Raw genomic sequence first — 144,179 nt, 5'->3', positions numbered from 1 at the left:
CACCTTACCTTCACTTCTTCCCTCAATCAGCACATTCTCTCAAGAAGCTCTAAAAAAGAAAAAAGACATACTATTACTTCACCTTGTCACATACGCGTCGTCACAGTCTTTAGCATCTGTGGTGCCCAGTCCAACAATCATTATTGGTGCTCGAACTCCCATGACCTCCTCTTCGGATTCCCTCACTACCACCCAGCTAAAGTGCCTTTTATCTCTCCATAGCCCCCCTCGCAAATACATTTCATTTTTATTATAGCGTAAGTAATGGCTGGCTTTACTAATCTACTCAGCTATTCACATGAAATGTAAATTTGATCTTTGCAGCAGGCATATGAAACTTCTGCGCAATTTCATGGCATCAAAACTGGCACTAGACAAACATCTGATCCTTCTCTAGCAGAAACATAATCACATAATCACAAGAGTTAGCTTGACTTTTTTATTGCTGCCTAAAAGCTACGATTGAAATGCGTTGGTTGGAGTATGTGCATTGCTTTGAAGGCGCGCACTGCGAGACAACTGGTGGTGTTTATGTATATATATATATATATATATATATATATATATATATATATATATATTTGCTCAACCCAAGCATGTGGCCTGTGACCAAGAAAGAGATGTCTGAGACACGTAAGGCCTGGAAAATGTGCAAAGAATTCTTTGAATGTTACTGGCTTTGCTGCTTTCCAAACTAAGCTGCAACCTGTTGAGAGTGCGATTTTGTCCGGAGGACAACTTTGTTTTGCATATATATAGATATAAATATATATACATATACCATACTATATGGATATAGTTTCCCTAGGGAGCCGAGCACAGTCCCCAGGGAAATCACACACGCATTGACAAAAGTGATCTCCATATATATATCTATATATATATATAGAGAGAGAGAGAGAGAGAGAGGGGGAGAGAGAGAGAGAGAGAGAGAGAGATATCTATATACAGATATATCTATATAGATCTATATATATATAGATATATCTACAGATATATAGATAAATATCTATTATTTTTTAAAAGCTGTATGGTTTCCCTGGGGGGCCATCATGGTGACCCCCTGTCAGTTTCATTTTTTTTTTCTTTTTAAATGTATTTATTTTTAACCCCGGGGGGACGCAATTGTGCCCCCGTGGGGTAAACTAATGTTTATTTTTTTTTAAATATGCCCCTGAGGGGGGCGGCCCATTTTCAGAGGAGGCTGACCCCCCAAATGTAATCCCTGGTGTTAAGTGGCTAGGAAACCATTTCAGGAAGGCCTTGTTTTAAAGGGGAGAATTTCCCCTTTCAAAAGATGCCTTCCTGAAAGGTGGGGAGACCCTGTCGGGTCCGTTTTCCCCACCAGAGCAGAAAGCGGCCTTACCTCTGCTTCCTGCTCCAGTGGGGAAAGCAAATGTGACATCAGCGCGCACTGCGGCACACTGATGTCACAGAGGGGCAGTGGGGAGGCAGAGAGAGACACAGAAGTTCTACAGTGTTGCCCAAGGGTCTTTTAAATAAAACAAATTTGCACAGGAGGATTTTTAAAACCCCTCCCTGGTGTCCCCAACTGGTCGTGACCCACACCAAAGAGGGTCTGCATGCGTCAGCCAGTCTCCGGAACCGAACAGGTTAAGGCATTGGAGAGTTGTATACAGGGTAACAAAGCAAATACTTATGAGGGGCCTTACAATTTGATAATGAAGGAGCACATCTTGACTATCTCAGAGAAGTTACAACAGTATCTAGTGGACTGTAAGCTGTCTAATCCCAGAGGCCTGGGAGACGGAGCTGATGAGTGGTTGAGGACCAGAGTAATTACCAAGTCCCGGGGGAAGACTCTAAGACGGGGAGGGGTCAGGTCCATAAAAGGTCTAAAGTCGGGGGTGATAAGCCCATCACAGAAACTCCCTCAGCACCCAGGAACCCTAAAAAGGAGGAGAGTATATCCCACTCCCACCCTGACAAGCGGAGGCAGGGAGACCCAGGGTTAAATAAGGTCTTGGCTAAGGGGGCCTGCTTTGACTGTCAGCAGACAGCTCACTTCAACAGACAGGCTCCAAGAAGGCTAGCACTGGGCTGTCACGCATAATTATAGAGGAGGAGGGCTCCGATGATGAGTTCATCATAGCATTGTGCTGGGAGACAGGTCCAGATGGTAAGGTTGAGATCCCCCAGGGTGGCAATAGGCACTTTCACTCCATTCAGATGAATTCTATCCCTACCACTGGCCTGAGCAACACATGTGCCAGTCACTCAATAGTGAGTGACAGGCTAGTGACCCCGACATGTATGTGCCAGTAGAAACCCTGAAGGTAAGGGTACCCCAGTGGGAGCTCACAACCAAAACGGTAACCATAATGCCCCTAGAGATGGAGGGTATAAGGTAGTGGTCAGTTCTGACCTCCCCTTAGATTGTATTGGGGCAATGACCTCCAAGAGTTTAGGCTGATACCAGATGGGGTGGTCCCCCAGGGGGCCCCCCACAGCCAACATTCCTGTGGAGCCAGCACCTACAGATAGGAGATAGAGTACTCAAGAAAAGGGAAGAAGAAGAGGAAGGGAAGGCCACTCTTAAGGAGAGGTCCAGTAAGCCAAGGGCCTTCTGATCCAGTAATAGGGAAACCCAGAGTTGGCACTGGTAAGGCTTCACCTGACCTCAAGGAAGTCCTGAGTATCACCCCTGCACTGACAAAAGGAAGGGTGTTTATCGCCTTTCACATTTCAGGACCACCAATGATGACGAAGACAGCAACCGTAAGTATACCTAGCTCAGAGGGGAGGGAAATGGCAATCATATAGTCCCACACAGAACACACATCCACACACACACAGTGAAGGCCACACACAGACCTCACATTCCTTTGCACACAGATGTCATACCACCATGTTGAAGGAAACCAGGATAAGCATCTTCTCTTGCCAACCACAGCAATGTGGGCAGTTGTATTCAGACAAGAAATAAATTATATACAAAATGTGCCAATGGCAAGTCCAATGTCCACTTCAGAAGGACACATTGTCCATTAATATGGGCCCAACTTGACTCCTGATTGCAAATAGGCCTCCACTTCATAGGGGCAGTAATGAGACAGCAGGCACCTCAGGGGTGTGTGGGTGGTGGGGGAGTCTTGGATGTGGAAGTGGCACATTTCGTCTTGGGCTCGGGAGGGGTGACATTGGCACTGGGAGAGGTGGATTTTTGCTGAGTAGAGGAGCAGGGGAAACACCAGAGGGGGTACCCAAGGAATGGGAGGTGGAAGGGCCTGACAGGGGCATGGTGACACGCTGTTTACGGGGAAGACGGGGTGGGAGAGGAGTAGGGAAGAGGTCGAGGGCGGCAAGGAAAACTCTCTTAGGTACACAGGGGCGGTCACATGATTGAGGGTTGGGAGTGGAGGTAGAGGGACAGGAAACAGCCTTAACAACGCAGCTCGAGTCACGTTGTGCCTTTACAACACGGCCTGAACCACAAATGCGTCTTTACAACGCATTCCGTTACCACTCAAGTCATTACAACGACTTGCCTTAGGGAAAGTGTTGTAGGACTGATGTTGGACTTTAAGTCCAACACTTTCCCTACTGTGGCACTGACTGGAGTTGGAATAGTAAACTATACTATTCCAAAGTCCAGCGCTTTCCCCAAGGCAAGTCGTTGTAATGACTTGCGTGGTAAAAGAATGCGTTGCAGAGACGCATTCATGGTTTTGGCTGCATTCTTAAGGCAGGCGTGCTAAAGACCTGCGTTGTTCTGACACACACCCAGAGGGAGTGCTCGTCTGACGTGTCTGTGTGCTGTACATGGATGCTGGTGTATGCAGTGTCTGGATGTGTGTGGTGACTGAATGTTGGGTTGGTGAGTGGGCACATATGCATTTTTTGGCAGGGGCAGAGATGCAGGGAGAGGGAATAGGTGATGTGTGAGTGAATGTTGTGGTGGTGTGTGCAAGTGAGGTGGATGTACAGCAGGTGGCAGATACGGTAGTCGTGGTGAGTGTGGATGTGATGTGTGGGGTGTGAGACTGTGTGTCTGCTGTTGTGGTGATTGAGGGGATGACAGGAATGCCCTGGAGACAGCCTCCTGGCCATTTGTGTCCTGTACCTGCCTCGTCCCTTGTCCCACTATTGGCCTCCCACTGGCCCTTGTCCCCTGTGCCTGTGCCCCTGGTGCAGTGTGCCCCCTCCGACTGACACCAGGACCGTCATGGTCTTGGGTTTGCACCGTTGACTCCTGCCCCTGTCCTGTGGGCACACTGATGACTGATGTGACCTTGGCACACAGGTATGGGAATATGGGCTCTGTTGTGCATTAGCTGCCACAGGGTATGTGGTTTGAATTGTGGGTAGGGTGCGGCTGGTGGTGGTGGACTGACCACATATGCCTGATGGGCCAGGGTCGTTGTCCAAATCCAGACTTGCAAGTGAATCCTCCCATATTGATGCTACATCCAGGCCTGGACTTCCTGTCACTGGGATCCTCTGCTGTGTGTCAGTACTTGGGAGACCTGTGGGATGAGAGGTATTGTGTCAGATGATGGTATTGTAGCAGTAACACAAATGGTTGTATTTCCTCATTCAATGTATTTGCAGGGCAGTAATGGCATTGACAGTTTGCAGTCCACTGCTTGTGTTCTCATCAGTGGAAGGTTGCAATGGCCCTAATTTGGAGTACAGTTTACATTTGTCTTGCTACTGTCATTGCCATGTACTGATGTGCATTCCTACCACATATTGGTGATGGGGAGTGACATGGTTTAACGTGCAATTTCAGGGATGTGATATGGACGTAGCAGTTAGGCAAGGGTAGGGAGTGTTGCATTGTGGTAGTTGTGGTACTTTCTGCTGTTTGAGGCATACATGCACTATGTGGGGCTGTGAGGGAATGGCATCAGTGGAGAGTTGCAGCATGCAAGGGTGGGTATAGGGCCAATAGTTGGTTTGTGCATGTTCCAGTGGTTTGAGGGGTTAAGAAGGTGATGGGAGTACATGCTTCTCACAAGGACATGGTGGCCAGTGAGTACAGTGGACTTACCAGTGTCCAGTCCAATTCCCGTCAGCCCTTCTGGATGTAGTATGGCTAGGACCATCTCCTCCCACTGTGCCATTTCTGGGTGAGTTGGTGGGGGTCCTCTCCCAGTCCTCATGACTGCTACTTGGTGCCATGGCCCGTACATTCCCCCAAGGTAATTCCACCTCTTCCTAATGTCCTCCCTTGTGCTTGGATGGTTCCCCACTGCATTCACCCTATTGACTATCCTCTGCCATAAGTCGTTCTTCCAAGCTATGGATGTCTACTGGACCAGTGCTCCAAACCGTCACGGCTAAACTTTGACTATTTCTTCGACCATTACCCTGAGCTCCTGTTCTGTGAATCTGTTTTTCTTTTTGTGGTGCCATGGTGGTTGTGTTGAAGGTCGGGGTGTATGGTGTGCAGGGACAATGTTTTTTAGCGCACAGAAACTAAAAGTGTCAATCTAGATTTATGGTTGCACTCGGCCTGGGCAAAATAAAAATTTGAGGCCGACCATGATGGAGCCCTGCTCTGCTACAGTGAGCAGGAGGCCTTGGTGAAAGTTTCGTTTTTGGACTTAGTCTTTTTCCTGAAGATTTCTCTCCACCGGAACGAAGTCACAATTCAGATCTGAACTCTCTGGAGTCCTCTCCATATGCAAGTAGCAGGAGACCTCGGTGAAGAATTCTGAGTTCAGACTTAGATGATTTTTCGTGACAGAAATCTGCCTCCTTGACAAACTTGAAATTGAAGCCGTCCTCCCTGGAGCCGTCTTCCGATACGCTGCATGGGAAGCCTCGGTCAACTTTTTACATTCAGACTTTTTTGAAGCTCTGAGTTGCTCTTTGAGGGTTAAGGACTCCAACTCTCAGAATGCACCTAGCTGAAATCCAAAAAATGACCAGCGGTCACTGGTCGGCTGATCAGCTTTTTTCAGGGCTTGTTGCAGTGGACTCTGGTCAGCTATTTTCTATCTATAGCAAACAGGGATCCCTTCTTGAATCAGTTGAAGACAGACATAGTCCTTTTAGTGGTGAAGCCCAAGTGTTCAGCCAGTGCAGTCCTTCAGAGTATAGTGTCCAGGTGCAGGTCAGGGGTCGAGCAGAGCAGTCCTTCTTTTTTGACTTATTCCTTTTACGGATCTGAGGTAGGGGTGCAGGTCTGCCAATTTTATCCTTGCTCCCGGAGTGGAAAGATGGGAACCTCTTGACCAATCACATGCATGTGACCACCTTCTTGAGTGACCACTTCCTGGGAAGTGTGGCAGAAATCAATTCCAGGGATCAACATTCTCTCAAAATCTAAGATGGCAAAAATTCAGTTTCAGAGTTTAGGTCTGGCTGAGCCCACCCACCTGTGTGGCTAAGTTTCCACCCATCTCCTAATCTAATTAGGGGGCACCTGGCTATTTGGTTTTGCAGGAAATGGGGGAGGTCTACTTCCTGACCCACATGTCCTTCGCTCCTTTGAAGTGCAGTTTGGCTGCTGTCCCCCATCCTGTTTCACCATCTGCTGAGGCAGTCCCCCCCCCGGCACTTCCTTTGTGTTCAGGCCAGGCCACTTCACACCTCATCAAGGCCGCCTGACTAGGATTGAGGTCCCTATGCCAACTAGAGACCCAATTTTTACCTCTATCTATCTATCTATCTATCTATCTATCTATCTATCTATCTATCTATCTATCTATCTATCTATCTATCTATCTATCTATCTATCTATCTATCTATCTATCTATCTATCTATCTATCGTAGGAGTCACTGATGACATTCACACTCTATTGGACCACAACAAAACAGCAGCCCTCATTGTCCTCGACCTCTCTGCTGCCTCATATCTCCCACACCACCTTGTGCACCAGGCTACATGAAGTAGGCATCTGCGGCACAGCCCTGGAGTTGATCCATTCCTTGCTCACAGGCTGAACCCAGAGAGTCACCTCGAAGCTGAAGGAAACCATATGCGGAGTTCCCCAGGGCTCCTCCCTGAGCTCTACCCTCTTCAACATCTACATGACCTCGCTCGCCAGACACCACAGGCTCAACATGGTCTCATCCGCCAAAGACACAGAGCTCTTTCTCTCCCTCACCGATGAACCATCAACAGCCAAAAAGAACTTTCACAACGGAATGAAGGCAGTCGCTGACTGAATGAGAGACAGCTGCCTCAAGCTCAACTTGGACAAGAAGGAGATCCTCATCCTGGGCCCCACTACTATTGCCTGGGACAACTCCTGGTGGCCAAGAGCCCTCAGAAATGACCCATCTCCTACCGACCATGCACACAACCTCAGAATCATTCTCGACTCGTCACTGTCCATAGCCTGCCAATTCAACGCCCTGTCTTCCTCATGGTTCCATACTCTCCGTCTGCTCCAGAAGATGTTCAAGTGGATATCTATTGATGCAAGAAGGACAGTCACCCAGGCACTCGTCAACATTAACCTCGACTATGGGAACTCACTCTATGCCAGAATCAAAAAGAAACTCCAAACTAAACTCCAGAGAATAAGGAATACTGTAACCAGATTGATCCTGGACATCCCCGCCACAGCCATTTCTCCACCCACCTGAGAGACCTACACTGGCTCCCTAATAATAAACACATCACTTTCAATCTCCTGACACATGCTTACAAGGCCCTTCACAACGTCAGACCTTCCTATTTCAACCACTGCCTCTCTTTCTACGACCTTCCAGGCAATTCCGCTCTGCTTAACTGGCTCTGGCCACCATCCGTAGGATCCAGAAGAGCACAGGTGAAGAAAGATCCTTCTCCTACCTCACTGCACGAGCCTGGAACACGATGCAGCTCCACCTCAGGTAGTCCCCCTCACTGGCTCAGTTCAGGAAGGACCTCAACACCTGGCTTTTCAACTCACCTGCGTCCCCCAGGTGGCACCTGGGGACCCCCCGGGCGATAAGTGGTGCTTTATAAATGTTGATTGACTGATTGATTGAGACCCAAATCAGGAAGGAGACTCCAGATGCTTGAAGGACCTGGAGGAAGGATGCCAAAAAGCCTTGGCAGCTGCAAAACATGAGGTGCACAGGGGTACTGTCTTGAGTGGGAAGGCAAGCTCTTACATTCACCAAAGTAGGACAGTTGGACGTGAGGACTGTTGGGAAGAAGAGCAAGGGTATCTCCCTTGGGGGTGAAGGGGTCACTCTCCTGCTTCAGCAGGCACCGACTGCAATGATGACCGGCTGCGTGGATCCCCACTCCTGCTGAGCTGCATGGATCCTGCATGACGGGTGGTGGACTGGAGAGTTTGTCCATGTTCGTGCCAGAGCAGGGACTGGGGGTCCCTGAACTGGTGTAGACTGGATTATGCAAAGAGGGCACCAAATATGCCCTCCAAAGCATTTCCAGTGGCTTGGGGAGGCTACCCTCCCAAGCTTGTAACACCCCTCTCCCAAAGCAAATCCTTTGTTCTGACTTCCTGTGCTTAAGTGACCTTGTGCAGAGTAAATGGCAGTGAAAGGGTGCTTGCACCTTTTCACACAGGCTGCTATAGCAGTCCAGAAGAAGCCCTTGCATGGGCTCCCTATCTGTGGAAAAATATATGCTGTAGCCCTTAGGGATCCCCTGGAGCCCTAATGCCCTGGATGCCTAGGTACCATATATTAGGGACTTATAAGGGGGCACCAGTATGTGAAGACTGGATGACATACTGTGTTAACAGTATCCAATAGCCAAATGGAAGGGAGAGACCATAACTACTAGGGTCCTTATTAGCAGGATCCTAGTAGACACAGTCAAGCACAATGACATCAGGCAGAAAATGGGGGTAACCATGCCGAATAAGAGGGTACTTTCCTACAGATGAGGCACCATAACGTACCATGAAGGGCAGGAGGGAGGGTGCAGGAGCATGACAATGTGCCTGACTAGATAGGAGGGAGAAGAAAGGGGCCTGCACATGCCAAATGGAGGGCACTGGGCAAGGGGGCAGGAGCCGGTGGGATGTGCATTGAAAGCACAACGGAACATGGAGGGCAACAGTGAGACTATAATGGCATACACACAGACAATAGAGGGAAAGTGGGAGGGGGAAGGGGCAACAAGCTGACCACACAGGGCAGGTGGGAACGGCTCTGGCAGTACAGAAGACCATGCTTGGAAAGTGGGAAGGTAATTGGCAGCACAACAGCCATGGTGGGTAAGAGAGAGGGGGCAGGGGCATGCACAAAAGACCATGGAGTGCAGAAGGGAGGGAAAGGGGCTGGACATGGACAAGCGAAGGCAGGGGAAGGGGCTTCACAACAGGGCAGGCAGGAGGAGCAGTTGCGGTACAACAGAGAATTAACGGCAGAAGGGAGTGACAGCAAAATGGACCATGTAAGATAGGTGGCAAAGGACAGGGGCATTGAACTTGAATGGGCAGGTTGGAATTGAGGGACAGGTAGCAGCCATCCGACAATGCTGGTTTAGTGTGAGGAGTTCGAGGACTCATAAAGGGATTGGTGTGGGTTGGAAAAGGCCCTTTCTTAAGGGTTATCCCCAAACCTTTAGCCTTCCTCCTTCTCTTTTTCTGTCACAGTTTTTGTTGGCTCTAGGACTCTGGGCACTTTACCACTACTACTCAATGCTGAAGTACATGTTCTCCCTGCTTAAAACATAATTGGCCTATTTATTTTTGGCTACATGTGCCCAGGGCCTGTAAATGAAATGTTACTAGTAGGCCTGATGCACTGATTGTGCCACCCACAATTGTAGCACTATAAAAATGCCTCAAGACCGCCATTGCGGGGCCAGTGTGTACAGTTTAACACTGACATTTTGACCTGGCAAATGCAGCCACTCGCCAGGTTCAAACCTTCCTTTTTAAGGGCAGAATGCAGTGTATTTAAAAATTTGGACATGCACCTTTAAGTTTAACATGTCCAGGTAGTGAAAAACTGCTAAATTTATTTTTCAGTAATGCAAGGCCTAGCTCTCCCATACAATAACATTGGGATTACCTTAAAACATCTTTTAAGTGTAGCTCCCAAATAGAAAAAGATAGAAATGTGGAGTTTGGTGCCTCTGGACTCACAATTTATGGTAAAGTTGGATTTTAAATTATAAGTCTGAAAATGCCACTTTTAGAAAGTTAGCATTTTCTTAATTAACCATTCAGTGCCTCTGCCTGCCTCTGACTACACCACTGGGTTGGCTGACAGCTGGGCTCAGTGCATTCCCTCTAAACAGTCACACACAATGGGAGATTAGGTGTGACTTGATGGGTATTAATGGGCCTTAAGAGCTTAGCTCTGCCTCACATACACCTGGATAGGCTTGTCCTGTCCACCCACAATAGGGTTTAATGACCCTGTATTGTCACTCCAGCCTGCTTGAAGCCAGGGCAGGGAAGACGGGCATCTTTACATTGCACAGGCCTGTCTCTGGAAGCCTCCCCCACGTTCCAGAACCAAGGCACCAAAGTATAAATACTGGACAACACTCCTAACCAAATCAGCCTCTGCCTGCTTCATCTTGCCTGCAGTGAAAAGGATGGCACCTCTCCTCTACATTCTCAAACCCAAGATTCTCCAAGGACTTGTTGGCTTACCCCCTGTTCTTCTGCAGTCTCTGTAATTTCTGATTCTGGTAGCATATAGCCTCTTCGATTCGGCAAACCTCTTGTTGCAACACAAATGGCTTTTTTTTCCAAACACTGACTTGAAAAGACGTCCAAAGGCAAAATAAAGGAATGTCTTTGATGCTATATAATCATTAAAAGAGGTTTGCCGAATCAAAGAGGCTATATGCTGCCAGAATCAGAAATTACAGAAGTGAGGAGACGTATTCTATGTACTATAGGAATCACTCGTAAAAAGACTAATGACAAAAATCTTCGAATAATAGGTGTATCCGGCTAGAAGAATTTTTCAGTCCTGAGGATGACCCACTAATGATTTATGTCTTGATATAGGGTCAAAACATTGACTACATTAAATGTGGATTATACATGAGTGACTTCAAGACACCTGGAATGAAGGGGTCTTATTGAAGTACGCTTTCTTCCTATATGTTTTTTAACCACATTTGTATACATTGTATGTAACACTTTGGCACAAATATAACTTTATGACTTTCACTGCATCTTAAGAACTGGGAACACCTATTTGTTAATGAAGCTTTTTATGATTAAAGATTTTTTTTTTCATTAGATTGAATAATAAAAGGTGATACAAATTAACTTGAGATTATCACATATTATTAAAAGCACATTTTTTTTTTTTTTTTTAATGCCATGGGAGTTTAGGCATCTACTTCCCAGAGTTGACCTAATTTGTGTTTATTATTTAAATTACCCAGGTCTGAAGGTTATATGGGTTTGACTCATTTGGTATAATAATTGCAAATGAAAGGATGGCAGACATTGTTTTTTATGTGTGTACCTGGAATTCTAAAAGGCATGCATATACTATTTTGATACAGACTTGCAGTTTCCTCAGAGGGTAGTTCAAACATAAGATAGCTGTTAGAAATGGGGTCTTTGGTTGGCAGTCAGGTTACCCCCTGTCCAAGCAAGGACCCTCACTCTAGTCAGGGTAAGTCACACACAATCCAAATTATCCTGTGCTCACCCTCTGGTAGCTTGGCATTAAGCAGTCAGGCTTAACTTAGAAGGCAATATGTAAAGTATTTGTGCAATAAATCATGCAACAACACAGTATAACACCACAAAAATACACCACACAGTGTTTAGAAAAATATATAATAATTATCTGGATAAATGCAGGTCAAAACGATCAAGATCTGATAAGTTCACATTGAAATATCACTTTAGAAAATGATAAAGTCTTTAGGCCTGTATTTATACTTTTTTAGCGCCGCATTTACGTCACTTTTTGACGCAAAAGCGGCGCAAACTTGCAAAATACAATTGTATTTTGTAAGTTTGCGCCGTTTTTGCGTCAAAAAGCGGCGCAAATGCGGCGCTAAAAAAGTATAAATATGGGCTTTAGTCTTTAAAAAGCAATGAGTGTCTCTTGCAAGCACAAACTACCTGTTTGCGTTCCAATTCTCCACAAGTTACCGCAGAGGAGGAGATGCATGGAAAACGGGGAGGTGTGCGTCGGTTTCTCCGGGCACACACAGATGATGCATCGATAATTTTCCACGCAGGGAAAGCTTTGCGTCAATTTCCAGTGCGCTTTCTTGGATCCCTCTTCGGGTTGTGGAGTAGTCGAACACCCCAGGGACCATGCAGAGAAATCATGGGCGTGCAGGATGAAGTCAACAGGAGCTGCGTCGATCTGGTCGGCGATGCTGGGAAATTTCTGTCACACAGCAGGCGCTGCATCGTTTCCTCTCTCAGGAAGTAAGGCTGCGTCGTTCCGCTTTGTGTCGATCCAGTGAGCTGTATGTTGAAGTTCCGGTCTCAACGCTGGTGCTGCGTCGATCTCCTTGCAGGGAGCCGGGCTGCAATGTTCCGGTTCTGCATGTGGTGATTTTCTCACCATGATGCAGGCTATGCGTCAAATTATTGCTGCACAAGGAGTTCTTTGCAGGAGGAAGTCTTTTTGGCCCTGAGACTTCAAGGAACAGGAGGCAAGCTCTATCCAAGCCCTTGGAGGGCACTTCTCAGCAGGGCCAGAGGGCAGCAAGGCAGCAGGGCAACAGCAGGGCAGCAGTCCTTTGCAGAAAAACAGTCAGGTGAGTCCTTTGGGCAGACAGGCAGGTCGTCTTGGCAGGTTTCATGTTGTGGTTCAGAGTTTTTTCACCAGTGGTATCTTGTCCAGAAGAGTCTAAGTTGGTAGGGTCAGAGGCCCTGTTTAAATACCCAAATGTGCCTTTGAAGTGAGGAGACTTCAAAGAGTGGCTTAGAAGTGCACAAGGTCCCCTTCCAGTTCCATCATGATTGCCAGTAGGGGGTTTGACAGTCCATTGAGTGAGCGCAGGCCACTGTCCTTTCAAAAGTAAGTGTCAGGCCCTCCACCCTCCCAGCCCAGAAAGACCCATTCAGTATGCAGATGGGTGCTGGTGTGACTGAGCATCCTGTGTTTGGGATTGTGTGAGTGAAATGCACAAGGGAGCTGTCAACTATCCTAGCCAGACATGGATCGTAAGGCACAGAAGGATTTAAGTGCAGAGAAATGTTCACTTCCTAAAAGTGGCATTTCTAAAATTGTAATATTAAATCCAACTTCACCAGTCAGCAGGAGTTTGTGTTACAATTCTGGCCATACTAAATATTACCTTGTCATTCCTTTCAGATCACAATCTACCACTCAAACAGTATATGGGAGTAGCCCTAATGTTAGCCTATGAAAGGAGCAGGTCTAACAGCAGTGTAAAATGAATTTAGGAGTACTACACTACCAGGACATATAAACTATACAGGTATATGCCCTGCCTTTTACCTACATAGCTCCCTGCCCTATGGGTTACCTAGGGCCTACCTTAGGGGTGACTTGTATGTAGAAAAAGGGGAGTTTAAGGCCTGGCATGTACTTTTAAATTCCAAGACGAAGTTGCAGTGAAACTGCATACACAGGCCTTGCAATGGCAGGCCTGAGGCATGGTTAAGGAACTACTTATGTGGTTGGCACAATCAGTGCTGCAGACCCACTAGTAGCATTTAATGTACAGGCCCTGGGCACATGTAGATACAGGACATACCCATTCTACAGTTCATTCTGGGTAAGTTAGAAACCTACTTCTCTCAGGATGAAAAAGTAAAATTGTAGTTATCAGTTATAAACAGATTATTAGCCTGGTCACAGAAGATGCCTCTGCTAATATAGGATCAATGAAGAATATCAGTTCATATATTATGATTGAGCACTGTCAATTAGTTAAGCAGCAAATTGTGTTGCAAGATGAATTGTGTGATTTAATGTACACTGGATGGTATTTTAAGTAAAACCTAAGATGAAGCTGTTCCCAGTTTTATCGAGATGATTTGTCTCTGGATTTCAGATTTATTGTCAAAGAAGAGGTATTGGATTTCTATTTAAAGAAAACGTTTTTTTTTAAAGCTCAGAGCCTGACCGGGGTTATTTAAAGGTGAAAAACCTGTCAGTATAATTGTGAAACTATAAGCAGTTTTCCCTTAGTTAAACAGTACAAACCTTAAAAAGAGGCAGATAAAGGACTGAAGTCTGTCACTGAAAAACCGATTGAATTGGGAGTTCTTTGAGAAGTGCTTGGTGGTCCTTACCGTTATATCATGATGAACTTTAATAAGCCAAGAGGTAAATAGGAAATTGTGCAGTGATCCCATGTTGTCCAGTGGTAATGAATCAAGCAGTAATTTTGTCCCAAATCCTAAAAGATTCAGAATGGTATACAGACATTGAGTTATGGCAAGTCCATTCCTCTGCATGAAGAAAGCCAGTATGTTTTTGTGCTCCAATTCCAAAATAAAGTTCTTGTTTGCTGTTAAATTCCACAAAGGTATACAGAAAGTCCTTCAAGTTTTAATCACATTTAAAGTAAGGTTCAGAAAATTTGCAGTTGCCTTGTAACTCAGTCCTGGTGCAATATTTAGAGGACTTAGTAGAGTCATCTAAGACAGAAGAGGATTGTACATTTGACACAATTGTACTGTTGAATGATTTAGCTTACAATGGTCACACGGTTTCCCTGACAAAGAAGCAGTATTGCAAAAAGGAAGCAACTTATCTTCAATCAATCAATCAGTCAATCAGGAATTTGTAAAGCACACTACTCACCCATGAGGGTCCATTATGTTGAAAAAGGAGCAAGTGAAGTTTGAAAAGAATGTGTTTCTGAAATTTTGAAAATGAGTCCTTCTCCCACCCAGCAGCGGGCAGTGAGGATGTCTCTGGGAATTGTTAGATACTGTCATCAGTAGATTCAAAATATTTCCTTGCTTGCAACGCTTTTAGTAAGGCTAACCCACAGTGATATCAAAGATCTGATGTCGTTTGATGGCAAATATATAGAGGTCTTCTAGGAACACGCAGGAACATGTGTGTAATGTACATGATACCTGACTATAATCTAGAATTTTTTCTTCACTGCCATGAGAGAGGAAGGAATGTTCTTTCTGTACTTACAAAGAAACATGGAGGACTTATGAGGTGAGTGGCCTATTTGTCAGTTGTACTGGATCCAAGAACTACAGGTCTTTCTTCTTGTCTGAAGGTGGTTGCCGCTATTTGGTTTGAAAATTGAATGAAGTAAAGGAATTACAATAGGACATACATCAGTTGTGTTTGTTCACACATTGTGTTCAGATTTGCCGACCCATACTTGGGTTTTGCACATGACAAACAGCCAGTTGTCTCACCAGGCATTATCAAGTCACACAGGGAGCTGAAAATATCTGAATCAAAGATGTGATTTCCTACATTCTGCAACATTGCTTCATCATCCAAACAATAATGAAGACAAAAAAGGGGTAAGTGATGATGAGGAGGAGCGAGCTGAAACACAATTGCATCAGTGTCACAGAGTTATGTACCAAGTCAGGGTCAAACATTAAAGATATTCTCATTGAAATGGTTGATCTGATTTTGTTTGTTGATGGTTCATATTTAAGTGACCACCATAAATCACTGAAAGCTGCCTTTGTAGTATCTTCCATTTCTGAAATCTTGAAGCATCATATCTGCCAAGTGTAACTTCAGCACAATTGGAAGATCTGGTTGCATTCAAAAGAGCTTATTGTCTTGTGGAAGACTTGACTGTGACAACCTAAACAGACAGGTAGTATGGTTTTCAAGGGGCCCTTGACATTGGACAGTTTTGGTCGCAAAGTAGTTTTATGACATCTGCATTAGACCTTTCATCCTTAGGGTTGTCGTCCCTCAAACCTTTTGCCTCTCCCTTCCTGTTTTTCTAAATGTGTTTTTGTTGGACTTAGGGCTCTGTGCACTTTACCACCACTAACCAGTGCTTGTGCCCACGCACCAAAACACAGTAAAATTGGTGTACACTTAATTGACATATGTGATTTACTTATAAGGTCCCAGTAAAGTAGTTAACCATATACCCAGTGGCGGCAAATCAAATGCTACTAGTGGACATGCAGAATTTATTGTGCCACCCACTTCAGTATTCCCTCAACACATGTATTAGGTTTGACATTGCAGCTTGTGTTCAGTTTTCAACTGCTGTTGTAACCTGGAAAAATAAAATATTTGGCAGTCCTAAACCTTCCTTTTTAATACCTATAAAGTGTATAAAGGCCATAAACAGCCACAGCCCACAGTTTGACATGTACTTTTAGATTTTCCATATCCCGGTAGTGAAAAATTATTTATTCACTATTTCAAGGACTACGGCTCTTATAGGATAAAATTGGGTTACCTTATTACATTTATACATACCTTTTGAGTGGGAGCAGGTAGGAATATCACGTTTGGCGACTGATGACGTGTAATTTACAGACCTCAATGATGGTAAAGTCTGATTTTATTGCACAATTCTAAAAATGGCACTTTTACAAAGTTGGCAATCTCTTGTCCTAACCATTTGGTGCCTGCCAACTGCGTCCTGAGTCACATGATTAGGTGTAGATGAGAGTTGGTCTTTTACCATTCCTCCCAGACAGTGTCACAAATAAGGGTTTCAGTGTTGGCAGGATGGGCCATCCCTGACTTCATAAGGGAACAAGGTGTCACCAGCCACGCTTGCACTTCATAAGCACTCACTCAGCTCACAAACAAAGGACTTCAACTAGCCTATTGTGTGCCCAGACACACTGGGTATCAGGACAGGGAGGCAGGTAATTCCAGACACTTCTGGAGTAGGAAACTCCAAAAGAATCTCCACTTCATAGTGGGAATCAAGTAAACTCACATTCAGTGCACTCCTAGACCTATGGATATTACAGAAGAAGTATGCCCTGGTTCCCTGCTGTTAGAGGCCTGTCCTCCTTGCTGGGATGGAAGACGTAAGCCTTCATCCCAGGCTAAAGTGACTCTAAATCTCAGCTGACTGGCCTCCTGTGACAGCTACAGAAACATAACAAGCTCCATAAGACTCTTGCATCTGCCCAGCTGACCTACTGCCTGGATCTGAACTTGTCACTGGACCTGCCAAAGCTCTGCTGACCTTTGCTGTAGTGAGTTCCTGATCCCCAAGAGGTGCATCTCCGGTCCTGAAACCTCAGTGTGGCATCAGTTGGACTCCTGTAGTCACATAGAGTATGCAGTTCTTCTAAGTCACAAGGAAAAGAACGGGAAAGCAGTGAGTCAGAAGAGGACTCCTCAAGCACATTGGGGGATCTGACTGCTCAGAAGTAAGAGTCCTCACACACCAAGATGGGTGTCATGTTCATCACTGGGTATCTGCTCATTGGTCTTCTGCTGCAATGCCAACCAGATCTTTTCCAGAGGTCTTTATTAAAATAAGACACCAATATGAAGTGTAACTGGAGGTGCATGTGTGTAGACTGGTTTAAGTGTGGTATAAAAATAACTAAGGAAGACCCTTCAGATTTTAATGTGTGAGTTCTCTTGTTGCAAGTAAAAACAAAGGGTGACAGTTTTGGAAACAGTGATCCACTATGGCTTACAGAATAGTGACAAACTGGGTCAATGTGTTTCTTCTATAGCCAGTTGCTGTGGTTCTAGGCAACTTATGAGGACCATGTAAACCTAATCTACTAATGATTGAAGTTGTGAAGATTAACAAATTACCCAATCAGTAAAAGTCAAAAATGAGAGGTCCCCCGAGCCCACAATCCTCTCATTTTGATATGTTTTATGGTTTGATTTTTGAAAAATCGGTGATAGCGAAAGGATTGCCATTTGTCTACTTTCTTGCATCCAGTCTAGTCCTTTTCAATAAATTCATGTTTCAAGCTATTTTTTTAACCAGAGGCCTAAATTGAATCGCAGTGTATTGCTGTTATCCTCTGCTTTATTTAAAACTGAAAATATTCAGATATCTGGAGGAAACTGTATACAGAAACTGAATTTCCTCCCCTATTAGTACTTTGACTGCTCGCAACCAGGGACCCCCTAACCTTCTCCTATTAAGAAGATCTCAGCGACGTCCTGTGTGCCTCGGAAAACCTATCACAAAATGTAAGCATCTTATTAAAAAACGTATTAGTCTCACATTCATCATTTTCGGGGAGGCTGAATCTCGCAGACCACCACAGTTTACTACAAAACTGTAATTACTGTGTGCTTTTCAACATGTCTGGCTGTCCCCAAGATGCGTCATCATTCCCTTGGAAGCCCAGTGCTGACATCTGGTTACCCTACTGCAGCGTTCTTGAAATAGAATAAGTGTTGCATTTTGTCACAAATGTGCCTGGCAACAAAGACAGGCATTCCTGCCAAACTCAGTTATTAGCCCAAGATTAACATCGTACGTGACCACTGCCGAAACAATTCTTCCTGCGTGAAATTCTCCAGCTAGGAGGCAACAAAATGCTTACATGAACAGCTGCTACAAGAGTGCGAATGAGTTGTCTCCCTGTTAAATCATTTACCTCTCCCAGCTCTTTTCATTTTGTGGTTGATTACAGATAATCTTTCAGCTCTTACCATTTCTTCTCTATCAATTACGTGGAAGGTTGCTCTCCGGCATGTGGCCCTGTTTAACTCCATAACTCTTCTCTAATACAGCACCATTCAACTACTGTTGTCAAAGCACAAAGTCCGTGATTTTATAGTATGTTCAGCATTGTGAGCTGTAAATACATGAAATGTAATATTACGAACTAAGGGGCATATTTAAGAGCCCCTTTCGGTGCTTTATGCTTATTTTTTTATGCTAAGTGGCCTTTTCCCTGGGCCATATTTACAAAGTGACGCAATGCATGCATTGCACCACTTTGTAACCCCTTTTGCCACATAATGCTGGCATCAAGCATATTGTATGCAAGGGCGGGTGTTCCAGCACTAGGTGGCCTACAAAAATCGTGCAGTGAAATTTAGCAGAATTCACTGCACCATACTTGGCTTCATTTTTAACACCTGCTCAGAGCAGGTGTGAAAATGACGCACCCATATAAACCTAGGGGCCTCCTTGCACTTTGCGACACTAGCGTCAACATTTTTTATGCTAGTGTAGCAAAGCACCACAATAGTATAAAAAATGTTGACGCTATTGTGCTCACGACTGCCATGATGCGCCGTATTATAACTATTGTGCAACCACGGTGTCATTGGATGCCAGTAGGGGATCACAGTAAAAATGTCGCATCAGCTGATATGGGCCTAAAGGTCATGAACTGAACCACAAAATCAGAGATATTTTTGCATATTTATATTTGAAGCATCAGCACATGGTCTATCATCACAATTCTTACCTCCATCAAGAAAAAGAGCTGTGAAATACTGTGTTGTCTTCTGGAGACAGTTATGTGTCTAATTTTATTTAAAATAATATATTTTGTAGCTACCTGTGAAACCAGTATTACTGAAGATGTAGCACTATTTGGCTATGCCTTCTAAAAACATCAACCCATCTTACATTTGTACAAGAATCACCTGTTGGAGAAACATGCCTGGGTTCAGTTAAACATTGACAATACCTAAGAAACAGTACAATGAAATCCCTCCTGCATGCCTACTGCCTGTTACATCAAAATATTTGTATCACTTACAATCAAATCTCTTATCTTTCCATTTGCGAATACAGCAGGAGGTTGACAGCAATAGATGGATGGCCTAATGAAACAGTAGCAATTTCACGCAAAGATGACATTACATGTTGGCTCTGGTGCATCATATATGTATACTTTAGTTTGCAACTTCCCTTACAGTAAAAATTAGAAATGTTTAGCATAAAGTACTATTAGAAATGGGGTCTCTAGTTGGCAGTCAGTTTGCACTTTGTCCAAGCAGGGACCCTCACTCTAGTCAGGGGAGTGGAATACACACCTAGGACAACCCCTGCTCACCCCCTTGGTAGGTTGGCACAAGCAGTCAGGCTTATCTCAAAGGCAATGTGTAAACTATTTGTACAATCACACAAAATAACACAGTGAAAACACCACAAAAGGATTCAACACCCATTTAGAAAACTAACCAATATTTATATGAGTAAAACAAGACCAAAAACAACAAAAATCCAAAATACACTAGCAAAGTTATGAGTTTTTAAAGAATAAATAGGAATGTAGCACTTAGATTCACAAATGCAGCAATTTGGTGTTATCATGGCGTGGTGACGGAGTCGTTCACAAGAATGTAGTGCCAATAGCACCTGTCACGGAGTCAGAAGGACCCCCAGGTACAGTACCACGTGGAAGTGAGGAAACAAGCTGTTCACGGAGTTGGGGACACTGCGGATTTAGTTCCAGTGCTGCAGATCAGAGGAGCAGAGGCGTCGGGTCCTTGCTGCGAAGCAGTGGAGATGAGGCGGCATTCGTTCCTTACGTTTCTGGCAGGATCGATGTCTGGTGGGTCAAGACCTGGTGGGGCGACCTCACGGGGTTGCAGTCATGTCACAGGGCTGCATGCACCGCAACGGAGTGAGGTCTCACGGACGTCGGTGACACGGCACTCTGGACTCATGAAGTCATGGGACGTCAGTGGCTGCTGCAGCTTCAGGCCTGCAATGTCGGTTGGAGGTAGCATCGGGGGGTCAGGCAGGAGCATCGGTCCGGCTGTCGTCTTAAGTCAGTGCATTTGGCTTTTCTTGGGTTTGCACCAGCTTTCACTCCCAAGGGCCAAGGAACAGGAATAGGCACTACCTGGTGAGTTAGAGTACACAGCAAAAGAACCCAGAGGCTGGTAGGTGAAGGCTTTGCTGTCTCTGAGACTTCTTAACAGGAGGCAAGCTCAGTCCAAGCCCTTTGAGAAACTTAACAAGCAGGATACACAGCAAAGTCTAGTCTTTGCTCTCTTAAGGCAGAAGCAGCAACTGCAGGACAATCCAGCAACGCACACAGAGAAAAGGGACAGTAATCCTCCTCCAGCTCTTCAGTTCTTCTCCTTGGCAGAGGTTCCACTTGATCCAGAAGTGTTATAAAAGTCTGGGGTTTTGGGTCCAGTACTTATACCTATTACTACCTTTGAAGTTGGCAAACTTCAAAGGAAAGTCTCTGTTGTTTACAAGATCCTGCTTTACCCAGGCCTGGCCCAGACACATACCGGGGGTCGGAGACTGCATTGGGTGAGGACAGGCACAGCCCTTTTAGGTACAGGTGTCAGCTCCTCCCTACCCACTCCCTACCCACTCTAGCTCAGGAGACTCATCAGGATATGCAGGACACTCCCCAGCTCTCTTGGTGCCATTGTCGAGAGGGAATTCATAAACAGCTAAACTGTCAGTCTGACCCAGACGTGGATTCCACAAGTAGGCAGAGGCACAGAATGGTTAAGCAAAAAAATGCCCACTTTCTAAAAGTGGCATTTTCAAACTGACATTCTAAAAACCAACTTTACCTAAGGATGTATTTATAAATTGTGAGTTCAGGGAACCCAGACTCTAAATTGCTATCTGCTCCCAGTTGGAAACTGCACTTAAAATATATTTAAAGACAGTTTCCATGTTAACCTATTAGAGAGATAGCCCTTGTAATAATGAAAAATTAATTTGGCAGTATTTCACTATCAGGACGTGTAAAACACAACAGTACATGTACATGTCCTACCTTTTAAATACACTGCACCCTCCCCATGGGGCTACCTAGGGCCTACCTTAGGGGTGACTTAAATGTAGTAAAAGGGGAGGTTTGGACGTGGCAAGTGGGTGCACTTGCCAGGTCAAACTGGCAGTGTTGAATTGCACACACAGACACTGCAGTGGCAGATCTGAGGCATGTTTACAGGGTTAGTCTTGTGGGTGGCACAATCAGTGCTGCAGGCCCACTAGTAGCATTTGATTTCAAGGCCCTGGGCAACTCTACTGCACTTTACTAAGGACGTATTAGTAAATGAAATATACCAATCATGGAAAAAAACAACTACCAATTCAATTTGCACAGAGAGCACTTGCACTTTAGCACTGGTCAGCAGTGGTAAAGTGCCCTGAGTACCAAAACCAGCAAAAATGAAGTCCAGCACACAATCAACAATGCAGGAAGCAAAGACAAGAATTACAGAGGAAACCACACCAAGGATGCCAGGTCTAACACAAACTTAGTAACCTGTGCCTGAGTGTCCTTAGTTTCTATTCTTTGTTATGCTATCATACAATGTAGCTGGAACACACCCCTAAAAGTAGCGTTCACTGTGACACACTACCTTAGAGCAAGGTTTCAGACAAAAGTAATCATGGAAATTATATTTGATGAAATGTATAACTGAACATAGTATTCTATACAGTGCAGTGTGTAAGCTATATTGGAACTCAAAAGTATTTAATGTTGGTACGTATTTATTTTATTTGGTTTTATGTGGCAATTTAATGGAAATTTAACCTTGAATAATCATCTTTGAAACATATCTAGACGAGAGTCTCAATTACAAACAGTGAAGGCACTGACAATGAGCTGACTTTTAATTAAGGTGGGCGGGGCCATCCACTATAACTCAGATTGCATGGGGCAATTATGCTTGAATCTTCCATGATGCTTTAAAAAATGCAGACTATGGCTGGATCACAAAACGTTTTTGGAGCAGAAAATCATTTAAGTGAGATGTCAAGGTGGATTTAGAAATAATTGCCATCACACAGTTGGAGAGTTAAGCCCCCTAGGTATGATCACTCCTGACCAGAAAGGTGTGAAGGCAGCAGAATACTGTTTGAAACAGTAACGAGTGTTGGGAGGAAACAGGGACTCATTGTAGAATGCTGAACCTCACTTGTATTAAACACCCAGGCCCTGATTTTGAGCTGGTCGGTAATGGGGCAACAGTAAATTTGTATGCACTTCTACCCTTAGCTTGCAGTAATTCTTCCCAAGTACATCAATTTCATTTATACCTCACGGATGGGGAATTACGAAGTAGGACTGAATTCCCAATCCCTTGCGAACACACACATTGTGTTAACACATACATTTATCACACGCTTGGAGATGATAAATGTATACAAGGACCTCTGGGTGGAATGGGGGATGGGGTAAGAAATGGGAGTAGGAGAAAGATCGGGAAGGTGATTTTCGCCAGAAAAAAGGGGGTAGGGGATTGACTGGTACTGCAGAAAAAGCATTATGACGTTTATTGTAATTACTGGCTGGAACAAACCAGATCTGGCTTACTCATAACCAGAAGAAAGAAGTGTGTCGAAATCTAGCAACTTAAAATCAGGCTGAGTGCAATTTCAAGCAGACTTTTCCCTCTGCCTGGTTCAGCATTTGGGCCCTTGTAGGTAAAGCCTTTCCTTTCAAATTTTAGGGGCATATTTACAAGGCTCTTGCACCACCTTGCGCCACCCTAGCATCAGTTGTTTTATGCTAAGGATGCGTTAAGGAGGCTCCCACCGTGCGCCATATTTACAAAGTGGCGCCACATTATACCTACACCATTTATAATGTATGAAAGGGGTGGGCGTTACCACGCAAGGAGGCCCAATAGTGCAGTGAAATTTACAAGATTTCATTGTGTCAATTGTTCTGTCATTTTTAAAGCCTACTTAGGGCAGGCATTAAAGTGAAGCTTCCATAATGACCTATGGGCCTCCTTGTGCTTTGCTGGACTGGTGCAATAATTTATGGCACTAATCCAGCAAAGTGACACAATAGTATCATAAATTAGGAATTTATTGTGCAAACATGCTCCATGGTGCATTGTATAGTAAATACAGCGCTACCATGTTGAAATTAGGAGGCGCAGGGCGACACAAGAAAAGTGGTAAATCAGATGCCCAATTTTCTTGTAAATATGCCTCTTAGAGTCAGATTTAAAAAAAGTGGCACTGCACAAAGTGCAGCACCACCTTTCTTGCACCCCTTAGCACACTCTTTCCGCACCATGTGTGTGCCGTATTTAAAATATGGAACACTGTGGCAGAGGGTGGAGGGCAATAGCGTCAACATTTTTGATGCTAGTGATGTACTGTTCAGGTTTAGAACCAAAATGTTTACACTAACCGTGAACAGTACATATGGGGCTATTTTAAATAACAGTGTGGCCCCTTTTAACGCCTGCTCTCAGCAGGCGGTAAAAATGCCACAACAAATGGTGCAAAAACATCTTTTGGATTTCTTTGTGCCATTTTTTTGTCCCCCCCCTAATGTGGGAACACCCCCTTTGAATACATTATGCCTGGCACAGGCATAATGTGGGGCAAGGGGTTGCAAAGTGTTGCAATGCATGCATTGTGCGACTTTGTAAATCTGGCGGGGTGATTTTGGCCTCATTAGGCCACATTAGCATAAAAATAAATTATGCTAATGTGGCACAAGAAGGTGCTAGGCCCTCTTAAATCTGGGCCTTAGTGTTTTGAGAGAATATTCTGAAGAAAAGTGAGATTGTGCCAGTGGCAACCAGTGACTTTTGAAAGTGGTGGGGTGTAAAAGTTGCTGATGAGTGTGATAGAGCAAACACAATGTTTGAGTCCACCTGCTAATTGAGCTATTTCCTTAGAAAAATATTTGAAAAATAACATAACATAATCCATTTTATGCATATTTTGGTAAGGGATGTGTTTACTGTCTTCCGTGCCCAGCGTCTCAGGTCCTCCCACCATTTGCAACAGTGGTTGCTCCACCTGCCATAGAACCCCCCCTGGGTCCACATGTCCTTGGCGATGGCACACCATATACCCTTCTTTTGATGGGCGCTGACCTGCAGAGGCAATACACACAGAAAAACACCATTAGACAAACAGTCCAGCCAGTTACACTAATGGCCCACCATACCCGTTTATAGCACTATTGAAACTCAGAGCCTTGAGACCCTCAGAGGTGAGTATGCGCTTTACAAATTCCTGATTGACGTAGTCCAGCACTCAATATGTAGCCAGCCAGGAAGACATCCCTCCCCCCTTACACGAAGCTGTCACACACACCTCCATACATGCATGCCACATGCATTGTGCCCACAGCGTACTCACCTGTTGGTCTGGGGGCCCGTACAGCAGTCCGTACTGGGGTAGGACCCCATCTACTAGTCTCTCCAACTCCTCCGAAGTGAAGGCTGGGGGCACTTTCCCCAGTCACACGGGCCATGGTATGTTCCAGACACAGGTCACAGCAGCACATGCAGTGTAGGTCAGGTAACAAGTGAGGAATATGATAAAAAATGGCAGTCACGTCCGCAGTGGTGCATATCGTCACCACCGGCATAGATCACAATTGGCCACTGTACCCCATAGGGCCCAATTGTAACCAATGAGGAATTGCACACCGGTTCCCGACCGCCTCCCGCCACAGTGCACAATGACAGCGGAATTACCTCATTTTCCCCTGTCCCCCCACACAGGGCAGACGGACGCCATTTCAGGGGGGCAGCCCTATGGAACAATGCTGCGTCACACGAGAAATAGGCACATAATGGACAAATCACACTGACCCACTACATGTTTACAGAATGCAAACTACTTTTGTGGCTCCATTGTTCAGTTTTTGACAGCCTCCTCACTCTGTCCCATAGATTCCTACTGCTGAGGATGAATAGGAGATGGAGACATACCTCCATGTACAGACCCCTTGTGGACTTGGCTACACTGGAGGACAGGCACATAATACTCACCTATAGACTGGACAGGGCTACAGTCACAGAGCTGTGTGCTCAATTGGAACCTGACCTGATATCTGCTATCAGTCATCCCACTGGGATCCCCCCTCTTGTGCAAGTGCTATCTTTATTCCATTTCCTGGCAACTGATTCTTTCCAAGTGACAGTGGGCTTGGCATCAGGTATGTCACAACCAATGTTCACAACCAATGTTCTCAATAGTGCTGACAAGAGTGTTGTCTTCCCTGATAAAACACATGTGCAGCTACATTGCTTTCCCCCCAGGTTGAGGATTTGGCCACAGTGAAGGCCGGGTTTTATGCAATGGGACATATCCCCAATATAATTGGGGTGATTGATGGTACACATATTGCATTTGTCCCCCTCTGCCAGAATGAACAGGTGTTTAGGAATCATAAGAGTTTCCACTCCATGCATGTGCAGATGGTGTGCTTGGTGGACCAGTACATCTCCCACGTCAATGCTAAGTGGGTGGGTGAATGATGCCTTTGTCCTGAGGAACAGCAGCATCCCAAATGTGATGGCCCCAGAGGGACAGGGTGTGGCTAATAGGTGAGCCCTGGGTCCCACCCAGTACATGTTGGGGTATGCCTATGCTGTTAGCCATTTATGATAGTGAGTGGCTAAATATTGTCCCTCTATATTTGCAGGTGACTCTGGTGGCCCAAACCTATCATGGGTGCTGCCCCCTGTGAGGAATGCCAGGGCAGGGCAGGAGAACGTTATAATGAGGCACATGGTTGAATCAGAAGGATCATTGAAAGGACCTTTGGCCTTCTGAAGGGCAGGTTCCGGTGCCTCCATCAAACAGGTGGATCCCTGTGCTACTCACCCAAGAAGGTCTGCCAGATAGTAGCGGCATGCTGCATGTTGCACAACCTGGCCCTCAGACGCCATGTCCATTTTTTGCAGGAGGAGGAAACTGGAGATTCCCCTGTTGCAGCAGTGGACACTGTGGACAGTGAGGATGAGGAGGCAGAGGATGAGGACAACAGAACATCTGTGAGCCATCAATACTTCCAATGACACACAGGTAAGACAGTGTAACTTTACATTTCAATGACTTTGGTTGTATTCTGTGTGGCATTGGCATGCTGGTAATTCCCACTTCTATGCGCACTTACTGTTCCCTCTGGCAATTCATTTAGCAGATGTTGGTAATTTGACAAATACTCCTGGTGTGATCACTAAAGCCAGCTACGTTAATCTATGCCCATTCTATGTACAGTTAATTTGCAATGTTTGTACCTGTTTCCAAATAAATACATATTTGAAATACATGACATACTCGAAATAGATTTTTTTCAAAGGGTGTTTATTGAAGTGCTAACATGTAGGGGGAAACTGCAATAGGATGTGGTGATGATGGAGGAAAAATCCAGGGTATTGTTCCAGTCTGTTTGTAGCACAGGTGCATTGTCCAAGGGGACATAGGAAGGGGAGCAATGGCAGTTCAAGGTGGACAGGGTGAAAGAGTGGGGCACAAGGGGGGCAATCAGGAGAGTCTTATTTCCTGGAGGGGGTCTTGACAAGTGTCTCTGGCTTCTGTCTGGATTGCAGGGAACATTTGAGTGGTGGGTCACCTTCTGTAGGGGGAGAGGTGCTGGTGGCCTGTTGGCCCTGTGGCGGGGCCTCCTGGCCACTAGTGGAAGCGTAAGTGGATGGCTGTTCAGATATCAAGTTAGTGGCAGAGGCCCGCTGGTGTGTGACTGCCTCCCTCATAATGTTGTCCATGTCTGCCAGCACCCCTGCTATGGAGATCAGGGTTTTGTTGATGGCCTGCAAGTCCTCCCTGATCCCCTGATACTGTCCCTCCTGCAGCCGCCTGTTATCCAGCACGTTGTCTAGGATCTGGTCCATCATGTCCTGGGAATGTTGGTAGGCTCCCAGGATCTTGGATAATGACTCCTGGAGAGTCGGTTCCCTGGGCCTGTCCTCCCCCTGGCACAAAGCAATCCTCCCAGTTTCCCTGTTGGCCTGTGCCTCTGTCCCCTGAACTGTGTGCCCACTGCCATTGACCCCAGGTCCCTGATTGTCTTGTTTGCAAGCTGTGGCCTGGGGACCCTGTGGAGGTGGACACACTGCTGATTGACGTGTCCTGGAGACAGAGGTATGGGAATGCTGGGTGGGTGCTGTGGTGTTGTTTCCTGATGAGGGAGGCTCTGTGGTGGTGTGTGACTGGGCTTGGGTAAACGGCTGTCCAGTGGTCCCTGATGGGACAAGTAGATCATCCAGATCCTGAAGACCAGAGTTACTGCCATCACTGTGGGCCTCTTCTGTTGGGGGACTGGATAGTGCTGGCACCTACTCTCCGGTGACATTGGCAGGGGTACCTGTGGGGATGTAAATGATATGTTATGGTTGATGTGTATGACATTTTGTACATCCCTGGCTTCCCCTCTATGGTTGGTTTTGCCCTGCCAACTTTCACTTTTGTATGTTAGTGTATGGTGGAATTGTTAGTTCTCTATGATGTGCATGCATTAGTGATGGGTGCCCATGAAGGGCTGTGAGAGGTGTCCATGCATGGTATAGCATGCAGGGCTTGGCATTGGGATTGAAGAGAAGTGATGGTGGAGTGTGTAGGATGTAGTGGAGTGGTGGGCGTGAGGGTGAGGGTAGGTGATGGCATGCAGGTATGGGGTGATAATAGTAGAGATTTGACTTACCAGTGTCCAGTCCTCCTCCGATTCCAGCCAGGACCTCAGGATGTAGTATTGCCAAAACTTGTTCTTCCCATACTGTGTGTGGTAGGGGAGGAGGTGGGGGTCCACCACCAGTCCTCTGGATAGCGAGCTTGTGTCTTGCTGCTATGGAACATACCTATCCCCTGTAGGTCGTTCCACCTCTTCCTGATGTCATCCCTTGTTCTGGGGTGCTGTCCCACGGCGTTGACCCTGTCCACATTTCTCCACCATAGCTCCATCTTCCTTGCAATGGTTTTCTGTTGCACTTGTGCTCCAAATAGTTGTGGATCTACCCTGACAATTTCCTCCACCACGACCCTTAGCTCCTCCTCTGTGAAACGGGGGTGTCTTTGTGGTGCCATGGGTGTTATGTGAGTTGTGTTGGTGAGGATGTGTTGGGTAATGTGTTGGGGTGTGTGATGTGGAGTGCGTAAGTGTTATATGGGTGTGAGTAGTGTGTGGCTCTAGTTGCCTCAGTGGTCTTGGTGTCTCTCTGGTTGCAATGAGTTTTAATCATAAAGGGTTGTGGGTAATGTGGGTGTGTGTTTTATAGTGGTGTGGGTGTGTGGACGTGGTGTGTGTATGGTTGTCAGGTGTGTGTTGTTTGAATTGTCCAATATGGTGTTGTTTTGTCTGTGGGTATCCATTGTGAGCGCGGCGGCATGTACCGCCATTGAATGTTCGCCATAGTGATCCGTGGGTCATAATGTGGTGGGTGTTGTTTTGTTGGCGTAACGGTGTGGGTTTTGATACCACCAGTTTATCACTGACCTTTGGTCTGGTGGATTTGTGTATGTGGCTGAATTCTGTCGGATTGGTGTGTGTGTGTCATAATATGGTGAGCGGATATCCGCTGCAGTAAGTTGGTGGCCGTCAGCGTGCCGGTAAGCGGGATTTACCACCAGGGTCATAATGAGAGCCTATATTTTTTATGAGAAAAAAAAAATCCAATGTATGGCAGTCAAGTGATGAAGTTTAAAAGAATAAATCAAAACGTAGTGCTTATAAGTCAAAAGCACTTGGGGTTACTTGAGGTTGAACAGGACTCGGTTAAATCCAAAATTCTGGCCCACTGCGATGGAGGGCAAGCTGGCTACAGAATCCACACAGGATCTGCTGAAAAACTACCTGGGACGGAGGATGCATGTGTGGCGCAGAGGAGGAAATGCATTGCTGTCAATTGTCGAGACATAGGCAATGAATTGGTTCCAAGCTGCGCAGCATTTAGCAAGCATCGACTATCAAGCAGCAATGTGCATTCAGGTGATGGGTTATTGTCAAGCTGCTGGGCTGGAGACAGGTTCAGAATGAAGCAATGCATCAGTGCGAGCCGCAAAGAGTCGGAGATACATTGAAGTCTGGGGATGATGCGTCATGAAGTCAGCGATGTGTCTTCCACGGCTTGAGTAGCAGCAGTTATGCATCAGTGTCGAGTGGAAATGCACTGGTTGCAATGGGCACAATGTCATTGATGCATTGCTTTTCTTGGGTTGCAGCACAAAAGCTCACTTCCAGGGGTCCAGGACTGGATTGGCACCACTTGGCAGAGTAGGACTCTTAGAAGACAGAGTCCTGGTGCTGGTTGCAGGTTGCAGGCAGTCGTTGATGTCCCTGAGATTGCAGAAAAATGGGGGGGGGGCAAGCCAGCAAGCCTTTGGAATCACTCAGGGTTTAGATGAGTTGGGTCCAGTCCTTGTCTAGGGCAGCAAGGCAGCTCACCCAAGCAGAAAGTAGTCCTTCCAAGGCAGCAGTCCAGCATAGTGGTAATCCTTGTAGCACACCAGTCCTTACTCTTGGTCATGTTCTTCATAGGTCCAGTAGTGTGCTGTCTTAGTAGGGTCAGAGGCCCAGTAACTATACCCAAAAGTGCCTTTAAAGAGGGAGTGGCTTCAAAGAAGGGTCTATGAAGTGCACAAAGATACATTTTTTCCTCAGCCCATCCCCCAGACTATCAGTAGGGGGTAATCAGCCCTCTGTGTGGGACACTGCCTATTCAGGTGTAAGTGTCACGTCCCCCCTCTTCGAGGCCTGCAAGAGCTGCCAGAATGCAGATGAGTTCCCTGTCACACCCAACCTTCCTATGTTTGTGGCTGTCTGGAGAGAATGGACAAAGTGTAACTGTCACCAACCCCAAACGTGTATTGGAGACAGGCTGCAAGGCAAAGAGAGCAGTAAAAGCAGAAAAAAGCCTACTTTCTAAAAGTGGCATTTCTAAAAAATTATGTTAAATCCAAAATTACCATTAAGAATTATTCATCATTACAATTCCAGAGATATGAAACATGATGCAGCTACTCCTTTCTAATCAAGAATTACAACTTAAAAGTGTAGAAAGGAATTTGCAATGCTAGTCTACGAGAGGAGCAGAAGTTGAAAACAACTTTGTGAGTTTTTCACTACCAGGACATTTGCAGTTCGAAGTACATGTCCTACCTTTTATATACATGGCACCCTCCCCTTAGGACTACCTGGGGCCTACCTTAGGGGTGACTAGTGTGTTTATGCATCGAATTTTGGCTTTGCCTCTCAGCACCTTGTGTGATAATATGACATAAATCCCTCCTCTACTATCAGCGCTTAGCAAACTGACAAACTGATTAACAATGCGTATTAAGTGCTATTTAAACATGTGAATATTAACTCATGTCCATCCACGACACAAAGGCAGCGTACTACAGGCTATCCCTCCACTGAGGGAAAACCTTAATAGCATTTCCACATTATTTGGTTTCAATAGCATAAATTATAGGAATTCAATAATTATTTCATTCATCTTTCCACATGCATACAATTCTTTAATTCAAATGTGTTAACGCTTCCTAGCAGATCACATGTCTGGGGAAGAGGTGTTTAGTCAGAAACAGAATGAAACCTCACTATACAGAATGCCTTTTCAGAAAAATTAACTGAAGTCCTAATTTGGACGGTTGTATAAGGGAATACCTGTTGATAATCAGGCATAGCTGGAACGTGTGCGAGTCATGATTTTCCGTGACAATATATGCTCTCTCTCATCTGGACAGTCTGTATCTCTCCATTATATCCCTCCTGCAAGCTTAATACTTTCTCCCTGCCCTCCCGTCGGTACTGAAAAGGCCTCTGTGCCTCACCTTGTCTTCACATTAGTGCTGAGTCCCTAACTGAGCCTGCCCTGTTCATATCACGGCCAGAGACAAAAAGGCAGCCTCTCACTTTCACTCCTTTCACTTCCATCCCTCACACTCAGTGTTGTCTGCTGTGTAACACAAAGGGGAAAGAATCTTCAACTAGAGAGACTGTCCCAGAAAATGGGCAATCATTGTGTGGCTTCGGAATAAAGCCACACAGTGATTGGCCATGTTCTGCAATTCTCCTGTCCTTGCGTTGCCTCACAACATGGGACCACAGGCCAGCCTTCAGGATCAACCCAAACACTGCTTTAATGCTGTTTATAACAGCAAACAACATGACAGGAGTCCTTGGATTGGTAGGAGCAGGTAAATGCTCTGCTCCCTAGGAACCTGGGGTCTACGTCTTTGCTCTCTCAAGGTCCTACTACAGCAGGGATTAGGGAGGTCTCCAGTGTGCATGTCACGGTGGACACAGGAAGGTAACTGTCCAACCTGACATACACACTAAATATACCCCCATAAAGTCCATTACTCTAGCTTTTGCTAGGATTGCCCTGCCCTCAAAGACACCGACCTGGATCAATAGACAGAGAGCTAATGTCAGGCAAGGCATGGAGGAAAAAAATCCACTCAGCTGGACTCTCACTTGTACACATACTATGTATATGCAAAAGTAGAGAAGGAGGTTGTGCCTTTTCAAACATTGCTACTAAAGCATGAAACAACCTCCCAAACCACAATAGAGCATCCTCGCCACTTCTTGAATTCCCCAAGAAACTAAAGACCTAGGTCTTCTAATAAGGCCACTTGAGGGGAGCATGACACACCATCTAAGTGCCAGGATATCCTCACAGATGATTAGGCAACAAAACAAGCTTAATAAGATAAGATAACAAATATTAGGAAAGCATGTTTTCTACAGATGTATTCAGACATGCTGAATATTGAATCATATGTCAGTAATCAAGAGACCTTTGTGAATTGAGTATTGTGGAAAATGGATATGTGTGATCTCCTTTGACAGTTTGGCATGATAGACCCCATGGATTTAACCTGCCCCTATTCCCTGATTCCAGTGTGTTAGACCTGACAGCCCTAAGGTCGTCTTTCTGCAACTTTTTTTATGCCTCCCTCCATTTTCAGATCTTATTTTTGCTGGTTTTAGGACATTGCACACGTTGTCACTGCTGACCATTGTTAAAGTGCTTGTGCTCTCCCCCAAACATGGTAACATGGGCTACCCAATTGGCAAGTTTAAATTACCCCGTAAAGTGTACTATATGTGCTCAGAACCTGTACATTAAATGCCAGTAGAAGGCCTTCAGCAATGATTGTGCCATGCACATAAGTAGGCCCTTACCCATGTCTCAAGCCTGCCATTTCAAAGTTCGTGTGTGCAGTTTTTGCCACCAACACTTGGCATTTAAAACATTATGCCAAGCCTTAAACTCACCTTGCATAACATATATGACAACCCTAAGGTAGGCCCTATGTGACTCACAAGGCAGGGTGCAGTATATTTAAAAGGCAGAACATGTATTTTTAAGTTTGTCAAGTCCTGGTACTGAAAAACGTCCAAAGTGGTTTTTCAATATTAGGAAGACAATTCTTCTTTACGGGTAAAATCTGATTTAACATTACTATTTTAGAAATACCACTTTTAGACAGTAGGCATTTCTCTGCTCTTACTGCTTTATGTGCCTTACAGCTCTCTCTAATCCACGTCTGGTCTGTGTTGGGTGACAGCTCCCCTGTTCATTGCATCCAGACAGCCATAAACACAGGACACTTGACTATATCTGAATTCATCTGCATACTAATGCAGGAAGGGTGGAAAGGCTTTCTTTACACTTCAAAGGGTAGTGGCCTGACCCCACACAAAGGACTGATTACCCCTCGCCGATCTCCTGGCAGACAGGACTGGGCTGAAAGGGGAACTGGTGTACTTCAGAACCACTCTTTGAAGTCTCTTCCACTGACCCCATCAAATCAGGTAAGTCTGGACCTGGAACTGAATCTCTGTCAGATGAACTGCTGTGCTGCTTATCATCATCGCGTTACTTTATTTCGGCAAAAAACATCCCATAAAAGTGCAGTACATAACAATCCAGAAAAAGATTATAATAGAAGTACCAATAAAATAGATAACAAATTCTAAAAAGAGAAATGCTAAAAACAAGATAAAACAATAGTATAAAAAAATCATCTTTCTCCATAAATATAATACTTGAGAAACATCCAGTCCCAACTAAAGCATCAAGCTAATAGACTTACACTTAAATACAACAAATGTGCACTATAATACCTGCTTCTAAAAACTACTACCAAGACTTAGGGTGTCGCGCCGCGTGGTGCGGCGCGAGCCGAATGTTCGGCACAAGCCGGGCGTTCGGCTGGGGCCGCACAGCGCGTTTCTAAAACGCGGCGCGCCCCCAGCCTTTCATGCACTTTTCGAGGCCCCAGGCATTGCATGGGGCCTCGCTCTGTCGTTTTCCACCGCCTTGCTGGGGTCTCCTGACCCCCTTACCTGTTCTTCTTTCTTCCTTCTTGTCCTCTTTCTTTTCTTCTTTCTGGGGTCTTTTTGTTGTACTTTTTTTATGTCTTCTTCCCTTCCCAGGTTACCTTTCTCTTCCCAGCATTCATTGTTCCCTATTCTCTATGGTTTCTATTCTGTTTTGTTCTATGTACCTCTCCCTATCTAATATGGTGTCCTTTTACTTCCTGTGGGTCACTTCCTGTCTTTTGGTATATAAGGGCTGTGTTTTCTTCATTTCCTTGCGCTGCAACACTTTCTGCTCAGATAGTGTCTTCGCTCCTGATTTCCTCGCCTTTTTGGTTCTGGATTTCATCGCTCTGTGTTTCCTGAATTTTGCTCTTTTTGATTCCTGCTTTTTGTTCTTGTTTTTCAGGAGTCCTCCTGTTTAGAGGTTTTTTCCCCTTTTGTTCTAAGGGTTTTTTTCCCTCTGGCGCTATTTTCTGAAGGCCACGGTCTGTTCTTGGCGTCTCCATCACCTACAGCACCATGGCTACCAGAAAGAGTCGCCCCTTTTTGGGCCAAAGCTGAACATCGAAGATCCACGCCACTAGATCTGCAAATTCCAGACGCAAGCAGCACGTGAGTCGTGACAGATTGCAGCGCCCAACCATTCCGACGTCCTCAAACACCATGGATAATACAGTGGCGGCTGCTGCAGATTCTGATCAATCTCTTTTGACCACGATTCAGCAACAAGCTCAGGAATTGCAACAACTACGCAATGAAAATGCTGCGTTACGACAGGCTTTGGCTCTCCGCACTAGTGATGTTCCGACTATCTCCGCTTCTACCCCTCGTTTCTCCGGCGAACCAACCAAGCTTCGTGAGTTCCTGGATGCATTAACGGTGTACTTCGCCTTCCGACCAACCCAATTCTCCCACGACAGGACCAAGGTGGGTTATCTCATCAGTGCCTTATCCGGTCCAGCCTTGGCCTAGGCAACCCCGATGGTGTCATCCAATGACCCAGTTTTGTCGGACTATTCCACCTTTGTGAGTCGCTTCAAACAAATGTTCAGTCAACCTGGATTGGAAGCCTCTTCAGAAGAAGCCTTATGCGACATTCACCAAGGCTCACAAGATGTTCTGCAATATATAACCCGTTTTCGTCAGCTAGCAGCAGAGACCACTTGGGTGGAACGTACTCTGGTAACGTTATTTCGCAGAGGACTCAAAGAAGAAATAAAGGATGAACTAGTACATTCTACCAGAGTGGAAGATCTTCGTGGCCTGATGGATCAAGCACTGTCCATCGAATATCGTCTTCAGGAACGGAGAGCGGAGAAGAGAAGGAGTAGAGGGTTCTCCCAGCCAAGTACCTCACGAGCTGGTCTGCAGCGTTCTGAGGAACCTCGCCCTCCTGCTAGAGACGTCGAAGGGGAACCCATGCAGGTAGATACTACCCGAGGTCCGCTCTCCGCCAGCGAGCGAGAAGACAGACGCAAGAAAGGGTTGTGCCTGTACTGTGGTTCTGCTGGTCACATAATTCGAAACTGTCCTGTACGTCCGCCCAGGCCATCGGGAAACGCCACTTCCCGTCCTCTGTAAGAAGGGAGGGGACGGGATCTACAGCTATACCTTCCATCAGCTCCTTTAATGACAATACAACCTCCTTGTTCATTTTTCCTGTCTTGTTGCAACTTCCTGACGGTCGTCAAGAAGAGACTATGGCATTACTAGATTGTGGTGCTAGTGGAATATACATGGACCAGACGTGGGCTGCTACTCACCAAGTTCCTACACAATCTAAAGAAGTTCCCGAACAGGTGCACACCGTGGATGGATCCTTATTATCCTCTGGTCCAGTGGACACCACTTCCCTGATGTTAAGTTTACAGATCGGAAACCATCAAGAACACATCTCTTTTGATCTCATCACGTCCCCCAACCATACCATTATTCTTGGAATTCCGTGGTTCATCAGACATAATCCATATGTGAACTGGGTAACCCGGACAGTTTCCTTGTCTTCGCAATTTTGTCATGAAAACTGTTTTGCTTCCGACAAGTATTGGTCACCGAAAAGATCTATAGTCACTGAAAGTATTACTGGTTCTTCCATTAATACAGTCCAAGGAGTCCCTGAACACTATTTGGAGTTTCAAGATGTGTTCCAAAAACCATTCAAGCCTGTGTTACCTCCACATCGAGACTACGATTGTGCTATTCCCTTAGAACCTGGCACAATCGTTCCTTTTGGGAGGATGTATTCCCTCACGTAACCTGAAAAAGAAGTTCTAAAAGAATATCTGGATGACAATGTCCAGAGTGGTCTTATAGTTCCCTCATCTTCTCCGGCCGGGGCTCCTCTCTTTTTTGTACCCAAGAAGACAAAGGATCTTCGTCCTTGCCTGGACTTTAGAGGTCTGAATAAGATAACCATTAAAGACCGTTATCCTTTGCCTCTCATCAGGGACATTCTAGAAGCAGTTAGAGGGGCTCAACGTTTTACTAAACTTGATCTGCGAGGAGCCTATCACCTTTTACGCATAAAAGAAGGAGATGAGTGGAAGACAGCTTTCAGGACCCCATTTGGTCACTTTGAATACAGAGTTATGCCGTTTGGTCTCACTAATGCCCCCGCAATCTTCCAGAGATTTATGGATTCGGTGTTTTCTGACCTTCTGAACCAGACAGTGGTCATTTACCTAGATGATATTCTGATTTATTCCAGAGATCCTGAACTCCATTCGTCCCATGTGAAACAAGTCCTTCAAAGACTCCGGGCACATCAACTATTTTGCAAACCAGAAAAATGTGAGTTCGACAAGACGGAGGTAAAATACCTGGGTTATCATTTAAGTTCCACCGGCATAGCTATGGACCAAGAAAAAGTACAAGCGATTCTAGACTGGCCTTCTCCTTCTTCTATTAAAGAAGCACAATGTTTTTTAGGATTAGCAAACTTTTATCTGCAGTTTATATTGGACTTTGCAAATAAACTAGCCACATAAAACATACCTTAAAGAAGGAGAATTTAACGAAAGGGTTTATCTGGTCTGAGGCGGCTGAAACAGCCTTTCAAGGTTTAAAGAAAGCTTTCACACAAGCTCCCATCTTACGGCATCCAGATACCAACAAACAATTTATTGTTGTCACCGACGCTTCTGAAAGAGCCATCGGAGCTGTCTTACTCCAACAACAAGAGGATGATGGTCTTGAACATCCTGTTTTCTATTTGTCTCATATCCTCTCTACAGCAGAACAACATTACTCTGTACTTGAACGGGAATTATTGGCTTTGAAAACAGCCTGCCTAGAGTGGAGACAGTTTCTGATGGGTTCCAAAGAGCCTTTTGAGGTTAGAACAGACCACCGTAACCTACAATGTTTATGAAATTTTGTGTGCCAGAATAGTCGCCAGGCTCGTTGGGCCTTTTTCTTCAGTCAGTATGATTTTTACGTCACCTATATTCCCGGATCTCAAAACATTCTGGCTGATGCTCTGTCTCGTCGTTATCCAGATTGTACTCCTTCCCCATCTCAGTATCTACTGGAACCTAGTAAGATCATTGGAGTGGCTCAATCTTTTCTGGAGGAAGTACAACTGGAATACACCAAACTATCGGACCACGAAGTAGAGAACCTAAGACCTTTGTTGAATAAGAGACAAGGATTCCATTATTATCAGAACTTGATATTCCTCCCTACTGACAGAGTGAAAGAAAAAGCATTACAAATGTGCCATGATTCACCGGTGGCTGGTCATAGAGGCATCAAGGCCACACAAGAACTTCTCTCACGGTTTTTCTGATGGCCTACCTGGAAGCAGGATGTTGAAAGATATGTTCAGGCTTGTCCTATTTGTGCTCAAGTCAAGATTCCCCGTACCAGACCTGCAGGATTGCTACAGCCCTTGCCTGTTCCGCCAGCTCCATGGCACACCATATCTTCCGATTTCATGTGTTCGCTCCCAACTTCAGCAGGAAACCGGGTTATCATGGTCACTGTGGATTCCTTTACTAAGATGGCTCATTTCACTGCCCTAAAAAGGCTGCCTACATCTCAAGAACTAAGCCAGATATTTATTGATCATATCTTCCGCCTTCATGGACTTCCACATACCATTATATCTGATAGAGGACCCCAATACATTTCCCGGTTTTGGAGGTATTTCTGTAAGACACTCATTATCAACAGAGCCCTGTCATCGGGGTTCCATCCACAGACCAATGGACAGACCGAGCGTCTGAACCAAGGACTAGAGCAATACCTTCGCTGTTTTTGCAATTCAACCCAAAGCAACTGGAACACTTATCTCCCTATTGCTGAATTTTCCTACAATAATACTGTCCACAGTGCTTCCAAGGTCACTCCTTTTTTCTGCTCTTATGGTTTTCATCCTACCTCCTTTCCTACTTCTCCTCCATCCACCTCTCCTTTGCCCGCTATTACTCACCTCTCCAAACGACTTTTACAGATCCATAGACTAATTCGATCCAATCTGTTACAAACCAAAAGATATATGAAGAAGGCTGCAGACAAGAAACGTGGAACCACTCCAGACTATCACCCGCAAGATAAAGTCTGGCTCTCATCCAAATTCCTACCCTCACGTCTTTCTCTGAACAAGTTCACACCTCGTTACTACGGACCTTTCCGTATTCTTCAGCTGATCAATCCTGTCACTGTCCGTCTTCGCTTACCTCATACTTGGAAGATTCATCCCGTCTTTCATGTTTCCCAGCTCAAACCTTACGTACCTGACCCTTTCTCTCTTCAGTTTCCTTGTCCTCCTCCTGTGTTGGTGAACGATGTTCCTGAATATGAGGTACAAGAAATCTGTGACTCTCGTCTATTTCACAGACGGCTTCAATATCTGATTCATTGGAAGGGTTATCCTCTCAGTGAATGCTCTTGGGAAGATGCATCTTCTGTTCACGCTCCTCTCCTGATTCAACGCTTTCACCGTTTATTTCCTCTCAAACCTGGACCTTCGGGAGGGGGACCTACTGTCGCGCCGCGTGGTGCGGCGCGAGCCGAATGTTCGGCACAAGCCTGGCGTTCGGCTGGGGCCGCACAGCGCGTTTCTAAAACGCGGCGCGCCCCCAGCCTTTCATGCACTTTTCGAGGCCCCAGGCATTGCATGGGGCCTCGCTCTGTCGTTTTCCACCGCCTTGCTGGGGTCTCCTGACCCCCTTACCTGTTCTTCTTTCTTCCTTCTTGTCCTCTTTCTTTTCTTCTTTCTGGGGTCTTTTTGTTGTACTTTTTTTAAGTCTTCTTCCCTTCCCAGGTTACCTTTCTCTTCCCAGCATTCATTGTTCCCTATTCTCTATAGTTTCTATTCTGTTTTGTTCTATGTACCTCTCCCTGTCTAATATGGTGTCCTTTTACTTCCTGTGGGTCACTTCCTGTCTTTTGGTATATAAGGGCTGTGTTTTCTTCATTTCCTTGCGCTGCAACACTTTCTGCTCAGATAGTGTCTTCGCTCCTGATTTCCTCGCCTTTTTGGTTCTGGATTTCATCGCTCTGTGTTTCCTGAATTTTGCTCTTTTTGATTCCTGCTTTTTGTTCTTGTTTTTCAGGAGTCCTCCTGTTTAGAGGTTTTTTCCCCTTTTGTTCTAAGGGTTTTTTTCCCTCTGGCGCTATTTTCTGAAGGCCACGGTCTGTTCTTGGCGTCTCCATCACCTACAGCACCGTGGCTACCAGAAAGAGTCGCCCCTTTTTGGGCCAAAGCCGAACATCGAAGATCCACGCCACTAGATCTGTAAATTCCAGACGCAAGCAGCACGTGAGTCGTGACATAGGGGGTCATTCCGCCGCCCGCCAAAGTAACCCCGTCGGAAGACCGCTCCACGGTCAAAAGACCGCAGGGGTCATTACGACTTTCCCGCTGGGCCGGCGGGTGACCGCCAAAAGGGCGCCCGCCGGCCCAGCGGGAAAGACCCTGCAACAAGGAAGCCGGCTCCGAATGGAGCCGGCGGAGTTGCAGGGGTGCGACGGGTGCAGTTGCACCCGTCGCGATTTTCACTGTCTGCAAAGCAGACAGTGAAAATCTTTATGGGGCCCTGTTAGGGGGCCCTTGCACTGCCCATGCCAGTGGCATGGGCAGTGCAGGGGCCCCCAGGGGCCCCACAACACCCGTTCCCGCCATCCTGTTTCTGGCGGTGTAAACCGCCAGAAACAGGCTGGCGGGTAGGGGGTCGGAATCCCCATGGCGGCGCTGCAAGCAGCGCCGCCATGGAGGATTCCCTGGGCCAGGAGAAATCATCCCCTTTTCTGACCGCGGCTTTACCGCCGCGGTCAGAATGGCCCTGGAAGCACCGCCAGCCTGTTGGCGGTGCTTCCGTGTCCCTCCACCCTGGCGGTCCATGACCGCCAGGGTTGGAATGAGGGCCTTATTCTTTAAAATCGCTAATCTAAAACGCGATATTGATTCAAGAAATCTTGCCACAGGGTAAACTATTTGTACGGATGGATCAGATTTAAGTACTCTCTCAGCAAATAAACAATTCCTGAAACCCATTTGTTTGCATAGGGGAATAATCCAAAAAGCCCTCTGTTTGTCATATGCACAACATTGAAAAAGGACATGGAGATCAGACTCTTCATTCTTACAGCCCATCGGGCATAACTTAGACTTGTTGATAGAACTGGGCCATTTATAAGTTAAAGAACACTGAGGAAGGGACCCTATTCTAAATCTAATGAAAAGAGTGCTGTATCCATAAAGGGCTCAAACTCATAATGACATTTGAATTGCAGAAAGCTATCAGTCATGGAGGAGGGCGCAACTTCAACCAGTTGTGTAGTTTGGACTTTGAGCCAAAAAGCATCCTTCAGTGTCTGAGCAGCATTTTTTGGAATAGAAAAGGGATCCTTCCAATAGGACCCCAAGCCAAGATTAAATAAGGACCGTTCAATATAGGAACACCACTTAATTTTGGTGTTGGGGTTAGAGCCTACCAAATTGAACATCCCACATCTAAATGGAATGAGAGCGTCTGATGACCATAGCCGGATCCAAAACAATAATGGCCTTAAGGCAGCGATCTCATTAATAGGAAAAAGATTTAAATCTATTCGGATGGGCAAAGATGGGGTACTTGATGGAACTTTTAACAACATCTTTAAGAACTGATTTTCCGCCCTAGTCAGGTTCTCCAGATTGCAGTGGCCCCATAACTCAGCACCATACAGAGCCCGCCCCCGGCTTGTGATTTGTATAGTTCTAGAGCAGGAGTCACGACAAAACTGGGGGATCTGGTTGCAAATCTCACAATGCAACCCACCCTTTACTTCAGGCACATTAATGATTTCTGGAGATGGGCCTGCCAGTGGTGTGACTTTCCAGCAGGGCATCTTCTAAATAAACAGATCTCTTCATTTTCTGCTTTTTGTCTCCAAACAACATATATTTAGTTTTTGATGAATTAATTTCCAGGCCATGATCTTTACAGAACTCCACGAACCTTGCAAGCAAACATGAAAGGCCCATGGCTGTTCGGGACAGTAACAAGGTATCGTCAGCGGATAAAAGACATGGGAACTTCTGCCCTCCCATACTAGGGGCATCACTAGGACAATCCAAAAGGTAGGGAATACATGCGTTGATAAATAGGAGAAACAGGTTGGGCGCAAGTACACAACCCTGTCTCACGCCACGAACTGTGGGAAATGCTGTGCTGCTCAAAGTACTCAACTGGACTGTCCTTCTGGAAAGACTGCTCTTCTGATTGTTGCCCTGCTGCCTTCTGCTCTCTGTCCTTGCTGGACGGACGTTGCCTTCCCAGCACAGTGATCTCCAAAGGATTGCTGGCTTTCCCCCTGTTTTTATGCAGACTCAGGGACATCACAGACTGCCGCAACTCTTCTGGTGCTGCTGGACGCTGTCTCTGTGAGTCACACCCTTGCCAGAGGGGACCCTTCCAAGTTCTGGGTTTTAGAAGTAGATCTTGCTGCAACTTTCTGCAAAAAGTGATGCATCGCTTCCACTGCGGGAGAAAGAATTAATACATTGCTTTCCGACAATGACACAGCGGCTGCCTGACTACATCAGATCCACAGCCTGTGTGGGTCACTGATGGTGCTCTGCACGGCCTGACAATGATGCATTGCATGCACTTTCACAGACCTGCCACTGACGCAGTGACCCAACTACGTGAAAAATACGGATGCATTGTGCCCTGCATTGATCAATTCAAGGTACTGTTTCAGTGGACCCTGCGTGGGTTTTGTAACTGGCCTCCCCTCCATCACTGTCAGCCTGAAATTTGGATTTGCACCCGTTCGTCACGACCTCAAGTAACCTTTTGACCGCTAGTGACTTTTAAGCACTGTTTTCACCTTTAATCTATTAAAATTCATATCTCGCCTGTTTGTTGTTTTGGTCTTGCTTTAATCAAATAAATATTCTCTATGTTCCTAACCTGGTGTGGAGTCTTTTTGTGCTGTTTTCACTGTGTTACTGTATGAGTTATTGCTCAAACACTTCTCACATTGCGTTATATGCTAAGACTACCTGCTCTGTGCCACATTATTCGAGAGGCACAGGATAATTTAGGCTGTGTTGTTGTTTACCCTGACTAGGGTTGTGATCCCTACTTGGACAGGGTGCATACCTTTGCCAACTGCAGACCGAGGGCCTCATTTACAAGGATTGACGCAACCAAAATCATTGTGCTGCATCAATGCAGGTTACAACGCCATGGATGCCTCATATTTACTATACTAGGCACCATGGCGTAAGGACCCAAGGATGTGTCAGAAATTCTGATGCATCAGTGGGAACTCTGCCGCAAACCATCAGCCTCAAAAGTGGTGCATTGCTGAAGCTGGCCTTACAACTGATGCAAGTTCAGCAATGCATCAACAATCAGAGGTGATGCGTCATTTCCGACTAATGCAAGAGCCTATTGTGTGGGGACCAATGGGAAAGACTGTACACTGGTGGAATAGCACCCTATATGCTTTTACATTGGTCCTGAATGTAATGTATGCATTATGATCTACTTATGTGTGGAGAGACCTCAGCATATTTGACAGAGTGAGTGACAGTGTACTGTGAGTGAATATAAGTATATGTTTTAATGTGAAGTGGCAATTTATGTATTACCTACTTTAAGTGTGTACTTACCTGTTGTCCTTTGGAGTACGCTGGGCTGGACTTTGGGACCCATTCCTCCATGGAGAAGTGACAATCCTGTCCTGTCCTTTACAAGGAGTACACAATGTCACATAGTCTTACTGCAGAGGATGATGATATCATAGGTGGCATGGTCCCAGGTTAGTCAAGTGATTTCAACTGGTCATATTCCTGTTACAAAGCCACTGCATCAGTTCCTATGCCTGTATTATGGAGGCATAGGACTTCTGAAACATTTCAGGCTTTGCAAGATGCATCTGAAAGAAGTGTCACAAAGGGGAAAACCTGTAACAATCACTCCCTTTTGATTCCGTCATATCCAGCTCATGTTTTTCTGTGACGCAGGTCACAAAAAAACTAATGAATTGGTCTAAATGTATCCCCTTTTAAATATGAAGCTAACAGAGCACTGCTGAAGTGTAAAACAAAAGATGCAATGACAGCACAAACTCCTTATAAATATGACCCTTAATTTATAATACTGTGAATTATGCTAGTAATATTTTCTGAATCAGTCTTTAAGCCAGTGTCAGTGTAAAATGATGGGACCAACTGCAGAATATGAAGAGGGGCCTTGAGTCTTCTAGATCTCACAGATATTATTTGGTCTTGGACGGAATGGGGATCCTTTGAAGGGTTTTGGGAGCCCTGAAAGGATAGGAGGCACCTCTTCCTGCACAAAAACAAATCTGTCTGTCACACAGGCACACTCCCACTGTGGTGCTTATGTTGTTGCTGGGCAGCACAAAGTGTGCCAGCAGAAGGAGAGAGCAGAATATGCCTTATACATTTGTAAATATGGAGCATTTCTGCTCTCTCCTTTTCATCCAATACAGCGCTGCAACTGTGCTTGCTGCACTGCATTGCAGGGAAGATTAGTAAATGTGCCCCCAAGTGTCTTCAAATTTTTATTTCTCATATACTGACTAATGTAATAGCGTTTAAGAAAGAAAATGACGTTTTCTGCTCTAGCTTTCCTGCTCCAGCACTTTTCAATTGCTACTCATATTACGTCCCACAATATCTGTAGTCAGTCCTTGGTACAGCAACGCATATTTTTGTTAGGTCAGCTAGCATCAAGATTACATTGCCTTATGAGTCACCCTTTAAAATTATAAGAATAAGAAAACATAAGATAAGCAATCTGAAAGTACATTTCTTCTTTATGCTGATCTTTGAGTCTCCAATTCTGACATGCACATGAAATGGAAATGTGCCTCTTGCCCTCCAGGTAGGTTCAATTGATATCATTACCACTACAACACTACACACCTGCTCCACCCTAAAGACACAATAAATCTCTGTCATCAGCCAATGCAATGGAAAGAACATATTGACACATCTTACCCAAAAGATGACTCGCCAGCCATCGCTACAGATAATTTCTTTTTTACAGATAAAGTTTCATAACATAATTCTAGAGTAATGGCACTAGCTTACTTCAGCAATGTGGTGCTGCGAAATCATGTAATATAAGCTGTGCTTGATGGTGTTACCCCTTACTTTGGTAAGTCTTCTGATGCAGTGACCCTTCAAAGAGACACAACTGTTACTGATGCTGTAGGAGCCCAAGAACACAAATGAATTTTTTAGAAGTGCATAGATTGAAATAGTCAAAGATTTGCTATTATTCTGGCATTCTATGTAATGGAATGCCAAATGTAAATCCAATAGGTATCTTGAGTGTATTGTTTGATATATTGCTGGACTTGGACCTTTCTGCAGGGTCATCCCCAAACTTTTTGCCTTCAGACCTTATATGTTTTTGCTGATTTCATTTTTCCTGGCCTTAGCACTCTACCACTTCTATCCTGTGCTAAAGCACATGTGCTCTCTCCTTAAAACATGTCAGATTGGCATATACCCAGTTAGTACTTTGCTTGTAAGATCCTAGCAAAGTAGCAATACCTGTGCCCAGGGCCTGTGAATTAAATGCTACTACTGGGTCTGCAGCACTGATTGTGCCACCCATTTAAGAAGAACATTAAACATGTCTTGTGCCTGACATTGCAGCCTGTGTGTGGAATTTTAAATTGCCATTTTGACCTAGCAAACTAAACCTTTTGCCAGGCCCAACCCTTCCTTTTTAATGCACATATGTCACCTCTAAGGTAGGCCCTGGACAGCCCAGAGGACATGGTGGTATGTATTTAAAAGGCATGGCATGTAACTCTTAAACTGTTTTTTCACCCTGCACAGCCTACCTCTAGCTTAGGATAACATTGTAGTTACCTTATTACATTTTATACATGTAATTTTCAAATGGGAATAGAGAAACAGTTCATTTGTGATGTCTCTGGAATTCTAATTTATGGTGAAGTCAAATTTTAAGTTGCAGTTCTGAAAATGGCACTTTTAGAAAGTTGGCAGATTTACAGCATAGTCATTTGGTGCTGCAGTCTGTCTCTGGGTCACATGACTGGCTGTAGATGACAGCTGGGCTTTGTGTATTCCTCCTAGGCTACCACACACAATGAGGAGCTTAGGGTTGATCGCATGGGCCTTCACTGGCAGGATGAGAGGAATGAACTGGGCACAGCTCCTCTTATACCTGAATAGTCTTTATCCTGCCGCCACATAAAGGGTTGTATACCTACTGTTTTTGGTCTAAAGCCAGGGCCGGGAGAGCAGGGCACCTGTTCACATCAAAGGCATGCTTCTAGAAGTTTCTCCCCACTTCAAAGGCACCTCTCAATATAAATTCTGGGGTTGAGTACAGGTTAGTTTAGGTAGGCTAGTGCCTCACCATTACACGGATTATGGTTGCTGCTTGACCAGGGCTAACACTCCAGTCAACCAACAACCCAATTTCTCACATATATTAATTAGACTTTTGCGCATCTTCTTGTGTTGTAAATATTCTTTAACATTGTGTTGTACCTTACCTCTTTACTTACCACTTTTTGAGTGTAAACTGATGTTCTACAGAGAAGTGATTGCACACCAGGGGGGATTTGTTGGGATCTGTGTTCCTTTTCATGGGTTCCTAGAACGCCTTTGTATCATTAGGAATGTTGACTGTCTGGTGAGTTGCTGCTTACTCCAAGCCCACCTAGAGATTTACTATGCTTCTCTACGTGCCCAATTTAATTTGACTGTTGCTCCTTTGCTTTGTTGTGTATTGAGCTGGTGAAAACGGAGATCATAAGATTTACCTGTGTACAACTGGTTGTTCATGTATCGTACTCTTTTAAAGCCGAGACACTTGCAGCTCCTAGGAGAACTTGGGAAACTCTTTCAGAATTCCAAAAGGCGTGCCAATGTACTCCAAGCACAAGTGTACACCTACAGAGGTACATTTACAATTTTTCATGAATCAGCCTCGAAAAGTTGAAATACTAACTGTGCATACTGTAATTTACAAAGAAACAACATTGAGTCATTCTGTTTTCTATTTATTACTTTCTAGTCACCACTTTGTTTCAAATGCTTTGGATGCGTTAGTATGTTATATAATTTGTCTCTCATTCAAGGCTACACATTCACATAGAGTAATTGCAACACAGCACAAACTTGAAAGATAATCCATTGAGATGCAAAAATACAGGTAGATGTCTGATTTTAATGGATGCTACAGCAATAACCATCTGAGGGGGAGACTCCCGCAGTAAATGTACATATTTACACTAAAGGGTCAAAGAAAAAAATATTTCAGAAATGCACAGAACATGCAAGCTAAATAAAATATGTTGCATAGTTTGTTATTTTCTAGCAGGATAATGAGTTTATTTCGTAAGAATACAAATATCATACTTACCCGTGCCAAGTGTGTGACCTTAAAACTTGCCTTGTGTACTAAATAATTGCGAATGGTGGGAAAGTGTTAGCTACTGTTATCTGTAAGAAAAATAAACGTGCTTCCCTCTTCATGTAGGGCGATAATTCAAGGAAATTAAAAAACCTTTGTCTCGAACAGTGCAGTTGACTAAGGATATAACCTGAAGATATATTGCAACGTGTACAGGTAAAAATATAAAAGAGGAAAACATATAGCTTGAGGTTGTATCTTTCCACTGACACCCACCGACTTTCGTCCATGAACCTTCCTTTGTCTGCAACCTGCTCTCGTATTACTATGTGCATTAGCCCTTTTACAGTGTCAGACTATATTTAAATGTCTTTTCCCTACAAAGTCTTCTTGCTCTTTCTACTCCAGTAATATGCTCCTATTCACAACTAACCTATTACAAACCAGTCGTCTCTAGTTCTTGTTCACATGCATTTAATATCCTGTAGAGACCACCTATTATCTGTTACTCCATTGAACCATCCTGTTAAACTCTGTTATCAACTTCCCCTGCTGTCTCTGCTCGTTCCATGGAGATGGCATTCAGGTGTCCCACACTTTTGTCATAAATACAGAGGGTCATATTTAAGGCTCAGTATATGTCATGTTTGTATCACAACACGGGGTACATGTGCAATACAAACCATAAGTGAGATTTATGAAGCCACGCAAGGCCACTTTTTGTGCCCCTGAGTGGCTTCATTAATCTTGAGTACTGCAAAGAAGGGCTAATAGACCTGCCAGCTTTAGGGTGGTCTTCCCCCAAATGTTTTGCCTGCTTGCCTTATATTTGTTGACCAGCTAAAGTGAGAACTCCTCTCATAGCCCATAGTTGGCCAAAATTATGGCCCACTCCGCTTGAATTCTGGCTATCTCTATATATATTTACAGTGTTTCCTTGGACCAGTTTGCAAGCTGTTGACAATGCAACCAATTCTGCTGGTTCGGCACTATTAATGGCCAACCTCCCCTCCTCCAGCAGTCTTTTATCCGTGCCCACCATGTAGGCAGCTTGCAGGGCCCCTGTGTCATCTCGGAGGGATGAGCCATCTACAAATAGATCCCCCTCTGCATTGGGAAATGGAGTGTCTCTCAGGTCTGGGCGCACCTTGGTGTAGCTGTCAGTTCCTAATACACAGTCATGAAAAGCATCATCTGTGACAGGGTCCCTCAAGTCACCTCCTGCAGGTAACAAGCAAGTGGGGTTAAAGGTAGTGCATCTCTTAATAGTAATGAGTGGGGCCAACATTGTCAATTCATATTGTGTAAGACGGGCGTTTGTCAAATGTTGTGTCTTTGTTGTTGCCAGCAGTGCGTCTACTGTCAATGGGACCATGCAAAACCATTGCGGAGATCCTGTGAGATTATTGCCTGGCCCCTCAAGGGGCTTTTTATGGGCAATATAGGGGTGTTACAAGGACTGTCCCTTATCTGCCTTACCACTCCCTGTTGTAAAAGGTCCCTTATCACAGGAGCAATACCCTCCTCAACTTCTCTCGAAATCTTGTATTGTGGAACTCGTGGTAGTGGCGCACCTGGCATCAATTTCACCTGCACTGGGAACAATTCAGCTCTCACCCCACATCATTGGCCCCTTCAGCCCAAACACTTTCTGGGACAGAGTCCTGCAGCTCCTGTGGAATTCCTAATGTTCCAGGTGGTGCACATTTCATGAAGACTTGCCACATCAGCCCACTCACCCTGCTTTCCAGAACAAACCCCCATTAGTGAACAATGGATGATACATTGTAGTTTGCAGAGCAGGTCCCTTCCCAGCAAATTCAACGAGAAGTACCTGTTGTAGTTTAGCAGCGATTAGATTAAGCATTAGCAGAAGACATCTTGTATTTGTAACTATTGTGAACATTTCGCGGAATCCATTTTGTATTCATGGCAGCCATGTGCTCTGTCCTACCTTTCTGTTAATTACTCTTGAAATCTGCCTAGTGACAAGTTATATTTAGCATCTCCCACTTTCGCACATGCTCAGTAAGGTCTTCAGCTGTTAGTCCTTGAAAACTGTTAGCTCCTCCTACCTGTCGACTGTGCATTTTCCACATGACCTTACATGTATACAAGTCTTGCTTCTATAATTGTACCACCTCCTTTTAGCCCCTGCGTGGGTATAAAAAGACCATGCTCTCTCAGTTCAGTGTGCTACTTCAGACATTACCTAAGGGTGCTGTTTGAACTGTAGTACCACCTCATGAGGTTAATAAACTTTGTCTTTTATTTCAGTTCCTGTGCCAACTTCTTCCTACATGGTCTGAGGACTTTGTGCAGAGAAAGGTGAACCCCTTGCACTAGTAGGCCTTGCTGAGGCATACTTCAACATACCTACTGAGGATGAATTGGTGTTGGACAGTGATAGGAGCAACCTCCAATGTCAGAATTGTGTTAATTGTTCAGTTATTGGTTGTACTGTCATACCGATTGCCATTATTTGGGTACCCTAGAGTGGTGCCTCTGGCATCTGCAATGCCTTCAACATTGATCGTGTAGCACCAGTGCCAACCATGAAGGATACTGTTTTGTTCATCACATTCCCATCCACATATTGGCCCTCCTGATCCACTGGTATAATTGGTATGATCAGGCAGTCTGCCAACCTTGGGCACCGCTAGTATGGTCCTGGTGGTAATGATGGGTGACCTTGCATCATGTCAATGTCTGGGTTCCATTGATCACTGTTACCCCCCAAGGCTGGAGGTAGTGGAGAAGCATGTTTGGGCCATAAAAAAGATGTGAAGCCTGTGAGCCCGGGAGTTTGGGGCTACGTCAAAAATATTCTGTGTGTAGGGTGGTGCAGTTGGTGGGTGGAAATTCTGCCTCTGTTGACTTCTGTTTCTGGGTCCTTTATTTAACAAAGGACAATCAGCCTTCAAATGCCCCAGCTGATTGTAGTGAAAACATGTTGTTCCAGGTAGGGGCCAGGAAATCCCCCTTACATTCAATCATTGACCCTACCCCCTCTCTGAGCTTTTTCCTCTGCCTCTGTTCTGTTTCCCATTATAAAACCTTTCCTACGTCACCATCAACCTCTTTGCATTTTCTTCCTCTATCACCAGCAGATGCTACATGGGTTTTTGCTGCGAACAGACAAATTATGTCTGCAGGGGAATCTGAATTGATTGTTGCAACCCATAGACAAAAGTAGGAAACAAACTCAGGCATGGCCTCGCATAACAGGTTCTTCATGCCACTACTTTGTTGATATACTTGTAAAAGGCAGTCAAAGTAAGAATTCATGCTTTCACCTTTTTCCTGCTTAGTGTGTATGATCGTAGTCCAATCAACCTTATCCTCGGGCACCTTTTATTTTATGTGCTTAATCACCTTCCTCCTTAATACTTCAACCCAATCTCCTGTGATCACCTCCCCTTTCCTCTCTGTGGCTCCTGCAATGGCTACCTTACCACTTTCTTGCAGCCCTCCCATAAATCTTTTAGTATAATAATGCTAAACAGTATATCCAGCTTTTTCTAGAGCAATCCTCTCATTGCTATTATCCTGTTGAATTTTGCTTACCACTTGTGTGCCTCCTCCGGCAACTTTGGAAAGTCTTGTGTGAACGACATAAGGTCTGTTCTCATCCAAGGAATGTGGACATATGCGAGATGAGTAATGCAAACTACTTTTGTGGCTCCATTGTTCAGTTTTTGACAGCCTCCTCACTCTGTCCCATAGATTCCTACTGCTGAGGATGAATAGGAGATGGAGACATACCCCCATGTACAGACCCCTTGTGGACTTGGCTACACTGGAGGACAGGCACATAATACTCACCTATAGACTGTACAGGGCTACAGTCACAGAGCTGTGTGCTCAATTGGAACCTGACCTGATATCTGCTATCAGTCATCCCACTGGGATCCCCCCTCTTGTGCAAGTGCTATCTTTATTCCATTTCCTGGCAACTGGTTCTTTCCAAGTGACAGTGGGCTGTCTTAGTAGGGTCAGAGGCCCAGTAACTATACCCAAAAGTGCCTTTAAAGTGGGAGTGGCTTCAAAGAAGGGTCTATGAAGTGCACAAAGATAAATTTTTTCCTCAGCCCATCCCCCAGACTATCAGAAGGGGGTAATCAGCCCTCTGTGTGGGACACTGCCTATTCAGGTGTAAGTGTCACGTCCCCCCTCTTCGAGGCCAGCAAGAGCTGCCAGAATGCAGATGAGTTCCCTGTCATACCCAACCTTCCTATGTTTGTGGCTGTCTGGAGAGAATGGACAAAGTGTAACTGTCACCAACCCCAAACGTGTATTGGAGACAGGCTGCAAGGCAAAGAGAGCAGTAAAAGCAGAAAAAAGGCTACTTTCTAAAAGTGGCATTTCTAAAAAATTATGTTAAATCCAACTTTACCATTAAGAATTATTCATCATTACAATTCCAAAGATATGAAACATGATGCAGCTACTCCTTTCTAATCAAGAATTACAACTTAAAAGTGTAGAAAGGAATTTGCAATGCTAGTCTACGAGAGAAGCAGCAGTTGAAAACAACTTTGTGAGTTTTTCACTACCAGGACATTTGCAGTTCGAAGTACATGTCCTACCTTTTATATACATGGCACCCTCCCCTTAGGACTACCTGGGGCCTACCTTAGGGGTGACTCGTGTGTTTATGCATCGAATTTTGGCTTTGCCTCTCAGCACCTTGTGTGATGATATGACATAAATCCCTCCTCTACTATCAGCGCTTAGCAAACTGACAAACTGATTAACAATGCGTATTAAGTGCTATTTAAACATGTGAATATTAACTCATGTCCATCCACGACACAAAGGCAGCGTACTACAGGCTATCCCTCCACTGAGGGAAAACCTTAATAGCATTTCCACATTATTTGGTTTCAGTAGCATAAATTATAGGAATTCAATAATTATTTCATTCATCTTTCCACATGCATACAATTCTTTAATTCAAATGTGTTAACGCTTCCTAGCAGATCACATGTCTGGGGAAGAGGTGTTTAGTCAGAAACAGAATGAAACCTCACTATACAGAATGCCTTTTCAGAAAAATTAACTGAAGTCCTAATTTGGACAGTTGTATAAGGGAATGTCTGTTGATAATCAGGCATAGCTGGAACGTGTGTGAGTCATGATTTTCCGTGACAATATATGCTCTCTCTCATCTGGACAGTCTGTATCTCTCCATTATATCCCTCCTGCAAGCTTAATACTTTCTCCCTGCCCTCCCGTCGGTACTGAAAAGGCCTCTGTGCCTCACCTTGTCTTCACATTAGTGCTGAGTCCCTAACTGAGCCTGCCCTGTTCATATAATGGCCAGAGACAAAAAGGCAGCCTCTCACTTTCACTCCTTTCACTTCCATCCCTCACACTCAGTGTTGTCTGCTGTGTAACACAAAGGGGAAAGAACCTTCAACTAGAGAGACTGTCCCAGAAAATGGGCAATCATTGTGTGGCTTCGGAATAAAGCCACACAGTGATTGGCCATGTTCTGCAATTCTCCTGTCCTTGCGTTGCCTCACAACATGGGACCACAGGCCAGCCTTCAGGATCAACCCAAACACTGCTTTAATGCTGTTTATAACAGCAAACAACATGACAGGAGTCCTTGGATTGGTAGGAGCAGGTAAATGCTCTGCTCCCTAGGAACCTGGGGTCTACGTCTTTGCTCTCTCAAGGTCCTACTACAGCAGGGATTAGGGAGGTCTCCAGTGTGCATGTCACGGTGGACACAGGAAGGTAACTGTCCACCCTGACATACACACTAAATATACACCCATAAAGTCCATTACTTAATAAGATAAGATAACAAATATTAGGAAAGCATGTTTTCTACAGATGTATTGAGACATGCTGAATATTGAATCATATGTCAGTAATCAAGAGACCTTTGTGATTTGAGTATTGAGGAAAATGGATATGTGTGATCTCCTTTGACAGTTTGGCATGCTAGACCCCATGGATTTAACCTGCCCCTATTCCCTGATTCCAGTGTGTTAGACCTGACAGCCCTAAGGTCGTCTTTCTGCAACTTTTTTTCTGCCTCCCTCCATTTTCAGATCTTATTTTTGCTGGTTTTAGGACATTGCACACTTTGTCACTGCTGACCATTGTTAAAGTGCTTGTGCTCAGAACCTGTACATTAAATACCAGTAGAAGGCCTTCAGCAATGATTGTGCCATGCACATAAGTAGGCCCTTACCCATGTCTCAAGCCTGCCATTTCAAAGTTTGTGTGTGCAGTTTTTGCCACCAACACTTGGCATTTAAAACATTATGCCAAGCCTTAAACTCACCTTGCATAACATATATGACATCCCTAAGGTAGGCCCTATTTGACTCACAAGGCAGGGTGCAGTATATTTAAAAGGCAGAACATGTATTTTTAAGTTTGTCAAGTCCTGGTACTGAAAAACGTCCAAAGTGGTTTTTCAATATTAGGAAGACAATTCTTCTTTACTGGTAAAATCTGATTTAACATTACTATTTTAGAAATACCACTTTTAGACAGTAGGCATTTTTCTGGTCTTACTGCTTTATGTGCCTTACAGCTCTCTCTAATCTACGTCTGGTCTGTGTTGGGTGACAGCTCCCCTGTTCATTGCATCCAGACAGCCATAAACACAGGACACTTGACTATATCTGAATTCATCTGCATACTAATGCAGGAAGGGTGGAAAGGCTTTCTTTACACTTCAAAGGGTAGTGGCCTGACCCCACACAAAGGACTGATTACCCCTTGCCGATCTCCTGGCAGACAGGACTGGGCTGAAAGGGGAACTGGTGCACTTCAGAACCACTCTTTGAAGTCTCTTCCACTGACCCCATCAAATCAGGTAAGTCTGGACCTGGAACTGAATCTCTGTCAGATGAACTGCTGTGCTGCTTATCATCATCGCGTTACTTTATTTCGGCAAAAAACATCCCATAAAAGTGCAGTACATAACAATCCAGAAAAAGATTATAATAGAAGTACCAATAAAATAGATAACAAATTCTAAAAAGAGAAATGTTAAAAACAAGATAAAACAATAGTATAAAAAAATCATCTTTCTCCATAAATATAATACTTGAGAAACATCCAGTCCCAACTAAAGCATCAAGCTAATAGACTTACACTAAAATACAACAAATGTGGACTATAATACCTGCTTCTAAAAACTACTACCAAGACTTAGGGGGTCATTCTGACTTTGGCGGGCAAGTAACCCCATCGGAAGACCGCTCCGCAGTCAAAAGACCGCGGGGGTCATTATGACTTTCCCGCTGGGCCGGCGGGCGACCGCCAAAAGGGCGCCCGCCGGCCCAACGGGAAAGACCCTGCAACAAGGAAGCCGGCTCCGAATGGAGCCGGCGGAGTTGCAGGGGTGCGACGGGTGCAGTATCACCCGTCGCGATTTTCACTGTCTGCAAAGCAGACAGTGAAAACCTTTATGGGGCCCTGTTAGGGGGCCCTTGCACTGCCCATGACAGTGGCATGGGCAGTGCAGGGGCCCCCAGGGGCCCCACGACACCCATTCCCGCCATCCTGTTTCTTGCGGTGTAAACCGCCAGAAACAGGCTGGCGGGAAGGGGGTCGGAATCCCCATGGCGGCGCTGCAAGCAGTGCCGCCATGGAGGATTCCCTGGGCCAGGGGAAATCATCCCCTTTTCTGACCGCGGCTTTACCACCGCGGTCAGAATGGCCCTGGAAGCACCGCCAGCCTGTTGGCGGTGCTTCCGTGTCCCTCCACCCTGGCGGTCCCTGACCGCCAGGGTTGGAATGAGGGCCTTATTCTTTAAAATCGCTAATCTAAAACGCCATATTGATTCAAGAAATTTTGCCACAGGGTAAACTATTTGTACGGATGGATCAGATTTCAGTACTCTCTCAGCAAATAAACAATTCCTGAAACCCATTTGTTTGCATAGGGGAATAATCCAAAAAGCCCTCTGTTTGTCATATGCACAACATTGAAAAAGGACATGGAGATCAGACTCTTCATTCTTACAGCCCATCGGGCATAACTTAGACTTGTTGATAGAACTGGGCCATTTATAAGTTAAAGAACACTGAGGAAGGGACCCTATTCTAAGTCTAATGAAAAGGGTGCTGCATCCATAAAGGGCTCAAACTCATAATGACATTTGAATTGCAGAAAGCTATCAGTCATGGAGGAGGGCGCAACTTCAACCAGTTGTGTAGTTTGGACTTTGAGCCAAAAAGCATCCTTCAGTGTCTGAGCAGCATTTTTTGGAATAGAAGAGGGATCCTTCCAATAGGACCCCAAGCCAAGATTAAATAAGGACCGTTCAATATAGGAACACCACTTAATTTTGGTGTTGGGGTTAGAGCCTACCAAATTGAACATCCCACATCTAAATGGAATGAGAGCGTCTGATGACCATAGCCGGATCCAAAACAATAATGGCCTTAAGGCAGCGATCTGGTTAATAGGAAAAAGATTTAAATCTATTCGGATGGGCAAAGATGGGGTACTCGATGGAACTTTTAACAACATCTTTAAGAACTGATTTTCCGCCCTAGTCAGGTTCTCCAGATTGCAGTGGCCCCATAACTCAGCACCATACAGAGCCCGCCCCGGCTTGTGATTTGTATAGTTCTAGAACAGGAGTCACTGCAAAACTGGGGGATCTGGTTGCAAATCTCACAATGCAACCCACCCTTTACTTCAGGCACATTAATGATTTCTGGAGATGGGCCTGCCAGTGGTGTGACTCTTCTAATTTTACACCTAGATAATCAAAAGTGCCCACTCTTTCCAGCAGGACATCTTCTAAATAAACGGGTCTCTTCATTTTCTGCTTTTTGTCTCCAAACAACATATATTTAGTTTTTGATGAATTAATTTCCAGGCCATGATCTTTACAGAACTCCACGAACCTTGCAAGCAAACATGAAAGGCCCATGGCTGTTCGGGACAGTAACAAGGTATCGTCAGCGGATAAAAGACATGGGAACTTCTGCCCTCCCATACTAGGGGCATCACTAGGACAATCCAAAAGGTAGGGAATACATGCGTTGATAAATAGGAGAAACAGGTTGGGCGCAAGTACACAACCCTGTCTCATACCACGAACTGTGGGAAAGGCTGTGCTGCTCAAAGTACTCAACTGGACTGTCCTTCTGGAAAGACTGCTCTTCTGATTGTTGCCTTGCTGCCTTCTGCTCTCTGTCCTTGCTGGACGGACGTTGCCTTCCCAGCACAGTGATCTCCAAAGGATTGCTGGCTTTCCCCCTGTTTTTATGCAGACTCAGGGACATCAAAGACTGCTGCAACTCTTCTGGTGCTGCTGGACGCTGTCTCTGTGAGTCTCACCCTTGCCAGAGGGGACCCTTACACGTTCTGGGTTTTAGAAGTAGATCTTGCTGCAACTTTCTGCAAAAAGTGATGCATCGCTTCCACTGCGGGAGAAAGAATTAATACATTGCTTTCCGACAATGACACAGCGGCTGCCTGACTACATCAGATCCACAGCCTGTGTGGGTCACTGATGGTGCTCTGCACGGCCTGACAATGATGCATTGCATGCACTTTCACGGACCTGCCACCGACGCAGTGACCCAACTACGTGAAAAATACGGATGCATTGTGCCCTGCATTGATCAATTCAAGGTACTGTTTCAGTGGACCCTGCGTGGGTTTTGTAACTAGCCTCCCCTCCATCACTGTCAGCCTGAAATTTGGATTTGCACCCGTTCGTCACGACCTCAAGTAACCTTTTGACCGCTAGTGACTTTTAAGCACTGTTTTCACCTTTAATCTATTAAAATTCATATCTCGCCTGTTTGTTGTTTTGGTCTTGCTTTAATCAAATAAATATTCTCTATGTTCCTAACTTGGTGTGGAGTCTTTTTGTGCTGTTTTCACTGTGTTACTGTATGAGTTATTGCTCAAACACTTCTCACATTGCGTTATATGCTAAGACTACCTGCTCTGTGCCACATTATTCGAGAGGCACAGGATAATTTAGGCTGTGTTGTTGTTTACCCTGACTAGGGTTGTGATCCCTACTTGGACAGGGAGCATACCTTTGCCAACTGCAGACCGAGGGCCTCATTTACAAGGATTGACGCAACCAAAATCATTGTGCTGCATCAATGCAGGTTACAACGCCATGGATGCCTCATATTTACTTTACTAGGCACCATGGCGTAAGGACCCAAGGATGTGTCAGAAATTCTGATGCATCAGTGGGAACTCTGCCGCAAACCATCAGCCTCAAAAGTGGTGCATTGCTGAAGCTGGCCTTACAACTGATGCAAGTTCAGCAATGCATCAACAATCAGAGGTGATGAGTCATTTCCGACTAATGCAAGAGCCTATTGTGTGGGACCAATGGCAAAGACTGTACACTGGTGGAATAGCACCCTATATGCTTTTACATTGGTCCTGAATGTAATGTATGCAGTATGGTCTACTTATGTGTGGAGAGACCTCAGCATGTTTGACAGAGTGAGTGACAATGTACTGTGAGTGAATATAAGTATATGTTGTAATGTGAAGTGGCAATTTATGTATTACCTACTTTAAGTGTGTACTTACCTGTTGTCCTTTGGAGTACGCTGGGCTGGACTTTGGGACCCATTCCTCCATGGAGAAGTGACAATCCTGCCTGTCCTTTACAAGGAGTACACAATGTCGCATAGTCTTACTGCAGAGGATGATGATATCATAGGTGGCATGGTCCCAGGTTGGTCAAGTGATTTCAACTGGTCATATTTCTGTTACAAAGCCACTGCATCAGTTCCTATGCCTGTATTATGGAGGCATAGGACTTCTGAAACATTTCAGGCTTTGCAAGATGCATCTGAAAGAAGTGTCACAAAGGGGAAAACCTGTAACAATCACTCCCTTTTGATTCCGTCATATCCAGCTCATGTTTTTCTGTGACGCAGGTCACAAAAAAACTAATGAATTGGTCTAAATGTATCCCCTTTTAAATATGAAGCTAACAGAGCACTGCTGAAGTGTAAAAAAAAAGATGCAATGGCAGCACAAACTCCTTATAAATATGACCCTTAATTTATAATACTGTGAATTATGCTAGTAATATTTTCTGAATCAGTCTTTAAGCCAGTGTCAGTGTAAAATGATGGGACCAACTGCAGAATATGAAGAGGGGCCTTGAGTCTTCTAGATCTCACAGATATTATTTGGTCTTGGACAGAATGGGGATCCTTTGAAGGGTTTTGGGAGCCCTGAAAGGATAGGAGGCCCTCTGCACTGTAGGGGCGACAGGAGCCTGTGTCATGCACCTGCTTGAAGCCTGGTTTGTGGTGAGTAGATTTTGTAGAACATCCGTGAAAGTCCCTGGCTTACAACACCTGAGGTTTCCACTTTAATTCACAAAACATCTTGAACAATTGATAGGATTGTTGAAAACATGTGACCCAAAAGTCACATAGTATTAGATCTTGGATTGGAGTATTACCAATTTATGTATGCAGAATTAGGGCCATATTTATGAAGCCTTTGTGGTGTCCTTGCATCGCACAAGGTGACAGAAGGACAACACAAAGGTTAAAGTAATAGTTACAGTACCACGCAAGAAGTGATTTGCAGCACCTTCCGTGACCTTGTAAGGAAATGTAATGCAACTTACTTTACATACAATGTGGGAGGCATACCATGCATGCATTCATGGATTTTGGAACATTGTCAGATTTACTAAATCTAGTAAAAATGGGAATGGGTCAAAATGCTACATCTTCAACTATGAGGCATTACATGGAGAAATAACTTAATTTTTCCCCATTATTTCCTCTTTCCATGCGTGCTGCATTCTGCATTTTGAGGCACACATAGAAAGAGGAACATGCATTTAGGGATACTTTTTGTGCAGGAAGGCACCTCTTCCTGCACAAAAACAAATCTGTCTGTCACACAGGCACACTCCCACTGTGGTGCTTATGTTGTTGCTAGGCAGCACAAAGTGTGCCAGCAGAAGGAGAGAGGAGAATATGCCTTATACATTTGTAAATATGGAGCATTTCTGCTCTCTCCTTTTCATCCAATACAGCGCTGCAACTGTGCTTGCTGCACTGCATTGCAGGGAAGATTAGTAAATGTGCCCCCAAGTGTCTTCAAATTTTTATTTCTCATATACTGACTAATGTAATAGCGTTTAAGAAAGAAAATGACGTTTTCTGCTCTAGCTTTCCTGCTCCAGCACTTTTCAATTGCTACTCATATTACGTCCCACAATATCTGTAGTCAGTCCTTGGTACAGCAACGTATATTTTTGTTAGGTCAGCTAGCATCAAGATTACATTGCCTTATGAGTCACCTTTTAAAATTATAAGAAGAAGAAAACATAAGATAAGCAACCTGAAAGTACATTTCTTCTTTATGCTGATCTTTGAGTCTCCAATTCTGACATGCACATGAAATGTAAATGTGCCTCTTGCCCTCCAGGTAGGTTCAATTTATATCATTACCACTACAACACTACCCACCTGCTCCACCCTAAAGACACAATAAATCTCTGTCATCAGCCAATGCAATGGAAAGAACATATTGACACATCTTACCCAAAAGATGACTCACCAGCCATCGCTACAGATAATTTCTTTTTTTACAGATAAAGTTTCATAACATAATTCTAGAGTAATGGCACTAGCTTACTTCAGCAATGTGGTGCTGCGAAATCATGTAATATAAGCTGTGCTTGATGGTGTTAACCCTTACTTTGGTAAGTCTTCTGATGCAGTGACCCTTCAAAGAGACACAACTGTTACTGATGCTGTAGGAGCCCAAGAACACAAATGAATTTTTTAGAAGTGCACAGATTGAAATAGTCAAAGATTTGCTATTATTCTGGCATTATATGTAATGGAATGCCAAATGTAAATCCAATAGGTATCTTGAGTGTATTGTTTGATATATTGCTGGACTTGGACCTTTCTGCAGGGTCATCCCCAAACTTTTTGCCTTCAGACCTTATATGTTTTTGCTGATTTCATTTTTCCTGGCCTTAGCACTCTACCACTTCTATCCTGTGCTAAAGCACATGTGCTCTCTCCTTAAAACATGTCAGATTGGCATATACCCAGTTAGTACTTTGCTTGTAAGATCCTAGCAAAGTAGCAATACCTGTGCCCAGGGCCTGTGAATTAAATGCTACTACTGGGTCTGCAGCACTGATTGTGCCACCCATTTAAGTAGAACATTAAACATGTCTTGTGCCTGACATTGCAGCCTGTGTGTGGAATTTTAAATTGCCATTTTGACCTAGCAAACTAAACCTTTTGCCAGGCCCAAACCTTCATTTTTAATGCACATATGTCACCTCTAAGGTAGGCCCTGGACAGCCCAGAGGACATGGTGGTATGTATTTAAAAGGCATGGCATGTAACTCTTAAACAGTTTTTTCACCCTGCACAGCCTACCTCTAGCTTAGGATAACATTGGAGTTACCTTATTACATTTTATACGTGTAATTTTCAAATGGAAATAGAGAAACAGTTCATTTGTGATGTCTCTGGAATTCTAATTTATGGTGAAGTCAAATTTTAAGTTGCAGTTCTGAAAATGGCACTTTTAGAAAGTTGGCAGATTTACAGCATAGTCATTTGGTGCTGCAGCCTGTCTCTGGGTCACATGACTGGCTGTAGATGACAGCTGGGCTTTGTGTATTCCTCCTAGCCAACCACACACAATGAGGAGCTTAGGGTTGATCGCATGGGCCTTCACTGGCAGGATGAGAGGAATGAACTGGGCACAGCTCCTCTTATACCTGAATAGTCTTTATCCTGCCTCCACATAAAGGGTTGTATACCTACTGTTTTTGGTCTAAAGCCAGGGCCGGGAGAGCAGGGCACCTGTTCACATCAAAGGCATGCTTCTAGAAGTTTCTCCCCACTTCAAAGGCACCTCTCAATATAAATTCTGGGGTTGAGTACAGGTTAGTTTAGGTAGGCTAGTGCCTCACCCTTACACGGATTATGGTTGCTGCTTGACCAGGGCTAACACTCCAGTCAACCAACAACCCAATTTCTCACATATATTAATTAGACTTTTGCGCATCTTCTTGTGTTGTAAATATTCTTTAACATTGTGTTGTACCTTACCTCTTTACTTACCACTTTTTGAGTGTAAACTGATGTTCTACAGAGAAGTGATTGCACACCAGGGGGGATTTGTTGGGATCTGTGTTCCTTTTCATGGGTTCCTAGAACGCCTTTGTATCATTAGGAATGTTGACTGTCTGGTGAGTTGCTGCTTACTCCAAGCCCACCTAGAGATTTACTATGCTTCTCTACGTGCCCAATTTAATTTGACTGTTGCTCCTTTGCTTTGTTGTGTATTGAGCTGGTGAAAACGGAGATCATAAGATTTACCTGTGTACAACTGGTTGTTCATGTATCGTACTCTTTTAAAGCCGAGACACTTGCAGCTCCTAGGAGAACTTGGGAAACTCTTTCAGAATTCCAAAAGGCGTGCCAATGTACTCCAAGCACAAGTGTACACCTACAGAGGTACATTTACAATTTTTCATGAATCAGCCTCGAAAAGTTGAAATACTAACTGTGCATACTGTAATTTACAAAGAAACAACATTGAGTCATTCTGTTTTCTATTTATTACTTTCTAGTCACCACTTTGTTTCAAATGCTTTGGATGCGTTAGTATGTTATATAATTTGTCTCTCATTCAAGGCTACACATTCACATAGAGTAATTGCAACACAGCACAAACTTGAAAGATAATCCATTGAGATGCAAAAATACAGGTAGATGTCTGATTTTAATGGATGCTACAGCAATAACCATCTGAGGGGGAGACTCCCGCAGTAAATGTACATATTTACACTAAAGGGTCAAAGAAAAAAATATTTCAGAAATGCACAGAACATGCAAGCTAAATAAAATATGTTGCATAGTTTGTTATTTTCTAGCAGGATAATGAGTTTATTTCGTAAGAATACAAATATCATACTTACCCGTGCCAAGTGTGTGACCTTAAAACTTGCCTTGTGTACTAAATAATTGCGAATGGTGGGAAAGTGTTAGCTACTGTTATCTGTAAGAAAAATAAACGTGCTTCCCTCTTCATGTAGGGCGATAATTCAAGGAAATTAAAAAACCTTTGTCTCGAACAGTGCAGTTGACTAAGGATATAACCTGAAGATATATTGCAACGTGTACAGGTAAAAATATAAAAGAGGAAAACATATAGCTTGAGGTTGTATCTTTCCACTGACACCCACCGACTTTCGTCCATGAACCTTCCTTTGTCTGCAACCTGCTCTCGTATTACTATGTGCATTAGCCCTTTTACAGTGTCAGACTATATTTAAATGTCTTTTCCCTACAAAGTCTTCTTGCTCTTTCTACTCCAGTAATATGCTCCTATTCACAACTAACCTATTACAAACCAGTCGTCTCTAGTTCTTGTTCACATGCATTTAATATCCTGTAGAGACCACCTATTATCTGTTACTCCATTGAACCATCCTGTTAAACTCTGTTATCAACTTCCCCTGCTGTCTCTGCTCGTTCCATGGAGATGGCATTCAGGTGTCCCACACTTTTGTCATAAATACAGAGGGTCATATTTAAGGCTCAGTATATGTCATGTTTGTATCACAACACGGGGTACATGTGCAATACAAACCATAAGTGAGATTTATGAAGCCACGCAAGGCCACTTTTTGTGCCCCTGAGTGGCTTCATTAATCTTGAGTACTGCAAAGCAGGGCTAATAGACCTGCCAGCTTTAGGGTGGTCTTCCCCCAAATGTTTTGCCTGCTTGCCTTATATTTGTTGACCAGCTAAAGTGAGAACTCCTCTCATAGCCCATAGTTGGCCAAAATTATGGCCCACTCCGCTTGAATTCTGGCTATCTGTATATATATTTACAGTGTTTCCTTGGACCAGTTTGCAAGCTGTTGACAATGCAACCAATTCTGCTGGTTCGGCACTATTAATGGCCAACCTCCCCTCCTCCAGCAGTCTTTTATCCGTGCCCACCATGTAGGCAGCTTGCAGGGCCCCTGTGTCATCTCGGAGGGATGAGCCATCTACAAATAGATCCCCCTCTGCATTGGGAAATGGAGTGTCTCTCAGGTCTGGGCGCACCTTGGTGTAGCTGTCAGTTCCTAATACACAGTCATGAAAAGCATCATCTGTGACAGGGTCCCTCAAGTCACCTCCTGCAGGTAACAAGCAAGTGTGGTTAAAGGTAGTGCATCTCTTAATAGTAATGAGTGGGGCCAACATTGTCAATTCATATTGTGTAAGACGGGCGTTTGTCAAATGTTGTGTCTTTGTTGTTGCCAGCAGTGCGTCTACTGTCAATGGGACCATGCAAAACCATTGCGGAGATCCTGTGAGATTATTGCCTGGCCCCTCAAGGGGCTTTTTATGGGCAATATAGGGGTGTTACAAGGACTGTCCCTTATCTGCGTTACCACTCCCTTTTGTAAACGGTCCCTTATCACAGGAGCAATACCCTCCTCAACTTCTCTCGAAATCTTGTATTGTGGAACTCGTGGTAGTGGCGCACCTGGCATCAATTTCACCTGCACTGGGAACAATTCAGCTCTCACCCCACATCATTGGCCCCTTCAGCCCAAACACTTTCTGGGACAGAGTCCTGCAGCTCCTGTGGAATTCCTAATGTTCCAGGTGGTGCACATTTAATGAAGACTTGCCACATCGGCCCACTCACCCTGCTTTCCAGAACAAACCCCCATTAGTGAACAATGGATGATACATTGTAGTTTGCAGAGCAGGTCTCTTCCCAGCAAATTCAACGAGAAGTACCTGTTGTAGTTTAGCAGCGATTAGATTAAGCATTAGCAGAAGACATCTTGTATTTGTAACTATTGTGAACATTTCGCGGAATCCATTTCGTATTCATGGCAGCCATTTTCTCTGCCACATGCTGCCATGTGCTCACCATGTGCTCTGTCCTACCTTTCTGTTAATTACTCTTGAAATCTGCCTAGTGACAAGTTATATTTAGCATCTCCCACTTTTGCACATGCTCAGTAAGGTCTGCAGCTGTTAGCCCTTGAAAACTGTTAGCTCCTCCTACCTGTCGACTGTGCATTTTCCACATGACCTTACATGTTTACAAGTCTTGCTTCTATAATTGTACCACCTCCTTTTAGCCCCTGTGTGGGTATAAAAAGACCATGCTCTCTCAGTTCAGTGTGCTACTTCAGACATTACCTAAGGGTGCTGTTTGAACTGTAGTACCACCTCATGAGGTTAATAAACTTTGTCTTTTATTTCAGTTCCTGTGCCAACTTCTTCCTACATGGTCTGAGGACTTTGTGCAGAGAAAGGTGAACCCCTTGCACTAGTAGGCCTTGCTGAGGCTTACTTCAACATACCTACTGAGGATGAATTGGTGTTGGACAGTGATAGGAGCAACCTCCAATGTCAGAGTTTGTGTTAATTGTTCAGTTATTGGTTGTACTGTCATACCGACTGCCATTATTTGGGTACCCTAGAGTGGTGCCTCTGGCATCTGCAATGCCTTCAACATTGATCGTGTAGCACCAGTGCCAACCAGGAAGGATACTGTTTTGTTCATCACATTCCCATCCACATATTGGCCCTCCAGATCCACTGGTATAATTGGTATGATCAGGCAGTCTGCCAACCTTGGGCACCGCTAGTATGGTCCTGGTGGTAATGATGGGTGACCTTGCATCATGTCAATGTCTGGGTTCCATTGATCACTGTTACCCCCCAAGGCTGGAGGTAGTGGAGAAGCATGTTTGGGCCATAAAAAAGATGTGAAGCCTGTGAGCCCGGGAGTTTGGGGCTACGTCAAAAATATTCTGTGTGTAGGGTGGTGCAGTTGGTGGGTGGAAATTCTGCCTCTGTTGACTTCTGTTTCTGGGTCCTTTATTTAACAAAGGACAATCAGCCTTCCAATGCCCCAGCTGATTGTAGTGAAAACATGTTGTTCCAGGTAGGGGCCAGGAAATCCCCCTTACATTCAATCATTGACCCTACCCCCTCTCTGAGCTTTTTCCTCTGCCTCTGTTCTGTTTCCCATTATAAAACCTTTCCTACGTCACCATCAACCTCTTTGCATTTTCTGCCTCTATCGCCAGCAGATGCTACATGGGTTTTTGCTGCGAACAGACAAATTATGTCTGCAGGGGAATCTGAATTGATTGTTGCAACCCATAGACAAAAGTAGGAAACAAACTCAGACATGGCCTCGCCTAACAGGTTCTTCATGCCACTACTTTGTTGATATACTTGTAAAAGGCAGTCAAAGTAAGAATTCATGCTTTCACCTTTTTCCTGCTTAGTGTGTATGATCGTAGTCCAATCAACCTTATCCTCGGGCACCTTTTATTTTATGTGCTTAATCACCTTCCTCCTTAATACTTCAACCCAATCTCCTGTGATCACCTCCCCTTTCCTCTCTGTGGCTCCTGCAATGGCTACCTTACCACTTTCTTGCAGCCCTCCCATAAATCTTTTAGTATAATAATGCTAAACAGTATATCCAGGTTTTTCTAGAGCAATCCTCTCATTGCTATTATCCTGTTGAATTTTGCTTACCACTTGTGTGCCTCCTCCGGCAACTTTGGAAAGTCTTGTGTGAACGACATAAGGTCTGTTCTCATCCAAGGAATGTGGACATATGCAAGATGAGTAGGGTCCTCTCCTGGGGTAGGTATTGTGGGCACCTCCCACAGGGGCATTGTGAGTGTCAACGCTGTTTGTAGTTTGCCTGCACTAACTCCAGTCTCTTGTGCCAGGGCTACTGTGGTTAGGGTATCCCACAGCTTCCTCCACTGCAGGAGCTTGTCTACAGCGTACTTCAGTGTCTCAAATACTTTAAATCTTCCCAACTTAGTAAGTCTGACTCTGTGAACAAAAATCTGGTAATGTCCCATTCATATTCCTGTGGTATGGGTAGGGGGTTAGATATTGGTGCCGCTGTCACTGCTCAAACCTGCTGCCCATAAGTGCATGTATGTCAGGGCAATCCTTCATCAGCCAAGAGCAAGCACTTTCTCTTGATGTGGCCTACCATATCTTGTGGTGAAATTATCTAGGAACTGATCTCCTCCTACTAGTTCCTGCAGGATGGCCGGGCAGGCAGCAGAGTCACTCTTGGTAAACATTTTTTGTGTGTGGTATGGGAATTAAGTGGAGTAGAGGTCCTAGAGCCAGCATTGCCTTTGGTGCCTGTCTGTCTCTGCAATGTGGGGGAATTATGTGGGGAGGATGGGGTCAAGCCTGGTGCTGGAAGGCTGTGCTTTCTGTTTGTGAGCTGTGTTTTCATATTAGTAATCGCCTACTGCCACATTTTGCTGTTGTGCATTATATGATGTGCATATGTACATACGAGATCATGAATTCCTGTGCTCCCCCTTCCCTCATCAGCTGAGTCATTGTGGAAGCTCCGTTGCCACTTAGGGCTGATTAGTTTTGGCTCCGCTACACCCCTTTGTTTTCCTTCTTTGGCTCTCTGTTTGTGTCCTTGTTCGTACTTTCTAATAGCATGAGCCACTTCCTTCTTTACCTCGGCCAGAGAATGCATATCCAACTCCTTCGCAAGGTCTATTTTTGTCACTTCCTCATTCAACTTGCGCCGCGCTAGAGTGCGACTCTCTCATTCTTTGACTGCCAGCTGCTGTGCAGCCAACTCAGAGGGTTCAGCCCCTGCAGTGGTGCTGCCGGGTTGTTTCGTCTCTCACATTCTACCCATCAAAATAATCTCCAACAGAGGGTCGTCTTCCTCAGTTTGTGACAATGCACTTGCCAATAGAAGAGATTGAAATGCCCCTGTCACTTCTAGTTGTGTCTTCTGCCAAATCTCTTTGACCTTCCGCTTCTCTACACTCTGGAGGAAAACATTCTTTAATTCAAGCAGTTCTTTGTGTGCTTTCTCCTTCACATCACTTGTTGCACTCAAATCATGCAATGTCTGCATCCAACATCCAAAAAGCTTCACATTCAAGGGGTCTTATGTTCCTTTTCCCCTTTAAAATCAATATCTGTTGCAGATAAGACAGTTTAGCTATGTCATAAGTACCAGTCAGCTGGCAGTGTAAGTCTGGTCTCTTCACTGTCAATGTATTTCACTTCTCAAGGAATTGCTGTGCCCCTAGCCATTGATGCAAGGCTACCTGAAAGGCAGGAGAATCTTTTGAGGGAGCAGGCTTACTATCATCAAGATCACTCTTACTAAATGGGTCATCCATGTTGTAAGGTTGATTGCTGACCCTGTGCCGATGCTAATAAAGACAATGCAGTCATTTTTAGAGCACAGAAAGATATGGAGTCGGTAAACTAACTTTACTGCTTATCCCAGGGGGTACACAATAGGGATGCAGACTTCACACTGCACACATCAACATCAGCAAACCAGCAGCAGCTTTGTTAGTCCAAGCATAAAAGCCAGCGTGTCATACTCGCAATATTGCACTTGGTACTAGTTCACCATAAGCACTCACCAGTTGGCAATAAGTAGAGACCAAAGGTGCTGTTTTACCGGCATCCTTATGCGGCCAGAAAGTAAGGTGACAGAGAAGCATGAAAGAAGGAGAGTGTTTCCACCTCCTTGTGTTCCTTACCAGTGAGAAGTTTGCAGCTGAGTGGGAATGAAGCTGACTGAATCCACAGCCAGCGGCACACAGATTAAGCAGGTAATGATGAACTCTGCATGTGCTTTCCTTCACGCATATAGGATACAATATGTAATGAAACTGCCACTCTTTTATGCCAGTGCGTCCTACCCTTTGCACCTGGAGTGCACCTACCAGTCTAGTAGGATAACTAGAAGATGTACTACTAGCAATGTAATAAAACCATCAACCCACATAAGGGCAGTGATGCAACCTATCGGGAGTGGTGGTGGACAGTCCAAGAGGTAATGTGCAAAGGCAGACAGCATTGTGGGACACGGTAGATGTCCACAAAGACATAACAAGATAAGTACTAAAGAACTGTAATATAACTTAATAGTAATGTACTAATCAAGAAGATGACTATTAGTCAGGGAACATTCTACATTCCTGGCATGGCACATAGTAGACCTCACATAGAAGTTTAGGGAGTCTTGGGAAAGGGTAGCAGCATATTATTGTGAGTTTGTCCAAATGTCACAATACCCCATTATGACTAGGCCTTTACCAGAACTCACAAGTCAAAAGAGCAACACTAATAGTTATATGGTAATAGCAGACCCAATACCCATATATCACAATAAAACACAATTAAAACTCCAAGCAGTCACAACTGCCAAACTGTCACCCCCCCCCTTGCACCCTACATCCCATCAATCCTGGGGACAGCCGGAGACCAGCCCGGGCACCAGCCGCCCAGCGCCGGAACAGAGATTGGAGGTGAGGACAGAGAACCAGCAGAGCACCATCAGGCCGCTGGACTGGGCATACCCCCACCGCCCCAGCACAGACTGAAACCACAAACCCAGTGCACAACATGCACATGCATCTCCACCAGCTGCAAAACGCAAAAAGGGCCCAACCAGCCCACTCCCAAAATCACACCTGCACTTACGCAGGGGAGCTTATTCTGCGAAGGACCACAAACTCAGAGTCACTGGAAATAGTCCCACACGGGCATATATCATGAAACACAAGGCAAAACACAAAGAGGGCCAGAAAGAGTAAACAACTGAAAGAGAGAAACATCAAAAAGACAATCTTGATGGGCACAGCCACCACCATCAGGGAGGGATGGGGAAGAGAAGAGAAGAGAAGAGAAAGCTCAGGAGCAAGACCCGCACCAAGGAGGTGAAGTGTACTCGTGGCCACCTCAAGCCCTCCACAGCGAGGGCAGGATAGAGGAAAAATAGGGGAACTAGGCCAGGCCATGGGAGCAGGGGTGCCAGAAGACAGACCACTCCTAGAGAATACATTATTCTCCATCTGTACAAGCCACTCTATAAATTCAGGCCCAAATAAAGGACAAACACCATCAAGATGTAGTGGGAGAGAAAATGTAATAATGTGACACAGGAATAATTGGCTCTCAAATCCAGCTGTTCAAATTGCAGAAGTATAACACAATCTTTTATTCCTGTAAACCACAAAGGGTGGTCTCATTAATTGTCCAATGAGAATTTAGCAAATAGTCATTTCTTGGCAATCACACATACACGTGCCCAGCTATCGTCAGGTAAGATTTCATAACATTTATGTTTGATATCCAATCAGATCACAGTAATATTGCATTATAAGTAAGTACATATAAATAAACATGTGTTCCCCCTACTGTCAGTTGGGGAATTTTCTTGAGATTGAGAAACATGTTTGGTAATGTCAGGTGTCTTGATCACACATTAGTGCTCAGCTAGCATGCTGTGGTATATCACAAGTGCTGTCTCTTGAGCAAGTCTTGCATCAAATTGCGTTCCAAGCATTAAATCTGAAAAACAATGGTTCATCAAGTTATGTACTTTAACAACAGGCAGTGTCTTATAATTGAGTATAACTGGACCGTTCAAAAAACCAGATGGATTCCTTACCACATAAAAATTGTGATTCCACACTTTGAAGTGACAGCTGATAATGTGAGTGCAGTGGCTTAGAGAAAATCCTCACTTTCTGAGTGCTGCAGAAAGTAGCTTATTTAATTGAAACATCCCCCTGATCCTAGGAAAATGTGGCTGCAGTAAGCTCAAGCATCATTAGGATATATTGACGTCAAGGACTGAGGGCCTCATTTACAGGAATCTGACACGTTGCCATTGATGCCTCAGATTTCTTGCGCTTCCAGACATCCCCTAATGACACCATAGATGTGCTGTATTTATAATACAGAGCTCTATGGAGCCTGTTTTTACAGATTTGTCAGAAATTCTGACTCATCTGTTGGTGCTAAACTCACGCATTGCTGGAGTAGCTTTGTTAAACTGACATAACACCAGCAATGCGAAGTGTCTGCTATAGGAAAAAACCCTGCATGAGTTTTATGCCTGTTCTGAGCAGGAGGTAACATTTTGATGCAATGAAGTCGCAGAATTATGTAGTGAAATGTAAATTTTACCGTGTAATTTCTGTGTGGCTTTTAACATGGGAACACCTACCCTGCACACATTATATCTGGCACAGGTGTAATGTAACACAGGCCTTTACAAACAGACTCTTTGGACCTGATGCATCAGTTTGTAAATATGGAGCAGTGTATTGTACTGCTAGGGCCATTGCTGTGACAAAAAAATAATGCAGCGGTGGGGCAAAGGGCTTGTAATTGAGGCCCTGTTTTTCTTGAGCAGAGGTTTTGTTGGCCATAAAACCCAGCAAATATATGAATGAGACTGTCAGGGCATGTCATAAAAAGTCTCCTAGCAAGAATGAGACATTGTGAACATGTTGTAAAGGTAGACGAGCACATGCATCCGATGAGCAGACATACGGAACTTTGGCACAGCTCATAAGCTTGGCGATGGAATAAGGTCCAATGAAAGGCCCAATAAAAGCATTAATAAAAAAAGGTTCAATAAATGACCGGTATTGCTACATTCTGCAGTATTGAATTAATTAAAGAAAAGTCTGGTGCAAACAACACATAACCATAATGCAAGCATCTTTGTGGTCTAGCCTGGTGAGCCAGGCTTCTTGAAGAAGAAAATGCCTGTCTGTTTATGTATTTAGTTGTTTTGTAATTCAATAGTTTAAGGTAATTGGTACTTCATATAATTGACGATTATAGATATACATTTAGAAGCATTGTCAAATTATGAATAAATAAAATACATATCATATTTGGAAGGAGGGCCTACTGGAGCACAACACACAACACAGCACTGAAGTAGCTATTTTATGCACAGTGAAAGAGTCACATGATATTCTAATGCCTACTTGTATCTTCAGCAACTCCTTTGGTGTTCCTGGAAGTGAGATTTAATAAGTGGGACCACAAAAGGAGAGATGATGGCTGTGCAAATGCCCCCTTGGAATTTAGTTAATGGAGAAGGGGACAACATTGAGAGATTATGAGACGAGGCAAAATATCAACATTCCTTGAAGCTTCTCGGACATCGTAGTCTCAGAATCGGGTATCTCTTCCTTGAGGGTAAAATCAACAAGGGTTAGGAAAAATGTATTTAGGATGCAGTTTCTATTCTTCATGGAGATAATGATGATGAGAGCAGACTGAGTCTACCAATCAAATGCTTTCCTGAGGGATTTGGAAAATGAAGCAATTTATCATGGTATGCTTTAAGGCCTTTGTCTAAACCTTTCTTTGGCTCATGATGTAATTATGAATGTTAGGATCAAGGTTTGGTGTCACAAGGATTTTGTAATCCAAAGTGGGTTGTTGTCTGAACACGTTGTAGGCCTGCTCCTCCAAGAATTAATGTATTCCAGTTTATGGAGATTCATTAACCACTTGGAGACATGGGGTCAGTGATCAAACAGTGAATGCCCAGAAACTCCCCAGTCACTGATACGTAAGGAAGAAGAGGTCACTAAGGGCACAGTTAGGTCGTTTTTAAGAAGGGAGCTCAGGAGGCTACTCAAGGGAAGAGTATGGGACAGAAGAGCAAGATAGCAAAATGTTGCCTCAGCAAGGATTTAACTTTGTGCCTGAACTGATTGTGCATTCCTTGAATGAGTATGGGGTAAACTAAGAGGCCTTTTGCAAGGACAATGATAACTTGGGACTGTGGGAAACACCATGGGGTATATGTTGCAGCAGGGCCCATCAAATAGTATCAAGGATACCAAAGGGACCATCAAAAATGGATTGACAAAGGGACTGAGAAGGAGTATACCAACGTTCCTAAACAAGGGACTTATAAACAGACTGGGAAGCCAATTATAAGGGAACAACACATGAAAGTACCTGGAGAGGAACGTGAAGTACTATGCGACAACAGTAAGAGAGTGGAGGGGCCCAAGAAGGATCCTTCCTAACAGGGTTCTATACTCCTTTGATTTACTCAAACACAAAAATCTCATTCTTATGAAAGCAGTCACAGCTTCGCTAAATACATTTTTGCAACTGTGCATCCTTTGTAAATTGCTCCTGACGACCACACTCTGGCAGCCCCTAGTTAATTGCTCAAGACAAGCCCATTCTAGCAGATGCCTCTAATGAGAAGTTTAATCTAGTAGGAGACTATTATCCATAAAAGGTGATGGATATCTGTACTAATTTTAAAAAGCATTGACAACCACTCTACTTTAGCTCAGAACACTAAATTAGAGCAGGCGTCTTACCTGAACCCTGGTCTAGATACTTTCCAGCATATGAGTATGGAGTGTTTAGAAACTCCCTTCTTTAATATTAGATTAGGCTCACCTTATGACCCAGGTATACTAAAAAAAGTTGTGCAATGTTATCTTTCCAATTGTTGTAAATTATTTCTACTGCAACTGTTACGCCTAGCTGGATACATGCCATGTTCAAATTAAAAATGCTGTGGTAAATCTCAAATTACCAGAAGATTATAACCCAATTTTAAATAAAGTGTTATAGGAATTTACTGATACCCAATTGGTAAAATATTTAGAGGAACATCACCTACTGCACTCCTCTCAAACTGGTTTCTGACTGGCTAATATTATGGAGACTGCCTGTTTCATCTGAATTCCACTCTTGACACAGTAGCCCAAAGGGTTCGGTTTACAATATCGAATGATTGTGGGGTTGGTGGAAAGATATTTTCCTGGTTCACGTCATTTATTGATGGACACCTATTCAAAGTGATATCGACTCCGGGAATCATCAACTTGAGTTTGGGGTTCCTCAGGACTCAGCACTCAGTTCCACTCTATTTAACATTTATGTCTGGGCTCTTGCGGAGATTGTTAAAACTTTTGGGCTGTCTTGATGGTGTCATATGCTGATGGCATGCAGCTGATCCCCCATGAAGATCGGTGTCCTCTTCTTTTTAGGAACTGTATGGCAATAGTGACACATTGGATAAATTTGAATTGCTAAAAAAAAATTAAAAAAAATTAAAACGAGGGCATAACCATTGGGAAATACTCTTCTAACTAGGGCACCTACTGGTGGCCTGAGATATTAGGACCTCCTCCTCTTCCTAAAACATTTGAACCCTAAATTAAGGCTGTATCCTCTGGGTGCTTTGGCCTGCTTAGAAGTCAAAAGATATTTCTCTGAGAATTTCCTTTTCCTATTCAAATAACGATTATTCAGTCCCTGATAAATTCATGCTCAGATAAGTGTAACATCCTCTACTTGGATATTGTCAAATATGGCAGGAATAGGCTACACATGATTCAAAGAATTGCGGCAATGCTGCTTTGTCACATGCCTTGATTTCCAAGCAGCTCCGCACCTTATGCTTGCTTCCTGGGAGGAAATGCATTCAATGTGAGGCTATTTCATGGAACCATGACCAAAGGCGGCCTGGCTAGTCTCAAATCGTTCTTAACGCCCATGAACTCAGCCTATAAGAGGTCTGTTCTGCAGAAAGCCTTGCCCTGGTGAACTTGAATAATTCTTCAACAGATTTGTTTTAGATAAATTTTTGTTTAGTGTGAGTGATGTTTGAGAGTCTATTACAGACATTTTTCAGAGAAATTATGTGCTTATGTTTATGCACCATCTATGAAAATGTTTCTTTTAGATCAAAACATGGCCTCACAGGAATTATTTGCAGAAATGTTAGTGAGATGCTGCTTTTGTTACAATTTTGAAAACTCAAACTCACATCACAATCTCTGAATATGTAGCTTTTGGACCAGTGTACCCCTGACCTGGCCAAAGAGGGCATGGGAAAACTGAAACTAAATCCAAAGCTGTTCCAAACAGGGCCCCAAAATATATTTGTCTTAGGGCCTCCAAAATCCTTAAGATGTCCCTGTATGTCCTACCATCCCTTCAGATGATCTCAACTTAATTTGACGGCTATGACGTGATTTAATTTAGTTAGGTGAGTCCTTCCCTTTCTTAGGACCCAGCCTCTGGAATAAATTACCCAGTCCTTAATTTGTAAATAAAAACTTACCAGTGCCCAAAGCTTTCTTCTGAATCACGGGGGTGCTGCAAATAAAAGTGCAAGCGCGGAATACTGTGTCAGCATATTCCTGAAGCCATTTCAGGACTCTTAAATCCATTTACAGCCATTCTGTGCTGCTTCAGCTCACTCCTGCAGCTTTCTGCTTTCTCCCTTTGTGATGCTTTTTGTTTTCTCTTCCTCGGCCTTTACCATTTTACTCACAGTAAATGCTTGAGTCTGAAAAATACGTCCTGATGCCCCGCATCAGAAACCACCAGCTCAAATTAAGCATTGAAATTTCCAGCGAACATCTGGAACAGTACAAATTACTGCACTTTTAGGAAACAACCTAAGACCTAGCTGTTTTAGTGGTGGCCAAATGTTGCTATGTATGCTATGTTGTTTCTATCTGGCAAATTAGTAAACAATGGATTAGGTCAGCCATGTACAGTATAAATACCTATAACATAACTTTTCTTTTCAGCTTACAACTTCCTAGCCTTGCTTTTTCCAGTATTTTATTAATTGATATATTTTAGAAGTGAATTTGTACAATTGTTTACTTAAAGGTACAGCCAACACTCCCTGTCAGAAACATCTGAATTCTCACTATAGGAAAAAGAATCTGTAATTCAGATTAACAAATTGGAAGTGACTATTACAATGGCACCAGACAGCGTCCACTTGACAATAGAATGTGGAAAAATCCAAACGAAATACTAGTGAGAGCTTGTTGGGGCACTTGCGCGCATATTCTGGTAACATAGAGAAGCCATTGATGAAGGACAACATGACACAGAACAGTGGACCAATGGGATGTGATGCACATAGGTTGTGTGCAATTAAGGGGAGCCCAGTCGAAATGCACATGGGCAAATGGGCTGCAAGCCTATGAAATTGAGGAAAGATCACATGGAACAGGGAGTGACAGGCAATTGGACTGCCACCATGTTGGGGTCCATACCAAGGCCAGCTAGAATGCTGATGGGTTAGTGGATGAGTTGTGGCAGAAAAGCTGTTGTAATAAAAGTGATCTGAGTGCAAGATCCGAGAGATAGACCTCAAAATACTGAGAGAAATGAGATGAAGAAAGCTGTAGATGGATTTGAAGGTCTGATCGTAGACATTTGATCAATGTTCCTCAGAAAAAGGTTTTATTTTAAAATGGTATCAAATATACTACTACAAAAAGACAAAATTTCCACAAGTCCTCAAAGTCATACAATTTGCCATTGATAACAGTTATTCAAATCCACCAAGCTATTTCTGCTGCATTTGATTTAATTGACAATGTTATACTCTTTAGAGCTATGTCATTATTGAAAAGCAGTGATGGTACTCTTTCAGGGGTAGCAGTGTTTACTTTGATAATCTAGATAAATAAGGTACACTGTTCCACAGTTAATAGCACACTTTTCTCAGCACAGTATTATGACACAGTGTGGCCCTTCTGTAGACCAGGATATCATCCCGAAAAAAAACATTACAGAGTCAATATCCTTTAACACAGTTTTCATCACTCAGAAACATGCGGCAACAGAGGCCAAACCAAAAGGCTGTCTTATAAACTGATATGGCCCTATTGATGTTACAAAAGATGTTAAGGCTTTGGAGTTATCATGTAACTGCACTTGATAATATGCATACACTGAACACCTGTGCATCTTTAAGTAGTGCTAATGCCTCTGATATATTGGGTTATGGTTGCCGATCTACCCAGATACATTGATTAAGATCCCTAGGATCCACACACATTCTGATCTTGTTACCATTGTCCTTGGGAGCCACAACAATAGGGGCTAGCCACTCTGATGACTCAATCCCCTCAATGACACCCAAGGACAATAGTTTATCAAACTCATTTTATAAGGGTATTAACATTACATTTGGTACTCTCATCTTGTGTACATCAGGCTTGGCATTTTTCTTCAAAATAATTTTATTCTGAAAATTCTTCAAGAGGCCCAGTTCATCTCTAAACACATCCTGGAAATATTGCACAACATCTGAACTTTCACCCATATTGGCAATCAAAATAACTTGTTCTTGCGCGTTAGGATTCAGGAGGATACCTAGATCTTTTTGCTGCTGCCACCCTAACAGACTGTCTCCATGTTTGGCTACATACATTTTTCTTACTGTGTCTCTACCATTAAAATTAATGGTCATAACAGTGTACCTAATCAGGTTGATGCTCATTACCCTATAACATTGGGGTTTAATCCCTGGGGGAAATAGTGTTATATTTTCTTTGCCATACATCTTTTCCCAATTCTTGTCACCAGTTATAGTGAAAGGAGAACCTGAATCAGGAAGAACTGCAAGTTATTTTCCTCCATTGATCATTTTACATTCAGGCATGCTGACTTGTCCAACATCGACTTTCCCTTCAATGTTTTTGATATTTTCCGAAGAGGGTGTCACTTGTAGAATTACTTGTTGACTTTCATTCTGCACATTGCTCACTCCATGCAATTTGTTGTTATTACACATACATAGTGACCTCTTTTTCCATAATTTATCCACACTGAATTCTGGGCAAAACAATTTGGAGTTGGTTAGGGCTTCCTCACTTGAAACATTCAAACTTTGTATCCTGGACAACACCTGGACAACACCTTTGGTCCATGTAGGTTTTAGATTAGACTTTTCATCAAGCTCCAATGCCTCCTTACCCACATTGGCATTTCTCACCCTATCCACCGTGTTTGGAAGCAAAGTCAGCATTTATTTCACCCATCCAGAAGTATGTTCCATTCCTTCCACAATGTCTACTGCCTCCTTCAAGGTGGGATTCTTAAACAACAATTTTTCTTGAAATAGTGTCATTAGTACAATGGGACAGTTGATCCCTTATAGGAGAATCTGGCAAATCACCTAACTTGCATGTTCTTGCTATATTCTTTAAAGAGGCTATATAATTGCCCACCCTATCTTTTTTATCTTGTACCTTTGGCAAACATCTGTGTCTTTCCATGACAACATTGATACTCAGACCAAAATGTTGTTTAAGAATAATGAGAGAAATCTCTGGGTTGACCTTTATTGTGTGGATTCCCACTGTATTAAACAGACAGGTGACATGAATTTCCCAGTGTGTACTATACTCAAATATATGTGGCTGATCATGTACCCTACAAAAAATGTTCTCTCTTCTCATATGCCTGCAATCCAGCAAAGCAAGCCTGTTATCTAGTTGCCACAAGCTGCAACCACCTTCACAACATCTGTATGCTAGTCCCCATCACACCTGCTGCATTATTTAGGGCCTGATTTAGAGTTTGGTGGATGGGGTTACTACATCACAGACGTGATAGATATTCTGTCTGCCGTATTATGATGTAATTATAGCCTATGGAGATCCTAATACGGTGGATGGGATATCTGTCACATTTATGACAAAGTAACTCATCCGCCAAACTCTAAATCAGGCCCTTAGATACTAACTGATTAGCTTGCAGCATGCTGGACTACTCCAATAATTTTGTCTTGTATTACCACATGGCTCATTGGTACATTTTTTGTAGCATTGTGTCTTTTGGAACTTGTATTTTTTATAATTTTATCTTTTTTGTAAATAATCCATGTGAGAAACGGATTTGTGGTTGACTGGGGTATGGGCCCTGCTCAAGCAGCAACCACAATCCTTGTCAGGGTAAGGCACAAGCAAGCCTCAAATTAACCTGTGCTCAACCCTCTGTACCTTGGCACAGAGCAGTCAAACTTAACCTAGAGGCAATGCGCAAAGTATTTGTCTAACATTTCAAACATTAAAACAGTGAAAAGACCACGCAGAAATTCCCACAGAAGGTTAGAATAATAAAGCACAATTTAATACATACAAAAAGAACAACACAACAAAAATCCAATTAATGGAACTGAATATATGAACGTTTAAAGAATAAAGTGCAAAATAGTGCCTAAAACAGCAAAGCACTAACTGCAGCTATCTGGTTATGCTGAACCGGCTCAAAGCCAAAAGGTCAGGCCAACTGTGATGGAGTGCAGATCTGATAAAGTCCCAGATTAGTCCCACTGAAATTTTACCTTCTCAAGTTTTGTAGAATCCTGTTCGCATTGGAGATGGCCGTGAGGAGCAAGGATAGCGTGGCTGGAGGCTGTTGGCATGGTGCGAAGAGCAGGCCAGTTGTCATGGGTGGGTGGGCTAGAGCTTCGCATTGGTGGTCACCTGCAAGCAGATGATTCTGCAGTGCAAAGTGATGGGCTGATTTTCAGTGTGAGCAGTGCATGCTCAGTGCAGACAGGCTTGTTTGGGGCAGTGAAGATCCCAAAAGCTTGATTTAAGTGGGGAGGGCCACACCAAGGGTACAGGACCTGATAAGCACCACTTTCTGCAGCTGGGTCCAGGATCTAGTGGGAAGCCTTTTATGTCCCTGAGGTTCAGATCAGGAGGCCAGTAGATTAGTCCTTGGATTCACTCTGTGGTTCTGGGTTCAAGGTGAAGTTGCAGGTCCAGTTCTCCTTTCTCAGGCAAGAAGATAGCAGGCATCAGGTCAGCGGAGCCAGGCAGCTGTTCATTTGGATCAGCAGTCCAGCAGAGTGACAGTTCTTGTAGCAGAACAGCAGAGTTGATGCCTGAGGTCCGGTATTTATACCTATTAGAATCTGGGGTTCAGGTTGGCAAAGATAAGTGCACTGTCCAAGCAGGAAGATCAATCCTAGTCAGGGTAAGTCACAAACACACCCTTGGTTCACCTGTGCTCCCCCTCTGGTATCTTGACACAGAGTAGTCAGACTTAACTTAAGAGGCAATATACAAAGTATTTGTGAAACACTTCAAACAGTAAAACAGAGAAAATAACACACAAAAAGATAGCACACATGGTTAGTAAATATGCAAGACCAAAATGACAAAAACCTAGGAAGTAGAAGTCCAGATATGAATTTTTAGTGAATAAATGTAAAATAATGTTCACAAGCAATTAGCATTTAAATGAGATATCAGGTCATGCTGTTCCAGAGCAAAGTACAGGCAGACCACAATGGCACGTGGGCCAGATACATGGAGCCACTTGGGCCCACTGATCCTAAGTACCTTGATCCCGGATGCAAAGTCATTAATGAAAATGAAAAGTGCAGCCAAAGTGGTGTGTCGGAGTGGAGCTATGCAGTGAATGAGATGCGATGATTATCTCCATGCAACTGCTGTGATGCATTGGTTCTGTGTGTAATGCGCTGGTTCAGAATATGATGCACAGCTTCTGCTCCTGCTATAGGCAATGTGTTAATTTCAAAGGCAATGCGCTAGTTCTCGAAGGTGATGTGTGGGGTCCACTCCACACAAAAAATTAGGATGCTCTGGATTTGACTGACACAAAAGCGAAGGTGCACCAGTTCCAGTAAAGATACATGGGTTCTGGTTGAAGTAGCACTTTATACTGATGTGTTTTGTGATTATGAATGATGAAACCTTTTAGTATCCTGAAGGACTCATTAGCATGATATCACAAGTGTTAGAATGTGGGGCAGTAAATGTAAGTTTAGAATGCTTAGTTTGTGGTTCCACGCTGAGGATTAAAGATGTGTAATACATAGCTCTGTGTGTGGCATATTCACTAGCAGGTACCCAGGCTGTGGAGGATGCTACAACTGGTGACAAGATAGGAGATAAGTAATCCAAAGATCAACAGAGCTATCCTGAAGAGATTGCTGCGGTCCAAGCAAACTACTTGTGCATGCCACATGTGCCTTTGTCGAAGTGCAGAATCAATGGATGGCGCATGTGGAATCAAAGCACAACTGCACCAGATCAGGGAGACACAAGAAGAAGCACAGAGGTTGTGCTTACAGAGCTGCCAAATACCTCAAGTGGCCCACCACCAAAGCTGCCAGATTTCTGCTCAGCACAACTCCAGAAGTCTCCAGAAAGTGAAGGGCTTCAATGGAGACCAAGGAAAAGGATACTGTTCCACAGATTGTCAAAGACGATTAAGAGGCTAGAACCTCACAGGGTCTCAGAGATAGTATGCATGAATTAGTTCACCAAGACCAACAGGTGGAGCCAGAGACAGCTCCAGTTGCAGTGCCAGCTAATCCTGTGAACAGCTACAATGCTGCCACCTTCCTGAAACCACCTCCACCTTTCAGTATGACCAAAAAGCTAAATATTGGGGATGGGTGGACTGCTTGTATAGAGCAATTTGATGGTTTCATTGATGCACTACAAGAAACAGATAACAATATGATTATCAAGTACCTAAATTGTTCTGCTGGTGATGGTGTAAAAGAAGTAACAATGAAAATATCACCTGATGAAATTACTTACTGTCAAATCAAAGAAGCCTTGATCCTCAAGTTCAATCCAGTGCCAAATGTAGATAGCAAAAGGTACAATTTCAGTCAAGAATTACAAAGAGTTGGTGAAACCACAGAAGAATCTGTTGAGACACCACATACACTCATAAAACACTGTAGATTCAATTAATTTAATAATGAAGAAACAATACATCGTAGAGTTATTGACGGATGAGTGTCAGATTCATTCAGATGATGAATGCTGAGACATACTCTTAGTCTGGGATGAGTTCTCATGGCTGCCAGAGCTGAAGAGCAATGCTGATCGAGAAGCTGCTGAGATAGAGCTGAAGGTGCCCACAGAGAATCAGTCATGAAAATGAAAAGTACGCTGAAACACAAAGCTGAAGGACACAAGATGATGTCTCGACAGAAAAAGTAGTTGTGTTTCAGATGTGGATTGTCGTTTCCACATGAAGGTAAATGTCTCGCCATTGGAGAGATATGGAAAGGCTTTGGTAAAGAGAACCATTTTGTGAAGGTTTGCAAGGCAAAGGAAAAAGTTAATGTGGTACAGGTAGAAGACAAAATGGCCTGCCGAGCATTCTAGAAAGAACTTTCAATGTGAGCACACAAGGCCAAGCAACAACATCAGTTAAGCCAAATCAACACCAAACAAAGTTGACCATCCTATAAATCATCATTGAAAACTTTGTCAGTATCAGTATCAAGTGAAAGTGAAAAAGATGATTGTGCAATGTCAATGTTCACCTCAGAGAAATGCACAGAGTCTAAGAACAGTTGACAATCAGGAGCACCCAAGTCATTCAAACATTGTCCAAAGATTACACTGAAAATAAATGGTTGTGCAATACCTTTTATCATCAATGGCGTTACGTCAATAAATATTATGCCTGAGGAGAAATACAATGAACTGTCTCCATTACTGTGACTGACACCAGTGAAAACAAAAGTGCACGCATGGGATCTGTCGACACATCTGACCAAAAAAGTTTCATTTGTAGAGGTGATGAAACACAAGAAAGCAAATAAGCAAGCATTCATAAACTTAATTCAAGGTACATCATCAAATGCCTATCTACTCAGTGTCAGCACGGTTGCTGACATGGGACTGACATTGGAGAATTACAATATGAATGCTCATCACTAAATACTAAGGGGGTGATTCTAACCCTGGCGGTCGGTGATAAAGCGGCGGCCAACCCGCCAACAGGCCGGCGGTCCAAAAAATGGAATTCTGACCCTGGCGGGAACCGCCAACACACCCCGCCACATTAACACTCCGACCGCCACGGCGGGACCGACAAACAGCGCGGCGGTCACCGCCAACAGACAGGCGGCAGACAATGTACCGCCCACACTATCATGACCGGCCAATCCGCCACCTTTCCGGGGCTGGAGCACCACCGATAAAAACACGGCGGAAACAGACTACGAACGGGAAAACGCGCACCTCTACGCACTCCACGAGGAAGGAGGACAGCATGAAACCCGAATTAAACATCCTACCTGCTCTCGTCTACCTGCTCATCTACCACGAGTACGAACGCCGGCGCAGACGACAACGGTGAGTACTGCACCTACGACACAGGGGAGGGGGGAGGACGAAAGGTTACGTGCACACACATACGCGATACACCCACCCCCCCCAAATCATGTACACACCAATGCAGAGCAACAAGTCACAGTGAAACCACCCAAACCCCCGTAAAAAAAACAAGGACATAATTAAATTGTGACTCGAAATTTATGGGAAATAAAAACCACTGATAAGTCACGGTCAAATAGCAATAACAATTCAAATATACCAATTCAAAATCCAGTGCATACGATAAACCGAGGCAATAAGTCCTGCACATCTAACGAGATTCCAAGTGTCCGTGGGCCAAAGTGTAGCAACACAAGGGCAAAGCCCACACAGGAGACCTGAGTCCTTTGGAGAGAACACTGCAGGGGCATCTGATGAAAAAACCACAGGCACCTCACGGGGAAGGGAAGGGGGGGGGGCACCACAGCCACATGATTCCATGACGCCAGATCCACGAAGGGGCCACCATGCCCACTGTGCCATCCTGGGGAGTGCAAAGCCACAGTCTCTCAAGTCTCTACAGTGGGTGGCTTGGCCACCCGGCCATCCTGGGGAGTGCAAAGCCACAGTCTCTAAAGTCTCTACAGTGGGTGGCTTGGCCACTCGGCCATCCTGGGGAGTGCAAAGCCACAGTCTCTCAAGTCTCTACAGTGGGTGGCTTGCCCACTCGGCCATCCTGGGGATTGCAAAGCCACAGTCCATCAGGTGGATAACAGTCTCCACCGGTCAAGGAGGAGGCATGGTGGGCACAGTGAACCGTGAACAGTAGCTCGAGACAGATCCGGCACTGTCATTGTGCCAGTGGTGCTTGAGACGGCGGGGCCCAGCGGAGCGGTGCTTGACAGGAAGGGCCCAGCGGAGCGGTGCTTGAGACAGCGGGGCCCAGCGGAGCGGTGCTTGACACGGCGGGGCCCAGCGGAGCGGTGCTTGACAGGAAGGGCCCAGCGGAGCTGTACTTGACACGGCGGGGCCCAGCGGAGCGGTGCTTGAGACGGCGGGGCCCAGCGGAGCGGTGCTTGAGACGGCGGGCCCTGTTCAGCGGTGCTTGAGACGGCGGGGCCCAGCGGAGCGGTGCTTGACAGGAAGGGCCCAGCAGAGCGGTGCTTGACACGGCGGGGCCCAGCGGAGCGGTGCTTGACAGGAAGGGCCCAGCGGAGCGGTGCTTGAGACGGCGGGGCCCAGCGGAGCGGTGCTTGAGACGGCGGGGCCCTGTTCAGCGGTGCTTGAGACGGCGGGGCCCTGTTCAGCGGTGCTTGAGATGGCGGGGCCCAGCGGAGCGGTGCTTGACAGGAAGGGCCCAGCGGAGCGGTGCTTGAGACGGCGGGGCCCAGCGGAGCGGTGCTTGAGACGGCGGGGCCCTGTTCAGCGGTGCTTGAGACGGCGGGGCCCAGCGGAGCGGTGCTTGACAGGAAGGGCCCAGCGGAGCGGTGCTTGAGACGGCGGGGCCCAGCGGAGCGGTGTTTGACACGGTGGGGCCCAGCGGAGCGGTGCTTGACTGGAAGGGCCCAGCGGAGCGGTGCTTGACACGGCGGGGCCCAGCGGAGCGGTGCTTGAGACGGCGGGGCCCAGCGGAGCGGTGCTTGACAGGAAGGGCCCAGCGGAGCGGTGCTTGAGACGGCGGGGCCCAGCGGAGCGGTGCGTGACAGGAAGGGCCCAGCGGAGCGGTGCTTGAGACGGCGGGGCCCAGCGGAGTGGTGCTTGAGACGGCGGGGCCCTGTTCAGCGGTGCTTGAGACGGCGGGGCCCTGTTCAGCGGTGCTTGAGACGGCGGGGCCCAGCGGAGCGGTGCTTGACAGGAAGGGCCCAGCGGAGCGGTGCTTGACACGGCGGGCCCAGCGGAGCGGTGCTTGAGACGGCGGGGCCCTGTTCAGCGGTGATCCTCTCCACGGCAGGGCCCTGTTCAGCGGTGCTCTTCAGCACGGCGGGGCCCTGTACAGCGGTGCTCCTCTCCACGGCGGGGCCCTGTTCAGCGGTGCTCGTCCAGTAGGTCAAGGGAGCCAGACCTGGCCTGGACTCCCTGCTCAGTCGCCCTCCGACCGTGCTGTTGCTGGACCCTTCGGTGACGGAGTCCTGGGCCCTTTGGTGTCCTTCCTAACACCCGGGATGGGGCTTGTGGGCCCCTCCTGCTCCGCACTCCTGGTGGCTGACTTTTCCGCACTGCTGCCCTTTCGCTCCTTAGATGGGGCTCTCGGGCCCTTGCCTCCCCTAGATGTTGTGGCTGGTGAAGTGGGCGAACTTTGCTCCTTGGGGGCAGCCGTGTCAGTCCTCTCACGGCGGCCCTTTAGCTTCCTGGTCTTCTTGCCTGGTGGGGGGCTGGCTGTCCCCTTGCTGCTGATTGAAGTGTCACTGCTGGCAAAGGGTGGGCTCCAGAACCCATGCACCACAGTGACACTCGAAGCTGGGCTGGTGGTGGCTGAGGTGTTCTTGGGACTCTTTGCAGATGGAGGGGGTGGGTCAGTGGAGGGAAAGAGGTCAAGATTAGCAAGGAAAACTTTCTTAGGACCAAGGTAAAAGGTAGGAGAAGTGGTGATGGAAGTGGAGGAAGAGGATGTGGTTGTAGGAGAGTCAGGTGTGCTGTCTTTGGGTGCAGGTGCTTGTGCTGGAGGCTGTCGTGAGGTGGATGGCTGTTGGGTGGGTGTCTGCCTGCGTTTGTGTGTCTTGGAAGAGGGGGTGACAGACACAGTGGGAGAGGACACAGGGGACGTGTAAATGGTAGTGGGGGTGGTGACTGCACGTGTGCGGACTGGACTGGAGGGTGTGCTGGTGATGGAAGCACTGGCTGATGGTGGTGTGCATGCAGGTGTGAGTGTAGACGTCACAGGGAGGGAGGAGGGAGACGAGGAGGAGGGGGACACAGAGGTGGTAGTGACTGTTGGAATGTCTGCATCTGGGTGTTGCTTGCGTGAATGCTTGTGGGTTCTGTGGTGCTTGTGTCTGGATGAGCTGCCCTTGGGTGTTGAGGTGTGTGCAGGCTGGTCTGATGGTGTGGATGGGATAGGCTGAGGAACAGGAGACAGAGACAGGCTGGAGGCAGTCAGAAGAGGGAGGCTGGAAACAGGGACAATGGCTGCCGTCAGTGCTGAGGCCAGAGCATTGAACGATCTTTGATGGGCAGCCTGACCCGAATGAATGCCCTCCATGTAGGCATTGCTCCGATGCACCTCCCTTTCTACCCCCTGGATGGCATTCAAAAGGGTAGTCTGCCCAACAATGAGTGTCCTGAGGAGGTCAATGACCTCCTCACTGAGGGCAGCAGGGGTAACAGGGGCAGGGGCTGAGGTGCCTGGGGCGAAGGAGACGCCCGCCTTCCTGGGCGAGCGGGCACGGAGCGTAGGCTGAGGGGCTGCTGGGAGGGCGGGCTGGTGCGTTGGGTGGCGGCTGTACCTGTAGAGGCGGGGGGCCCGGATGTTGCCGCCACCGCTAGGGAGCTCCCATCCGAGGACGTGTCGCTGGTGTCACCACCGGTCCCCGTTGTGGTGCTCCCCTCGCCCTCCGGATCACTGGTGCCCTCAGTGTGTGTTCCTGGTCCCACCGGGGCCTTGTGACTTGCAGCTCCCTCGTGCTCCGATGCCAATTCTCCTCCGCCTGATGATGCTAATGCACAGATGCACAAGAAGACGAAGAAGAAGGGTGGGGGGAGAAAAACAAAGACCAGGTTGAGTGCATGCAATGTCAACACCGTTGGCGGAGAGGACAGACACAGGAGCCTCATGCACTAAGCCGCGCATTCGGGGTACACTACTCAGTACTTCTGACTAGGACAACAGGTCTAGAGACGACAAAGGCGCACATGTGTGATGCTGGACCATCGATAGCTGTACTTGTCACCCTACAGAGGTGGGGGCCGGGAGCACAGGGCCATGCCTAAAGGAGAGGACTACACTACAGAAAGCGTCTTGGCCTAATGTCACCCCCAACCCTCCTCCCCCACCCAGACGCCTCCACTGCGCAGAGAGATAGCAGAATGTGCTGATACTCACCCCCTTGTGTCTGCTGTGATGTCCTCAAGCGCCCATCCAAATCAGGGTAGGCCACCGCCAGGATCCGGGACATCAGGGGGGTCAGGGTACGACTGGCACCCCTCCTAGGTTGGGAGGCCATCCCCAGCAGTGACTCGGCGGTCTTCCTGGTCCCGCGGCGGATGTCCTCCCACCTCTTGCGGCAGTGGGTGCCCCGTCTGACGTGGACCCCCAGGGCCCGGACTTCCTTGGTGATGGCACGCCAAATGTCCACTTTCTGATGGGCGCTGACCTAGTACCTGACATGTACAGGGTGGGAAGGAAAAATCATCATATTTCTGCATGTTAGATGCGATTGGCCCCCCCTCCCCAACCTTGCCATATGGCACATGCTCTCATCTGTCGTGCGTTGCACTCCTCATTCGCCCCCCACCCCACCAACTTAGCATCCACCCCACTCCACACAGGCATAGCCCATTCAATGTGCACCCAGTGTACTTACCTGTTGGTCTGGAGGACCGTAGAGTAACGCATACTGGGGGAGGACCTCATCCACAAGTTTGTCCAACTCCTCAGACGTGAAGGCAGGGGCCCTTTCCCCAGTCGCAGCAGCCATTATCACTTCCAGACCGAGGTCACAGCAGCACTTGCAGTATAGGTCCTCTCCTGTGGATGATCAGGTCTCGAGTGATTAAGCAGATAGAAAATGGCGGTCACGCCCGTGGCGGTGCGTACCGCAGCGGTGCGTACCGCGACCGCCGGCGCACCTCGTCATTGGCTCCTGAAACCCATAGGCCTCAATGTTAGCCAATGCGGCTTCGTATAGCGGTCTTCGACCGCCTACCGCCACGGTGTGCCACGCCAGCGCATTGACCTCACATCCCATTGTCCCACTTCACAGGTCAGGCAGCCGCCATTTCAAGGGCCCACATGGCATTATTTGTACTGCGTCACACAGGCCTAGGCCTTGCATTGCCACACATACACGCCTTTCAATACATAGATAATCGTGTGCTATGCATGCAGTGGTGAACGTACCTGTGATTTGCTTGACTCTGTGCGCCATGTTGTCCTTCCTAGGCACCGTCCGCTGGGACTTGCGAGGAGAAGGATGAATCCTCGCGTGTACCGACCGCTGGTGGACCTGTCGACAATGGAAGAACGCCACATCATACTACGATACCGACTTGACCGAGCCACTATACATGAACTGTGTGCCCAGCTGGAGCCAGACCTGATGTCCCCCATCCGCCAACCCACAGGAATTCCTCCTCTAGTGCAGGTTCTGTCAGTCCTCCATTTTTTGGCAAGTGGCTCATTCCAGACAACAGTGGCCATGTCATCTGGAATGTCTCAGCCTATGTTTTCAAAAATCTTGTCTAGAGTGTTGTCTGCCCTGACGAAACACATGCGGCGCTACATTGTATTCCCTGAGGAGGTTGATTTGGCCACTGTGAAGGGTGATTTTTATGCCCTTGGACATAGCCCCAACATAATTGGTGCCATTGATGGGACCCATGTGGCTTTAGTACCCCCAAAAGACGATGAGCAGGTGTACAGAAACAGGAAAAGTTACCATTCGATGAACGTCCAGGTGGTCTGTTTGGCTGACCAGTACATCTCCCATGTGAATGCCAAGTTCCCTGGGTCAGTGCATGACGCGTATGTGATGCGAAATAGCAGCATCCCTTATGTGATGGAACAGCTACAGAGACAACGTGTGTGGCTAATTGGTGACTCTGGTTACCCCAACCTGCCTTGGCTATTGACCCCAGTGAGGAATCCCCGGACCAGGGCAGAGGAACGGTACAATGAGGCCCATGGGCGAACTAGGAGGATCATTGAAAGAACCTTTGGCCTCCTGAAGGCCAGGTTTAGGTGCCTGCATATGACAGGGGGATCCCTGATGTACTCACCAAAGAAGGTGTGCCAGATCATCGTGGCCTGCTGTATGCTTCACAATCTGGCATTGCGACGTCAGGTGCCCTTCCTGCAGGAGGATGGTCCAGATGGTTGTGTTGAAGCAGCTGTGGAGCCTGCGGAGAGTAAAGAGGAGGAAGACGAAGAGGACGACCCAGACAACAGGGACAGAGTTATCCTACAGTATTTTCAGTAGCACACAGGTAGGAATCACCCACGCCATTTAACATTTACTAAATGCCCCCTGCATCTTTACTTTGTGTATTTCCCCCCAGTTCTTTTAAACTGAAGTTTACTTTTCCCTTCCCTTTTCAGTGCTGTATGACCCACTGCGTGACTTCTGCTTGGTTAGCCCATGGACTAATGCTTATTGACATCGGTATGTTGTCCACACATAAATAACAGAACATTATTGATAAGTAATGTGTTATACATTTGTAAATAATACAGGCTGACTCCAGAATGATTTCTGTGCAATGAGTGATTTATTTTTAGTGCTATATAGTGGTACATGATATTAAAACGGTGATGGGTGGGGGTGGAGTTATGTCCATGGCAGAGTCCAGTTCTTGGTCGCACAGGTGCATTGTTCATATGGCTGTGGAAGGATGGAGCAGGGGCAGTTCAAGGTTGGACAGGGTGACACTGTGGGACAGTGGAATGACATCCGGGGGGATATTAGGCTGGCGGGGGTCTTGGCATCCTACTCTGTCTTCCTTTGAGATCTCAGGTTCCTCTTGCGGGGTGGTTGTTCTTCAGCAGGAGGTGGGGTTCTGGTGGCCCGTCGTTCTGTGGGGGCCTCCTGACCACTACCGCCGGCGGAGGTGGTAGGCTGTTCCTGGCTAGTGACAGGGGCCCTTTGCGGTGCCACATGGTCCCGCAATGTGGTTTCTATCCGGTTGAGGGCCTGGACTATGGTCCCCGTAGCGGTAGCGATGTCCCGGAGTTCATTGCTGAACCCCATGTACCGTTCCTCCTGCTGTGCCTGGATCTCGGTGAACCTGGCCAGTACCGTCGCCATCGTCTCCTGGGAGTGATGATATGCTCCCATGATGGTGGTGAGGGCCTCTTGGAGAGTCGGTTCCCTGGGCCTGTCCTCCCCCCCCTGTCGCACAGCAGCCCTCCCAGTTGCCCTGTTTCCCCGGGCCTCTGTCCCCTGGACGGTGTGCCCACTACCACTGCCCCCAGGTCCCTGTTGTTGTTGGGGTGTTGGGTCAGCCTGGGTGCCCTGTAGTGGCAGACACACCGCTGATTGACGCGTCCGCGAGACAGAGGCATGGGCCCGCTGGGTGGGAGCTGTGCTGGTGTTCCCAGAGGGGTTTGGGTCTGCTGTGGCCTGTGTCTGTGTGTGGGGAACCGACTGTCCAGAGGTCCCCGATGGTCCGGGCTGGTCGTCAGGTTCTAGGTCGACAGAGCTGCTGTCCTCGCTGGGGGCCTGTTCTGGGGGTGGGATGGACAAATCTGGACCCTCCGTGGCGGTGTGTTGGCGTTCGGGCCCTGCAGGGGTAAAGGAGTATGGTTATTGTTTCTGTGTGTGCCATGGCGTGCATTTTGAGTGCCCTTGGCCCCCAGTGCTGGCATTCCCTTGTGGGAGGTGTTGTGAGGGTTTGGGGGGGGTGTATGGGTATGTGCAATGGTCATGCTTTGGTGGTGGCTGTCTATGGTTTGTGTTGGCATTCAGGGGTTGGTGTTGTTTAGGGTGGGTTGTGCTGGTGAGACATTGGCAGGGAGGTTATGTGCTGGGGGGTGAGATTGGGGGTGAGGGGGGGGTTGGCATGCTGGTGGTTGGGGGGGGGTGAAGTAGTTGAGATTCGACTTACCAGAGTCCATTCCTCCGCCTACTCCAGCGAGGCCATCAGGATGCAGGATGTTTACCACCTCTTGCTCCCATGCTGTGAATTGGGGTGGAGTGGGTGGGGGTCCGCCGCCAGTCTTCTGCACAGCGATGTTGTGCCTGGAGATCATCGAGCACACCTTCCCCCGTAGGTCGTTCCATCGCTTTCTGATATCTTCCCGATTTCTGGGATGCTGACCCACAGCGTTGACCCTGTCTACGATCCTTTGCCATAGCTCAGCCTTCCTTGCTATGGTGGTGTGCTGCACCTGTGTGCCGAAGAGCTGGGGCTCAACCCTCATGATTTCCTCCACCATGACCCGGAGTTCTTGGTCCGAAAACCTTGGGAGTCTTTGGGGTGCCATGGGGTGGTGTGGATGAGGTGTGGGGTGGTGTTTGTGGTGATGTGCGTGGTGATATGTGGTGATGTGTGCGTAGATGTGGTGTGGGTGATGAAGTTGGGTTCCTGTGTGTGTTGGGGTTTTCTATTGCTGTGCTCGCTCTCTCTATCTCTATCTCTCTCGCTCTCGTCTTCGCTCCGATTTCCAACTAGTGGGGGTTTGTGGGTGATGTGGGTGTGTGTTTTATAGTTGATTGGATGTGTGGGTGTGTTGTTTGTATGTGTCTCAGGTGTGCGTATTTCAAAATGTCCAATGTGGCAGTGTTTTGGAACTGTGTGTGTATTTTGACCGCGTTGGTGTGTACCGCCAATGGAATACCGCGGTTGAAAGACCGCCGCGTGGATTCGTGGGTCAGAATGGCATGGGCGTGTTTGTGTTGGCGTGACGGTGGAGGTTTGGTCATCTCCAGTTTTCCGCGGCCCGCTGATGTGGCGGCCTTCCTTGGATGTCGGATTTTTGGCGGTTTCACAGTTGGTGGTCAGAATGACCGTGGCGGTTTACCGCGGCCGCGGCGGTAGAATGGCGGACTTCTGACCGGCGGTAAGGGCCTTTTACCGCCGAGGTCAGAATGACCCCCTAAATCAGCTCCCTTCATTATTTCATGGATTACAAAAATTTGAGACTATGAAAGTACAATTGAATATCAATGAAAATGTTTAACCTATTGCTCAGAGACACAGAATAATTGTATCTCATTTGCAAGAAACTGTTGAAAAGGAGCGCAAATCACTACTGATGATATTATTGAGCATTCCAATGGATCCGATACCATGGGTTTCTCCCATAGTGGTAGTGCCCAAAAAGGACAGTGAATGTGCAGTATGCATCTGCTTAGAACAAGGCAATTGAAAGAGAATGACATCCAGGTCTGCATATTGGTTCCATGATAACACAATTGAACGATATCAAAGTCTTCTCTCGTCTATATGTAAAGTTGGAACTCAAGGAGAATTGCAGGTACATTACAACCTTTTCTACACATATTGGTTTGTTTCAATACAAAAGACTAAAGACCTGATCTAGATATTGGTGAAGGAGGTACTCCCTCACAACAGTGATGGATATCTCATCCGGCAAAATCTAAATCCAAGAGGATATAATTGGATGTAGATTTTGGCGGACAGGATAACCTTCATCATTGTGATCAAATAACACTTCCGTCAATATCTAAATCAGGCCCTAAGTTTTGGTGTGTCATCAGCTGCAGAGATTTTTCAAGATCTTTACAGCATTTTGTAAATGCTTTCAACCAAAGTGATGATATCATAGTGAAATCAAAGAAACCAGCTTTCATTTCGCAGGAACAAGTTATCACTACCATGAGCCAAGATAGTGACATGTTGAAAGACATTATTACCCATCAGTCATGGAATCAACATACTTGACCTCTTAACAGTGACAGTGAGTTTCAGAAATACAAAAATGTTAAAGATGAACAGTCAGTGACACAAGAAAGAATTGTCCTGAGGTGTTCAAGAATGGTCATGCCAGAGAGTCTTCAACGGCAAGTGATTGAATTGGTTTATGAAGGACATAGTAGTATTGTTGCCACTAAATAGGAAGAAGTAGGAGAGCTAGCCTACTGAATAACTAATTGAAACAACACGGTTTTAAGATTGTGTCTAAAAGTGTTCATCCCTCATTGCCCATACATTAAGGGGGAGAGTGTTGTGAGGACCTCTAGGATCTGCATTGGTCACCCTTGTTTTAGCTTCATTTTCTATTTTTTTTATTTGATTCATTATAGCTAAACTGCTTTTAGCCAAGACATTTACATGCATTTCTTACTGATAGGTTTCTAGGAATCTATGGTACAAGTTACTTGTTTAGTTAGCCCTATGCACGACAAGTAATCACTACTTTCTGTCCAGGGTTAAGAACACTGTATACAATATGCTAGTTTATATTGCCTGTTCAGGAGACAGTTTGTTATACCTGACAGCCTTAGGGTGGTCACTTCTAACTTTTTGCCTGCTTCCCTTGACTTTTGAGATACTGTTATTGCTGGTTTTAAGACTCTGCACACTTTACCACTGCTAACCAGTGCAAAAGTACAAATGTTCTCCCCCTTTAAACATGGTAACATTGGATAATACCCAATTGGATTATTTAATGTACTTATAAGTCTCTAGTAAAGTGCACTAGGTGTGCCCAGGCCCTGTAGATTAAATGCTACTAGTGGGCCTGCAGCACTGATTGTGCCACCCACTTAAGTAGCTCCTTAACTTTGTCTAAGGCCTGCCATTGCAAGGTCTGTGTGTGCAGTTTCACTGCCAATTCAACTTGCCATTTAAAAGTACTTGCCAACCCTAAAACTCCCCTTTTTCTACATATAGGTCACCCCCAAGGTATGCCCTAGGTAACCCATAGGGCAGGGTGCTGTGTAGGCAAAAGGCAGGACATGTGCCTGTGTAGTTTACATGTCCTGGTAGTGTAAAACTCCTAAATTCGTTTTTACACTGCTGTGAGGTCTGCTCCCTTCATAGGCTAACATTGGGGCTGCACTCATACATGGTTTGAGTGGTAGCTGCTAATCTGAAAGGAGTAGGAAGGTCATATTTAGTATGGACAGAATGGTGATACAAAATCCTGCTGGCTGATGAAGCTTGATTTAATATTACCATTTTAGAAATGCCACTTTTAGAAAGTGAGCATTTCTCTGCACTTAAATCCTTCTATCCCTTACAAGCCACGTCTGGCTGGGTTTAGTTGACAGCTCCCTTGTGCATTCACTCAGACAAACCCCATACACAAGATACTCAGCCTCACTTGCATACATCTGCATTTTGAATGGGTCTTCCTGGGCTGGGAGGGCGGAGGGCATGACACTTGCATGTCAAAGGACAGTAGCCTGCCCTCACACAAAGGACTGCCACACCCCCTACTGGGACCGTGGCAGACAGGATTGAACTGAAAGGGGACCTTGTGCACTTCTAAGTCACTCTTTGAAGTCTCCCCTACTTCAAAGGCACATTTGGGTCTTTAAATAGTGCTTCTGCCCCTACCAACTCAGACACTTCCTGGAGAAGAAACCTGAACCAGAACCTGCATCCTGTCAAGAAGAACTGTCTGGCTGCCCAAAGGACTCACCTGTCTGCTTTCTGTGAAGGATTGCTGCCTTGCTGTTGCCCTACTGCCTTGCTGCTCTCTGGCTGTGGTAAAGAAGTGCTCTCCAAGGGCTTGGACAGAGCTTGTCTCTAGTTCCCTGAAGTCTCAGAACCAAAAAAGACTTCATTTCTACAAGAAGGACTCCTTGTGTGGGGAAATGCTATGCACAGCCTGCCAGAAACAACGCACAGCCTACATTGCGGTGAAAAATTTACTGCACGCCGAACCGGATCGACGCAGCTCGACTTTACATTGAGAAGATCGACGCAGCGCCAGCAACCAGAAATTGGAGGCATGGCCCACTGGATCGACACACAGCCGAGCGGGAATGACACATCCCGACTTCTAGGAAGGAATTGAAGCAGCGCCTGCCGTCCGGTAGGAAATTGGACACAACGCACACCAAATCGACGCAGCTCCTGTCACTTCATTCTTCAATCCAGGCATCAACCCCGGGGCATCTGAAAACCCTGCAACCCGAAATTGATCCATGACTGGGCGCCAGAAATCAACGCACAGCCATCCCTGCGTGAAAATTAAACAACACATCGCCGTGTGCAGCCCGAGAAATCGACACACACCCCTTTGTTTCCACGCATCTCCTCCTCTGTGGTTCTTTGCGTAGATTTTGCACATGAACCAGGTACTTTGTGCTTGAAAGAGACTTTGATTGCTTTTAAAAGACTTAAGACACTTTATATCACTTTTACAGTGATATATCAACATATACTTTTTGCATTTAATCTTTTTGACCTCTATCTTATCAGATAACTATTATATATTTTTCTAAACAGTGTGTGGTATATTTTTTTGGTTCTATACTGTTTTATTGTATGATATTTTTCACAAATACTTGACACATTGCCTTCTATGTTAAGCCTGACTGCTCAGTGCCAAGTTACCAAAGGGTGGGCACAGGATAATTTGGATTGTGTGTGACTTACCCTGACTAGAGTGAGGGTCCTTGCTTGGCCAGGGGGTAACCTGACTGCCAAGCAAAGACCTCATTTCTAACACAGTTCATAACACGTAGACACAGCACTGCATCAGCACTGTATCAGGACACATTAGGGCTTATTATATTAATTGTGCATTGATCCTGAGAACCATCCTGTGCAACATGCAGTTCGGCTGGCATTGATCTACCAACCTCCCAAGAGGATCGCCATCTACAACACAGAGTGACTCCTGACACTTTTTCCAGGTATGGGGTTGTGGTTAATCCCTTAGATTGAGCAAGCAGAAGGGTACACCTGCTATGCTCTCAGTGTAAACTTAGGGTTAGGAAAGAAATTCTAGAACCTCTAGAACATCTAGAACCACATGCTTCTTCACCATGTTTGTAATGCTGATTTCTTTGCTTTGCTTCATCTGCCTAAATAGCGCATTTCACTCTTTTTATGGTAGATTATGATTGTTTCAATAAATGTATTGAAAACTTATCTTGCATCATTTGTGTTTCACCTTGGCATGCAAGAGTAATATTACGGAAAGGGGTAAGATCTGTTTCCACAAATTCCCCCGGGAGTGTAATGTTCAGGTTGTGATAATCACCTTCTACCCCGGTACGTTTGGGGGTTCAGGTGAAGCACAGTGACCCAGCCAGGAGTTAGACCGACAAGTACTAATGGTGTGGATAAACTTAGGGCCTTATTTAGAGTTTGTTGAATGGGTTACTTCGTCACAAACCTAATAGATATTCTGTTCAATGTATTATGATTTCCATTGGAAATAATGGAATCGTAATACGGTGGACAGGATATCTGTCACATTTGTGACGGAGTAACCCCCTCCACCAAACTCCAAATCAGGCCCTTAGTCTCCCACCTTCTGCTGTTCTGCCATCCCTAACATGCAGTCCTATTATCTGGGTAGGAACCATATAACAGGAGAATTCCAAGCCGTGGCAGCAAACAAGAGGAAATAAGTGCCACTTCTTTTTAACTCTTGATTCACAAACCACTGCCAGCATTGCACCATTGGAGTTGAGTGTTCTTACAGATTGATATAGAGTAAGCCTATTTGACAAATACAAAGGGCCAACCTGATAGAAGGCTTTATGACTATTGTGAGACTTCTAAGTCTCATCCTGTCTTTGATCGGGAACCAATGAAGCTCCTTAAGATGTTTACAAATATATGTCAGTCTTGGGAATTTAAAAGCAGTGAAGTAGCATTCTGCACCAGCTAAAGGCTGGTATGTCGGAAGACCAACATAGTGAATACATGCCTAGTCAAGATGGGAAGGAATGAGGTCATGAATAACCATCTTCTGAGACTGTATTAGAAGTAGATGCAGAAGTTTCTTAATGGACTTTAAAAGTGCAGATATTTTGTTCTATAGTAGCTGGGGTCTGTGGTGACAGGACATGACTGAGCCAACATTCGCTATACCAGGTGGGGGGAGGAGAGCCAAATAATAATACGTCTTTTTGGCTAGCACTGCACTGTAGATTACTGTACTGCATCCAATGGAAAATGGCGGTCAAACAAGTTTTAAACCTGCTGAAGGCTTGGGAGAGAGGAGGATCTGAGTATCATCGGCATAAGGCACACTCTGAACACTGAAAGACTTCACCACGAAGTCCAAGGGAGGCATATAAATATGTATATATATTTATATCATTGGGATCAGTGCAGTGACTTGAAGAACACCAAACTTTTGTGGGTTAGGATCAGAGACAAACTGGGACATCCAAACCAATTGATGTCTGTCAGACAAAAAAACCAGCACAGACCCACATATACCTATATTTTCCAGATGTTGTAGGAGAATGGAGTGTGACATATTATCAAAGGTTGCGGATAAGGAATGAAGCATAAGTAAGACCTGCGACCCGTGGTCCACTGCCAATTTTATGGTGTGAGTAACCTCCAACAAGGTGGAGCCTGTACTGAAACAGGATAGCAAACTGACTGGGATGGGTGCAACAGCTTGCCATGTTCTAAGAAGTTAGAGAATTGGTTGTGCTGTGGCACATCTGCACATTTAATTGACATATTGGCAAAGGACATCCCTCAACAGACAACTAGACCACTGCCTGTCTCCTCAAAAAGGGCCCACCATCCCTGCATTGTCACTTCAGCCAGCTTGGAGCCAGGACAGGGAATCCCTTGCACTTCAAAGCCACTTTCATCCCAACTTATAGAACCAGACCACTAGGATATAAGGATGGACCTCCAACACCACCAATTCAATACACTTCTGGACCTGTGGTTACTCTACCAGGAAGAACTACTGCTGTGCTGCTGAAGGACTGCCACTCTGCTGGACTCTACTATGCTGGACTCCTGCTCTGCTGCACTGACGTATTACCTGCTGCCCTCCTGCCTGGGTGATAAGGACTGGAGCTGCATCTCTTTCACCCAGAGTGACTCCAAATGTTAGTTGGCTGGCCTTCTGATCTGAAGTCTCAGGGGCATTACAGGCTTCCAATAAACCTGCATATGCATCTGGACTCTGCCAACTGTAAGACTACCCTGCAAAGAGTGACCATCCCAGTCCTGGACCCTTGGAAGTAAGCCTAAGGTGCTCTGCCAGCCCGTTGATCCAGCAGAACTGATACATATCCTCAGTTGTGTGGCAGAGCCTCAAGCAGAACCAAAGCATCTCATCTGCTGCATGGATTGGACAAATCACCAAACATACGAATTTCAGCAGCCCAGAATCCCCTTCAGAAATGCAGCTGCATGATGCACCCTCGGTGGTGGTCCTCACATCCCTCATCAATTGCAGCCTCGACGACGTCACCAGGCTCCACATCGCAGACTTTCACCTCCTTAGAACTGATGAATCGCACTGGGCGGAATGCTATTCACCACATGGATTGGAGATTGGGCAGATTCGAAACAAACATGGCATCCAGTCTCAAATGCTAAGATACCACCACTTTGAGGTTCCCAACCAATCTCAATCTGGAGTCTTGATAGGTTACTGGTGGGGATATGTCTTTTATTTCAGAGACGACTACAGAAGGAGAAAAGCAGATTGATTTCCATGGATCAAACCTTTTTGCATGCAACTAGCAATGTGCAATGGATACATACGTGCCCTGAGGAAGGTGTGTATCCAAGGGGTCACTTTACACCGAAACATACGTCGGCACGATTGTTGGCTGAAAGTTATACTTGAGGCACCCCGTGTGGATTCCTAATACATCAAGTATATGGCACATATATCAGAAGAAGACTTATATAAAGACTGTAAAAATACATCACAATAGACTTTCTAAGTACACATCAGGTGAAGATTGGATAATTGTAAATAGAAGAACAAACAGTGGAATCTGAAAAACTATTCTGGATCGCTATGTATAAGCACGAACGACAGTGACCTCTCCGACTAGTGGAACTCTTAGGGGGACAATGTTTATCAAGCCAACGGTTTCTCTTTTTAAGTAGGTGAATTTGAGTAAGGATGTGAGTATGTATGATTGTTATGAGTGTCTTTTTAGGGTGGGTCCATATTGGTTAGTTTATTTGATTTAATAATTTATGGCCTAAGAATAAGATCTATGTGTGTGTCTAGTGCTGTCATAAAATGTACACATTTTTTTGCTCAACAGTAAAAGTATTAATTTGAGGATTCTAGGATTGTAACCTTTAAGGAGGTGATTGTTTTTTCTCTATTTATAGCATTGCACTGACTATGCATCGTAACCCTGACACTGGAGTTTGAAATGCAAGCCCTGTCTAGGAGATCCTCAAGGTTGATAAAACAGGACCTCATACGCAGCCTCAACGCTTCTCTTAACAGATGCATCACCATGGCTGCATGACATACTTATGATGCAGATGCATGCAGCACTCCACATAGCAGGATTGAAGGTACTTTTGTTCAGTGAGCCCAACTAGGTCCCGGTAGCTGGGCCGCACTCAATCCCAGTCAGATTAAACCTGTCCGGCTCAATTACGTATCCACAGCTGGCGCTTAACACCCTTTGGCAATATTTTCTCAAAAAATTTCAAAATTCAATATCTTTGTTTCTACTAAATGCATTTTTGTCATTTGGGCACAGATTAATATGGGGTTGACTTGTGCCTCACCCTAACAAGAATTGTGGTTGCTGCTTGACCACGGCTCATACCCCAGTCAACCAAAACCTAGATTTCTCACACACACACAAATATTCGGACCAATGAAAATGGTAAATTCTATTAAATAAGCAATGATGAGCACATTCTGGTGTTGATGGAATTTCAGACTCTTTAGAAATGTTTAGTTCTCTCCAGGACAATAAGCTAACAAGTACATCTGACTAAAGGGTAGTTATACGGTCATGATCAGATGAAGGATAAAATGTACTCACAATTGTGCTTGCAGTGAGAGATGTCACCATGGAGAACTTATTTGTGCTTCAACCCCATGAGTCAGTTAATGGGGGACAAATGTACTCTTAGCAATAATTATATCCCACGTCATCCCAGTGTAGAATCCAGGCTACGGGTGGCTAAATCCATCCAAAAGTGGGAAGTGGGAGAACAATGCATTGTCACTCTCTCCATCACTAAATTCACATATATAATTGCTTGAGAAAGTGACAGACAGCACATGCCCGCACCAGTATCTGACCTTCAAGCAGACTGTAGATGACTTTGATGCACTCCTGAAATGCTGAAAGTTCTTTCTCCAACAAAACATTTGTGCATCCAATTTATATTGGACTTCCCAGCAATATAATATGACTAACAGGCCTTGTGGCATGTCTGAATTTCTCTTTCACCTTTGCATGGGTTTACTGTACTTTACACAATACGTTTTTGAATATATGCTATGTGAGTTGTTGATGCACTATTAACCTTTATTAAACTATCACAGTATATATTGAATGGAAGCAGCAAAATAATGAGCACAGTCATGCATTTATAATGCTTAATTGAATACCTTGCAGTGCTTAAAGCATAAAAAAGCACAAAGCACATTGAACTCTAATCCATATTCTCTATAAACACTAAGGAGCATATTTATACTCCATTTGTGCTGAATTTGCGTCGTTAACGCAAATCCGGCACAAAACTAATACCATATATATATTTTGATGATAGACCTGTGTAACGTCAAAATATTTGGAGTTTGCACCATTTTTTAGATGCATGAACCTACCTTGCGTCAATGAGATGCAAGGTAGACGTTCCCATCTAAAAAATGGTGCTAACCCCATAGCCCCATAGTTATCCCCTCATGTTAAAATGATGCACAGGTGGGAGGAGGGGCTAAATACTGGTGCAAAGCTTGCTTTGCAACATTATTTAACATCTGGGTCAGGCCAGGCATTAGGGGATCTGTGGACCCATACCCAGGGTTAAACACCATGGAATGGGTCCACAGGTGCCCTCCTCAAGCCCCAGGAACACCCCCACCAACACCAAAGGGAGACCGGAGGATGGGGGACCCAATCCCAAGTAAGTAGGGTAAGTATAGGTAAGCATTTTTATTTTTAATTAAAGTGCCATCAGGGAGCAAAATTGGGGCCCCCTGAATTGCACAGGGTGCAATGGCCTTGTCCAGAAGACACTGGTCCCCTATGCTGGCCATTGGGGTGGTGGGCATGACTCCTGTCTTTTTTAAGACAGGAATCATGTGGTATGGATGGTTTTGCGTCAGAAAATGACGCTAGACTGGTTAGAGGCATTTTTTTGCCTCTAACCATCCTAATGTAATGTTTTGGTGCAAACCCCCCTTCTCCCATACCGCCACCCCCACCCTGCACATTTTGGCGCAAAACTGCATTTGCACAGTTTTGCGTCAAAAAGTATAAATATGGGCCCAACAGTACAATGTAAAAATCTCAGTTCAACTGGTGCAAAATGGACATACGTTTGAGCTAAATACACTATTTGAGAATGAGGCTATCACAATGAGATCTATGCTTTGGTTTTAGTACCTCTGAAGTAGGCAGATTATGTGGACTTTAAAGTGGCACAGTGTCCTGCAGAAGATACTGCACATAAGTAAAAATTTGAGAATATTGGGCACAAAATAATTTCCATGCGAATCAAACAATACTGAACAATGTCTCTTCTAACACAAATGTGTGGAGTTATTACATGTAAGACATACACTAGTCCGGTGTTTCATTGGCTTAAGTGCTGAACACCATATTCTACAGATCATATATACAACCCCTAACATGGCCATTTCGGCATTTTATCCGCTATTTACAGTGCTTAGGAACTGAAAATTGGCAGTAAGACACCATATAAAAAGGAAGATTCTTATTATTTACAGCACTTTAAAAAAATATTGTAATTTGATATATGTTACAAACTCCCTCCAAATAAATGATTCAAGCTGAGTGTGCTTTTAGCCAGTGAAAGCCTTTCAGAGTGAATTTCATTTATAACTTCTCTTCAAAGACGTTATGTAAGGCAAGACCATCCTTCCCCTCAAGCACAATGCAATGCCTTTAAAGAAAACCTTCATTTTTTTCACCTGTTTTTGAGAACTCCAGATGACGCCTGGTGATTCTTCAATAGAATGTGTCTTGCTATGTCTTGGGAGACTTGACAAAACCTTAGGAAAGGTCAGGAGTGCCTCACTTGGCACTCTATAAAAAGGGCTATCTGTACTAATCTTGCAGGAAGCATTCGACAACAGTCACAAAAAGCGTCCATAATTTATATATGACACGTTAAAGTGAATGGCCACAAGGGTCCGACAGCAAGAACCGATGGAGGGGAGTGAATGGAGCATTGCTTTAATCCCATCCTTTCCTCATTTCAACACTTTTTGTCTTAACTTTTATTTTCAGTAAAACTGTGAAGATGTGTTCAAGGTCATAACCACTTTCACACTTAAAGTGGTGTAATCTTCTGGGAGAATTACTGCAAGTTTTAAGAATCCAGAATGAGCACTGAAAGCTGGAATAAAGACGGTGCATGAGCCTTTCCATTCACTGAACTCTTGCTGATTCTACACATGCATATTGTTCAACAGTGAAAATCATCTCAGTAATATTTAAATTAATTTTACCATTTAAAATGTAAAACACCTTTACATGTTATTTATAATATTTGAGTATATTTTGTAAACATACAAACTTGACACCATAATCCATCCATCTTTGATACATTTGACACTGTATAGATGATAAACGCATTTATTTAAAAGGCCGTACACATTGATCAAGGCCTTAAATGAATTAACAAATTATTTTCTGTATAGTGAATAGTTTAAGTTTGCATGCTTTTATGAGACATGTATGCATTAGCGCAAATTTGAGTGGCTGGTGAACTTTTCCAATAAAAATCCATGTAACACAATTTTGTTATCTTGGGCTCCTCTCATTATGTTGCTCAAATGTGGATTTACCTTAAATAAATGAAAGACAAGAGGCGTCTGGCAAAGCAGGAAGTGTGTTTAATAAAACGCAACAGTTGGGAGAGCACAGTATGATGACTGTCTCTCAATGTTCCAGAGTTTTGAACGTCTTTTTATACATTATCTTGAGGTGCCATCTGATAGAGTATGCAGGTGGATCTCGGACATGGTGTGAGTCTGTAGGTGACATGTCCAGATATTCAGCATTGGGAGTGCGTGATCACTGCGTGTAGTGTTTGCATTGTGTTCTGATTGGCTGTATGCTCCTAATCTCATGTGGCATCTAACTTTATGTTGTATTAGAAACATGTATCCCTCTAGCCAAATGTGTTTTATAGGGAGCAAATTTCCTAGGATCTTTGTGGTGTTTTTGCCTATCTGGGAAATCAATCCGGGTCATTCCTGTTTGGTGCAATTGTCTATGGGCTACGTGTCAACCGACCTGTGATCTGTCAATCAGCTGCTTCAGGCCTGGGTTGCAGGGCCTGCTTGACCATGTACTGATGGCCCAGAGTTGATGGGGGTCATTTTATGTGGAATCGACAATAGCAAAGCAAGTTCCTTGTTATGCTGGCACATATCATGGTGTACATTGACACTGATTTTATGCATATTAACATTTCCCCCTCAAGTTGAATTTCCAACTACTTTATCAACCCTATGTATAATTACAGTCACATTATTCGAGGTTGGACATGTTTCTGTTGTCTCTACTTCCATGTCCCTACCTACTTGTACTCTACATAATTTTAGGCCTGCTTTTTTACAGCAGGGAACCCCCATTTGTAGGAAACAACACAAAAAAGCACAGAAATCAGAATTGGCAGCAATAACATGCACATCCTGACCACCCAGAGGGGAAGCCAGAAAAACCTATCAAACAACCACTCTTGCTTAGAGACATCTCCCTCCTTCTTCATGTCAGCTTGTAGACGATGCAGTGCTTGGATGGCGAGTCATGTTCCATTGTCCAGGTCATTACCAGGTATAAATGTGCAACAGGATGCACTGACCTTGGTGCGTACCCCACCCTCCATCGGTGTCATCAAGTCTAACACATACCAATGTTGCATCACCATGAGATGGATGTCTCTTAAGTTCTTCCTTGATAGTGTTTAGGCCGAGATCAGTATTGTTGATCATTTTCAGCATTTCCCACCTGGTTATCTGCAACCAGCGGGCTTCACTTTTGTCTGTAGTGTGAAGAAGGCTATGGACCACCTCACGTTTACTTGAGTGTCAGTGAATAGTCTGCATTCTTCCGGAATATCCTTATACTGACCTCAACCAAAATAATCAGCAGCTCTTTTCTTTTGAGCCTGCTGGTCAGTTGTTTTCTTCTGTAGCGGAAGTTGGAATAACTCGGGCAGGTCTTCTCCAGGGATGACCAGGGTCAGGGTGTGCACAGTCATGAGGGAACAAGCTAAGCATGTGCAAATTCTCCACATTGCAAGTAGTAGTCCATCAGTGTGGAGGTTCTCCAGTGCATGTCTGGTATATGCAGTATTGATCCATAATTTTCATTTGTGCCGAGAGAGGTCATCCCTTTGCCTCTGAAACATAACGATACATACAATTAAAGGTTTCCCCTTCCCTTCAATCCATGTGTATCGATCTATTTCCGTATCACTGATTTTTTGGCAGGGGGTATGAATGCTGGCCTTTAACCAACCCTATGAGACTCATTTCCCCTTGTATCATTGAGGTGGGTGGCCCTACATAGGAAATTCATGTCTGGGGTCCAATTGTTATTAAAGAAGGCTGGCCCAGACACGCTAAGGGCCACCCTGGGACCACAGTCGGAGGTGGGAGTGGACATGTTTGTGCACTGGTGCAGTGGTTTTGCTACCTCCAAGAACCTCTTTTCTGGAAAGTCTTGGGGCCAAATAGTATCCTCCCTGACAGTGCCTCATCTGCACGTCCTGTCTAGCTTGGTTTGAATATTGTTATGCTCTGTGCAAAGATACAGTGCAGTTGGATTGTTCTCATATCGAGTGAGGTTTACTACTACTTTGTGGGGTCCTACCCTATTGGGTTGTATCTGGGCTCTGATTTTGCAAAGGGCCAGGTCGGTGAGACATTTTGCTTTCTCAGGGACTACCTGCTGTGATAAAGAAAGTCTATCTGCAAATACTGTGTGTTGTATCAGCGAACAGACGTAACACGGTCTGGCCGATATCTGGGCACCCTTGGCAGTCTGGCGCTGATACCATGTGTTGTATAAGAGGGCACTGGGTAGTGTTAAGTGTTAGGTTAAGTGGAATTGTAAGTGATGTGGGAAAGGGCCACATGCAAGCATTGTAACACTGTTGAGGTAGGCTCCATGTGACTAGGCAGATTTGTGGCTATGGATGGGTGCAGCCACGCCCAAAGAAAACAAAAGGGTATTCAGAGGTATAATAATACATATCTGTTGAAATTTTGCAGGTCTTGGAATGGTTGCTGGAGAAACCTCTATGGTCTTCTGGTGATCAGGGAGGTCTTTGCTCTGATCAAGTGCTGTTGTACCTGGGGAGTCTTGTTTGGGTAAGAAAGTTTGTAGTAGAATGTCCATAAAAACAGTCCAAAACAAAACAGTGTGTGGTCTCTGTCTTTGCACACTTGAGCCTTTTCAGAGTTCTGGAGGGTTGCTGAAGAGGTGGCAGGCCTCTGAAAAGGTGGTGCACATGTAGCCTGATTGCAGACCTGTTGTATTAGAGTTGTGGGATGTAGGCTAGATTAGAAAAAAACACATTGGTGGTCATTATGACCCTGGCGGGTTAATGTGGTGGTATCACCGTCAACAGGCTGGCAGTAATGACCACCAAATTATGACCATGGCGGTGAGCCCTCTCATAGGCAGCCAATGTACCACACCAACTGCCAGCCCGGTACGAACACCAAACATGGCTAAGCAGGTGGAAGACAAGGATCCGCCCACCATATTATGACATAGCACACATCAGGATTTCCAGGGAGGTAGCAACAACACCAAAAGCCTGGCAGAAACACATCATTTAAAAGGAGACAATCACCTCCAGGGACACACAGGAGTCTGCGTTCGCCATGGAACCAGAACTGAAAGTCTTCCCGATGCTGTTCCACGCCATAGCCACCCTGGAGCATCAACGCCAATGAAGATGACGATGGTGAGTACAGCTGCCTAGCACACAAGTGAGGGAAAGAGGGGGGAGAGTGGCACACACACAAACAACACACGCCATACACACACCACCCACCCAGAAACAGATGCATAGGAAAATAACAACAACAGAACCCCGGAGTAAAGAAACCCAGTACACAGACACAGTTCCAACCACTGTATTCCTGTTGTATGAATATGTAAAATGCAAAAACATACACAACTGCAGAAATAAATAATGCAGGCCCAAAGGACAGTCCACAGTCACAAATACCCACAGGGCAAAGTCCAAGCCCCAAACTGACACCTGACAACAACGGGACTCCACTGTTCTGGGGCATCATGTTGGAAATGGGCAGGCGCCTCAGGGGGTGGAGGGGTTGGAACCCATTGGCAGAGCGCTGCCTGCCCACTGGTTCTGTAGGAAGCTGCCTGCCCACTGATTCTGGAGGGGGCTTCCTGTCCACTCGTTCTGGAGGGGGCTTCCTGCCCATTGGTTCTGGAAGGGGCTGCCTGCCCACTGGTTATTGATGTTACTTCTTGACCTTTGGTTCTGGATGCTGCTCCTTGGCCTATGTTTAGAGATGCTGCTCATTGGCCTCTGGTACTGGATGGGGCTCCTTGGCCTCTGTTTCAGGATGCTGCTCCATGGCCCCTGGTTCCGGAAGGGGCTCCTTGGGCACAGTTTTGAGGCCTCCTTGACCTTGGATTTATGTGGGGCCTCCTTGGCCAGGGATGTTTGTGGGGCCTCCGTGGTCAGGGATTTGTGTGTGGGCTCCTTGGCATTGAATTTTGTTGGGGCCTCCTTGGCCTTGGATTTTGTTAGGGCTTCCTTGGATTTTGTTGGTGCCTCCTTGTCCTTGGTGGGACCTCCTTAGCCCTAGGTTTTGAAGGTCACCCAATGGTCTTGCCAGACTGTTTGGGAGGGGTTGGCACATTAGCCCTGTTTTGGGGGGAGGAGTGTCCTTGGTGTGGGGGGCCAGTATCACACTGATGTGCCCCTTAGTGGCAGCTGGAGACTTTGGGGGTGGAGTTGTGTCAGACTGGTGTCTTGAGGTACTGGGCTGGGGTAGTGGGACCTTCCTCTTACAGACAGGATGTGGGAGGGAAGAGGTCAAGGTGGGCAAGGAAAATCTTCTTAGGGACAATGGGGCGGGATGTGGGAGGAGGGATGGGATTGGACGTAGAGGGAATGGTAGTTGGAGGAGGAGGTGTGCTGGCCTTGGGTGCAGGTGCATTGACAGTGTGCTTGTGTGAGGAGGATGGCTGTTGGGGGTCTGAGTGCGAGAGTGTGTGTCTCTAGAGGGGGGCATACAGGGTGGGGGACAAACAGAATGTGTGGATGGATGTTGTGGTGGTATCTGCAAGTGAGGTGGGTGTGCTGCATGAGGTGGTGGTGACTGTGCATGTGGTGTGTGGGGTGCATGTCTGCAGGTCTGCTGTAGTGGTGACTGTGGACAAGGCTGTGCAGGTGGCAGGTTCTGGGACTGTTGATGCAGTGCATGCAGGTGTGAGTGACAATGTGACTGTGAGGTGGAAGGAAGAGGGGGAGACAGTGGAGGCAATGGATGATGTTGTATGTGCATCTGTGTGAGTGCTTGTGGACTGAAGTGTGTTGCCTGTGTTTGTCTGCGCGAATCTTGTGTGTTGTTTTCGGTGCATGCTTGTCAGAATGTGTGCATGGGATGGGTTGGGGGTGAGGAGACTGGTCAGCCACCACCAGGGAGCTCCCATCTGAGGATGAATCAGAGTCAGTGGTATCACCTCCTCTCCTCACCATGTGCTCCTTACCACTGGTCCCCTCGGCGTCGGTGGACTCTGCCTTCTGGGTCCTGTGGGCTGCAGCTCACTCACCAGTACCCCTGCTCCTTCGCCAGATTATGCTAATGCACACATAGAGAGGATGACAAAAGAAGAGAGAGGGGGAAAGAGAGAAAGGGAGCACAGGGTCAATCTCAGCACCAACAGCACAGATGTCAGACACATCACTGTCACACACTAAGACTGAGAATGGGCAGTATGGACCACACTGGCATACCATCAGCTCAGTACCACAACAGGTAGGAGCCAAACACTGCCAGCTACACACCAACTGGGACATCCAGTGACTAGTACCCTGCACCTAAATCCCATGCCAGGCAACAGAGATGGTTTACAAACACACTCTACTCACCCCCTTGTGGCTGCTGTGATGCCCTCAAGTGCCCATGCAGCTCTGGATAGGCCACCACCAGTATGTGGGCCATCAAGGGGATCAGGTTTCGACGGGCACCCCTTCCTCCTTGGGAGGCCATCCCTAGCTGGGCCTCCGCGGCCTTCTGTTTCCTGCAGTGGGGGGGGTGCTCTGCCTGCTATAGACCCCAAGTGTCCACAAGTCCTTGGCAATGGCACACCAAAACCCCTTCTTCTGATGGACGCTGACCTGCAGAGGAAACACAGAAGGTGGGACACCATGAACCTGACAATCCAGCCTGTCACACATTTGGCCCACAAAAAGCATTACCCTCTCATCAGACACACACATGACCCGCACCCCTTCATTAGCGCTGCCACCAGCCATACCCCCCACCTGGCACACTGCCAGCACACAAACACACATCTTCATGCAGCCATGTTGCATGCAATGTACCCATGGTGTACACACCTGTTGGTCTGGAGGCCCATACAACTGCCCATACTGGGGTAGGACCCCATCCACGAGGCACTCCAACTCCTCCGACGTGAAGGCTGTGGCCCTTTCCCCTGTCGCTCGAGACATGGCAGGTTCCAGACACAGGTCACAGCAGCACACGCAGTGGAGATGTTGTCCTGTGGATGGTCAGGAATCAATTGAAGTGGTAGAAAGGAAATGGCGGTCATGCCTGCGGCGGTGCACACCGTCACCTCCGACGTTTATCATTGGTTCCCATATTCCATAGAGGGCCATATTAATCAATGAGGAATTGCACGGCGGTGCGGACCACCTTCCGCCATGACTCCAATGCCAGCGGTGTGAGGTCACTTCCACCTGTCCCTGAATACAGGACAGGCGGGTGGCATTTTCTAATGCTGGTACACATGTACAGATTGATAAGTGCGTGATTGTAGTTGAATGTACTCACCTACACAATTCCAGTGTCCAACATACAAGCATGCTCCGTGTACACTGCTGTAGTGTGTTCATGGTTCCTATTGTCACTCCTTTCTCACATTTGAGTCCCTTAGGCACCAACCATTGAGGAGGAATTGGAGGAGGCAAACATCCGTGTACAGACCCCTTGTGGAGTTGGCTACACTGGAGGACCAGCACATCATACTCATCTATCGTCTGGACAGGGCCACAATCACAGAGCTGTGTGAACAATTGGAGCCTGATCTGATACCTGCAATCCGTAGCACCACAGCAATCTCCCCTCTTGTGCAGGTACTCGCAGTGCTCCATTTCCTGGCAGCTGGCTATTTCCATGTGACAGTGGGCTTGGCTGCAGGAATTTCACAGCCAATGTTCTCTATTATGCTTGCAAGGGTTTTGTCTGCCTTGCTCAAACACATGTGCAACTACATCGCATTCCCCCAGGTGGAAGATCTACCCACTGTGAAGGCTGGAGTCTATGCAATGGGACATATACCACATGTTATTGGAGCCATTGATGGGACCCATATTGCCTTAGTCCCCCTCAGTGCCAATGAACAAGTTTACATGAATCAGAATAGTATCCACTCACTCAATGTCCAGATGGTGTGCCTTGCTGACCAGTACATCTCCCACGTCACTGTAAAGTATCCAGGGTCGGTGCATGATGCATTTGTCCTGAGGAATAGCAGGGTCCCACAGCTGATGACACAAATACAGAGACACAGAGTGTGGCTAATAGGTGAGCCTGAGTCCCCACCCAATGTATGTGAGTGTATGCCTTCAGAAGTCTTAGCTCATGCCATTGTGCAGGGCTAATGTGTGTCTCTTACTTGTTGCAGGGTTAATGTGTGCCCCTTACTTCGTGCAGGTGATTCCGGCTACCCAAACCTGTCATGGCTTACGACCCCTGTTAGGAATCGGAGAGCAGGGGGTCAAAATAGGTACAATGATGCTCAAGGGTGTACCAGGAGGATTGTAGAAAAGATCTTCAGGCTCTTGAAGGTTAGGTTCATGTGCCTCCATTTGACAGGTTGACCCCCTATGCTACTCCCCTGAGAAGGTCTGCAGAATAGTGGTTGTGTGCTGCATGTTGCACAATTTGGCCCTCAGACAGCATGTACCCTATCAGCAGGAGGAGGGGGTGACAATGCAGCTGTTGCAGCAGTGGACACTGAGGAGAGTGAGGAGGAGGAAGCAGAGGAGGATGTGGACAACAGGTCACATTTGATCCAGCAGTACTTCCAATGACACTCAGGTAAGACTGTTGAACTAAACATGTCTACATTTTAGTGTTGTACTGTGTGACTGCAGCATAATTCTAGTCATTCCCTTTGCATCCCACCTGACTGTCACCTATGCCTTCCCTTATTGCAGATGTTGGTGTGGTTTAAACAGTGTACAGTGACTGCTGAGACACATTGGTTGGATGGAAAAACATATTACTGGTCATTTCATTTACACAGGATCATGCAGTTCATTACAGTCCAATACATTGCACATTACCTGTAGATAAAGCACTATTACTCAAGTTGTGTCCAAGGGTGTTTATTGAAAATTGTTAAACAATGGGGAGTGGCGGCGGATTAAAATTAAAATTCAATCTATTCTTCTAAATTGGTTTAGGGATTTTTCTTCTGTTGTGTTTCCACTGTTTGAATACTGCATAACTACTTAACACATTGCCTCTAATTTAAGCCTGACTGCTTTGTGCCAAGTTACCAGAGAGCTATGCATAACTTTACCTACTGACTTTTGAGGCTCATCCTGACCAGGATTCTAAATTTATTTGAGGTGAGTTCTCACCCCATTCAACTAATATTCCAATTTCTTACAAAGGGGAATCCATAAATCATTAATACCTTTAGAATCCCATTCATATTGGAATGTGGCCGAGGGGAAAACGCCACCACAAATGTGACAGACTGCCGTATTACAATTCCATTATTTCCTATGGGGATCGTCATACAGCTGACGGGATATCCATCACATTTGTGACAGAGTATTCCCTCTGCCCGGATCTAAATCAGCCACTCTGACCCTCATTACAAGTTTGTCAGTCTGAGGACTGCCTCAGTGGAGTTGTTGGTCGCACTGCTATTGTCCAGGCAGAGAAGACCAACATATTATGACCATGGCGGTGTTCCCAACGGAACACAGTAATACACCGCCAGTACCACCAGTGCGGACGGACTGCCATCGACGGTGTCAGACATCTCCAGTCTGGCGGGGACCATTTTACTGCCAGGCATATTACAAGGTTGCGCACCGCCAGGATTTCTGGGGCAGTCGCACCACCATCAAAATCCTGGCAGAAACTAACAGTATAATGGGAGACACTCACATTCAGGAATACAGACAGATCCGGAGCTGCCATTGAACCTGAACCTGAAGTCTTCCCACTGCTCCTTATGGCACTTTGACTCCAGAACCAGGGATGGTGATAAAGCCAACAACCGTTAATACACTCACCTTGCACACACTGTAGGGAAAGGCATTAGTTCACACCTACATACTACATATACGGGATGGCTAGCAGTGGCCACACACATGCGAACAAACACCCGTACCAACACACACACACCAACATACAAACATGCACACACAAACTAACCACACAGCGGTCAACATACACGTGCCATCCATACACCTCCTCCCACACACACATCACCGCCAATGTCTAACACAAACATACACAACACCACAGACTCACACAATGACATCACTACCGCAAGCACATGAAGGCATTGGCATGGAAGAACACTGCACACCTAACCATGAAAACACATACTGACACAACGCGTAACAACCACGCACAACCAATCTATACCAAAACACTGCCATACAATGTCAGATGTCACACCACGTCCACACAACACACAACGTACATGACAAATCCATCACCACACACCTGCATGCACACACAACAACCACACAATGGCAAACAACACCATCACAACACATCACACCAAGTATAATGCGCAAGAAAACCACACAACACATGCTGCAACACAATCACATCAAATACACAAAACACACACAACCCAAATGGCACAAATAGAACACATCCATCACAAAGGAAAGGCATTATGGGTGTCATTTTGACCTCTGCGAGAGGGACCACCGTGCGGAAGACCGCTAGTGGTGGCGGTTTGCCGCTCGGCCTATTATGACCGTTGGCAGCTCTCCGTCCTTTTACGGACGGAGAGCCGCTAACAGCCATACTGACGGGAGGCGGGGAAGTGGAGGTTGCTCCACCGCCACGCCAACAGAACACCGCCCAGCGAATCACGACCTGTGATTCGCTGTGGCGGTGTTCTGTTGGCGGTGTGGTGTCGGCAGAGCTGCCCCCATGGCTCCTGTCCCCTCCCGGAGGTTCGTCAGACCAGGTAAGTCGATCGTCCGTGAGGGGAAGGGGGTGTTGTGTGTTGTGTGGGTGCATGGGGGTGTGCGTGTGTGTATGTAGAGGGGGTGTGTGAGTGCATGTATGCCTGCAGGGGTGTTGTGTGTATGGGAATGAGTGCGTGCATGTCTGTGGGTATGTCTGTATGGATGTGTGCGTGTATGTTTGAATGTGGGTGTGCGTGTATGACTGTGTGTGTGGATGTAGGCATGTATGTCGGCGTGTGTGCGCGTAAGTATGAGGTGGTGCCTGCATGTGTGTCGTGTGGGTATGGGTGAAGTGATGTTGGGGGTCGGGGTGGGGAGGGGGGTCCTGCCACCTTTGGGGGTGGCAGGGGTGGTGGGGGGGTAGGGGAGGGAGTCGGGGTGGAGGTGGGGGTGGGGGGTGGTGGAGACCCCCATCAGTGCCAGGGAAGGAATTCCCTGGCACTGATACTGCTTACCGCCATGGATTTCATGGCAGTTAAAACCGCTGAAAATCCCCGGCGGTAAGCCGGGTCCAAATTCCGCCGGCGGTATAGTGACGGCCGCCGGGCTGGAGACCCAGGTCTCCAGCCCGGCGGTCGTCTCTTCACTGGCGGGCGGTACGGAGAATTCCACATAGTAAGACTGCCGGTCTTACCGCCGGTTCTCCGCCTTCCGCCAGGGTCATAATGACCCCCTATGTCTCTATCAAGACCAACAGGCAGTTGGCCCATATATATTAGGCATGACTAGATAATAACAAATAATATGTAAAAAATTGGCCAATTGGCCAGTCCAAGTGCCCCAGGCACATATGGCACTTGTGGCCCCACCTGGCCTCCACATGATAGTGACATCATGGGGGCAGGCAGGCCCCTCTGGGGTGATAGGGTGGTGGTCAAGGGGTGGGTTTGGTTTGGAAGGTGGGGTCCTTGGGTTTGCTCTTGGGCTAGGGAGGGGGCTTGGGTTTAGGTGGAGGGTCTTTAAGTTTGTCCTTAGGAGGGGGGAGCTTAGGTTTGGGGAGTGTTAATTTTTTGTCAGGGGGATGGGCATGGGCACCACCAGGGGTGCAAGAGAGGACTTGGAAGTAGAAGGTCTGGGCTCAGGGAGAGACACAGTGCCCTTTGGGAAATCACTGGGTGGGAGAGTGGTAGGGAAGAGGGAAAACTCATAGAGGAATCTTTACTTAGGGACACATGGGCGGTCATGGGAAAAGCGTTTGGGAGTGGAGAGAGAGGGAGTGGTTGTGAGGTGTGTCCTTGTTGGTGTCTTGGGTGCAAGTGCGTGGGTGGAAGGCATGTGCGTGCTGGGTGTCCATTGAGTGTGTGAGTGTGTCGATATTTGGGGAGGAGGGGAAAGAGGTGCAGTGAGATGCCACGGTGGATGGGTGCCTGCAGGTAAGGTGGATGTGCTGCATGTGGGGGTGTTGGTAGTTGTGGTGAGTGTGCATGTGGTGAATGGGGTGGATGTAGGTGGGTCTGGAAGTGTGGTGACTGTGGGTATGATGGGACTTGTGACTGGATCAGGGAGTGTTGGTGTTGAGACAGCAGGGGTGAGAGGTGTAGTATCTGTAAAGGAGGGGTTGGGTGGGGGTCAGTGTAGGGAGTGGATGTTGTTGTGTGTGCAGGTGGGTATTGTCTGTGTGAATGCCGGTGGTGGTTCCTGTTGTAGCTGTGTTTGTCACTACAAACCGTGTCTGTTGAGGTGGATGAATGGCGGTCTGACTGTGTCCTGTGGATGGTTGTGGGGGGAGGGGTATGTGATTGGGCAGAGGTAGCTGGAGGGGGGACGGAAGACAAAGGGACACTGACTGCCGTCAGCGAAGAGGCTGTTCCTGAGCTGCCAGTCCTTGGATGGCATTCATAATGATTGACCGACCCACAGAGATGGATCTCAGGAGGTTAATAACCTCCTCACCGAGTACAGCAGGGCTAACTGGGGCAGGAGCAGAGGTGCCTACGGTGAAGGAGGCACCCACCCTCCTGGGTGAGCGGGCATGGGCAACTGGGTGGGAAGCAACAGGGAGGGCAGTGCTGGTAAGGAAAGTGGGGGAGAAGGATGGTGCTGGGCTGGTCCCAGATGGATCCACCACCACCAGGGAGCATCCATCAGAGGAGGCATAAAAAAAAGATACAGATGATCCCAGCACCCCCGTGGCACTCCACTTGCCCTCCATCCCACAGGTCTCCTCGATTCCACTGGTGTCAGCCTCCTTGGTCCCATGGTCTGCTGCTTCCTCACTTGCCAGTGCCCCTTCTCTTCGCCTGATGATGCTGACGCACACAAAAACAGAGGATGAAAGGGAGGGGGGAGAGAGAGAAAGAAAGGGTGGAAAAGGATCAATATCTAGCTACCATTAACACAGATCAACATGTACACAGATCAACATGTATATATCTCTAATTACAAGATGCAATGCTCAAAAACATACTATTGTGCGAACATTTTGACTTAGTGAATTGGTAAAGGTTAAAACACTGCATTGCAGCATTGTAATTGCCAGGGTGATGTCGTGCATGACATTTAACCAATAGAGTTAGACTCCAGGGACCTCCCAGTAGACTTAAGACATCTCCTACCTACCATAGTTGGAAAGGCTAGATCACAGAATGATAGCTGCTATAATAGATTTTTCTGTGCTATTTACCCACATAGAGTCACATTTAGCAGAATGCCATGGTTGTTTCCCTACACATATCCTACACTCTTAGGTCAACATATGTCAGCATGGTAAGGTATCATGTCCAAAATGCTGTCTCATTGCAGCCATCCATGTAGAGGACCCCTGATGCCACCCCCACAATCAGTTCATGGCAGATACTGTGCAAGTTAGGAATAGCCACAGTTATAGTGGGAGACACAAACTGATGTGATGAAACTTACACCTCAGGTACATTGATGTAGATGGAAGAAGCTGGTCTGACACAATGCGTAGGGTGTCCACACTCACCCAACCATCAAAATGGTCAATTGGATATACACTGACAGCATTGTATTGTCACACATATTCGATTCACAGCCTGCCAGGGTGACTGATACCCTTTGTCAATGTGCATCTACCACTGATCACATGCACATCTGCCCACAAGTAAGCTACCCAATCCCAAACAATGCCTATCATGTGGGATGTGAGAGACTCTACTTGCCCCCTTTTGGGTGCTGTGCTGCCCTAAAGCGCCCATCTACCTCAGGGTAGGCCACCGCCAAGATGTGAGTCATTAGGGGGTAAGGGTCTGATGGGCACCCCTGCCTCGTTTGGAGGACGTCCCTAGCTGGGCCTCTGCTGTCTTTAAGGCCCAGTGTCTCAGGTCCCCCCACCGCTTTTTTCAGTCGGTGCTCCGCTGGCTATGGACCCCCAGGGTCCACACTTGCTTGTCGATGGCACGCCATATCCCCTTCTGATGGGTGCTGATCTGCCTGGGTGACACAAACAGAAGGAAAAAGTAATGTAGCGGGGCAACACATCAGCAGCAGTGGACTACTCACGTCATGCACATCACATGCCCACACTAACATATCTTCACGGCACAAATGCATTTACTCCATGGCCCCTGCAGGCACCCACTCCCTGTCCGGCATGGAAACACCTTACAACCTCACACACGCCTATCACACATGACAATGGAATTGGGCTCACCTGCTCCTCTGGTGCCCGATACAGCTGTCTGTCACAGTGCCCTTTCCTCGGGATTTGCACGCCGTAGAACAAATGGCCCACCCCCCGGCGTCACCAACTCAGAAAGTTATTATAACTCTGAGTATTGATGAAGCCAAGCGGGGGGAGGGAAATTAGGATAGAGAACTGCAGGGAGAGAGATCTGAAAAGGAAAATGTTTAAGCATGTATGTATATACTTGTTCATAACAACATCAACATGCAATTATACACTTAGACAAAGGCGTCCCTGAATGCAAGAGTATGAGACCCTTATGGAATAGACAAAGGCGTCTCCGTGGATGCAAATGTCGAGACCCTTATGGAATAGACAAAGGCGTCTCTGTGGATGAAAGAGTTGAGAGCCTTATGGAATAGACAAATGCGTCTCCGTGGATGCAAGAGTTGAGACCCTTATGGAATAGACAAAGGCATCTTCGTTGATGCAAGAGTTGCGACCCCTATGGAATAGACAAAGGCGTCTCCATGGATGCAAGTGTTGAGATCCTTATGGAATAGACAAAGGCGTCTCCTTGGATGCAAGTATTGAGATCCTTATGGAATAGACAAAGGTGTCTCCGTGGATGCAAGAGTTCAGACCCTTATGGAATAGACAAAGGCTTCTCCGTGGATGCAAGTGTTGAGATCCTTATGGAATAGACAAAGGCGTCTCCTTGGATGCAAGTATTGAGACCCTTATGGAATAGACAAAGGCATCTCCGTGGATGCAAGAGTTGAGACCCTTATGGAATAGACAAAGGCATCTTCGTTGATGCAAGAGTTGCGACCCCTATGGAATAGACAAAGGCATCTCCGTGGATGCAAGTGTTGAGACCCTTATGGAATAGACAAAGGCGTCTCCTTGGATGCAAGAGTTGAGACCCTTATGGAAAAGACAAAGGCATCTCCGTGGATGCAAGTGTTGAGACCCTTATGGAATAGACAAAGGGGTCTCTGTGGATGCAAGTGTTGAGACCCTTTTGGAATAGACAAAGGTGTCTCCGTGGATGTAAATCATGGAACAAGAACAATTGGTAGAATCATGATACCTCACGATGGCATAAGCTCTAGGCCAAAAAAAACTGGGTGTGGCCCTTCTCTGAATCATGGAACAAGAACAATTGGTAGAATCATGATACCTTAGGATGGCATGAGCTCTAGGCAAAAAATCTGGGTGTGGCCCTTCTATGAATCATGGAACAAGAACAATTGGTAAAATCATGATACTTCAGGATGTCACGAACCTTAGACAAAACTGGGCGTGGCCCTTCTCTGAATCATGGATCAAGAACAAACTGAGACCTCTGAACCTTGAGAAGACAAGCGCTTGGACCATGGACATACTCTGAACATCAATCATGCAACTACTATGCATTCATAAACATAAAACGTTTGGTCTCAGCCTAGAAATTCGCAAAGACTTAAATATGTATCTCACATATCATCAAAGACTCAAATATGTATCTCACATATTATGCTTCCAAAAAAATGAAACTATGATTTGCTTATCTTTGAAATGCTTTCACATTTGCCACCTAGGCCTGAAAGTTTTACTCATGTAAACTGAAGCGCCTTGACTATTAGACCAAGGCTGCATTACTCATGTGAACTGAAGCGCTTTGATTGCTGTGCCAAGGGCGCTTCACTCCTGTGAACTGAAGCGCTTTGAGTGCTGTGCCAAGGGCGCTTTACTCCTGTGAACTGAAGCGCTTTGATTACCATGCCAAGTGCGCTTTACTCCTATGAACTGAAGAGCTTTGATTGCTGTGCGAAGGGCGCTTTACTTCCTGGGAACTAAAGCACTTTGAATGTCGTGCTAAGTGCGCTTTACTCCTGTTCACTGATGCGCTTTGAATGCTGCGCCAAGGGTGCTTTACTCCTGTGAACTGAAGCGCTTTGATTACCATTGCATTGGGCCTTAAAATTAACCACACTAAAACTTTTTCCATGACATATTCCAGATGCTGCACAAAGAACTGCCACATAGACTTAAAAGGTGTGAAGCTAGTCGACACAGGTTTATTATTGTACTTAGACATTGTGTTTGATGACAGAGGCACATGGGTACAAGCTATAAAAGCGAGGAATTTGTTATTTACAAAAACCGTTGTGGCAATAAAAAAAAATTCTAAAAGGGTGGGGAGAGCAACCCCTAAAGACATGATGACTCTTTGCAATGCGAAATGCATTTCAGTAGCATTGTAGGGGGCTGGACTCTGGGGACACCGAGACTGCACTACCCTACAGCTCACTGAAAACGCTCTCCTGAAAACAGTCCTAAGTGTCCCGCAATCAACGTCAATAGAAGTATGCCATTCAGAAATGGGAGTAACACACCTCACAGACCTCATTCGTGTCCAACCAATTCTACTCTGGTATAAGGTATGGACTTCGGATCCTGCAAGGCTGAACAGGGTTATCATAGCAGACGCGCTAGCACTCACCTACTTAATTCCATGGCTAAACTATATAAAGCACTTTCTTATTAAATTAGGCCACCGAGCTGTTTTTTACTCCAGATGAATTGAAAACAATTTCCAGGAAAGACCTGAAAAATATCTGCCTTAGCCATCTGGCCGAGCTGAGATGGGACGTCGAGGCAAAGAAATACAGTGTCAGGAGAAACCACATGATACAGCAAACAAATGGTATGGAACCATACCTATGTAAAGTCACAAACCCAAGACATCGGTTTGTCCTTACGCACTTGAGACTTGAGTCTTTCCATCGTCTCGTTAGTTTTTCCCTGATTAATGACTGGTCCTTACAGCTGCAAAAATGCCCCTGCGATAATGTCTCTGATCAAAATACAATGCACACACTTTTTTTCTGTACATTTTATTTATTTCCTAGGAAAATGTTTGTGATACCACTTTTAAAACTAATGCATTTTAAACAATGTCGCCCAGCTTTTTTGTACCTTTTATCTCTTCCCTCTATTATGGTTTGTAATGGACTAGCCTTGTTCCTCTTCTCAGTGATTAAGGTCAGACAACGCCTTAAGGCAAATGGGCGAGATCTGTAAGAGAATATTTTATTTGTTTTAATTGAATTATTTATTAACTTTTAGCATTTCTCTTAAATTCTTAGCTGTTGCATTTATATTCATATTTATGTGTATTTTATTCCCTGTATCTTTTCATTTCCCTTGACCGAAAACCATTTTCTCTTTTTTTATGTGTAATGACTTTTATGATTGAAAAACAATCGAATAAAGTTTTTTGATGATGATGATGATGATGATTACCATGCAAAGTGTGCTTTACTCCTGTGAACTGAAGCGCTTTGATTGCCCTATCACCTGCAAGATGAGGCCTGGTGGCTTACAGAGACAGTACACAGCAGCTCACATAGTGGAGGTCTTGCTTGCAAGAGAGTCAGGAGTCAAGCAAGCTAGGCAGCAGAAAATGGCGGTTATGGCCACTGTGTACATGACCGTCACCGCTGGCGGTGATCATCATTGGCTCCAGTCCCCTATAGGCAGCAATGTGATCCAATAAGGAATTTCATGGTGGTTGTGACCGCCTTCTGCCATGACAACATACGCCGGCGGAATTAGGTCACTCCCATCGTTCCAGTGCACACACCAAAGGCGGCTGCCATTTTAGGCACATATAATGGTTTGGAATGAAAAAATAGGTGTGCCATTCTGGACATATGTACCAAATGCAGATAAGGCCTTCTGCCATTATGGCTGGACCCACAAATGTGATTATCATGCCACAGTGATGTACGATGGGTGGATCAATTCCTTCTACATGGCGTAATGGTATGTGGCAACTATTGGGGTCTGTCTCAAGTGTATGTTGTGTGGAACAAAGATCTTGTAGCTAGCATGTGTTGAGTGGTTATCAAGTTGTACATTCTCTCCTCTCTATTCTAGATACTCGAGATTGGGGAGAATGAGACATGCAACAGTGTACCGCCTCCTAGTGGACCTTTCGACCCCGGAGGAGAAACACATAATCCAGACCTATCGTCTGCATCATAACACCATAATGGAACTATGTACCCACTTGGAGCTAGATCTATTGCCTGCAATATGTAATCCCTATGCAATCCCTCTCACAGTACAGGTCATATCTGTTCCTCACTTCCTTACCTCTGTCTTTTTCCATATTACAGTGGGATGTCACAGCCCATCTTTAGTCTTGTGTTGACAGATGTACTGTCTGCTTTACTGAAGCACATGGACAGCTACATCAAGTTCCCCCAATGCCTGGATTTGCCTACTGCTAAGGCTGACCTCTATCATGTTGGATACATCTCTCACATGATTGGGACCATAGATGGCACCTACATTGCTTTCGTCCCTCCCAGGGCAAATAAACAAGTCTAAAGGGACAGGAAAAACTACTACTCCATCAATGTACAGGTGGTGTGTCTTGCGGACCAGTACATCTCCGAAGTGATGGCCAAAGTATACAGGATCTGTGCATGACTTCATTCTGAGGAACAGAAATGTCCCACACATGATGGCACAACTACAGAGAGACAGAGCTTGGCTCTTTGGTACGCTTGCAATCAGATGTGTGTCACTTTAATGTCAATTATCATCCCATTCCGTCCTGTGCCTCTACTGGTATTGTGACAGGTGCACACAGGTGACTCTGGCTATCCTAATCTTCCCTGGTTGCTGGCACCAGTGCGGTACCGTACCACGGATGGGGAACACCATTTAAATGAGGCTTTTGGCACAAACAGGCATGTAATAGAAAGAACATTTGTGCTCTGAAGGCCAGACTCAAGTGCCTCCACATCTCTGGAGGTGCCCTCCTCTACACTCCAATGCAGATTGATAGGTTGACATGTCTTATGTACAGGCATGTGGTGTGTCATTTGTCTTGCAATCTCCTGTGCTGATGTTTTCCTAATTTAAGATTGTGTAGTGTGTCTCACCCCCTAACAAAGCTGTCGGCTGTGGCATTCATGGACATTTTCCTTTCCTAACAGTAGTAGGTGTGATTATTTAACCATTTCAGCTGTGATCTACTGCGTAATCATCATGTAATTCTTGATCTTATGAGTGTGACATTGTCTTCTATTGTCTCCTGTGTTGTTGCCAATCCACACTGTGCACAAAAACAATGTACTGCATATGTGCTGTGGCTCCCCCATGCCTACCATCCTGATGTGAGTCCCTGTCTTGGTCTATTTGCAGGTTGGATTTTTGGATCTACTCCTGTGTGTGTCTGGGGTAGTGACCCCCTTGCAACTGGAATTTGGGCTCTGTCTGGTGTAGGGTATACCTGCAGGGAATGCCTCCCTCTGCTGTCCATGTGACACACTTTTGGTGAAGGGGAATTACCACACATTACATTTTGCTAGGATTGACATTGTACATGACGTGAAGACAATCCCTGTGTTCTTGGGTGTTTATTGTGCACAAAGTGTGGATGAGTTGCCGAATGGGATCATGGTTGGAGTAATCATCAGAGTAGGTTGCCTAGCTGTAGCAAGTACAGGTCCAGTATCCAAGGGCCATGTAAAATTGAAGTAATGACATTGAACAGCCAAGAAGGTTTTTCAGTGGTACACAAGGGAGATTTTTCAGAAGAGTGTTGCTTCCTGGCAGTGGGTTTGGTCTGGGAATCTGCTCTTGCAGGATGTCTGGAAGGATGACCATGTTTCCGTGTGGGTTCTTCAGCTGCAGAGGGTGGGGTGCCAGTGGCTTGCAATTCCTCTGGCAGGGCCTCCATTCCACTAGCTGAGGCTGATGTTGATGGCTCAGCTGGTATCTGGCTAGTGGAAGGGGCCTGCTCGTGTGTGGAGAAAGCACGCAGGATGCTTGTGAGCTTCTTGAGCGCACATGCAATGGAGGCCATGGATGCATTGTGGGCCTGCCACTGCTGCATTGCCTCCTGGTGGTATTGCCTCTGCAGCCTTTGGTTCTCATTCAAAAAGGTGAGTATTTGGCGCATCTTGCCCTGGAATCTCTGGTATGCTCCCAGGACTTCAGAGATGGATTCCTGGCCAGTCGAGTCCCTTGGAGGTCCCAGGCTTAGAGTGATGAACTGATCAGGTGTCCCAAATGGGCCAGGTAAGTCGTCTATGTCCAAACATCCTGTGACATTGTCCTCACTGGGGCCTTCATCCTGGGGAGGGCTGGCTGTCTCTGGCATCCTATCCATGTTAGCAGTATCAGAGGTACCTGTGACTTAAGTAGAAGAGTATCACATGGTGGAAATGTGAATGTTGGTCTCAGTGTCTTGATTCCCAGTTATGGCAACAACAGATGGGTGATGTACAGTGAAATGGGTAGCATGTTCCATTGAGGGTTGCTGTATGAGGATTGCATTTATGTCATTGCCATGTAAAGGTCCCTATCGTAGCATTCTGTTGGTATTTGGTGTTGCAGGTGTGATAGTTGTATATGCAGGTGTTGCACTGTGACGTGGACAGATCAACTTTTCATGTGAATGCGCAGGTGCATTGTGGGAGTTGTAGTGATAGTTTTTGACAGTGCTATCCTTTTAGTGGCCAGGGACTGTCTGGCCATTGTGGCTGGGTGTTGGGGTGGCATGCAGGGTAGGGGCCTTAGGCGATGGTGTGGGAGGTCTAGTGGAAGATAGAGTGACTTGGGGAGTGATAGGGCAGTGAGGTTGCATGATGGAAGGCCGAATTAGTGTTAGGGGTGTGTGGGTTCATTACCATTGTCCAGTTCTCCAGGTATTCCAGTCAGGCCCTCAGGATGCAGGATGCCCAAGACCTTCTCCTCTCACAATGCGAACTCTGCGGGAGGAGATGGGGGCCCACCTCCAGTCATCATCACAGCAATTTGGTGCCTGGGCGCCATGAAGTGCACCTTGCCCCATAGGTCGTTCCACCTCTTCTGGATGTCCTCCCTTGTGCGTAGATGGTTGTCCACTGAGTTGACCCTGTCGACGATTCTCTGCTTTAACTCCATTTTCCTGGCTATGGATGTTTGCTGGACCTGTGCTTCAAGCAGTTGTGTGGTGTGTGCTGAGTGTTGTGTCTGATAGTGCGTATGGTGTACTTGTACAGTGTCTTTGGTTTGTGTGGTCCTCACTGTGTACTTCATTTTGGTTGCAAAGGGTTGTGGTTGTGTGTGGGTTTGTCTAATGTGTGTATGTGAGTCAGGTGTGGGGTATTCGATTTGTCCAATGTGGTGCTTTGCTCTGGTAGAGGTGTGTTTTTGACCGCGGCGGTTCACACTGCAAATAGTTTTCTGCTGTGCAATGCCCTTTGTGCTGATTTGTGGGTCGTAATATGGAGGGCAGTATTTGTCCGGCGTAGCGGTGCTGGTAGTGGGACTGCCTCTATCCTGCCCTTGGTCATCCTGGTGTTGTCGGATTTGTGGCTGTTTTTAAGTGGATTTATTTGTGGACTCTTAATACGGCAAGCGGGATACCACCAACACTGGCGGCCTTTTGACACCTAGAACCGTGGCAGTCTTGCTGAATCATCACCAAACTCGTAATGAGGGCCTCTGTCTGTTCCAATCATTTCGTGTAATACTGCAAGTATGGCTTTTCTTCATAGGAAACTAAAATTTTGTAAGAATACATACTATAGGTCTTATTTCTGGCTGCACATGTTCTTTCTCTGAGGTCATAGCTGATTCAAAGATTTGGCCAGGTAATCTATTTAAATAATGCTGGCAATCACTTTCACTCAATGGAATCCAGAGTGCGGAAATATCTTCCCAGGTTAAATCAAGATGCTAAGATTGAGAAACTTTTTTTACTAATGAGAGAAACTGGGTGAAGTTGAAGACAAGATTAACTTGAGACCTGACTGAGGCCAGGAGATATGGTTTGTAAAACATAGAGTTATGAGTTTCGTCAGCAAAAATTTCATGGGATCTCTGGAAAGGTCAAAAAGGATATCTTGATCTTCTAGCTCCAGGAGCTCATTCGTAGTATGCTTGATGTCAGAATGTAAATTATTATATAGTGTCATTATCACTGTATAATAATGGCACAATTCATTATCAGGTCCAGTCAGGTCTGTTTGTAAAACCTTAGCTTGGGCCTGGATATCTGTGGCTTAGAGCAGTCAGGAACACCTGCAGAGCATTAAGGGGTACCGAAGCAATTGAATAAGAACAGAACTCAATTCAATAAAAATGTGACTCCAAGGTATAAAAATACTTTGTATTATTATGTTTAAATAAACACCTTCATGACAAGGATCCACTGAAGGGTTCTGGAGATGTGAATCTTTAAAGTCATAATAAATAACAGCTTTTCAGTAATACAATGATTATAACAATCAACTGTGACTCATGGTTTAGGGTTAGCCATGACTAGTGAAAACTGCAATGCAGAAACTCTTCTGGGTGATAACTTTAACAGTTAGCAAGTCCCAGAGGACCACTCAGATCCAAGAGAACAGTTATCTTGCAAGGAAAAGAATCTCCAGTCCAGTTCCAAAGTCTTTCTGTGCACCGCCATGGGAGTCAATGAAGATGACCTGATGCAGGGGATGCAGGAGACTAAGAATGCTTAAAGATGCTGAGAAGGTGTTGGAAGTCTTCCTGTGAATCCCTCAACTTCATTGTGAAAGGCAGTGGGATGACTAGCCTTAGGAGTTGATATCCCACAAATACCTGTAGAGGTCCAGCCCAAGACCAGTTGCCACTGGCCTACTGGTCTCCAGTTACAGCAAAACCAGTGGTTCCCTTTAGCTTGCTGTAAGTTTGGATGTAGGTGATCAAACTGTACTCCTATTCTGGCCCTGTAGCTGTAACAGGAAGTCAGACAACTGACTTTTGGACTCACCTTGACTGTCTGGGGCCTTGGACAACTTTTCTATGAGCAAGGCACCACATAAACAGTTCTTTTTTGGCTAGCCATAGGTTCAGTGAGTGCAGTCCAGTCTTTGGTGCAGCCTCTCTTTGCTGGATCTAAGGAAATGTAAGGCAGTCCTTCTTTGGTCTGTCCTCCAGTTCAGATGTGATCTAAGGTCTGGGTACCAGCGGTGCAATTTTATGGCTGTCCCCTGAACTCGAGGGAAACCCTGTAACCTGTGGACCAGAGTAAATGGATATACAAATAAACATAAGGTTCCTGTGGGGTAAGTGTCAGCCTTGACTTCCACGGCAAAAATCGCCCATCAAAAAGAGAGTGTATTCAAAAATGTTTTCTTTTCTTTCAATTTCTCCATTCATTTAATATTTTTTTAATGTATATATAACTCCTTTCTTTTTAGCAAAAGTATACACCAAAAACATATTACATTCGTATTGTCCAAGGTAAAAAAAACATTAATAATATAAGGTGCTCCTACTCAGTGATAGCGCAGTGTAAAAGTGAATACGTGAACAAAAGTGCATCCGTGACTGTTTATAAATATGTTCTCATAGAACTGTCGCTGATAATTCATTCAATGTTCAGAATAATACAGCATCCATTGTTTGTCTTCAATGAACCACTTTTTCCCGAACTACAGTCTACAGAAATTTATTGTCAATGTTTCGACCCTAAGAGTAGATCAATTGTTAGAGGGTCATCATCAGGACCAAAGGAATATAAAAACAAGCACCCAGACCATACAACGGAAAACATCTCCTCCAAACCACTGCTATAAGGACCACCAACATGTATCATACCACCTAGGCGAGCTCAAACTCAATCTGGCATCAGGCTATGACTTCTTCAAAGGACCACATACACAGGCCGGAGCAACTAAACCAGGAGAGCACTGATCTCTTGAGCTTAAGGGGTAAATGCTAAAGTGTGGCATCTGGATAGCCCAGAATGCACTATTCCATCCACTCCCACTATGAAAGAACTCTTCTAGTGTCTGAAGCTCCCTACCTGTGGGTGACACTCCATTTAAAAGAACAGTTACTCCTTTTCTGCCCAGACTCCATCCTGTCTGCCTAAACAAAATAGCAGCCCCTTCCTCGTGTGATTACCACTTGCCCTTCAAAGACAGCTTCCCTTTTGAAGCTCACCTTTTTGGCTCATACATAATCTTGTTCATCCTGCCAGGAGGAGGTTGCACCTCTTTCCATGGCAAAGCTATTATTTGGCTTCCAGAAAGTCATATTTGCCCTCCACCAAGAGGGCAGGTGTCCGTCTCGAGGACAGAAGCTTCTGTACAACTGTGAATGGCTATTAGAGACCTTAAGCAACAAAGTGGCAACTTTCTAAAGTTGCCATTTGTACCGACTTTACATTCAATTTGACCCGAGATACACATCATGTTTAAATATCTTGAAGTATCATATTTAGTAGTCCCATTTGAAAGTTAGCACGGCTGAGTTGTCAGCATGTAACTCCATACTCACTAGTGGAGCTGCTAGTCTTTCTGTAGTAAGAAAACAATGCAGGGTTTTTACTGTCAGGACATGTGAAGTTGGTAAAACACATGTGCATCTTTTTCATATAATCCACTGTAGGCCTTCCTTAGGAGTGATGTAAATATTAAAAAGGAAGGTTTAAATGGCAAAGCTGAGGATGCAGTTTTAAACTCCATTGCCAGACTGCAGTGGTGGCCTGGGTTTCATGTTTTCTTTTGTCACACTTTTGGTGGCAAATGAGTGCTGTAGTCAATGAGAGACACTTATCTTACACACCTTGGCTACTTTTGGTGCCATATAGTAAGGACTTATAAGTATGTTAATTATGGTTAGACTACTCAGACATGTTCCTTTTATGTTTCTGAAAAATGAACAAATAATGGAGGGAATGCAGAACAAATCAGACATTCACCCCAAGTCACAGATCTGGGTTTAAGCCAAAAGTTTTTTTGCTTGTCATGCCATTCCAGTTTGGACCCAGCAATATGCAAATCAGTCTTGACCCTGCTCCCAATGAAAACAGTCCAGCTCAAACTGCCAGGCCAGATCCTTCCTGCACCAGAAACAAGCATCCTGGGACTGGTTTTGGGGTTTCACCCCTAATCAGCCAGGCTAGCTTGAGTCTGGTGTCATAGTGAGTATGGGATCTACGTATGGACATACCCTTCCCACTTAAGACAACAAATGCAAAAAGAACAGAACAGGACAGAATGCAGAACCAATCAAACATTCATCCCCAGTCAACGATCCTGGATTGGGTTGGTAGACTGCATCACTCTGGGCACTGATGTCAACTTAAATTCCAAATACCCTGGTGGAATGTGTATGACATCACCTTCGTACAGGAAGCTAAACCAACCAACACAGTGTAAGGATGGCACACTACCTTCCTTTCCACACTAGGTAGAACTCACCCTACACTATACTAATTTATGGAAGCATTACAAAAAGAACAAAGCTACCAAGAACTATGAATGGAGCAATCTGTCAGCTTAATTGGCTCTAAACTTAGTAAACACACTGCCATTCTACAAATTAAAGTCAAACTCTTCCTAAATATCAAAGGATTAGATTACTTAAAAATCATTGGCAAAAGCATACTATAAAAGAATGTTTAACTACCAGAATACTGAAAATCTATGACAAACTCCAAACCAACATACCAAATCTATTTTTTAAATAATAAATGTACAATTTTGTTATATCAGTATTTAAAAAATAATAACCATCACCAATCATAATACTTAAAAGCAAATTCAATCATCACATAAACTAATTACAACATATAATCCAAACAATTCCACATAACAGTCACTTATGTTTGACATAAGCAATATAATACTACATTTTCAACTTAAACTAATTGAAAGAAATATAACTTACTGTTCAGAAGCTCCAGAATGTTTTCTATTTCAACATAACAAAAAATTGTAATCTGCCAAAAATTAGATAAATTAATCCACAAATTCTAAGAAATGCAAAAATATAACAAGTCGAATCCTAATCCCTCAAAGCAATCCAAAGTATCTTGGTTCCATAAAAAACTAACAACAGTGTTTGAAATAAAGAACCACTCACTACATGAAACCCAAAAAAGAAATCAAAGAGAACATCACAGGTTTATTACAAACCAAAACTGATTTCCTTTAAAAAAACATAAACTCCAAATGCCCATGGCACGCGCTTGTAGACAAAGAAGTGTATACAAATTTAATAAAAACCCATCTGCAAAACACATTCCCAAAAATATATATACTTTATAGTTAATCATTAAAATATAAATAACATCTTACAATTTAATTCAGCATTCTGAGACACTACTACGTCAGTGTACAAAAAAGCAAAATGGCAAACTAGTGAAAAAGAATTACATATAACCCTCCTAAATCAACCCAAACCTCAAAATCCTTATAAAAGCCTTAAAAATGACTTACCTGTTCTGAGGAAAAGCCGCACCTTAGTGCGACCTTATTCCGGGAAACTAGATGATAAATAGCACAAATTGATTACAAAATAGAAAGTTATGGTTAAAAACATAGCTGCTAAATGAAACTAAAGAAAAACCTATCTCCTAATACAAATTAATTGGAAATATTGTATAAAATATTGTATAAAACATATTGTAAACATATTAAACACACAAAGTTCCAAAAAGTATGAAAACTATAAATTAAATAATGGTATAGAATGTATGCAATCACTTAATACAGACTAATGAAACACATGTTAAAATAATATTGACAATATGCATATAAAAAAATTAGGAAATGCTAAAAAAAGTTAACAATTATAAATAATAGTTGAAAATATACAACATAAAAATGTACATAAAGATGGTCTGCCTGATTTCATATTATTATAAATGCTGACAAAATATTTAATTTACTTAACATTATATATTTGTTTATTTTTACTTTAAAGATAAATTATTCAAAATGGAAAAGATTTAGAATAACTAGCAATTGGAAACAAATACAAATAGACGATGACTGACGTGTTTATTATATACAATTTGGGGAAGGTGGGAACATTAAAGGACTGAAATGTACTATTCCCACTCCAAGTCAACCATATTGGGGGGGAGGTTTTGGAAACTACAGGAGTCACACTTACTATTTCAACTCTAATCTAAACCAATCTGAGGAAGATGTTGGACACTAAAATGGTTACATTTACTATTCCCACTCAAATTTAAACAAATGTGGGGAAAGTATTGGACACCAAAGGGGTGACATTTACTATTTCGATTCACATCTAAACCAATTTGGGGAAGGGCATAGGCACTAAAAAGTTGACATTTCCCATTACCACTCCAATCTACATCAATTTGGGGAGGGTGTTCAACCCCAAAAGGGTAGCACTTACCATTTCCACTCCAATCTAAACCAATTTGGTGAAGGATTAGGCCTTAAAGATGTGATATTTACTATTCCCACTCCAATCTAAATCAGTTTGGGAAGGGGAGGGTATTAGACACTAAATTAGTGACATTTACTATTCTCACACCAATGTAAACCAATTTAGGGAAGGTGTTGGATACTTAAGGGGTGACATTTAATAGTCCCAATCTAAACCAGGTTGGAGAAGGTGTTGGACTTTACATTGCCAACTCCATAATAAAATATTTTACATAGCACATTACTAAATAGATATATTACAAACACAATCAATACGCCACATCCTTGTGTATTATTTTGGATATAAAATTAACTAAAATGTTATCTGAAATACACTAAACTAAACTACAAAGCCCATATATAAATATTTATATTTTAAATCATTAAATTTGCAAATAACTGGGTCCAAACTGAGGTGGCATGGTGTGCAAAATAACAATGGATTCTGATGCAGCCTGAGTGATTAACAGTGGGAAGAGGCTTTAGCATGCCTGGTTCAGCTATTGCCAAGTGGGAAGTCAAGGCTGAACAAGAGTGACTTCAACAGTCTGTCAGATATTTCACCACTATTTTGCCAGGGCTTCCAATCGATTAGAGTCTTACAATAATTCTCTTAACTCTATATGGTCAAAACTCGTTGGTATAGCTTAGTCATACAACTACAGAAACCAGGTGGCCAACCAGCCATTTATGAAATGAATGATTTATGATTATCTAACCCACTTGATCTGGCTGAAACATTTGCTATATTGTGTAAAAATGTGCAAAGGTCAGAGTCACCATGAAACACTATCTCAAATTAGTAGTTAACTCCTGGACACTACCATCACTGTAACAGTAAGAAGATAATTTTGCTTTACAGTAAATTCTCTTATGAAGACATCCCAATAGCCATTTCAGTGCTCACTCCTGCATATTTCTGGGAGACGGGCCCCCTGGTGAATGTTTAAAGACAACCATGGCACTGAAGGCAGTGTTTAATGAATGAAGTGAAAATATTTAAGTTGGTGGGTCCTATCTCCAATACAGCTGTCAACAAACTCATACCTAAGGATGGAAAGGATCCTCTTGATTGTTCTATTAATAGTCCTATATTGGTAATAACACTAATTTAAAAATACAGAGATCATCCCCTCTAGAATATACAATATGATCTCGTCCTAGGTGAGTCCCCTCACATTTGTACCATGATGCTCCTCCATTTGATCATTTTGTTGTCATTTCTGCTGTGGAATGATGATGAAAATGTTTCAGGAGTATCACTATGCAGAGAAAGCATTCAAATTCATTGAATAGAGATATCTTCTAAATGTGTTTTAATTCCAGTTTTGTTGTCAGTACTGTTTACAGAAGGCTCAAATCAACTGCAGGTAATTTCTTTCCAGATCAATCTCAATGTATCGAGGGAGTTGGTTGTCCCTCATACCCCCTCCTTTTCCTTTTTTTTTGCTGTGATTAGGAGCTCTAGTAAATCAGGAAGGTCCTGTGCTGGTGTAGCAATGAACGTAGTTATATATGACATCACTGTCCACCTCCTGACCATCCCATGTCTTTTTCTTGATTTTTTTTACATATCTCTGGTTATATATTTGCTGAAAGTGTGAAGCGTTACCTATGTCGGTTACCATCACCAAAGCCAGCCCAGCAACCCATAAAGATTAATCACTGAGGGCGTTATGAGTTTGATGGCTGATGGACTGCCAAACCTGCGGTGGTGGTCGGATCTTCAACTGCTGATTTTAACTTCCCATTAAGGTCATAGTATATGGAGTATGAAGTACAGCAAAGGCATGCAAATTAAATGCCACCTGTAGAGAGAAGCACCTATTGTGCCATCTTCTAGGGTAACAAAAAAACACATGGCTTCAGGCTTATATATGCAGCCTTGCTGCTGCACTGTTTAAACCTACAGGGAAACCTATCAAAATAGCCTTATGACAGGAGAGAAACTTACTTTTAAATATTAGGTGAGCCAGTCCACAAAGTATGCTAGCTCGTATTTAAAATTGGAACATGTGAAACTTAAGGATGGCATGTTCCTACAGTGGCTAGCGCCAAATGTTATTTTCTCTCTCTAGATTATGTGGGTTTTTCCATGGGAAAAGCTTAAGGATAATTTAAAGTGCAATTTTTGTAACTATGAGGTATCCAAAAATGTTTGGGCTGGACTATTCCTATTGCAGCAGGCTCAAAACTGATTTGTATGTGGCTGAGTCCAAATTAAGTTGGCATAGTGTGCAGAAAGATTAAGGACTAGGATGTGACCTCAATTAAACAGAAACTCCCAAGGTAGAGACAGTGGCTTGGAACAGTTTTTCAGGATGAACTCAGTGTTACACAGGCTGCTCAGTTTATCTGAGGAAGGGTCATTTGTGAGAGTCTAGGAACTTCTTTAACTTGAAAGGCACCTTTCATGTGTAGGCAAATTGAAACCTGAGGAAGATAGGCCTTTTGATCCCAAAATACACTGCAGCCACTGTAACTTCAATCACAGTGAATGGAAAGTCTGTGGTAGAACCATTTTGATGTTGCTAACTAGAAGAGGGCTTCTCGGTAGCATGGACAAACTCCCAGGTGGACTACCAGCCTCGTTCAGAGGCAGAAAGTTTCTGCCATTTTAGATTTCACTGAGAGTGGTGGAGTGTGGAACTGTTTTTGTTGAGGGAAACAGGATGTGCTATAAAAGGGGGAAGGCTTGACCTTGGGAACTTTTTACTCATTGGTCAGGACATGTCCTAGAGCCATTCCCATCTTACACTGCCTAGTGTACTGCACAAAAATAGTATCTCACCAAAGTCATATCACTACTGGACCTGGGAATGAACAGAAGAAGAAGCTTTCTGATTATAAGCTGTGGGGAGACTTAATGGGTTGGACCTGCTCCCATTCGAACCCAGGAGTATGATGTTGGCTCCAGAGTCAGTAGCTGACCTCCTGAAAAGCTACAGGACACAACAAGTTGAAATAACTTTTGTGATAGTGTCCATTTGACTACTGGCAATTGGACCCTGACCTGATTGTGTTGGTGACATCTGCTGGAGTCAATCCTAGACTAGAGGTACTGTCCCTATGTTTTGGAGCCTTTGATGTAACCTAGAGGAAGTGTTCCAAAATTAAAAATAAATATTTGACCTCCAGAGGATAGGGCAAGTAACCACCCAAGGTTATCCATCCAAGGAGTGGCTTCAGTGGGCAAGAAAATTAGCCTTGTCCCACTTGGAGCTTTTCCCAGCCAAAAAAATTGTGATCCAATAGGAATCCCAGCCATTATAGAGGTGGTGGCCTGCTGAGATCAGCAGACCACCATGTCTGTGGTGGCTTTCAATTAATGCATTTTTTTGGTGCAACCTTTTTTCTTTAAGGGAAATCAAGATTCATTTGAAAACAAAATAAGAGGTGTCATTTAATGAGTCGGCAGTGGTACATATGAGGTGGTAAAAGATTAATCTTTTGTTTGTTTGATGGCAAAACAATAGTAAATATCTGTCTGATTTGATATTTGGATAGGACACACTAAAAACGCTCCTTCCACAGAAAGAGCCAGTATTTGGTCACAAACCTAAATTATGATTCAATAACATGTCAGACCCCCAAACCCGTGGGGATGAGACCATTGTCAAGCTGACTGCCTCACCTCTGGTCGTATTACGGTGTTTCTATTGGTCAGCACAGGAGAAACAGTGTGGCGGCATTGGCCTCTGGTACCTCAGTGAGCTGAAGCCAATGCTGCCACACACAAGCACCCTCGGAATGTTCTAAGGGTACTGGCAGGCCCCCCTCCGTGAAAAATGCTAAATTTGTGGTGAAAAACAGTTTTTTTTTATTTACCTCCGCATGTTCCTGAAAGCTGGGAAGAATGTGCCTTTAGTACATTAAACCATTAATTGATGCCATTTTTATGTAAAAAAACAGACCCTTTTTTTCAGGGCACTTTTTCTGTATATTGGTCTGGTAAATTGAAGTCATACAAATGGGCTTTGCAATACAGTAAACTTAAGATGTGGTTCCATTAAAGTGAGTTGGAAGGTGTGATTCAGGGGTGGGAACTCGTTAGTGCAATGGCACTGTGCCCATAGTGGGAGTCGGTGTTATGAACCAAAGGCTGGGCTGTCAGGCATCAGATTCCTTGTAGGCCACATTTCTCAGGCCCCACTGGAGTCCGCCTGGGAAGATATAGTATGCAGATGAAAAATTAGGGTGCAAAGCGAAAAGGGGACACATAAGGGAAGAAAGTCAAACCCTTAATTCACCGATAAGGCTGCTACACCAGGTACTGCTACACAACAAAGGTTTTAAAAGAGGTGGCCCCACTCCTAGACGAAATCAGGGGCAGGAACCAAAGGGCTGGTGGTCAGGAAGCACATGTCCTGTGGAATACAGGGTCACAGTACCCTCCTATCGAACAACAGGATGGTATTTTGCAAACCTATCTTCTGCCTCACCAAGGAATTTGCTGACTCACTCTCTATAAGCATGACATTTTATGCCACTCTTCCCATTTCATTCCAAATCATTTTTTTCTTGTTTGTTGTGTCACCAAATCTAGAAGCCCCAGTACACACAAGTCTACATTTTTCACTGATGCATGATAGTGGGAACTATAAGAAACACCCCCCTAAATCAAGAAGCAGCTAACAGTGCATAACATTTGAGGTACTAAATAACACCGTCACATTTTACATAGTATAATGGTTCTAGAATTGGCTTTGTGCCTGAAGTCCAATTGTTTTGCATGGGATGCTAGCAGTCATTCTTTGGGTTTCAGTGTCCTCTTTTTATGATAATGAGTAGGTTTATTTCCAAATGTAACAAAGACGTCTTATGTTTCAAGAGCACACTATTTTTTATAATAAATTCGGAAAAAGAGTCTTATTTCAAATAAAAATGATATGTAATAGTGTGACAGTTTTTCTATTCGCAAATTGAAACAATGATTCCTTCATTACAAAACAGCGACTGAGTAACAGAACATTTTCCGCAGCACATGGAATATGGCACAAACTGAATGTCACAAGTGGCAGTACTTTTGAATTGAAAGATTTTCACGCAACATAGATTCAGGGCCCAATACACAAAAAGTAACATTTGCAAAGCGTAAATTGCCATTTCGTGAAAAAAAATTACGACTATGAAATTCATATACACACAACCATGTTTTCGGACTTTAGTATTTTCTAAGTGCTCACAATCAAACCAAATCGCAAAATAGAAATTGGTATATTGAAATTCGCCCTTAGGGCCATATGTACGAACACATTTTCCCATTGACACAGAATGGGAAAAACCCTTTGCTACATTTGGCCCTCATATATATATATACCAATTTCTATTTTGCGATTTGGTTTGACTCGCTAATTTCTAATTGCAGCTAGCGAACTTTGCAGTCACAAGAAGAGGTGGGAAGAAAAACGGAATTGGGATTCGAATGTGCAGAAACAGAAGAAACTGGTTGAGGAATGTGTTACCAAAAACCAAAAACTCCTTGGAAAATACTGACTGACAATCCCAGAGGCCACCAAAAACACATATATAGGCAGATTCATGACCAGATGAAAAATACAGGGGTTACCAACAGGACTATGGAGGTATTTCGAAAAGAGACATTTTTGTTTCACATTACATGTCTGATCTTTTATATAATACAAACAATGCATGATGAGTAATGAAGTCGTTGACGAAGAAGGCTTCCTAACTATAGAGATTCAGGGGCATATTTATACTCCGTTTGCGCCGAATTAGCGTCGTTTTTTTCGACGCAAATTCGGCTCAAAACTAACGCCATATTTATACTTTGGCGCTAGACGCGTCTAGCGCCAAAGTATGAGTAAAGAGCGTCATTTTTTAGCGTGAACGCCTTCCTTGCGTTAATGAGATGCAAGGTAGGCGTTCCCGTCCAAAAAAATGACTGCGCCGCAAATGCGTCGTATTTATACTCCCGGGCAAAAATCACGCCCGGGAGTTGGCGGGGCAGAAAACCCTGCATTTGCGCCACTTTTTAACGCCTGGGTCAGGGCAGGCGTTAAGGGACCTGTGGGCTCAAAATGAGCCCACAGCTGCCCTCCCATGCCCCCAGGGACCCCCCCTGCCACCCTTGCCCACCCCAGGAGGACACCCAAGGATGGAGGGACCCACCCCAGGGACATTCAGGCAAGTTCAGGTAAGTATAATTTTTTTTTTTTTTTTTTTTTTTTTTTTTGGCATAGGGGGGCCTGATTTGTGCCCCCCCACATGCCACTATGCCCAATGACCATGCCCAGGGGACAGAAGTCCCCTGGGCATGGCCATTGGGCAAGGGGGCATGACTCCTGTCTTTACTAAGACAGGAGTCATGTAAATGGCGTCTGGGCGTCGTTTAAAATGGCGCAAATCGGGTTAAGACGATTTTTTAGCGTCAACCTGACTTGTGCCATTTTAAGATGCCCTAACGCCATTTTTCCCTACGCCGGCGCTGCCTGGTGTACGTGGTTTTTTTCCACGCACACCAGGCAGCGCCGGTCTGCTTGCGCCGGCTAACGCCATTCAATAAATACGCCGCCCGCATGGCGTTTCAGAATGGCATTAGCCGGCGCAAAAATTTTTGATGCTAAACTGCGTTAGCGCAGTTTAGCATCAAAAAGTATAAATACGGGCCTCAAAATCATAATATCAACCTGAAATTAAAAAAAAAAATCTGTTTTTTTTGCCATGAACAAATATATTATCATCATTTAAAATGCCAGCTGTAACAATATTACATTACATTTTCCATTATTTTATTAATGTATTTTAAGACATTACATTGTTTTACACAAGGATAAAATAAATTAATGTTTCTGTGCATGGCAACAGAGCCAACTTGCCAGAGAAGCCAGGCCCAGACTGAAGGAGAACAGTAAGAACAAAAAAACGTCAGGGCAACTGTAATACATACTTTTGCAAATACTGGAGCCCCAGGGAAAGAAGATACCTTAATAACACTACAGCCTTTGCAGATATCTCTTGCAATAACTACCAGCAACCTCTGTTACACAGCGATCCACTGCTCAATAAACAACACAAATGCATGGCGACGTGGAATCTGACATTAGGCATACAGGACAGGCCATCTACACAACGTTTACCTGTTGGAAATCCTATTGCCTCACCAGTCCTTACATAGAAAAATCTATGCTAACCATTCAGCACAAGCGGTTTAGGGCCATGGCAGAGCTTAGTAAAAAAGAAGAACATTGGCTGTGGAAAAACTATCATTTGATGGGTTATGCCTGATCTAAAAGAAGCAGTGAAGGACGTGCTCACTCAGATGCAAACACCAGTAGACAATGGCACATAATATACCAACAAAAGCCTCTTGGTCACTGTGAAACAGCTGACATCTACAAAACCAATCCGCAGACGCGAAGCCAAGATATATAACACTACGGCTGTGACTCCAGAACCAGTGGTTATAAGGACTAAAAGCCGCAGTGGTCCGTGGGAGTGTAATGGAACTCATGGTCCCACAGACAGAATAAGCATTAGTAGGATTAGAGATAAATAGAATGTATGTGAAACATGTTCATTTTCTTTTTACATTTAAAATCATATCTGATACCACCTAGTGGCTCAAACTTTTTTTGACCTATTATAATAAATAATTAAATAAATAACAATGATGTGAACTGCAAAATATTGACCTATTTTCATGTATGTATCTGTCTAATTTACATCAAACATTAATGATTTCTAAGTTCATTCTAGCATTCTTGTCCTTCTGCAGCTCTTCCCGTGTCCCGTCTTCGGGTGGGATTGACAGGTGTGGTTCCTCATCATCAACAGAGTCATCACTTACTGATGTCATAGATGGCCGCTTTATGATGGGTGTATAATGGGTGCATAATGTAACATGGCAAACGTGGCTATGAGTTTGGAGCAAGTAGCAGGGGCCTGGTCTAGTGCACCCCCACCCTTGTGCAGACAAAGAAATCTAACTTTCAATAGGCCCATTCTATAATTGATCATATTTACTTGTGAGCAGCTTTGTACATCATTTCTCTATCTGTACATGGATTTAAATTATGTGTCATTATCCATGGGTTTAGAGAATAAGCAATGTCACCTGAAAAGTTAAATCCGATATGTAATTTGAAAACACACAGGACCTCACTTACAAGCCCTTTGTGCCACTGCTGCGTCGGTTTTTTGATGCAGCCGTGGCACTAGCAGTGCACTACACTGCTCCATATTCACAAATTGATGCATTGGGCCCAGTGCATCACTTTGTAACTCCCTGCATCACTTTATACCTGTACCAGGTATAATGTATGCAGGATAGGCATTCCCAGAGGAGAAGCCACGCAGGACTGATGCAGTGAAATTTAGAACATTTCACTGAGTCAATTTGCATCTTCTCTGCATCAAAAGTTTACCGCCTGCTCAGAGCAGGAAAAAAATTGACAAGTCTTTTTCCTATGGAAGACTCCTTGCATTGCTGGAGTTGTGTCAGTCTAATGATGCTACTCCAGCAATGCGTGAGTTTAGCACCAACAGTTGAGTCCGAATTTCTGACGCATCTGTTAAAATGTGCGCCATGGAGCTCTGTATTGTAAATAAAGAACATCCACAGCATCGTTAGGGGATGTGTGTGAAGAGCAAGAAATTTGACACATCAATGGCAATGCGTCAGATTCTTCTAAATGAGGCCCACAATCACTAAATAGCTTTGCTAAACTATATCATTTCATGTATCCTTACAAAGCATTCACCCATCCCCAAACTATTCTTGCTCATATAGAAAACAGTGGTAAAGATACAGTATTCTTATGTGCTTCTTGGATGCCTTGTAACAAGGTGATTGACGAGGTATGTGGCACTGCGCACTTCATGTACAGGGCTGCTTCTTATAATTTCTGTAAAGAAACATCCTCCTTGAGAGGAGCACAGAAGGACGTGGTCAAGCAATGCATGCAATAGCATGAAGTTGCAAGTCTGCAGTCTTAACTCAGTGGAGGTGTTTGTAAAAATGTACATGTGAATTTGTTATCTTCACCAAAATATTAAAGCCGTTCCGGAAACCCCTACATAAGGCACTCTGAGATATTCCAACTTTTTCTATAAGTTGCTAAAAAACTACTAGATGCTTGAAAATGTAAGCTACAGATACTCTGAATGTGGGCGGGCATTGCCTCCCTGCATTTGAGCACCTGCTTACAACAGACTGCAGCTTTTCAATAAGATTTAAAGTAACTTGTTCCATATATCTATTTTTAAGCCTTCTATTCGGTTTGTTCAAAAAGAACCACTCTCTGCCTGAAAATGTGCTCCTGTTTTTTTACCTTTGTTGCACTTCTGCGATACATCTATTCCTCACTATGACATACAGTGCTGTCATTGTGAAAGCTTGCTTTTCATATAGGGTGAGCTTTGATACTTTGCACCTAGTTGCTACCTGCTTTCACTTAATGGTAAATTCACCACCTAATTTCAGTCACAATCCTTAAATATGTGCAAGTTTTCTGATCTTTGGATTTTTATCCTAAGTACATTCTACATGGCAAATTTTGCAGCCACAAATCATTTTGTAAATGCTTTGCAGCCAGCAAAATCTTTGTCCATCAGGCTCACAGTTCCAGATTGTTTTAGTATTATCTCAAATACCACCTAAATTTTACAACATCTATTTGTTGAGAATTAAAAGCCCATCTCAGTTTCTATTGGTGATTACCAAAGCAAATTGTTTCATTTGTTTAATTTTCATTATCAATGATCATACGTTAGGAAACATAACCTTTAAGGGCAAAGGTAAATTACACTTTTCTGTTAGTTTACTACTTTTTTTGGTATTCACAAGGTATGATGTAATGGCAAATTTACAACTGTGGAGACTCTGCAGTCAAGCGGAGAAGTCCACATAGAAAAAGATAGACATTTCTTATATTTTTATGTGGGGATTTGTCAGTCAAGACTTTGGAGTCTCCACAGTATTAAAGTTTCTGTCAAATTGCAATTTTGTGAATATCAAAAAAGAGTAAACTTGGGGGCATATCTACACTGGCGAAGATGAAGGGCACTCTGTAAAGGAGCTCCGCATCCCTGGCAGTGAATCTGCTGTCTACCACCACTCCCCGGGCTTGCAGAGCCGGGATGAGTGAGAGGGCGGTTCTGATCCGGTGGGCACCATAGAGAAGTGGTCTCAGAGTGGACGACCGAGTGGTAGTGCTGAAAGGGTGGCATGGCCTGAGGAAGTGCTGGGCAGCGGAACGAGGCTGTGTGCAGCAATGGCTCCAGAGCCATACAGAGTGGGAGGTGAGAGGCCCAGAGCATTATTGAAGGCAGTAAGACCATCGGAGGCCCCCAGATAGTTGTATGCCATTGGTGGGGACGGCGACGGCCGGGCCTGGAGGAGGAGCAGTGAAGCCGGGCCTGTGTGCATGCAAGTAAGTAGGCCCTGGGATGATACAGGGGAGTGCTTATGTGTGAGCCTGGGGGACGCCTGGGGAAGGACTCGACATTTGGAGGAAGTGAGGGGGTATCCCTGTGGGCCTCCCACATGGACACCTTCAGCGTGTGACTGGGGGGAGGCGGACTGCCTTTCTCTCATCCCTCCCGGGAGGGTGGGCCCATACAACAGTAAGGATCTAGGAGCCACCCTGAGTGCTGTTCCTTCATTGAAGTTGGGGATCTGAGGCTGGGAGCTGCATCTCCTCCTGCGTTCTGAGCTGCAGCAGACTAGGACTTTCCCTCATTGTTGAAGAACTGAGCTGGACCCCCCCCCTTCATAGTCTGTTAGTGGGGGCTGCATTGAGGAGTGGATATCTGCAGGGTATCTGGAGGCGGTTGATCACAGTTGACAGAGGCACATGTGACAGCACGCGCTGGCTGGTCAGTGATCTTCTTGCCACAGATGGGGTTGGATCTGCTAGTGCCTGCCTTTGATAGTGAGACTGTGAGAGGGGGTGATGCCTCAATTGGCTCTGGTCCTTGGGTGCCTCCACCTTGAGATTGGGCCATGGCTAGAGACAAACCAACAGCTGTTGGGTCTCAAGAAATAATTGATAAATTCACCAAGCAGCAGGCCCCTGCAATGGAAGGGGGCGCAACGGGTGGAGGAACCCCTATGGATGCAGACCCACAGACCTCTTCGGTCCTATTGGTGATTCAAGACTTGGAGTCTGCCCTAAAAGGCAAGATGGGGAACTCAAGGTGAACCTTGCGCTCATCAGTCAGGACAACAGCAATAACATGCACCATGTCACAGAGGTGAAATCCAGGGTTTCAGAGGCCAAAGACACTGTCAAATTGCACAGTGACTGCCTGGACACACTACAGAGCTTGGTGAGGCAGTTGGAGGCGCAGGCAGAGGACGCGGAGGAACAACATTCGAGTAATGGGCATTCCAGAGGGAGTAGAGGGATCTACGGCAACAAAAGTTATGTGGGACTGGTTATCCAACTGGGTCCCGAAGGAGGAAGTCTCAAACTGTTTTATAGTGAAGGAGCTCACATGGCCTTACTAACTCGCCCCCCAGTGGGAGCCTGACCATAATCTTTCATTGTGCCGACCCTCAACTATGTGGATAGAGACGTTGTGCTCAGGCTGTACGCAAACTTGCCTGACTAACCTATCAGTCCTACCGGTGCCGATATTCCCGGATTACACCCTCAAAGTGCAGCAAGTCCACTTCTCCTTCCAAGAAGCCAAAGAAAAACTGAGGGCTATGGGGATCAGCTATATGCTTCTCTTTCCTTGCTCAGCAGAAGGCCATGTTTCAAGGCAAATCTACCTTTTTTGACACCCTGGATATGATATGGGAGTGGGTGGAGGAGAGACTATCAAGACACCAGATGGACCCGTCATATACCAGAGGAAAGAAAGAGGGCGCTAATGGAAATGGCTTGAGATCCACAAGAGACTGGAACACCGCCCATCAACTGCTCTGTAAATAGGGGGGTGGTCCTACCACAAGGCGAAGCACATCTATAATATACTGCCTGGTCCTTTGCTGTGTATTGACCTTTGGCCTTAGGTTCTTCTTTCAGTTGGGGTTGGTTTTGGTTGGGGTGGGATATAGGCGGAATGGGAGATTCATACCACATGATACCCTGGTTAGCTATTGTCCCTAGTCGCACCACGACAGGTACTTCCAATTTGCAAAGTATGGGGAGGGAGTTGTGGATAGAGGGGAATTGTTGTTGTTGTGTTTTTTTCTTTCAGGCGCAGCAGGGGATTGCATATGCAAATGGGTCACACACCACTGTCGAACATGATACATGGACACAGCATGCACATGCCACACACCGCTAACTCGTCGATCCCAGAGCGTAAAAACACACTCATGCATAAGCTAAAGATCCTTATTTAGAATGTCAATGGGATGTTGGACAAACTTAAGAGGGGAGAGATGATTAGGGCGGCCGTATGAACCAATACAGATATGGTAATGCTCAAGGAGACTCATCTCCTGGGAAATAAATGTCCATTTCTGGCTCGTAAGGGATTTGGTCAAGTATACTACTAGGGGCTTGAGGAGCATGGCGATCCTGATTTGGAGCCGGATCTCTTAGCTGGTCTCTAGGTTCTGGCACCATGACTGGGACCGATATGTGGCAATAATGGACACCCTATACGGCGCCCCCCTCACTTTAATTGGTGTATATGCCCTGTCTCCGCTTAGCTCAGACTTCCTAACCAAGTTCGAGGACCTTATGAGAGAATTACCTGCAGTGCCATGGGAGACGGGAGAAGATTTTAATGTGGTTTGTGACACAGGCCTAGGTCGATCCTCGGACTCACTGGGAATGACCTGGGCAAGACATTATTGTCAGCCTATGCAAAAAACTGTAATTTGGCTGACGAGTAGAGGGCCCACCATCCTGGGGAGAGGGGATATACCTTTTACTCTGGAACACATTGCTCCTTTTCCCAGTTGGATGATTTCCTTATGCCTGTACAGATGAGCCACTATGACACTGATGTACATCAGATGGCCAGGGCCCTTTCGGACCATTTGCCATGGCAACGGAACTATCTTGGTGTGCCCTGAGGGAAGGGAGGAGATGGGGCCTAGACCTCTGGTACTGTAAAGAGGAAGAATTCCATGATTTGTGCCAACAGGCCTGCCAGAAATTCCGATAAGACAATGAGGGATCAGTGACCACCAACAGTACCATGTGGGAGGCACAGAAAGCCACAGTGAGAGGGGGTCTTATTAGCTATTCTAAAGGTCAACGTGACAGGGCCTGACTGAAGGTCCTGAACCTGGAAGACCCGATTTTGATGTTAGAAAGTCAATCCTTGCTCACACAACGGGAACCTCTCCTACAAGATTTGTTACATACTCAAACAGTGCTCTGACAAGAGCTCACACAAGAGGCAAGAGAAGCATGACTTGCCACTCACAGTAGAATCTATCAATGGGGTGACAAGGCCAGCATTGGCTGTGTACCCCAAGGGTGGTCTAAGCCCTGATGGCCTACTTGTTGGCAGATGACGGCTCCCAGGTGACAGGGAGCAGATCCATTGCGTAAGCATTTACTGAGTATTACTGGTGACTATATAGCACAGAACCAATAAGTCCCAGCGAGGACTTACCACAGTACATAGAGGATTTACCAGTGATGCGACTGACCCCAGGGGATAGTGGGGCCTGGGGGCTGATGTCACGAGGGGGGACTGCAAAAGGCCCTGGACCAGCTCCTTGTGGGAAAAGTGCCAGACCCAAATGGCTTTTCAACCAAGTTTTGATGCCTGATATGGCCACAGGCAGGCCTCCTTATGTTGGAGACCTTCCATGAGGCTGTGGTGACAGGTGAAATGCCTCTTGGATGGGCGGGATTGTCATTTTGCCTAAACAGGGCACGGAGTGCGCACACAGCAAAGACTTTAGACCAATATCGCTTCTTAGTGTGGAGGCCACAATATGGGCCAAACTGCTAGCTACACATTTGTTGGGAGTCATGGTACACCCTGATCAGTCCGGGTTTATGCCCCACCAGATGACTCAGCAAAATCTCCAAAGAGTTTAAAATTCTGGTTTCGTTAAGAGGTCAATTCTGATAACTGTAATAGGGCTACAACATCTCACAGAAGGGAACCTGGGTAAATAAGAGAATAATCAAGAGCAATAGTTGATCTACATATTAGTTGAGCTTCATTTTAGTTTGTTAAACATTTTTCTGAAAAATTACACACAGATATAAAGTGACTTCTGCCCCTTAATTCAATAAATAAATGACACATACTTAACAGTGGCTAACAATATAGGGCCTCATTATGAGTTTGAGAGTCCAACTATGGGACTGCCAAACTCATGGGGAGGATGGATCCCCCATAGCAGTGACATTCCCCCTAAGCGTATTATAATATTCCCACCGGGCTGACAGGCAGGAACATTGCAAAATGCGTTCCTGCCAGGCTGGCAAGCAGGATCAGTGTTAGACTACTGGCCTCGGCTCCCTTGAGGGAGCCAAGGCCAATATCCTAACAATCCAGCACCATCTAAATAAGCACTGTCTGCAGAGCAGACAGTGCGCATTCCAATGTTGCTGGACAGGGGGGTCCCCCTGCACTGGCTTTTCGCCAGCCTTTTCATGATGGGCTCCCCGCCAGGAAAAGGATGGCTGAAAGAAGGATTGTAATCAGCCAGACGGTGCCACCATGGTTGGTTACAAGCCAGACTGCCATCACCCCATCGGGATCTTTGATCCTGGCGGGGACTGTGGTCTTTAGGCAGGTCCACATGCCAGTTCTTGTAATGTGGTAGTCTGACCACCACAGCCATGGTGCAAGGTACAGTTGGCTTTGGCATGGTACTATAGAGAACGGATACAGTGTCAAATATGATAGTATTTTTATGTGTCATTCATTATTTTCAGTGACTCAGACTCAGCTTTATGTTAATTAACAACGTTTGATGTGATGTGGAGAAAACCTTTGGTCATCTTTAGGACAGTAGGAACTGTGAGTTAATATTTGGAAACTGAAATGGGAAAAGGGGTTAAATTATGCCTTCTGCAGTGTTTCAGATTGTTTCTGACATTGTTGAAAGTATTAAAGAACACCTAAGTAGAAGAATGAGCCAGTCCCTTAAGCTTATCTGCAAAAAGACGCTATCTAATTTTAAAAACAAAGCCAATTAAAGTTTTCGAATTAGATAAAGTGAAGATGCATACAAAAAGTGATGAGCAACATGATTTCTGTAAAAAAAAAAATGGGGACTAAACCCATCGATAAATTCATGATGGATGCCGGTGTGGTTGAGGGTGACACCGAGTGTTGATTGATTGTTAAACAGAAGGTAAACTACATTGTTTTGAGATACACGAAGACGCAATATCGGAGCTACATATGCAGCTAAGAACCAACAACATTTTGAAGTGAAATCCCCTGAATTCAGCATTAAAGTCAGTGTACAAAGACTGGGGTTACTTTTTTGGGTTTTCGGACGTCCGTGCACATTTCAGCACAGATTTAAGAAGACCTAGCACCTCCTTGCGCCACATTAGTGTCAGTTTTTATACGCTAATGTGGCTCAACGTGGCAACACTCTCCACACCAGATTTACAAAGTGCTGCAATGCATGCATTGCACCACTTTGTAACCCCTTGCACCATGCATAATGTATGCCAGGAGGACGTTTCTCGGTTAGGGGGACCGCAAAAATGCACCATTTTTAGCGCCTATTTGTAACGCTTGCACAGAGCAGCCATTAAAAGGGGGCACACCATTATTGTTAATGGGCCCCTATGTACTTTGCAGGATTAGCGCAAACATTTTTGGCACTAATCCAGCAATGTAGAACAATATCATGTAAAATTATAATGCTATTGTCCCTAACCTGTGCCATGGTGCACCGTATGTTAAATCCGGCGCACAGATAGTGGCGTTAGGGGATGCAAAGAGGCAGAAGAAAAGTGGCACTGCGTATAATGCAGCATCACTTTTCTGGAATCTGGGCCTAAGTTTTCGGTTTTTACAAAAATAAATACTGTGAGTTACATTCACCACTAACTTGGTGATAACCATTACAACAGTAGTAAGTCCTGCGTCTACCAGGTAAACACTGGTGTGCGATTCTGCCGTGTATTTATTATTAATAAATAATGTGTACAAATCAATACCTTTACCTCTTTAGTTTATGTGCTATTTTACTCCATTTCACCCCATTGTGTATAGCAGTTCGTGATCGTGTACGGCAAAAAAGTCAATGTTTGCATTTTATCCACACAGAAATATGATCATATTGAGCGTGCTGCAGCCAACTAGCCCCCTTGTCTCAGGGTAGACCACTATCTCGCTCCATTTCCTTTTTCTCAGTGGTCTGTGCTTATCCGAGTCAGCAAAAATGAAATCAAATTCTTCTATTTTGTTCGTGTAGGCGAAGTACATACATTAACGATTGCGACTGCTAAGCCATACTGACCACATCAGAGAGAAATGAAGAAAAACAGAACAGGAACCGAACATATAGCGTGGGGTTGCAGTCTGACACCGTAGCAGAAAGGAGAAAATCCATATGTACCATGTTCACCACTTGTGAAACAGGGAAGAGATCAAGGCCCGTATTTATACTTTTTGACGTCAAAAAGTTTTGCGCCGGCTAACGCCATTCTGAAGCGCCATGCGGGCGCCGTATTTATTGAATGGCGTTAGCCGGCGCTAGCAGACCGGCGCTGCCTGGTGTGCGTGGAAAAAAACCACGTACACCAGGCAGCGCCGGCGTAGGGAAAAATGTCGTTAGGGCGTCTTAAAAATGGTGCAAGTCAGGTTGACGCCAAAAAATCGCCTCCACCCGATT

This window comes from Pleurodeles waltl, chromosome 1_2 (genome assembly GCF_031143425.1).
Source record: "Pleurodeles waltl isolate 20211129_DDA chromosome 1_2, aPleWal1.hap1.20221129, whole genome shotgun sequence".
NCBI lineage: Eukaryota > Metazoa > Chordata > Amphibia > Caudata > Salamandridae > Pleurodeles > Pleurodeles waltl.
Note: the sequence above shows the minus strand (reverse complement) of the source record.